We start from the raw sequence: 142,670 nt of genomic DNA, 5'->3' as shown, positions 1-142,670 counted from the left end.
CATAATGCAGGGAGAAGTTTCCTTTCCAGAATCAGTAGGATGAGAACTTGGCAATTGCACAGAAGTAATGGAGACAACTGGTAAAGACATGTTTGGAGGAGGAAATTAGAGAAGTGCATGAAAGGAAAAAAAACTAGAAAGTGATGGCCAAAAAGGGCAAAGGACACACCCTAGTATAAGCATCAGCATATGCCAGTTAGGCCAAATGCTCCTGTATATGCTTTGATTTTAAGTAGCTAATGGTCTCAATTTTGCAATTTTTAAATAAGAGATAGGAAGGGAAATACTAGATGGGACAGTAGTGGCTCAGTGGTGAGCATAACTGCCTCAGTGCCAGGGACCCAGGTTCAATTTCATCCTCAGACAACCCACACAGTTTGTACGTTCTTCCAGTGTCTGTGTGGGATGCCTCCCACAGTCCAAACATGTGCATTTAGGTGGTTTGGCCATGGGAAATTGCCCCATGGTATCCAGGGATCTGCAGAATTGGTCGATTTGACATGGAAAATGCAGTGTTAGAGATGGGGGTGGTCTGGGTGGGATAGTTTCAGCAGGTCAGTGCAGATCTGATGGGGCTGAATGGCCTTTTTCTGCACAGTAGTGATTTTACAAAACGAGACTTTATGTTATCCAAACTCCACAAGGCTGAAATGATAGAGCATTTTTTTTTTTAAAAACATTGAGCTGCTGCACAGATCATTTCTCCAAAGAAATTAGTACATCCGTGGATAGTCCAAAATACCAAGTAAGAACCAAACACTAGATGAGTTCAGTAAACAATTGAGAAGCTGGTTTATGATGCATTTGTAACTACAAATTCAACAGTTAAAATCACTTGTAAAAAGGCAGCATTTTACACCTGGCCAGATTGTTGAAATTAAATCCTGAAAGACATTATTAGTTCCATCTGGGACCACCTGCTCTTAACTTCCATCAAGAAGATTTGGCCAAAAGCCCAAGATTAAAGCAACATAAACCTACAATTTGCAGTTGAGATTTAAATCATTCGTTACGACAGAAGGACCATGAAAGAGAATGTTACTACAATCACTTTGTAAAACTGCACTGTAAAGTTAACTATCAGAGTTTGCCTTTCAAGAGGTTGAGTCGCAAATATTCAATATTATGTTCAAACGCCCAATCTAAAATTTCCTACAGCTAGTCTGAAAAGTCACTATATTTAAGATTTGCAAATACCTTAATTACAAGGACAAGTGAAACATTTTCCTGCCTCCTGGTTAGGTCCCATTTGCGTTTTGGCATAGAAACAGCAATTGGCTCCATGCTTTGGTGCAAGCCTCTACATTGAAATAAAACCACGCACACAGACTACAGGGTCAGTTGGTCAGGGTACTGAACCCAGATCAAAAAAAAGCTCATTCGCCAAGAGTTGAGAATTATTGTAGAATCCCTAGTGTGTGGGAGCAGGCTATTTGGTCCACTGAGTTCACATCAACCCTCCAAAGAGCATTCCATTCCTCCTACCCTATCTCTATTTCTCATGGGCGAGCCCACCTAGCCTGCACAGCCTGGACAGTGTGGACAATTGAGCATGGTCAACGCACCTAAACTGCACATCTTTGGACTGTGGGAGGAACCCCATGCAGACATGGGGAGAACATGTAAATTCCATAATGACAGTCACCCGAGGATGGACTTGAACCCAAGTCCGTGGTGCCGAGAAGTAGCAGTGTCAACCATGGCCACTGTGCTGCTCAACCTATTGATCCTACATTTACAAAGGCTGAACCGGAAGTTAAAAATCACAACCATTCTAAATCTTTGACTGTTGGAAAAACCTAGCCTATGGGAAAGAAGCCACTAAAGTTTACCAAAATGGCTCAGAGATACAGGAGCAGGCTACTTACACAGATATAGCCAATAGTTACCAGCAACACAACTAACAAGTGTCACATACAAATATTTATCCTTACCAACCTGTTGCATCAGGATAACTAGAGTTTCAAATGCAACATGAGACTGAAACCAAGTTTTAACCATTTGCACACCCCCTGCCTAGTTTGGGGTGCTTGGTATGGAATATACTTTTTCCTCAGACCCTTGTTGCTGGACAACACATCCTGTCCAATGTGCTTGAAATTCCAAGTTACCCACAATAAAATTCGAGCCATCAGGAGCTAAGAACACAAGAGTTTCTCACATGCTATACCTTCAGAGAGAGAGACACACACACACGTACTCGACAAAGTTAGTGATTAAATATAGTCAAAAACTTCAAACCACCTTCTGCCACCAGCCGATTACATATTGGACCAAGTATAACTAAAAGCAGACTGATCCTTCCCTATTTATCATGTTAAATTAACAAACTACTTGCACTCATTTGCCTTTCAATACCTACAGTTATTGAAACTTTAGTTCCCAGAACCTCTCGGGGTACCCAATCACTTTGTATAGATAACTACAGGGGCCGTAACATGACAAAGTCAAGGCTTTTAGGGGTGGGGAAGAGGAGTTGGTACAATGCAAAATCTGGAAAGCTTTTGCAAACTCAAAAAATGAAAATTGATAAGAAAAAGCAAAAGGAAAATATCTGAAGTTGCCTTTTATTCGAAACTTGGAAGGGAGCAGGAACATCAGTTAAAAACGGGAAAGCGGTGACAAAACAAGGGGGAAGTACTGATTGAACAAACTGACAGCGTTGTAGGAGACAAACTTCCAAAAACAGGTTAACCAAGGGAGTTTATTTTAACAATTGCTTGAGAGCTTAACACGCTATTGTGGCGCGATATAACCCACTCTTCAAAACCTTACAGCGTGATATAAGGGGAAGAGAAAAACAAAATATTTACCCTCCGATTAAGACCAAAGGCTCAACTGTTTTAAATAAATCAATGTTAGAAACTTTACACAAACGTCATCGAAGTTTAAGATCAAATTTCAACAGCACCTTACTCGAGATAAGCGAACAGACCACATTTAAACTATCATTTCAGAGTTTAAGGAACTTGGTTCCCACAGCTAGTGGGGATGAATGGAGAATACAACTCAACGTTTTATTTTCAAGGCAAAAAACTAACTTCTCAAATGAGAAAAGCAGTAGATTAAAACAAAAGTCCCGCCATACCCTAAAAGAGAACCAGCTGCTCGCAGCTTCCTACAAAAAAAAAGTTAAGTAAAACGTTGAAACCTCCCGCCATTTATCTTGTTCCCGTCACCTGGTCACAATTGGATTAATGGTTTCAATCTGTTCACCCCCTCCCATTGGCTATTACAGAGTGTAAGGTGCATTTACCATTGGGTTAGTCTCTAGGAGAGTCTCACATTAAGTTCCATTATCCCTATTTCTCCAACATTTTCTCAAATGTGTTTAAGATTTCTATTTATTGTTGTAGACATTTAACTCGTCCGTGAAGCAATTGGTTCCTTCACTTTAGTGTTTAGTCTGGAAATGAATTAACTGGTCCCTTCTACACAATAGAATTATGTAAAAATGCATCTTCTACTTTATTTCCGGCTCTGTAAGAGGTAATTTCGGTTTAAACTTTAAGATGTGCCTGGACCACAGACTGATCTATAATAAAAGACAAAACCTTTGTTTCTTTTCTAACAACCATTTTATATACTCAAAAGTAGAGTAGTTTAAATTGTGCAGAATGCTGACAATTTGTGAGCTATAGTGAAAGCGAGCAGGCTCTTGATTAATGAAGCCATTCACACAGCAGAGAAGGATGAGTCCTTCGCTGATAAGACTCCAGGATGGGAGTGCGACTTGAGACATCTGTTTCAAGATTAAAGCTTTTGACTGATAAGACTACAGGGTGAGAAAAACAACAAACTTTGGAGACTCTGGAGCCTTTTGTTGCAGACTTTGTGATAAAAATAATGATGTTTTTAAGAATGTGAACCTCATGGCTTGTTGGAGCCAAGGAGAGGAGGGACTTGTCCTATAAATAATGGAGACTTTGTAAGCCTCAGCACGCCTTTTCTTTAAGGGTGCCCGACTCTGCAGACTTGACTTGTTAATAAAACTTTGTTTTCCTGAATTTGTCTAGAGCGATTATTGAGAAGCGATTTTCGTTTCTAACAACTTGGGGGCTCGTCATCCGGGATCAACACTCCGGCCGCAAGGGGAGTTGAGGAAGGATATCGGAGAAGGTGCACCCTGCTGAGTTCAGCAGTCCCTGATTCCTTGCTTGTCGCCCCGCGCGGCTTGAGCGAGTGATATCCGGGAGGCTCAGGAAAACAAAGGAGGGGTGTACCCGAGGCAGTGGGGACGGTTAACGATCGAGTAATTTCGGTGCACCGAACCCAGGTAAGACAAAACTTGCGGGGACCGTGTTTCCGGAGGACTGGGTACCTACGGGGTGCCTGTGGATTTTTTTTTCTACAGAGACGTGGGACTCAGGAATCTGGAGGCCGGGGCTCGCCTGTGAGGGATTTTGCAGAGACCGTGTTTGAGGAGGAACGTGTACCTACGGGGTGCCTGTGATTTGTGTCACAGAGACGTAGGACACAGGAATCCAAAGACCGGGGGTGCCTGCAAAGGAACCTGGGCGATCACGGGACTGAAGGTCCGGGAATTGGCTACATTGTGATAGATTATCACGGGAAAAATACGAAGTCCTCGGAAATGGGAAATAAGGGATCTAAGGTGATTAAGGGAAAGGTAGGCTTAAACAGGGACAATGACACATACCCCGGGGTACCTGACGATAGTCCGTTAGGGAGAATGCTAAATAATTGGGATCAGGCTGGAAGAAAGGGAAAATCTAAAAGGAAGATGGTAAAATACTGTCAAAAGTGGTCCCAGAAACCTATTCAGGGCGACTCAGTGTGGTGGCCTAGATTCGGTACTGACGAAGACTGGGTCCGGCAAGCCCTCATTTTATATGTCAATTCAAAACCTGATGTTAATCTGGAAGAAAGTGATTATGCCCTTTGTTGGCTGCCGGTTACGATATCTTGTCAAATGCAGGTAACTAATAAAGACTCGAAAGGGCAGAAAGAATGGGACCCTTTAGATCACTTACCGCCGCCCTACGTGACCCCGTCTGCCCCACAGAATGTTCCTTCGGGTGACGACGATTCAGGGGAAGGGGAAGAAGATGGGGAGGAATCACAAACTACCTCAGGGGTACAGACCAGATCTCAAGCTGAAAAGGGTCACAGACAAAACCCTGTCTCGATTGCAAGAATGAATCCACTCCGGGAAGTGCCCATGGGGGGCGAGGAAGGAAGGACGGGAGGGGTTACAACCTGTGATAGAAAGATTAATCACAGATGGACTACTGGAGGAATGCATGTCCCCTTTCAATACTCCAATACTCCCTGTGAGGAAGCCGGACGGGACATATAGGCTGGTGCAAGACCTGCGGGGGTTGAATGAAGTAGTCCAGGCTAGATACCCGGTGGTACCTAATCCCTACACGTTAATGAGTAAAATTCCCCCCGAACATGAATGGTTCAGCGTAATAGATCTGAAGGATGCTTTTTGGAGTTGCCCCCTTGACGAAGAAAGTCGGAACCTTTTTGCCTTTGAATGGGAGAATCCCTTCACAGGACGAAAGCGACAGTTAAGATGGACGGTCTTGCCGCAGGGATTCACGGAGTCACCCAATTTGTTTGGACAAATACTGGAGCAGATCTTAGAAGGATTTCAGTGTAACGCGGAGAATCAATTGCTCCAATATGTTGATGATCTCTTACTCTCAGGACCGAGAGACGAGGAGGTACGAGCAGACACCGTTGCCCTGTTGAACTTCCTGGGGAAACAGGGTCTACGCGTCTCCAGGACAAAACTCCAGTTTGTGGAGCGAGAAGTAAGATATCTGGGCCATCAAGTCAGTAAGGGGCACCGCCGTATCACGCCAGAACGAATATCAGGAATTACGGGTATGCCAATACCCAGGACGAAGAAGGAAGTCAGGTAATTCCTGGGACTAGTAGGGTATTGCCGGATATGGATTGAAAGTTACACCACTTTAGTAAAATTTTTGTACGACAAACTGGGACAAGAAGGACAAAAGGTGGACTGGTCAGATGAGGAGGAGCAGCGATTTAATATTATTAAAAATAAACTGATTCGAGCTCCGGTATTGGCTTTACCCACCCTGAAGGAACCGTTCCAGTTATATGTTAATAGCGCCGGCGGAATTGCCCAGGGTGTGCTCACTCAGCTGCGGGCAGGGAAACGTCAGCCGGTTGCATTTTTGTCAAAAATGTTAGACCCTGTGTCATGTGGATGGCCGACCTGTATACAGGCAGTGGCAGCTACGGCAATGTTAGTAGAAGAGGCCCGAAAACTTACCTTTGGAGGAAGGATCACAGTATACTCCCCACATTCGGTTAGTGCCATACTGGCTCAGAAGGCTCACCGCTGGTTAACAGACTCTCGCATCCTAAAGTATGAGACGATTTTGATGACCGGGAACGATCTCAATTTTGCAAAAGATCTCAGTTGCAACCCAGCCCAGTTTCTGTACGGACGTCCTGCAGACGGGGAACAGGAGCATGATTGTGTGGAATTTGTGGACTTGCAGACCAAAAGCCGAGAGGACCTGCAAGAAGCCCCGCTGGGTGAGGGACAGGAACTGTATATCGACGGGTCCTCCCGGTGCATCAGTGGAGTACGATACAGTGGCTATGCTGTTATAGATGGTGCAACGAAACGGACGATTGAGTCTGGACGACTGCCCGGGAAGTGGTCAGCCCAATCCTGTGAGTTGTACGCCCTCCAGAGGGCCCTGAAGCTGTTGGAAGGGAAAGTGGGGACCATATATACTGACTCAAAGTATGCATACGGAGTCGTTCATACTTTCGGGAAAATCTGGAAAGAGCGAGGATTGATAACTTCCCGGGGAAAGGAATTAGCTCACGAACAAATGATCAGCCTAACGTTGGAAGCCCTGGCGTTACCTACGGAACTTGCAGTAGTCCATGTACCCGGTCACCAGAAGGGGTCGACACCGGAAGCGGTGGGAAACCGGCTGGCAGACGAGGAAGCCAAGCGGGCAGCGGTCGAAAAATCCGTCCAATTGTTAACGTTAATACCGTTGAGGGAGGGCCTCGCTAAACAACCCGTCTTCACCCAGGGGGAGATTGATAAAATGGATCAATTGGGTGCCCGGCTAGATACTAACGGGAAGTGGACGGTTCCTGATGGGAGACAAGTACTGAACAAACAGATCACCCGGGGTATTCTGCACCGATTACACCATCAGACCCACTGGGGGGTGCAAGCCATGTGTGACACAATCCTGAGAGACTATGTATGCAGGGGGATATACACATTAGCCCAACAAGAGGTAGTCGGATGCCCCACTTGCCGGCGTATTAATCAGAAAACCATGCGTTCTATGCCAGCTGGTGGTCAGCCCCTAGCGATTAGGCCATTTCAGAGGATCCAAGTTGACTTTACAGAATTACCCCCAGTACAGAGATGGAAATATCTGCTAGTAATAGTAGCCCATTTCACTCACTGGGTAGAGGCTTTCCCAACTGCCAAAGACGATGCACCAACCGTGGCCCGACTGTTGTTAGAGAACATAATCCCGAGATATGGCATAATGGAATCTATTGACTCCGATTGCGGGACGCATTTTATTTCTAAGCTACACCATTTGATCTGTAATGCCCTGGGCATCCAATGGAAATTCCACACACCCTGGCATCCTCAGAGTTCGGGTCGAGTTGAGAGAATGAATGGCACGCTCAAGACCCAATTGACTAAGCTGATGTTAGAAACTAAGTTACCCTGGCCAAAGTGCCTGCCCATTGCCCTAATGAGGATACGTACGGCACCTCGCCGAGATGTCGGGGTTTCCCCCTATGAAATGCTCTTCGGATTACCGTATTGGAGTAAGGTTGATGGATGTCCCTACAAGGGGGGGATGTATTTATCCGAACCTATTTACTGGCCTTATCCCGTTCTTTTGCAGAACTCCGAAGGAAAGGTCTCCTGGCTCAGACTCCGCCGCTCGACTTCCTCCTGCATAAGGTGGAGCCCGGAGATTGGATACTTGTTAAGACCTGGAAGGCCGAAAAGCTCCAGCCGCGGTGGGAAGGACCGTTCCTGGTTCTGTTAACAACTGAGGCAGCTGTTCGAACGAAAGAAAAAGGGTGGGTCCACGCATCAAGGATAAAGGGGCCCGTTCCGCCTGAAGAAGAAAGCACCTGGACATGCGAACAAGGGGACAAGCCGTTGTCGGTAAAACTGAAAAGACAGCAATAATGAACTCTACTTGGACTGTATTGGTGGGGATATTGATCAGTTTACTCCTGTATGTGGGGGAGGGTGAGGGGAGATGTGACAAATGTCGAACTACAGTAAGACTTGGGATTCGAATCTATTCGGGATCATTTGTGTCCCATTCCTATGTGGACGATAGGTGTTACGATGTGAGTGCACGCCATGAATGTTGGGAGGATGGGAGACCCTATTATCAGGTATATAATAAAGGATACGGTGGCAAAATCCATGGATGCCCTATAAATGACCGCTGGGTGTGTATTAGCAAAACTGGGAGGCGGGACCTATCCTCCGTGTTGCTCAGGGAGCAGGTTGACAGAGTCAAGGAGACCAAGATACAGATCCCTGATCGGGGGTTGGGGAAAGAGCAAGACCGACAGGGAACGGTCGTGCTCCCTAAAGTGCCATCTGTATACGAAGAGGTAGAAGGACAGATTAAACTCCCTGATGTTACACAAAACCTGTTTATTGATCTCACCTCTAGAATAGCCACTGTTTTAAATGTTAGCAATTGCTGGGTCTGTGGGGGGCCGCATATGTCGGAACAATGGCCGTGGACTGGTCAAAGCTTAGACATAGGGGAATTGCTGCAAACCACTTGGACTCGTGACAACGACAGAAAAAGCCAGGGGTGGAGACTGACAAACAGCCCTGAGGGCCAGTTCTGTATTGAAGGCAAGGGGACCGTGAAGGTAGGGATTAGCCCCTGTCAGAATATATTGGATGCAACCACGCGAGTATGGTGGCCTGAGAATATTGCTTGGTACATTGCAAACCGAGATCATCAAAATTGCATTCGGTTACGTTCTGATTCCTCCTCTTACGAGCTCAGTGCTGACCCTTCCGATGGCATGAAAAGAGTGTGGAGCGGTGGTTGTCAGGGGAATCAATGCTGGAATAATCCTGTCCAGACTCTGCCACGGGGTCAACAATCCGAATACTGGAATTGCAGTGGTCCTGGTCCTTATGAGGGCGTCCCTGGGGTAAAGGAGTTGTGGGATGACGTTGTGAGGCAGGGAGGGCCTGCTCCAGATGGCCTATTTTGGATATGCGGTAATCAGGCATACTCCAAACTGCCCATGGGATGGGCTGGGGTATGCTTCCTGGGTCTAATACGACCTGCGTTCTTCCTATTACCCCGGGAGGAAGGCGATGATTTGGGAGTTAAACTCTTTGACTCCCTGCATAGGTCGCCAAGGGATATCCAAGTCGGTGATTGGGGGGATGAGTGGCCACCGGCCCGGATTATTGAATACTATGGGCCGGCTACTTGGGCACAGGACGGATCATGGGGATATCGTACTCCTATCTATATGCTAAATCGAATTATCAGGCTCCAAGCAGTCGTAGAGGTCATTACTAACCGGACTGCCCTGGCCCTAGAGCTGTTGGCTCAGCAGCAGGATCAGATGAGGGCTGCTATATATCAAAACCGACTTGCCTTGGATTATCTGTTGGCCTCGGAGGGGGGTGTGCGCGGGAAATTTAACCTGACAAACTGCTGTCTAGAAATTGACGATAATGGTAAAGCGGTTTTGAAAATTTCCGATGAAATTCGGAGATTGGCCCATGTGCCAGTACAATCTTGGCGTCCTCTTAGTGGCATCGGATGGTGGGATGGTCTCCTAGGTGGTAGCTGGTGGCGCACGGCGTTGCTGGTGGTTGGGGGCGGCATGATTCTTCTTCTCGTATTACCCTGCCTAACTCCCTGTATTCAGTTTTTAATTCAGAAAAATATTTCCCGACTCCAGGCAGTGGTGGTTCCACAACATGGGACATGGGAACTTAAAGTGATGTTGCTGCGAAAGACCAAGGATTTCCCGGGCCCTTGAGGGAAGGGGGGGGGCTTATCTTGGTCAGGCACATCTTAAAGAAAGAAAAGGGTGGAATTGTAAGAGGTAATTTCGGTTTAAACTTTAAGATGTGCCTGGACCACAGACTGATCTATAATAAAAGACAAAACCTTTGTTTCTTTTCTAACAACCATTTTATATACTCAAAAGTAGAGTAGTTTAAATTGTGCAGAATGCTGACAATTTGTGAGCTATAGTGAAAGCGAGCAGGCTCTTGATTAATGAAGCCATTCACACAGCAGAGAAGGATGAGTCCTTCGCTGATAAGACTCCAGGATGGGAGTGCGACTTGAGACATCTGTTTCAAGATTAAAGCTTTTGACTGATAAGACTACAGGGTGAGAAAAACAACAAACTTTGGAGACTCTGGAGCCTTTTGTTGCAGACTTTGTGATAAAAATAATGATGTTTTTAAGAATGTGAACCTCATGGCTTGTTGGAGCCAAGGAGAGGAGGGACTTGTCCTATAAATAATGGAGACTTTGTAAGCCTCAGCGCGCCTTTTCTTTAAGGGTGCCCGACTCTGCAGACTTGACTTGTTAATAAAACTTTGTTTTCCTGAATTTGTCTAGAGCGATTATTGAGAAGCGATTTTCGTTTCTAACAGGCTCCATTTGTTTTTTCTAATCCTTCCTCTCCCCCTCCCCCCAAATGATCTTGTGTGTTTAATGTTGAAAAGGTAAGCTTGACAAACTTAGAGGTTCATAAATGTTGGGTTCTGTCCTGTTAGGATGCAGTAAACCTTTAAGGGACATGCTCCTGAAATCGTCATAGCATATAACCTGAGGATATAAAGGGCTTAGTCTTTCTCTTAGCTTGGGACATAGAGCTGTACAGCTCGGAAACGGACCCTGTGATCTAACTTGGCCATACTGACCAGATAGTTTAAATTAATCTAGTCTGATTTGCCAGCATTTGGTCTATATCCCTGTAAGCGGCACGGTGGCACAGTGGTTAGCACTGCTGCTTCACAGCGCCTCAGACCCGGGTTCAATTCGCGCCTCAGACGACTCTCTGTGTGGACTTTGCACATTCTCCCCATGTCTGTGTGGGTTTCCTCCGGGTGCTCCGGTTTCCTCCCACAATCCAAAAATGTGCAGATTAGGTGAATTGGCCATGCTAAATTGTCCGTAGTGTTAGGTAAAGGGGTAAATGTAGGCGAATGGGTCTGGGTGGGTTACGCTTCGGCAGGTCGGTGTGGACTTGTTGGGCCGAAGGGCCTGTTTCCACACTGTAATTAATCTAATCTAAAAGCCCAATTACAGTATTGTTGTTAGTTAATGTAGGCTATTGTTTGTAGTCAAAGACTGAGTGGGCTTGTAATATATAGGCTGTACAATTAAAAACAAGTTGAATCTTTCAATGCCATCTTACTTGTCTCAAGTTCTTGTTACGGGAATACATATACATAATCGCTACATCAATTGCAAATCCCCTGTTCAAGTCAAAGCCTGTAGCAGTAGCACGGTAGCAGTTCAAAAAAACTTTTCACTGCTAGGTTATAGAACGTAGAACATTACAGTGCAGTACAGCCCCTTCAGCCCTTGGTGTTAAGACCATAAGACATAGGAGTGGAAGTAAGGCCATTCGGCCCCTCGAGTCCACTCCGCCATTCAATCATGGCTGATGGGCATTTCAACTCCACTTACCCGCATTCTCCCCGTAGCCCTTAATTCCTTGTGACATCAAGAATTTATCAATCTCTGCCTTGAAGACATTTAGCATCCCAGCCTCCACAGCACTCTGCGGCATTGAATTCCACAGGCCCACCACTCTCTGGCTGAAGAAATGTCTCCGCATTTCTGTTCTGAATTTACCCCCTTTAATTCTAAGGCTGTGTCCACGGGTCCTAGTCTCCCCGCCTAACGGAAACAATTTCCTAGTGTCCACCCTTTCCAAGCCATGTATTATCTTGTAAGTTTCTATTAGATCTCCCCTTAATCTTCTAAACTCCAATGAATACAATCCCAGGATCCTCAGCCGTTCCTCATATGTTAGACCTACCATTCCAGGGATCATCCGTGTGAATCTCCGCTGGACATGTTCCAGTGCCATTATGTCCTTCCTGAGGTGTGGGGACCAAAACTGGACACAGTACTCCAAATGGGGCCTAACCAGAGCTTTATAAAGTCTCAGTAGCACAACGGTGCTTTTATACTCCATCCCTCTTGAGATAAATGCGCTGACTGTCATACCAATCTGAAGCCATCTAACCTACGCTATTCCATATGCTTGTCCAATGATGACTTAAATGTACTTAAAGTTATCATTGGAAAGTTAACACAGACTAACAGGTGTGAGTCTTGTGGTGTTGACCCTACCACTGGATTAGAGTATTGAGGTTCAAGTTTCACTTAATCCTGTAGGTAAGTTTGAGCAGGTGGATTTAAAATAATTTTCTAGGTAAAGCAAGTGATTAGGATGGTATATGGTATAGAGTCACACAGCACGGAAACAGACCCTCCCGTCCAACCAGTCCATGCAAAACACAATCCCAAACTAAACTAATCCCACTTGCCTGCTCCTGGCCCACATCTCTCCATACTGTTCCTGTTCATGTACTTTATCCAATGTCTTCTAAATATTGTAATTGTACTCACATCCACCACTTCCTCAGGAAATTCATTCCATACATGAACCACCCTCTGTATAAAAAGCTTGTCCCTTGTCTTTTTAAAAAAATTTCTCTCACCTTAAAAAATGTGCCACCTAGTCTTGAAATCCCCCATTCTAACATAAAGACAACTATCATTAACTCAATCCATACACCTCATTATTTTATAAATTTCGCCTGTTAGCTTCCTACCCTCCAGTGAGAAACGTCCCAGCCTTTCCAGCCTTTCTTTATCACTCAAACCTTTCATACCTGGTGGTGGGAGTGTAAGAGCAACAACGCGATGATGAGACTATGCCTGCAGTACTGTGTCCAGTTTTGGTCTCCTTGCTTATACTTAAGGAAATGCAATAAAAGTTCACCAGATTCAATCATGGGGTGAGGAGCCTTTCAGAGGAGGAGATAGGCTCGTTTTTACCCTACTTTCATTGAAATGTATATTTAAAAAAAAGAACCTGATAGGATAGATACTGAGAGGAATATTCCTAAGGTGAGGAGTCATAGTCTCAGCCTCACCCCATGATTGAATCTGGTGAACTTTTATTGCATTTCCTTAAGTATAAGCAAGGAGACCAAAACTGGACACAGTACTGCAGGCATAGTCTCATCATCGCGTTGTTGCTCTTACACTCCCACCACCAGGTATGAAAGGTTTGAGTGATAAAGAAAGGCTGGAAAGGCTGGGACGTTTCTCACTGGAGGGTAGGAAGCTAACAGGCGAAATTTATAAAATAATGAGGTGTATGGATTGAGTTAATGATAGTTGTCTTTATGTTAGAATGGGGGATTTCAAGACTAGGTGGCACATTTTTTAAGGTGAGAGAAATTTTTTTAAAAAGACAAGGGACAAGCTTTTTATACAGAGGGTGGTTCATGTATGGAATGAATTTCCTGAGGAAGTGGTGGATGTGAGTACAATTACAATATTTAGAAGACATTGGATAAAGTACATGAACAGGAACAGTATGGAGAGATGTGGGCCAGGAGCAGGCAAGTGGGATTAGTTTAGTTTGGGATTGTGTTTTGCATGGACTGGTTGGACGGGAGGGTCTGTTTCCGTGCTGTGTGACTCTATACCATATACCATCCTAATCACTTGCTTTACCTAGAAAATTATTTAGAACCAAGAGCAGAAATCACTTCACTCCGAGGTGTGTGAGTCTTTGGAATTCTCAATGGGTTTGCCAACCCTCCAGGATTGCTCTGGAGTCCCCAGGAACTGAACGTAAATCCCCTGGACACTTCCACTAATGATAATACACAGAGAAAACTAAAAATGGAGAAAGGCTGTGAGGGCATTAAAATTAACATCTTAAAATGTTTTTTCATTAATTAAAAATGTTTTGGAGGTGCGAGGAGAACAACGATGACAAGACATCATTGATTAGATTCTTTAATTATTAGATTACCTACAGTGTGGAAACAGGCCCTTCAGCCCAACAAATCCACACCGACCCACTGAAGAGAAACCCACCCCCACTATATTTACCCCGACTAATCCACCTAACACTTTGGCAATTTAGCATGGCCAATTCACCTAACCTGCACATCTTTGGACTGTGGGGGGGAAACCGGAGGAAACTCACGCAGACACGGGGAGAATGTGCAAACTCTACACGGACAGTTGCCCAAGGTGGGAATTGAAGCCGGGTCCCTGGCACTGTGAGGCAGCAGTGCTAACCACTGATACATCATGTATCAAAATATCTAGGAATACGTAGAATCAAAGTTGGCAACCCTACTGTGGGTGCACACTCAGTTGAGCATATTCAAAGTTAAAAATCACACAACACCAGGTTATCGTCCCAACAAGTTTATTTGGAAGTATAAGCTTTCAGAGTGCGGCTCCTTCATCAGGTAGCTAGTGGAGTAGGATCATAGGACACAGAATGTACATAGTAAAAGATCATAGTGTCGTACGCTGATACAATATATTGAAGAAACCTAGATTGCTGTCCACCCCAGTTTAACATCGGCACCTCCACATCAGAGTATACTGAAGACTGAGATTCCTTTTTGACTTTGGGGCATGACAGACAATGAGCATAGGGTGGAAAACAAAGTTGATGTAAATGTTCAGCCATAATTTTATTGAATGACGGAGCAGGCTCCATGTGCTATATGATCCTCCAGCACCTTTTTTAAAATCCATTTGTGGGACTTGAGCGCCGTTGGCCAGCATTGATAGCCCATCCCTAATTGCCCTTGAGAGGGTGGTGGTGAGTTGCCTTCTTGAATCGCTGCAGTCCACTTGCTGTGGGTTGACCCACAATGCCGTTAGGGAGGGAATTCCAGGATTTTGACCCAACGACTGTGAAGGAATGGCGGTATATTTCCAAGTCAGGGTGGTGAGTGGTTTGGAGGGGAACTTGCAGCTGGTGGGGTTCCCAAGTACCTGCTGCCTTTGTCCTTCTATGTGGAAGTGGTCGTGGGTTTTGGAAGGTGCTGTCTAAGGATCTTTGGTTAGTTTCTGCAATGCATTTTGTAGATAGTATACAGGGCTGCTACTAAGCGCCGGTAATGGAGGATGTGGTGCCAATCAGGCAGGTTGCTTTGTCCTGGGTGGTGTCAAACTTCTTGAGTGTTGTTGGACCTGTACCCATCCAGGCAATTGGGGAGTATTCCATCATATTCCTGACTTCTGCCTTGTAGATGGTGGATAGATTTTGGGGTGTCAGGAGGCGAGTTACTCGCCGCAGTATCCCTAGTCTCTGAACTGCTCTTATAGCCATTATGTTTGTGAGGTGAGTTAAGCTGAGTTTCTGGTCAATGGTAACCCCAAGGATATTGACAATGGAGGATTCAGTGATGGTGATACCGTTGAATATCAAAGGGTGGTGGTTAGAGTATCTCTTATTAGTGATGGTCAAAGACTGGCATTTGTGTGGCGTAAATGTTACTTGCCACTTGTCGGCCAAGCCTGGATATTGTCCAGATCTTATTGCATTTGAGCACAGACCACTTCACTATCTGAGGAGTCACGAATGGCGCTGAACATTGTGCAACCATTGTCGAACATCCCCATTTCTGAGCTTATGACAGAGGGAAGGTCGTTGATGAAGCAGCTGAAGATTCTTGGGCCTGGGACACTACCCTGAGGGACTCCTGCAGAGATGTCCTGGAGCTGAGGTGACTGACCTCCAACAACTATGACCATCTTCCTTTGTGTCAGGTATGACTCCCATCCTCTACTCTTAAGGTGCTGGGTTTGTAATCCTTCAGTGTTCCTCCACCCCCAGTTCAAATCTATGACTCTAACCAGTGTATTGTTTGCCCCTGTTGCCCATTAAATTCAGTTTTGCCAGGGCTGCTTGATGCCACACTCAGTCAAATGCGACCTTGATGTCAAGGGCTGCCACTCTCATCTCACCTCTGGAATTCAGCTCTTTTGTCCATGTTTGAACCAAGGCTGTAATGAGGTCTGGAGCTGAGTGGCCCTGAGGGAACCCAAACTAGGCATCACTGAGCAGGTGCCTGTTGGTGACCCCTTCCATCACTTCACTGATGATGGAGTAGAATGATTGGGCTGTAATTGGCCAGGTTGAGCAGGACATACCTGGGCAGTTTTCCACATTGTTGGGTAAATGCCAGTGTTGTAACTGTACTGGAAGAGCTTGGCAAGGAGAGCGGCAAGTTCTGGAGCACATGTCTTCAGTACTATTGCCGGAATGTTCTCAGGGCCTATTGCCTATGCAGTATGCAGAGTCTCCAGCTATTTCTGGATATCACATGGAGTGAATCAAATTGACTGGAGACTGGTATCTGTGATGCTGGGGACCACTGCAGGAGCCTGAGATGGATCATCCACTTGGCACTTCTGACTAAAGATTGTTGTGAATGCGTCAGCTTTATCTTTGTACTGATATGCTGGGCTCCTCCATCAGTGAGGATGGGGCTATTTGTGGAACCTCCTCCTCTAGTGAGTTGTTGAATTGTCCACCACCATTCACAACTGGATGTGGAAGGACTGCAGGGCTTAGATCTGATCCATTGGTCATGGGAGCTCTTAGCTCTGTCTATCACTTGCTGTTTATGCCATTTGGCATGCAAGTAGTCCTGTTTGGTAGCTTCACCAAGTGGACACCTCATTTTTCGGTATGCCTTGATGCTGCTCCTGCTGTATAGACTGTCCAGCAAACTGCACTTGTACAATAAATGTAAAGCTGTATTTGTGACGTATATATGTGTGGCTTTCTCTTTAGTCTCTTAGTACCACAGGGCGGTCCATACAAATTAGCGACTGTGGACATTCATGTTGCACTGCAAAACTGGTAGACTGAAAGCTCAGGCAACTCTGACCCAAGATTCAAAACTACACACGCATGCTTCACACAATAATTAGTTAGCTTTGTTGGTACATGCTTTTCAATAGTGTTTTTTGTGAAATCACTTTGAGAGTGCACGCTAACGTCCAAGTACCTAGACTGTAGAATTTGGGGCGGCATGGTGGCTCAGTAGTTAGCACTGTTGCCTCACAGCACCAGCGTCCTGGGTTTGATTCCAACCTCGGGTGACTGTCTGTGTGGAGTTTGCACATTCTCCCCGTATCTGCATGGGTTTCCTTTGGGTGCTCTGGTTTCCTCCCAGAGTCCAAAGATGTGCAGGTCAGGTGAATTGGCCACGCTAAATTGTCAATTAGGTGCCTTAGTCAGAGGGAAAAGGGGTTTGGATGGGTTACTCTTCGGAAGGTCGGAGTGGACCTGTTGGGCCGAAGGGCCTGTTTCCACACTGTAGGGAATCTAATCTAAAACATGTATCTAGCAGTTAATGAAATTTGTAGTGTGAAGCAGTGTAGCTGCATTTTTCTGTAAGCTGAGCAATGCTGGAACAGATCTTCACATAGACAGGACCTACACCAATTTGCCAGACTTGGTTTGAGTTTGGTGAGGTTGTAAAATCCCAACACTGCTAGTTTTTAGTTCTTAGTGATGCTGCAGTGGTTAGTGTTCTTATCTCGAGGCCAGAAGATTTACATTCAAGTCTCATCTGTCACGGAGCTGTGTTATAATATCTCCTAACAAGTTAATTTAAGAATAATTTTACTTAACGAATACTTGGAGCGGACATTGGTTGTCTTATGAGGAAGGATTGCTCAGACTAGGCTTGTATCTGCTAGAACTGAGAAGCATAAGAAGCAGCTTAATTAAAACCTGTAAGAAATTGAGGGATCCTGACCAGGTGGGTGTGGCAAGGAAGTTGCCTTCTATAGGACAATCTACAACTAGTGGCTACTGATTTAACGTAAGGGTCGTCCATTTGAAGTAGAATTTTCTTTTCTCATGGAGGGTGGTGAGTCTTTAGAACTCAAGGTAGTGGAAGCAAAGTCTTTGAATCTTTTTAAAGCACAGGAAGATGGATCTTTGATGAGCTAAGGGGTGGAAGGTTGTTACGGTAGGCAGGAACGTGGAATAATGAGATCAGCCAAAAGTGCGGTGCCAGCTAGGGAGGTAGCGTTTGGGTTCCTGAGCCCGTCCGATCCAGGTTGGCCGAATCTTTCTTTCTCTATCCATTTTGCCTTCTTTCTTTTTCTTTTCCTTCATCTTCCTGTCAGTGGCAGAGGAGGCTGGAGTGGGACTCGTGGCAATGGTGGCGGCTCCATTGGTGGCTCATGGTTGCAGTAGGCCCAGAGCAACCTAGCGATATTGGTGAGGTGCAGGCTGCACCTTTGGCTGCATGGTGGGCCCAGACCGGGGACTGCTAGTGGTGTCGCTGACGTGGAGGCTACAGCTTTGGCCATGTGCTAGGCCCAGAGCGGGAACTGCTAGTGGTGTCGCTGAGGTGGAGGCTGCAGCTTTGGCCAATGTGGTAGGCCCAGAGTGAGACTGCTACTGATGTTGGTGGAGGCTACAGCTTTGACTGTGTGGTAGCCCAGATCGAGACTGCTAGAGATGTTGGCGAGGCTGCAGCTTTGGCTGCATGGTACGCCCAGAGCAGGACTCCTAGCGATGTTGGTGAGGCGAAGGCTTCAGCTTTGGCTGTATGGTAGGCCCAGAGCAGGGACTCCTAGCGATGTTGGTGAGGCGAAAGCTGCAGCTTTGGCTGCATGGTAGGCCCAGAGCAGGGACTCCTAGCGATGTTGGTGAGGCAAAGGCTTCAGCTTTGGCTGTGTGGTAGGCCCACAGCGGGGACTGCTAGCAATGTCAGTGAGGTGGATGCTGCAGTTTTGGCTGCGTGGTAGGCCCAGAGCGGGGACTGCTAGTGATGTTAGCAATGCTGCAGTTTTGGCTGCGTGGTAGGCCCAGAGCAGGGACTGCTAGTGATGTTAGCGATGCTGCAGTTTTGGCTGTGTGGTAGGCCCAGAGCAGGGACTGCTAGCAATGTCAGTGAGGTGGATGCTGCAGTTTTGGCTGCGTGGTAGGCCCAGAGCAGGGACTGCTAGCGATGTCGGCGAGGTAGTGGAACCAGAGACCTCTCGGCATTGACTGGACCTGAATGGGGACCCACTGGGGTCTGGAGATTGGAATACCTTAGAGAAACCCTGGAGACTGTAAGAAAACTCGGAGTTGTGCTTTACAAGAAAGACTGTAAATTTGAATATTATTTCTTTTTTTTTCCCTTTATATTTTTCTGTCAATTGAACAGACATGAAAGTCTATTTAAATAATTTCTTTTTATTCATTTTGCAATCTAAAATGGCACCAGATTGTGTTGACAACACACTTTTGACTGTATTTTGCCAAATACATGTGCCAATAAAATCATTTCATTCGTGCTCTTACTGAATGGCAGACAAGACTTGAAGGGCTGAGTGTCTTATTTCTACTCCTAATTCCTATGGAGTATGAACTGCTCTTGCCATCAGAGGCAACTCTCTGAAGTAAATAGAGTTTCAATCTGTTTGTGAAGTTGTTACGTCATGACCTCCTTTTAAGTTATTATCACGTCCCCTGTTTGGTATGCTCTTGTTCCTCAGAAAATGTCACCTTGTCACACCTCATGGCACCGACTGCTTTCACAGTTTTAAAAGGTTGGATCACTTCTCTGGTTTTACAATGAAATCAAATGCCATTCCTTGCTTCAACACCTGTTCCCCCTCACTGAGCCCTTTGCACCACCATTACTGCTTTCAAAGAAATAGAAAGAAAGAGTTGAACAAGAGGATGTTGAAACTTTAAGATGTCAAAGCCTGATGAGCTTCTTACAAGAACCCACAGAAAGCAGTTAAGGCCAAAAATTGAACAGGGGAGTTAGACCCGGTTTGTCGGGCTAAATGGATCAAAGGTTATGGGGTGGAAGCAGCCTATGGATGATCAGCCATGATAATACTGAACGGCAGGGGTACCTCTCCTATTTTCTATGTTTCAGAAGTACAAAATGTTGACTTCTGATCATAATGTCGAGCAGCCAATATGTACAAAACAAAAAACCTTGAGCCTTGCAATTAAAATGATTAATGACTTAATTATTCGATTCCTCAGTTCTTGATAATAGTTGAACATTATGATTTGATTTATTACTGTCACGAACCTGGGTACAGTGAAAAGTTTTGTTTTGCGTGCAGCACAGGCAGATCATACCGTACAAGGATCATAGGACGAGGATGAGAATGGAGTGAGGAATTCAAAGTTATAGCCGTAAAGAAGATGCACAAAAAGGCAAGATACTTAAAATTGAGTTTTTTAAAAGTGTAGAATGATTGAAAGAAATGTGAAAATAAGATCTGCTATAGTGAGCTCACAAAGAGTCACCCTGTGTTGGCGCCATCTTGAATCCTATGGATATGATACAAGGTTACGGAGTTGAGAAATTCAACCACATTGTGTTAGAAGCCAACATCTTTGATCCATGTTAATACCAACTGTCTAAAATTTGACATCCACGATTAGCCATGGTAACTGAAGGGCTTTTGCCCGAAACGTCGATTTTGCCTGTCCTCGGATGCTGCCTGAATTGCTGTGCTCTTCCAGCACCACTAATCCAGAATCTGGTTTCCAGCATCTGCAGTCATTGTTTTTACCAGAGCAGGGACTGCTAGTGATGTTAGCGATGCTGCAGTTTTGGCTGCGTGGTAGGCCCAGAGCGGGGACTGCTAGCGATGTTAGCGATGCTGCAGTTTTGGCTGCGTGGTAGGCCCAGAGCGGGGACTGCTAGCGATGTTAGCGATGCTGCAGTTTTGGCTGCGTGGTAGGCCCACAGCGGGGACTGCTAGCAATGTCAGTGAGGTGGATGCTGCAGTTTTGGCTGCGTGGTAGGCCCAGAGCAGGGACTGCTAGCGATGTCGGCGAGGTAGTGGAACCAGAGACCTCTCGGCATTGACTGGACCTGAATGGGGACCCACTGGGGTCTGGAGATTGGAATACCTTAGAGAAACCCTGGAGACTGTAAGAAAACTCGGAGTTGTGCTTTACAAGAAAGATTGTAAATTTGAATATTATTTCTTTTTTTTTCCCTTTATATTTTTCTGTCAATTGAACAGACATGAAAGTCTATTTAAATAATTTCTTTTTATTCATTTTACAATCTAAAATGGCACCAGATTGTGTTGACAACACACTTTTGACTGTATTTTGCCAAATACATGTGCCAATAAAATCATTTCATTCGTGCTCTTACTGAATGGCAGACAAGACTTGAAGGGCTGAGTGACTTATTTCTACTCCTAATTCCTATGGAGTATGAACTGCTCTTGCCATCAGAGGCAACTCTCTGAAGTAAATAGAGTTTCAATCTGTTTGTGAAGTTGTTACGTCATGACCTCCTTTTAAGTTATTATCACGTCCCCTGTTTGGTATGCTCTTGTTCCTCAGAAAATGTCACCTTGTCACACCTCATGGCACCGACTGCTTTCACAGTTTTAAAAGGTTGGATCACTTCTCTGGTTTTACAATGAAATCAAATGCCATTCCTTGCTTCAACACCTGTTCCCCCTCACTGAGCCCTTTGCACCACCATTACTGCTTTCAAAGAAATAGAAAGCAAGAGTTGAACAGGAGGATGTTGAAACTTTAAGATGTCAAAGCCTGATGAGCTTCTTACAAGAACCCACAGAAAGCAGTTAAGGCCAAAAATTGAACAGGGGAGTTAGATCCGGTTTGTCGGGCTAAATGGATCAAAGGTTATGGGGTGGAAGCAGCCTATGGATGATCAGCCATGATAATATTGAACGGCAGGGGTACCTCTCCTATTTTCTATGTTTCAGAAGTACAAAATGTTGACTTCTGATCATAATGTCGAGCAGCCAATATGAACAAAACAAAAAACCTTGAGCCTTGCAATTAAAATGATTAATGACTTAATTATTCGATTCCTCAGTTCTTGATAATAGTTGAACATTATGATTTGATTTATTACTGTCACGAACCTGGGTACAGTGAAAAGTTTTGTTTTGCGTGCAGCACAGGCAGATCATACCGTACAAGGATCATAGGACGAGGATGAGAATGGAGTGAGGAATTCAAAGTTATAGCCGTAAAGAAGATGCACAAAAAGGCAAGATACTTAGAATTGAGTTTTTTAAAAGTGTAGAATGATTGAAAGAAATGTGAAAATAAGATCTGCTATAGTGAGCTCACAAAGAGTCACCCTGTGTTGGCGCCATCTTGAATCCATGGAAATGATACAAGGTTACGGAGTTGAGAAATTCAACCACATTGTGTTAGAAGCCAACATCTTTGATCCATGTTAATACCAAATGTCTAAAATTTGACATCCACGATTAGCCATGGTAACTGTTGGTATTGTTGTTTTTCAGATATTTGTGATTTCTTTCATTCTTGTACGTTGGAGGTTATTATGCAGGAGCTTGCCATCTTGGTTGTCTCTTCTGTAATGGTAAATAATAATCAGGAAGTGATTATTTGGAACAAAAATACAAGTGAAAAAGATCATTTTTTTTTGTAATCTGTTCCGAAACCATTTGATCCATTGTGTTTGGGTTGCCTGTTTGCAAGAACAGGGCAGCTCTTTCTAATCTTCTACCTTTTACATGCTGTGTTAGATCATTCCAATTCATATTTACTCACAGAATGGGATTTACAAACTAATCACTTTCTTGATGAAAATTGGTGAATTTTAATCAATGTCAGTTATGTCACCCTTGTCTACGAAAGGGGGAAACAGGTCAGAAATCGCATTCTTGATGGCTATCACCAATCTTTCCCAGAAGAGCTACAAGTGTGAACATAGCTTGTGGATAAGGTTGATTGCAGTATTGATGCTCCCCAATGCCAACTATCCAACTACAATTCACTGTTCAGACACATATACAATAATTGATTGGATCAGCTTCCTCGAGATTGATAACACCTGTGGACCAGTCACCCAGGACAGGAGTGTGAATACAAGAAAACCATGAAATAGCTAATTAAATCCAGGCGAGATTCCTGTGTGTCTCTATATTTCCCCAAGATTGATCTCAATGCAACTATTAACTATTGCATTAAACATTAATTCCATTGCATTTTCTCCACAATACTACCCATCGCACATTGGCCATTCATGACGCGGAGACACTTTCATTTGTGAATCTTTCAACGTTTATGTCTCTGAGGGCTGTAGAAGACTCAGCCACTGACTATATTCAAGGCTGGGGATGATAGATTTTTGAACACTGATGAAATGAGATTAGAAATTATGTGAGGAAAGTGGACTTAAGGGAAAGATCAGCTGTGATCCTTCAGAATGGCTGAGGGGGCTGATAATCTACTCTGCTTTTGCGGAGAACTTTTATGTGTTTTTTGCATTTGTATGTTTTCACAAGGTTGCACTTTCTGCTAAAACTTGTAAAGGATTCTAACAGACATTAATGCTTAAAGTTATTGTGCCTACATGTGTGTGAGGGAACTACCTTGAGCAGACCAATGGGGAATCCCATTGAATAATTAGGGATATGTTCACAATAGACTTACGATTATGACATTGAATGATGAGCCCTGCAGTTGAAGATCAAGATCCAATTTTGGTTAATTGTAAAATTCAATAAACTTGTGCCTCTCGTTAGAAAATTGTCAGCAAAAGCTGTTGCATTGTCATGAAGAAAATGACTTCTCCAAACTCTCTGACCCACACACCAGTCCAGTTAGATGCTGAACGGAATATTCTTCCTATCCATAGATAGTCAACTCATCCTGAAAGAGGAACCTAATTTCCTTCACTCACAGTGAAAGTTGAAAAGCAGCCATTATTTATAATGTAAATCTATAAATTGTACAGTTTGGCTGACTAGAAATGTTTGCATATAAAATGGAAAAGAAAATCAACAGCAGATGTACTCCACAAATGACATTGAAGTAATGAGTGAAATAGAAAGAGATCTCAGGCTCTTAGTGAACTTTATGCATAACATGTCCAATGAACGGGCCAATAAATTGTGAACTGAGTCGATTAGAAATGTTGATTTTTAAATTCCAGTCAAGCTGCACCATGACCCTGTTAGACCATGTTTCCAGTACAGTGTCCCCTTTCAGTCAACAAGAAATGCAAAGCATTCACTGAGGTTGGAGACTGACCCTTAACATCAGAGTATAATAGTGGAATAGTGCGTACAGTTCTGGTCACCACATTACCAAAAGGATGTGGAAGCTTTGGAGAAGGTGCAGAGGAGGTTCACCAGGATGTGGTCTGGATGGAGGTCACGAGCTATGAAGAGAGGTTGAGTAAATTCGGATTATTTTCACTAGAAAGATGGATGTTGAGGGGGGACCTGATTGAGGTCTACAAAATCATGAGAGGTATAGACAGGGTGGATAGCAAGAAGCTTTTTCCTCTGAGTGGGGGACTCAATTACTAGGGGTCATGAGTTCAAAATTAGAGGGAAAAGTTTAAGGGAGATATGTGTGTAAAGTCTTTTATGCAGACCTTGGTGGGTGCCTGGAACGCATTGCCAGCGGAGGTGGTAGAGGCGGGCACGATAGCGCCATTTAAGACGTATTTAGACAGATTCATGAATGGACAGGGAGCAGAGGGATACAGATTGTTGGAAAATAGGCAACAGGTTTAGATAGAGGATCTGAATCAGTGAAGGCTTGGAGGGCCGAAGGGTTGCTGTGCTGTAATTTTCTTTGTTCTTTGTTCTTTGAATTTTGAGTAAAGTGTGGTAGAGATTTATAGCCTAGACAGAGGAAGTCTGAAACGGCATAGAATTGGTAAAGCAAGAAAATTATTTTAGTTTACGAAAGTATGTCATCTAACAGATTGAGTTTGTGATCACACTTCCTTCTGATGTGCATATTGGTTACCTTGCCTGCCAATGTTCTTGTTCTAGGCTGACACCCAAGGAACGCTAGCTTGGGTGAGGTGTTTGTAGACACATAAGATCCATAGCTTGTGTCTTTGACCTGAGCAGGGGAGAAGAAAAACATTAAAGAGTTATCATACAGAGACTGACAGCAAGGAGTCAAAGAACAGCAATGAAAGAAAAAAAATTAAAAGGATTAAAAGATCTAACTGTCAGAATTACTCCCAAGATAAATATTTATTTGTGTTAATGAACAGGTCATTCGTACAAAGTGTTAGATGAAATATTACGAGCACATTTATGTATGAAAAGCAGAATGCTAATGGTTATTTGAGATGTTTGAGTTTTTAGCACCTGAGTACAAGAAATGTCACCAAGTCAAATATTGATGCCTTGGGCTGAATTTCCAGATCAATTTGTTAACACTCACTTGTTGATATTTGCTGTCTCCCATCTTGCAATAAGATCACAGCGCAACTGTGAAAGCACTTCAAAGAAGAGCACCTTGAAATGCCTTCATGGTTTGAAAGATGAGAAGTTCTGAAGAACGTTCACTGGAACTCGAAACGCTTACTCTGTTTTCTCTCCACAGGTGCTGCCAGACCTGCTAAGTTTCTCCAGCAATTTCTGTGTTTTTGTTTTTTTTTCAGATTTCCAACGTCTACAGTTCTTTGTTTTATTTTGTTTGAACGTACATAACCGTTTGTTTGGAAGGCTTATTTAATAGACAGACAGACAGACAAACATGCAAAAGACTTATTTCAGCTCTGAGAGTCACACCAGACACTATTTTTCCACTGGTGTCATGACGATGATATCCCATCTGATTTCACTGTCTTAATGAAACACTTACTCCCTGTAGACACCTTGCAGGGGTTATATAACCAATGGTATTCTGCCTCGTGTTAGAAGGTAACACAGTAATTAGTGCTAAGTTGTGTAAATGTAAGTGGACGCAGCTGCCACACTGTTAGCAATGACATGAAGACCAATTATTCCTCTTCATTCCTGTCACTCAAATTTGGAATGAAACTAGGAATCTTGCCGATGGCTTCTATCACTATCGAATGAAGTCAAAAACTTGATGATATTGAAACAACAGAATGGCTTTGCCATGAATCAGTCTGATAGTCACAATCCTACACAGTCAGAAAGCATTGAAGGAAATATTTTTGATAAAGTTGTAATGCAACTTAGGTTCTGATGTAAAACTATGGGGTGTATTTTTCAGTTTGCCTTCCAGAGGGTTGAACTGTGTCATGGAGTAGCGATAGAAATAGAGGCCACTCACTTTAGATTCCCATGAAAAACAAGCAGTTACTCAGACAGATGGAGAGACGGTGGGGAAAGGAGAGTGGAGAAGGTGCTATGGTGATTACAATAAAGTCTTCCACCCAGACGTTTTGAAATGTAGCGCATTGAAATGTCACATGACTCAGTTTGGAACTCTTTTACTAGTGAGAAATTTTCTTGGAATCCTGTGAATTGATCATAATTCTGTTGATTTGGAAAAGATTTAGGCTTATTTCATTCATTTCAGTTAAATCCAGTCATGTCTATTGACACTGGCGTGGACTCCTGTCTTTAGGAAAAGTGATCACAGACTAAGACTAGTGTTGGCCAGAGTTTCAAAGGGTTAAGCTTTTAACTCCTAACCAGAGTTGGCATCCTAGAGCTGGTTACCATATTGAATGTTGCCACATTGGGTGTTGCATTAATTTCTTCCATCTAATCGGGCAAGTGCTTTGTTTGGAGGAAGCAAAACTGACAATTTGTAACCTTGTGTGTGTTGTCAGGTTAACCACCGACAGACATTGGAAATTGTCATTGAGAAGTTCTGGATTTGGATTGTAGAATCTAGTCACTTCTAGACACAAGCACGTCTGTGTTGAAGAGCCAGCAAAGAATGGAAGCTAGAAGAATGATGCAAATCACAACAACTTGTACAGCAATGAAATGTACCCAGACACATCACAGGAGTGCTTTGGAATCAGAGTCGTACTGCACGGAAACTGATCTTTTGATCCAACTCGTCCATGCGCTACAGATATAATAAATCTGCCAGAATTTGGCCCATATTCTTCTCAACCCTTCCTGTTCATATTCCATCTCAATGCCTCTTAAATGTTGTAATTGTACCAGCCTCCATCACTTTCCCTGGCTGCTCATTCCATGCACAAACCACCTTCTGTATAAAAAAATAATTTGCCTCTTAGGTCCCTTTTAAATCTTTATCCTCTCAATTTAAACTTATGCCCTCCAGGTTTGGACTCCCCTACTCTGGGGGGGGGGGGGGGGGGGGGCAGACCTTGACTATTCACCCTATCCATGATTTTGTAAACCTCTATAAGGTCACCCCTTGGCCTCCAATGCTCCAGGGAGAATAGCCCCACCCCATTCAGCCTCTCATTATAGCTCAGACCCTCCAACCCTGGCAACATCCTTGTGAATCTTTTCTGCACCCTTTCAAGTTTCACAATATCTTTGCTATTGTAGGAAGACCAGACTGCATGCAGTATTCCAGTGTTGTAAAGAAAAATATAAGTCTCTATCACCCAAGGTAATACTGGAGAAGATGTCCAAAAGATTGGTCAAAAACATACTTTTTAAGGAGGGTCTTAAAAGAAGAAAATAATGGGAAGGGACGTAGAGAGGCTTAGGGAGGTCAGCTGAAGACATGGCCACCAGCAACAGAGTACCTAAATCCTTCCCGCAAGAGGCAGACGTTTCTGAGGGTTTTGGGACTGGTGGATGTTTCAAAAGTCAGGATGCCATGGAGGCAAGGTAGAGGAATTTGCTTGAGTGAGAGTCATTCTAGAAGGGTGACAGGATTACAGATGAAGGGCTTTTGCCCAAAATGTCGATTTTCCTGCTCCTCGGATGCTGCCTGATCTCTGCTGTGTTTTCCCAGCACCACTTTAATCTTGACTCCAATCTCCAGCATCTCCAGTATCTACTTTTGCCTTGGTGGGCTTGACTTGACTGGACAGGTCAAGCTTAAAGACAAGTCAGGGGCATTTAGACAACCTACAGTTTATGGAGGCTAGAATGTAGGAGGTCAGCAACAGGTAGGTTTGAAGAATCAAGTCAAGCACAACAAATGGGTGAGGAAAGAAACAATTTTAAATTAACTTGCATTTCTGTATTTCCTCTTTTTTAAAACATTTAGTGGTAGGTTTTTGCCAAAGTTGCTATGTTTTCTTTTTCACTTCCTTTTTATTTTTGTTGCACATCATCTCAGTCTGGTATTTGGCGAACAGCTTGTTTTTGCTGATCTCTTTGCTTATATTATTCTGTCTCCTTTTGTATCTGTTACATGACTGGGGAATACTATTGTAGAGTGGGGGCTGGTGATGGAAAAAACAAAGTTAGTGTCTTTGTATAACTGCCCCACAAACTGAATCTTTATCAATAAAAAACAAATGAATGGATGCTGTAAATCAGAAACAAAAACAGAAATTGCTGGAAAAGCTCAGCAGGTCTGGCACCATCTGTGGAGAGAAATGAGAGTTAGTGTTTCAGATTGTGTGACTGAAGAAGGGTCAGATTTCTCTCCACAGATGCTGACCTTTTGCAGCAATTTCTGTTTTTGAATCATTCTCAAGTTAATTTTGGGTTTGAGAAGCCTATTTACATAGACTATTTCAAATTTGTTCTACTTGGTGTTCCAACTAGTTTCTAATTTTTCAGTGTCATCACATTTCTGGTAATTGCTGAATCACAGTGAACCCTGCTTTTATCATATTCTACCTTTGTCTTTTATTGTGTTTTACTTTGACAACATGAGTTCGTTCATACCGCATGTAGATAAGGAGGGGCTAATCCACTTCCATCTTTGAACTTTTGACCCACATTGCAGAAGATGCATTTACGTTGTGGCTTGAGCTCAGTTCTCTGGGTGTGAAGTCTTCCGTAGCTGACAGTTTCACTTCCACAAGACAGTCTATGGTTTAGATCAATCCCTAAGTTATAATCAACTTTTAGTGATAGGGCAAAGTGGAAAGAAAACACTTTGATGTGATGGTGAAGTTCTCATGTAGACGTGTCACTGTGTTTCCTTGGACATAAAGCAAAGTGTAACCCAAACCAAAATACCCCTTGTATCTCCTTAACACTTTGGCACCAGGGAATATTTTCCATGGACTCATATTGTATTGTTTTGACCCCTCACTAAACTAAAACAAATCTCCATTCATTATCAGATATACTAGATATTCATCAAAGGGAGAGAAATCGCTCCAACTTCTATACGTAATTTTCGGGTGAAGAGTAGGAGGCGTGGAGGGGATTTGAAGAAGGTTTCTTTTTCACCCAGAGTGCGGTGGAATCTGGAACCTACCGAGGAGAGTAGTTGAGGTGGGAAACCTCACAACTTTTAAAAGGTACATGGATGAGCATTTGAAATGCCATAACATTCAAGGGTATGGGCCAAGTGCTGGAAAGTGGGATTTATGTATATAGGTCAGTACAGACTCAATGGGCTGAAGGGCTGTAATACTCTACAACTTATATGAGTGTGTATATGCTTCCCTGAAGAAATTGCCACAAATCAAACATGTATCCTGACTATAATTATTGTTGAATGTATTAAAGTTATGGTAAATGTATTTAGTAAAGCAAATTTCCATAATTCTCCATATTCTTTGTGATAGCAACCATATCGCTCCACTAGCATTAATGGCCAATTTATATTGGCAAATTTTGCCTTGTCTCTCATGACAGCTTTTGATAGGATTCAGACAGAATCTCCTTTTTGTTTCTTTGTAAACGAATGACTTATTTTCCAATCATTTCACTGGAGAGGAAGTGGATAAAGTGGTATTTTACCTGGCAGTGGTGAAAGTGTGTCTTTGGATCAGATTACGTTCAGTTGTTTTACTTAATTTATGTCAGGGCTAAAGTTATTAATAACCCTTTTGCAGTCAGCACTTAGCCAATGATCAATGTGGAAGTGACACGTGTATGATTGGCATGGGTCAGGTACAGTTTTCAGAATCCTTTCAACAAACTTTTCATTTGTAGATTCCTCACCCACTCTGGAAACATGCATAAACACCTCTGTTCTTAGTTGGTAGAATTCATTACAGATACAATGAAACCCACACTTTCCCAACTCCTGCCACTGCTGATGGCACCAATACTTTTGCCAAAGTCCATCACAAACCTACAAGTTTACCTTCTTCATTATAGTGTCCCAGTTGGGCTGTAAGTACAAGTAGCTTGCTTTGTTCAGAAGATCTCATGGTATGCTGCTTTTAAGTGCTGTTCATCATGTTAAAATGTTCAGATGCTCAACATTTCTTTGAATTGGGCAAGAATAAATTGCACAGGATTGTTAACATGGAGAAAGTGAGGACTGCAGATGCTGGAGATCAGAGTCGAGCGTGTGGTGCTGAAAAGCACAGCTGATCAGGCAGCATCCAAGGAGCAGGAGAATCGACATTTCAGGCATAAGATCCTGATGAAGAGCTTATGCTCAAAATGTCAACTCTCCTGCTCCTTGGATGCTGCCTGACCGGTTGTGCTTTTCCAGCACGACACAGGGGTGTTAGCAAGTTTGTTCGGACTTGCACTATAATAACCCTTAATAGATAAGAACCAAAATTACTCACCAGCATGTGTGTTGTCCTGTTATATCAGCTTGGTTTGATGTTTGCATTGTTCTCACATGACTTCAACACATCAAGTCCCACATAAGGACATTGTGTTACTAAAGGAGGGCTGCATCTCTGGAGCTGCTCAGAGATGAGCATGTGAAAAGGAGGAGCAAAGGCTAAAAATGTTCATTATGTCTGTGCGATCTACAAGTTGCAGACAATCAAGTCTTGTTCTGGCCCCTCAATGTCACTTTTATGGGAGGCAAAAAAAAGTTAGGCAAGTTTAGATAAACCTGGAAAATTCTCTTCTGGAGGCAGTGAGGCCACATTAATCAATAAATCTTTCCTCCCCCTTGGAAAACATGCTGTTATTATCTGAAGATTCTTTCAGGTGAGCTGATCTCTGAGTCAGCAACATTTCAAATACGTATCTGCATTACATGACACAATGCAACATCAGGTTTTGATTCCTTTTGGGCAAACCCCCTTTTGTTTAAACATCCTACACAGGGCAGTGAGTTCAGTTCCCACACTGGCTGATGTTACCATGAGCAACCCAATATCTCAATCATGGCCCTTGCCTGAGGCATGATGACCCTCAGGTTAAACACATCATCAGTGGTCTTTTTCACTTTCTCTCTACCCCTCTCCTATGGTTCTCCGGGGCTATGGCCACTATTACTAACACCTACACAGACAGGAAAGAGATTGTGATAATTCTGGCCTTTGATCCTCACCTCGTGAGCCTTGCTGGTGTTTGAATGCCAGACAATTGGAGGTCCAGTGGTACAACCTTTCATCCCTGAGTGACAGCCAATCAGAAAATGTACTTATCCTCTGCTTAACTTAAAGACATAGTGAAAACTGAAAGAACTACTGATGCTGTAAATAAGAAACAAAAACAGAAATTGCTGGAAAAGCTCAGCAGGTTTGGCAGCGTCTGTGGAAAGAAATCAGAGTTAATGTTTTGAGGTAAGTGATGATGACATCTTCCAGGAGACCACATTGATCAATAAATTTTTCCTCCCCCTGCTACCTTGGAAATATGCTGTTATTACTTGAAGATTCTTTCAAGCAAACTGACCTCTGAGTCAGCAATATTTCAGATATGAATCTGCATTACATGACACAAAATCAGGTCTTGATTCCATTTGGGGAACCCTCTTTTGTTTAAGCATCCTACACAGGGCATAGGATTATGGCTAGCATGAGGGGACATAACTTTAAATTGATGGGTGATAGATACAGGACATATGTCAGAAGTGGTTTCTTTATTCAGAGAGTAGTGGAGGTGTGGAATGCACTGCATGCAACAGTTGTAGACTCGCCAACTTTAAGGGCATTTAAATGGTCATAGGGTAAACATATGGATGAAAATGGAATAGAGTAGGATATATAGGCTTCAGATTGGTTCAGCATTGAGGGTTCTGCGTTGTAATGTTCTGTGTTCTATGTTCTATGACCCTTCCTCAGAACGGGCGACTTTATTCCTAGCTCCCATCAGTTCTGAGGAGGGGTCACTTGACCCAAAATGTTAATTCTGATTTCTTTCCACAGACGCTAACAGATCTGCTGAGCTTTACCAGCAATTTCTGTTTTTGTTTCTGATTTACAGCATCGGCAGTTTTAGCTATTTCTTTCCTATTCATGTATTTAGCCAAATGTCTTTTAAATGTTGTAACTGTACCCGCATCTACCATTTTCTCTGGCGGTTCATTCCACATGTGAACCACCCTCTGTGTGTAAAGGTTGCCCCTCAGGTCCCTTTAAATCATTGTGCACTGCAGGTGTTAGGAGGGATATGTCAATATTCTAGGGAATTCTGTTTGGTTGTGTAGTGATCTTATTGAGAGAGAAGAAATAAAGAAAATGCGATCACTTATCATCTGTAAACAGGCTTTAATCAGTAGGCCATTAGTCAATGTACTCTCAAATAAGCTCTTGAATTCCTGCCCTAAACCTTTTAACCTCTTCCTTTTCAAAACCTAGCTCTTTGACCAAGCTTCTGATTACCTGTCCTAATATCTCCTTATATGAAAATTGTTGGCAAGGTTTTCTTTGGTAAAGTTCCTATGAAGTGCTTCTATGAGTTTCTACATAAATGCAAGTCATTGTTGGATAAGCAAATCTCCCCTCTGGCTTTGGGAGTCCTATTGACATAGACTATTGCTACTCTCTGGGTAGATTTGCAATCCTTGCCTCCTGCTGATGGTTCTCCTTTTCATTTTCTGCAATAAGTTCTATCTTGGGGTTAATATTCTGCAGCCACCCATTCCTCACTAGCCCACCTCCTTCATCATTTTGTTAGACCGTGCTCCAGGTTCTATATCCATTACCATGTCTGTCTCTCTCTTGTTTTTCTGCCTTTGCATGCAAACTCATTTAATTAAATGCAACATTGTCTCTGAAGCTTGCACTTTTTCCACTGGCCCTTTCTTCCCACAGTCCATAAATCTCATACTGTGATCAAATAGTCCAAAGTCCAGACAATGCAGTCCAATGGCCCTCTTATCTCCACTCTCCATGAACTTCCTGAGGAAGTGGTGGATGTGGATGCAATTACAATTCGGATAAATACGAATAGGAAAGGCTGAGAGAGATATGGGCCAGGAGTGGGCAGGTGGGACTAGTTTAGTTTGCGGTTATGGTCAGGATGGACCGGTTGGATCAAAGGGTCTGCTTCCATACTCTATGACTCTAAAAGTCTGTTCCATTTTTCTATTGCACTACACAAATCTCATTTCAGCACCAGTATTAACCACTTTTTTTTTGTACCAAAATGTTTTCTAAAACGTGAGTGTTAAAATCCAGCCAACTTTTCTTGCAGGAGGAAGATTAGTGCAAAGAAGAGTTTGCCAAATTTTAAACATCAATGATTTTCAGTTTACGATGAAAATTTTGCTTCTATTTTAATTGGTTTCTGAAATAACTCAGGGGTGTGGAAATGATCATCATTTATTGTTGAACACTAATGGTATTTTTTAAAAATTATCCAGAAGTGTTATCACACACAACCAAAGAACTTTCCCACCACTAAATCACCATGTATTTTTTAACTATTAACCACATTTACCTGCTTCTTTTAATATGAATCCAGAAGAGTTATCACACACAACTGAACAACCTTCCCACCATCAGATCACCATGACTGTTTTGTGTTTTAAACAGTAACCACCACCAATATAGCACCCGTGACGCTAATTAAATATTCACAAGGGTCCGTTGAGGGTATTACAACACCATCAAAAGTGAGGAAGACTGGGTGTGTTTTGTGTTTTGTTTTAAAACTACTAGTCACTACCTGGATCGGCTAATTTTTTCCTTAATTCTAACCTATTTTCTTAATCATCCTGTTCAGAGATGTTATTACACACCACTGGAGCAGGTGGGACTTGAACCCAGGTCTCCTGGGCCACAGTAGAGACATTACCACTGCGCCACAATAAGTGCTCAGGTGATGAGTTCCATCTGGGCAGTGCATTACCACTTACCAAGGGAATTCATAATCCACAAGTTTCACAAGGAGATTAATGAGTGATTCCCCTTTGGCCCATGTAGGGGTTATAAGTTTTGAACTGAATTTTTATTTCTTTTGTCATGTGCAGTATGGATGTTATATTTCTAACTTCCAAGATAAGGACCCCATCCAATGTGGGCACTTTAGAAATTGACTTTTAAAATGTGCGTGAAAGACGGCTGCCAGTGGTCAGGTGAACTCTGTGATTTCTAGACAAAGGATTAATTTGTACACAAACATGCTTCTAGAAAATTCTTCAAAGGCAAATGACTGTGGACAAAACGTCCTGCCTTTAATAGACAACGTGAAACTATTTTTTACACTTCCTATTGACAGGACATCTGCTGATACCCAATATTAGCAGTTCCCAGCCATTATGCTCTGTGAGCTTGACACCAAGGGTGCTACACAAATGTCAGTTTTTCCCTGATTTAAAGTAGTTATGGGCTTAGGAGAGGCAGCACTTTCCAAAGGAGAAAGAGACGACTACAGATGCTGGCAATCAGAGTCGGGAATGTGGTGCTGGAAATGCACAGCCGGTCAGGCAGCATCCTGAGAGAATCGACGTTTCGGGCATAAGTCCTTCATCAGGAACTTTCCAAATCTAAGACCACTACCATCCAGAAAGATAAGGGCAACATATATATGAGAACACCATAACCTGCAAGTTTATCTCCAAGCTATTCACCAACCTGACTTGGACATGTAGTGTCGTTCTTTCAGTGTAATTGTGTCAAAATCCTGGGACTCCCTCCGTAATGGCAATGTGGGTGTACCTATATTAAATGGACTGTGGCAGTTTAAGAAGATAGCTCATCACCACCATCTCAATGGCTATTAGGAATGTGCAATGAATGCTGGCCCAACCAGTGGTGTCCATATCTCTTGAGTGAATAAAATAAACTGGGACCACACTGGCTTTGGAATACGAGGGTTTTGATTGTGAATGCAGATTCTTTACCTGTTTTGTTGACCTGTGTCCCCAGTCAATGTGCCAACATATGGAGTAGACCCAAATCACAGCCAAGGCTGCACACTTTCCCATTGTGAGACCTGACTGTTAGCTCTGTCCTTAAACATTGCTTCTGTCCAAGTGTGGTTACAACTGCCCAAGCAAGTACCAGGAGTGCAAAAAGAGGCGGTGGGATGCCCCTGCTTGGGAATACACAAGCCCAGTTACAGCAAGATTTAAACTGACAGCTGGACTCTTCAGTTGATGGCCAGTTTTATGCATTGAGTTGTGGGAAGAGTCTACTGGTAGTCATTCAGGCAGGCAGAAAATCCATATTGGACACAATGTCTCCAGTGATAACAGTGCAACAGTAAGACCCAAGAAAATGAACCACATAGATCCAATCCAAAGAAATGAGCAACAGGTAAATGGAAAATAAACTCAACATATAGATCATCTGTTATTAAGTAATAGAACTAGCTTTAGAGAATAAATGACCTGCAATGGTTTCTATGTCCCTTTCTTTCTCATGGGCTCTAAAATTACTTCAAATGCATTAATTTGCTTAACTTCAGCTTTTAAAGGGACATAGAACAAATTTCAAGGACATAGAGCAGTGGATTTACAGCCTATGGTCCACCAAACAAAATGGGAACAAAGTCCAAAGCCAATGTATGGAAGTCAAACCCAATCTTACTGCCCAGTTTCTGGGCACAGAAGTTAAAGTTCAGCTCAATAGACCGGTGAGTTCCCAAACTCAAGCCAGCTTACTGCCAAGCGAAGACCGGTTTCATTGCTTTTGTGAAACAAAATATAAAGGCAAGGTCAACTGATTCTACAACATAGCCAAAGCAAGGAAGTTAGCATGAAATTGCAGGCAGCAGAAGATTAAGCAGGTCATGGAAGCATGGTATGAGAAAAAGGAAAACTGAAAAGATTTGTCAAAGAGCCGCAAAACTCATCCGAATAATACTGAGGGTATTGTTCAATACCTGAATGGGCTCCTTTGAGGAAAGAATGCTTTTGAGAAATGTAATCAAGTGGCTCATTCAACAAGGAAATGCAAAGTGTTTTTGATTTAAAAGCAATAGTTTTTTCATGATATATGAGCCATGAAGCAATTGAGGGATTGAAAAGTTTGTAAAAACACAGCATTCAATTACAAATAAAACATTTCTTTATACTAGATCCCCAACTTAATCTGATCACATGGTACGATGAACTTGAAGAACTGCTAGAATGTAGTTTGGGCTTTGGTTTAATTTCAGAATTGAGATAATTTAAGTAAAGACAGTTTAGAACAAATTCTTTTCATTTATCTCTTTGATGTGGTTTGCAAAAAGGACATTGGCTCCACATGCAATTTCGGATGAATTTGATCTGTTTTCTAAACTGTGGCTTATATATCCAGGAAAAAAATGCCCTGGACTAGAATTGATCAACAACAGAATGAAAGAAACCTTCAAACTTTTGGAAAATTGAAATAAAAGCCAAGGTGAAAATGCTCACATTGACAATATTATAAAATCATAAGGGGCATGGATAGGATAAGTAGACAAAGTCTTTTCCCTGGGGTGGAGGACCCCAGAACTAGAGGACATAGGTTTAGGGTGAGAGGGGCAAGATATAAAAGAGACCTGAGGGGCACGTTTTCACACAGATAGTGGTATGTATATGGAATAAGCTGCCAGAGGAAGTGATGGAGGCTAGCATGATAGCAACATTTAAAAGGCATTTGGATGGGTATATTAACAGACCGGTGGGATATGGGCCAGATGCTGGCAGGTGGGACTAGGTTGGATTGGGATATCTGGTCTGCATTGATGAGTTGGACCGAAGGGTCTGTTTCCATGCTGTACATCTCTATGACTCTATGTCAATTTTTGGAGTCGTTTCTTTCATGCTCAAGAAAGGCTCAACAGACAGGCAAACATATTAATAAATCCTTTTCTGGCATTTGGTAGAAGTTTGTATGGTACCATTATGGAGGTGATAATATTGGGTTAAGATTTCAGAAATCACAAATTAAAAATCTCAAGATGTGGAATTGAATTCAATGATCTGTCTGTCTATGAACATAGGGAAATGAGTGAACAAGGTATTGTTGAACTGCCATTACAAAACAAAACAAAACCCTAACTGGTTAACTTATGTTCTTCAGGGAATAGCACTGATTCAGTTTAGTTACATGGTTGACTATAAGTGTCCTTGAAAAGTAAGTCACTTCATTGCAAAATGTTTCTTTATTATTCATACAAGGGAATGTGTTTATTGCTAGCTCTGCCAACATGTATTATCTATCCCAGCTGCCCTGGATACGGTGGTAGAGAGCTGCATTCTTGTGTTATAATATGGGAAAATGAGAGGTTATATACTTTGGCAGGAAAAATAGAGTGGGTACATGAAGAAAGATTGCAGAAAACTATAGTACTGAAGGGTTTTAGAGTCCTCATGCATAAGTCTCCCAAAAATCTATCATACAACTTCAACAATTGGAATGTTGGCCTTTATTTCAAAGGGAATGGAGTTTAAAAGGAAGGAGGGTTCGCTAAAACTGTACAAGGCATAATCAGGTCACAGCTGGAATACTGTGAACAGTTTTGTGGCCGTTATTAAAGGAAAGATAACAAGCATTGGATGCATCTCAGAAATGGTTGACGAGGCTGATTACAGGCAGAGAGGGATTGTCTTATGAGGAGAGGTTGAGTAGGTTGTGGCTGTACTTATTGGAGTTGAGAAGAATGAGGAGTAATCTTATTTAAATATATAAGTTTCGTAGGGGATGTGACAAAGTAGATGTAGAAAGTAGATTTTTACTCTTGTGGAGACTCTTGTGGAGACTCTAGGACCACAAACTCAGAATAAAGGGTTACCCTTTAAAGATAGAGATGAGGAGGAATTTCTTCTCTTAAAATGTGAAATTCTTTACTACAGAGTTGTAGTTGCTGGCTTATTAAGTATATTCAAGGCCAAGATAGACAGATTTTTAATCAGTAAAGGAATCAAGGTTTCTGGGGAAAAGGCCAGAGAGTGGAGTTGAGGATCATTAGATTAGCCATGGTCTCATTAAACAACAGTAGTCTTGAAGGGCTGAATGGCCTACTTCGGCTTCTACATCATATAGTCTTCATGAACTACTGCAGTGCTTAATGTAAAGGAACACCTACAGTATTGTTAGAGAGGGATGGATTCCAGGATTTGACCCAGCAACAGTGAAAGAATGGCAATTCCAAATCTGGATGGTATATGACTTGGAAAGAAACTTGCAGAAGGTGGTGGCCCCCTATTTTTGCTGTACATGTCCTTATAGATGGTAGAGGCTGTCAGTATGGAAGGTGTTTTCAGACCAACTTTAGTGAGTTGCTCCAGTGCATCTTGTAGCTGGTACACAGCTGCTGCTACTGAGCATCAATAGTGAAGGATGTGAAATATTGAAGGTGGTGCAAGATGCCAAACAAGCAGGCTGCTTTGTACTAAATGGTACCAAGCTTCTCAAATGTTATTAGAGCTGTATTCATCCAGGAAATTGGGATATATTCCATCATACTCCTGACTTGTGCCTTGTAGACGATGGACAGATTTCAGGGAGTCAAGAGGTGGACTTACTGCCAAATATCCTGAAAACAAATTAAACAAATTGTTGGCAGGCCTTTTGAATGTCCAAATGTCTTGCTGTTTTATTTCAGCTTGTATCAAGCCCAGGGGTCATGTTCTTAAATACGATTTCACTCATTTGTCTGATGACTCATGCTAACAAATATTGTTTATGCTCCATTTACATTTCACTGTACATATCCTTTCAGCTGGACTTTGGGAGCAATGCTATGGGTGTTGAAAGAGTTACAGACACTTCCATCAAGAAGCACCTTGCTGGAGGTCACTGAAGCAAGTCCGAACATCACAACAGAAGAACTTGAATACCTAACAATTCTGAAAGGAACAATGTAATTTGCTCTCTTAAATTTGATCAATGCAACTGTTCTGTAGTCTAAGAAACATTAGACTTTTAGTCACCATAAAGTTCAACACCAAAGGTGATCACCATTACTTTGAGGCAATCTGGATAAAGAAAATTTAGTCCTTTTGGTAATGTTCCTGTTGTATGTTATCATACTGTCAATGATGTATTAAAGACAAACTTAATTTCATACATTGGAACACCATGTTTCAAAATGTGCATGATATACAAATTGCTACTCGAGTTAACTATACTATAAAAGATGGTTTGGACTACCTCAGACATCCATATTATGGATATTTTTTGGGTTGTTTCAAACACTTTGCAGTAACTTTACCTACCATTGCAATAACCTGATTAATATGCAAGTCCTTTTGCTAGATTTGCATTTTATCTGCACGGAATGGAAAGAACATCTTCCGTTTACCTAACCAAATTATTAGGGCAGTCATTCCTTATTTTGACTACTCCACTCCAAACTCTGTTCTTACAGGTCTTTAGTGATCAGCCCAACCTATATGCTGAATTTGGAGAGATTTCAGCCTCAAAGATAATTTAATTGTAAGAATTCTAAAATAAAGTTATGGGTTTACAGAGAAGACTGTGAGACATCAATCTGCTCAAGAGCTTTGGCGATGAGACAGTGGCCAAATATGAAGTGGGTTTCACAAGGATCAATGGGTCTAAATATCAATAGATTAGAATAAGAAGCCTTCCAGCAGTTTAGTTTCACCTTTTTTAAACTGGTTTGAATGTAACTCTTCAGCTTTGCACAAAATTCAGGTTTTCCCTGCCTCTGCCGATGTGAGGATTTTAAAAAACAGGATATTTCTTATGATGATATTGAATAGTACAATCAGTTGAATGAGGGAATTTGATCTTAATATTTCTTTGCTGCAGTCATATGTAGAGGTTTTTGGACATGCATTAGCCTTTCAACCATGCCTCAATTGTAATGGACTTGTTCTGATAACAGATTTGTGACTGGTGACTTACTGTCAAAGGTGTGCTGAGATAGATGTAGCAGTTGTCATTGAATCGTGGCAGGATGAATGAGAAAGCAGAGAATTACTCACATGGAGAATAACTTCAGAATTCCAAAGTGGAGACAGATTTTGACGTTCTACAGGTTGAGTTGTGAGAAGGTAGTATGGAGGCATAGCATGTAAACAAGACTTTGGAGGCCACTGATTTATGTTTCATACAAGAAGAATTTAACATTAAAGTATGTTATGCTTCAGTTATATTGGGTATTGATGAGACCGTATCTCCTATATGGTGGGCAGTACATCGCAAAAGGAAATAAATGCAATGAAAGAAGCTCAGAAAGTTTAGTAAATTGAAACCTGGAATGTGTATAAAATACTGTATTGACACATCCTCAAATGTCCACTCCCTCCACCGCTGCCACTCAGTAGCAGAAGCAGTCTGTACAATCTACAACATACACTGCAGAAATTCACTAAAGGCTCCTTCAAAACCAACTGCCACTACCATCTAGAAGGACAAGGACAACAGATATACAGGAAAACTACCACCTGCAAGTTCCCTTCCAAGCCATTCAACATTCTGACTTGGAAGTATATCACTGTTGCTGGGTCAAAATACTGGCATTCCCTCCCTAACAGCATCGTGGGTATACCTACAGCTCATGGACTGCAGTGGTTCAAGAAACAGGTCACTACCATCTTCTCAAGGGAAGCAGGGGTGAAGAACAAATGCTGGCCCAGCTTGCGACACAAAGTGAATGAGTGAATATTACATAACTGAGGAAAGATTGGACAGCTGGGCTTGTTTTCACTAGGGTTTAGAAAGTGAGATATACCTTGATTGAAATATATTAAGACCCTGATTGGCTTCGACAAAGTTGACATGGAAAGGGTGTTTCCCCTTTCCACAGAACAATAACTAGTTTTGTAGCAATAAGAAGTTAAGAGGAGTCCCACTTGTATCTGTAAAAGTTCCATTTACAGAAAGGCTAGAATTATTGAACATTGAAGAGCAACCTATTTATTCACAGGATGGTGCTAGGCCAGAATTTGTTACGCACTCCAACTTGACTTAGAGGTGGTAGGTGATGAACTATCTCCTTGAATTGTTGCAGTGTGCGTGGGCTCCTTGAGAGTGCTGTTAGGCATCTCAGGAATTTACATTAGCAACAGTTCCAAGATAGCGAGTGGCTTGGAGGGAAGGATTTATGCAATCTGAAGAGAAACTAGGAAACACTTGAGAGCAAACTTGCAGGCTATTCCCATGTGTTCCCATATAAGTTAACCAAGGAACATCAAGACACTTGTCAACTCTTCAGTCTTCATCCACTTCTGTATTCACTTTCTTTCAGCACATGGGTATAACAATGTCATTTTGCATGATTTTCTCAAGGAAAACAAGTATATGTCATAGTATCTATGCCACCAACTCTCAGGTGGTTACAAAGGCTCTTGCTATTCTTCACCGCTGCTGCCTTTCAAGTTACAATGTATCAACTCTGCTCATCAGCATGGGAAATGTTTTACGGTGCAAGCATTCATACTGATCATGTTCTACAGGCAAGTTTGCAGGAAGCCACCTGCAGGACAATTATAACACAGGAAAAGACCATAGATGTTTGACAGGCTCTGGTAAACGGCAAGGTTGAAGGTAAAGCTGGCAGCAAGTCTCATCGTATATGCTCTTTGCGCTGTTTACTCAGTAATGCTTACTTGGCTTCATAAACTCGCCTGTATGTGATCATTCCAAAGGGTGTCGTCTTGGAGGAAGAAGTCAGCCACACCCATCATTTGAAAACATCCTAATTCACAACTCCCACCAGAACACCATGTCATTCTAGAAGAAGCAGCAGCTCAGGCACACCCAGGAAGCAACAAAGTCAGATAAAGGTGCCAGTGAGTAAACATTAGTGTGTTCAAAAACAGTTGCAGCTGGGAGGCAAGTTTTGATGCTTTTGCAAGAACGGCATGGCCCACACCACTGCGGACTTCATTTTGGGACTTCAAATGTTGGCAATACTCATGAAAGTAGGTAGAAGACTTTGTGAATGGAAGAATTTGTCAGAGTTAAGAGAGAAATCACAAACTTAAGTCAATATTTATTAGAAGTTTAAGATTCCAGTTGCTCTTTTTCTTTTATCCTAACCAGGTGAGGTGACTTCCATTCTCAGTAGTATCATTCTCATGTCCAATCACAGGTTTAAACCTTGAAAAATGAACAAGTTGTAAAAGACTGCATTGACAAAGGGGTCATCTTCCAGTTGAGTTGTTAATAAAGGCTCCTTTTGAGCCCACAAGTAGAATTAAAGCACTTGAGATGCAAAAAGAGTGTTTTCCTGATATACTGACTTAAACTCTCACTATCATTTGATTACGGAGACTTTGTTCACAGATTTGCTGCTACCATTTCCTATGACAGAAAAAGGCAGTGAGGCACATAAAAGAGGTCCTTCAGCAACTAGCAGTGATAAACTTTCTTTAACACTGTCTTATTATAGAATACAGAATGCTGCAATCATTAATGCAGATCTTGTAAAACTGCATGCAGAACTCCACTTATTTCTCTAACCAGCTAAACAAGTCTTTGCAATGCCTTTGGCTCCGAGGAGATGAACCTTGCATCAAGTAAGCCTCTACAAGAGCTGAAGTGCATCGAACCATAACAGGAACAAAGTGAGAGATAAGAGATAAATTCACACCACAAAAGAATCAAGAAAACGTTGAACTGGTTTGAAATCTTTATACAAAAGTATACACAGAAAGGAGTTAGCAACACTGTTTCTTTCACCTCCCAATTTCATGTAGTATTTCAATATCAACAGATGAAACATGAAAATGTAACAACTTTAACTTAATTAGCTAATTTTCTTATTACAAAAAGTCCATACAAAAACACTACAGTGTAGCTACACTACTTAATGCAATTTGTGCTATCAATGCCCCAATTTCTTAAGTCTGTACATCAGTAACAATTTAGATAAACATACTTGTCAAACTCATCATGAACACAAAGGTTTCTTTGGGCAGAGGACAGAATTTAAAAATACTTACTGCTAATTGTTTGTGGAATCACTGCCCCACAAAAAAAATGGTTTAAACTTGATTAAACGTTGAATCAAAAAAGGCCTCCTATATAGTGCTGGTCACCCATCTTTGATAAATACTTCAATAACAGAGGACCAACAAGCAGCACTGGTTCTGCATGGAACTGCTTCTGCTCACACCCAGGTTCTCACTTAGGAGATGAAAGCGGACAGTACACAGGTAGGAGGGAGGGAAGCAGTTAACAATTGTGCTGGTAGTATTGAAAGTTCTACACTAACTTTATATCTAAATCCAACTTGCATATTCAAATTGCTGAACTGAATTTGAATGGCTATCATACAAGAATAGACATTGTAAAAACACATACACAACGATTGCCAGTTTGTATTATGCACCATCTGTTAATTATAAATCATAGTCCAAGTTAGTCCTGAGTTAGCTCATTCTCATTGGGGATGTGGTTGACAGGTCCCCAAACGACCTCTAGCATTGGCTAGGGAATAGAACAAAAGATGATCCAGGCTTACAGCTTTCAAAGGTTTTCCAACAATTTCACTTAAGAAATGCTTGTAAAGGCACCCAGCAGCAATGGAATTGGATACGGTTGTAAGGCGCTCCATGCCAAACATCACATCAACTCTTGCTTCTGGCTGACACATGAAGAATCGCAGCAGAGCCAAAGACTGACAGCTGCTAGCATACGTGGACAAAGGAATCAGCACAAGAACAGAAAATGGAGAGAACAGTGCAAAACAATTTCGCCTAAAAAAAATTGATACTTAGCTCAGAAATTACTGTAGGATGAGTGGAACATCACTGATTTTTGTTGAATGAAATAGTTTGGGACATAGAGACCTTTTATCTTTAGTTAACTTGACTAGGGAAACATTTGCATTGAATTCCATTCCAGCATTTTTAGAAGTTATTGACATCATAGTATTCAAAATATTTTCTAGCTTTGTAATGTGAACTGACAATGCTACCTCTTGGCCGTGCTGCAATGCAAAAATCCTCACACAAATTGGTCTCTAATATTTTGCACTGTAATTTTGAAGGACCCTGCACTTAAATCTTAAGGAGAATGTGGGAACTGCTGCAATCTTTTATTGCCCTGCTAAATAAACAAAATAATGAAGACCTGATGAATTACTTTCCTGGATGGCATATACAATTCTATTTTACTTTAGCCTGTGTAATTACCATTAGAGATATGGAAACAAAGAAGGTAGCACAGTGCTTAATTTTACAAGTCAGTCATCAACTCTTAGCCACCCTTTTTCATAATCCTGCAAGAGTTCAAGGTAGTACTGCCAGTCAGGTTCAGTGTCATATTTAACCTCGTACACAGTTTGTAAAGGATTCTGGTGCTTTTCATGCACTCGAACCACTACACCTTTATACCAGGATTCTGATTTATCCTTTTCCTCATACAGATGTCGTATACGTTTTCCCACTAAATTTGGGTATTTCTTGCCTTGGCGTTTTCTACAAGAAAGGGGTTTAGTTATTTTCTGATCCAGTCGTTGAGAAGTACGTGTTAATATAGGCTTTCTCGCAGCAACAATCGACTTCAGCACTAAATTTCTATGCAGAGCAGTTTGCCTCGGTTTCTGAAACTTTAACCGCACAATTGAGCCGCGAAGATGCAGAACTTTAGATGTGCTTCTAGTTGGCCTCAGTGCTCCATTATTCTTTTTATTTATTGGCATTTGAGATTTTTTGATCTTTCTACTGCAGGAAACGTTTGTCCCTTTATTGTCCTCATTAACAGTCACCCGATTTAGTCGAACCACCAAAGTAGTGCCCTTCCTTTCAAAGTTGCCTTTCATGAGAGCCTTTTCATTGTAAACTCCTCTTCTTTTCTGTAAATTTCTAGGTTCTGACTGGGACACTTTGCTTGACCGTGCTGTACCAGCATCTTGATCAATCTGTGTGCAGGATTTCTTTTCTAAATGGTGTACAGATTTTGGCTTTATTGTCTGTATAGATTGTGAACTATTGCTTGAATCAGTACATTTAGAGTTACAGTTTATGGACGATGTTGTAGCTCTGATCTTCCTCCGTCTTTTCTTAGGGTTTGCATTATGTCTGGCTGTTGCGATTCCATTGTCAGGCTTCCCTATTGAGCAGGCAGTGTTTGCTACTGTTTCGTTTCTGATGTCTACAGAACTAGGCTCTGCGCAATGATTTTCATTAGCATTCTTATCAGCTGGATTCAGAGTTGCTTCCTTCATGTTTTCATCACTTTGTTCACCTTGGTTAAAAGCAAAGAAAATTGCCCTGTTAATATTGCAAATACACAATGAAATGTTTAAGAAAGAAAACAAAAAAGTGCTACAGGATTCAAAACACTGGTTAACAGATACCTGCACTGGAGCATCTAGACCAACATGTGAAGGTAGATCTGCAAAAAATAAATTTATTTATAGTGATCTTTAACTATGAATGTAAGATTTAAGTCTAATATTCCAACTAGGTTGCTTCAATATTGTTTTCTAAGTATAAAATATTTTTAAGTATCAAATTGCTGGCCTATAACCAATATGACAGCTGTGTTTGACAAAATCTGATTTCTTTACCTGGCAGTAATAATCTCAATATCTGGCTTTCAATTTGAGGGACATAAAAACCTAGCAAATTCCAAACTGAATTTAGATTCAGGCTTGTATGCAAAGATGTAATAAAAGATTAAGACAGATATCCTCAAATCTTGACAAAAGGTTCTAGGATTCTCCAAAGTTTGCATCATATACTCATCACTGCAAGGTGTAAAAGCAGATTTCAAACTCAGCGTGCCAGCCCCAATTAATGACATTTGCTTCATGCAAAGGAAAGGTGAGTACATACAACCTTTTATTATCCCCATAGAGCAATTTTTGAAAAGAGAAACAAATGCACCCAATTTGTGACTAGGATGTCAAAACCTCAACCTGATAATCCAAATAGCAGGATGAGAGTTTGACATTAAACCATTATAAATGTAAACAATCCAAGACCAAGCTCCCAGTTTAGAACAATGTTTGCAGAAGATAAGAAATTTGCTATAAGAATAGTCTCATTCTTTGAATTACACAAGTCAATGCTCCTTGATATATCATCTCTTGTGAAGTGTGGCACTTTAGTGGAATGGGAATTTAAAAGTTGAGAGCCTAGATTAATTTGCCACACTGCATATTTACTTGGGTACTGAGGTCAAAGTACGTGCAATAATTAGTAACAAGATCAGAACTTGCTGGAAAAACTCAGGTCTGGCAGCATCTGTGGGCAGAAATCAGAATTAATATTTCGGGTCAAGTGAAGATTCTGAGGAAGGATCACTCGATCCAAAACATTAACTCTGGTTTCTCTCTACAGATGCTGCCAAACCTGCTGAGCTTTTCAGTTTCTGATTTACAGCATCTGCAGTTCTTTTGGTTTTTATTATGCAATAATTAGTAACTTAGTCTGACCATTTTTGCAGATACTTCAAGGTTACATATTTTAATGTTGGTCACAAATGCAGCTCACTTTGATTCCAAAACTGAAGGAAGATTGCCATGCAGACATGAGAAATTATGTGTCAATATTATTTCGTTGGAAGTGCCCAATCATGGAAACTGTGTTCCAACGTAAAATCAGGACTGAAAAGAATAGGATGTGAAGCAGTTACAACACCAAAACCAACGGTTTATTTAATCAATTTCTACCAGCCAGGAAGTTGACAACATTAGGTCAGCTGCCAGTTTTACCTTTTCCATTGACTAGGTAAATTAGGAGGGTTGTAAAACGGATGTCTGACCTACTGCTGCTGACACTGGGCCTGGCAGGAATAGTTAAAGGTGACTTTTACCTTGCCTAGAAAAGCAATACACTGCTTAAGTCAGAGCCATCAGATAAATGTTAGCTGGTCATAAAGCAATGTAATTTACTGAACCTCCAGGGCAAGGTAGGAACTCCCAAATGAGATAATAATCCAGCTTTAAAAGACAAATGGCTTAAACAAATAACCCCTACCCAGGAATCTACAGTATATTAGAATTTCCTGTTGGCAATGTTGTGTTGTACAAAATACAGCTGCAAAAGTTAGCTATAAAGAGTACAGATGGAAGAATAGGTGTAAGCACCTTCCTCTGAAGGTTTTAATAAATGTTCATTGCTCCTTAATGACTCACTGGACAGCTCGATAGACCTAAATAGATCAAGATGATCCTAGATTCAATTTCTGGTCTGAACTCAGTTTTCCGATCTCAGCTAGGACAGCAGCATTGTCAGCCTCAAGCTGCAGGCCTGGCAGGTTTCTGCTCCTGGTTGTTGCCCAATGTCTCTCTGCAAAGTAAACGTACGGATATTGGATGAGGGCTAAATAAGTCTTGGCAATGATCCAATCTTTGTCCCCAAAGCCCATCTAGAATCTAAGATGGGCACTTGAGTGACTGCCATATAGCCAAGATGTTGAACTACCACAGACAGCTACAGAATTTTCCTATTAACAGTCACTGTCTTCAAAAAGAGGAAGGTAAACTAGAAGCCATATAAACCACATTGACAGAGACAAAACACCAGCTCCTATTTCACATTGACAGCAACTATAAAGTAATAAGGGCATAATTACATTGTATAACGTTGAGAGATGAATGAAGAATACAGCAAAACGTAAAGCAGAATAAATGGTCACTAGCAGTGGGTAAGATTGGTGATGTAGGAGATAGTAGTCCAGCCTAATCAGTAATTTCTGGGCATCAAATACATCCAACACTCGATAAAGAATGAGTCTGTAAGAACTATGTAATGCATCTTGTATGAAGTGACTTGCTAGTTCCAATCCAATTTTTTTTAAAGAAACAGGCCCAGGGCATAAAATTACCCTTGAATGGCATCAAGAAACAAACTGAACAGAAGCTAACTAGGGATTAGAGCATTGGATTGAATGTCAAGCCTAGAGGAAGAAATTAACTGGGAGCAGTGGGAAAGACAGATAGACATGCCACATTCAAAGAACAACATAGAATCTGTAAACAAAGATAGCCTCTGATGGAAATCTTGACACTCTTAGACTAAGCCAGTAACAGGGCTGGCAATTTACAGTTCAATCAAGACAAGTGAGGGGAGGGAGGATGGCACATATCTGAGTGATATGACATGATAAATGTGGCCCAGAATAAAACTCACATTTCAGAGAAAAATGGCTGAGGGAACTCTTCAAAACATGAAGTATTGGAAACTCTAAAATGTTATGGAGATAGTTCTCATTATTTACAGGAATTTGAAATTCACAAACTGCAGTAAATGAGGGATGAATGGAGTAAACTAAGTAAAAATCAAGCTGCTGGAGATTGCCAAAAGGAGCTGTCAAAATGCTACCTCAGAAGCCCAGATCAAGACAGCTATCACCATGGTGTGCAAAACAAAAGTGTAAATGCTCACATCTCAATATTCTGCAACTCTTTGCCATTAGTCCAAGTCAGTTGGTTAGGATTTTACAAATAAGTTAAGAATTCTAAAGTGACTTTCTGGTGCATTATTTTCTTTCAATTCTTATAATTCTGTCAAACTTGTCATTTTTCTCTCAGATGCTGTTGACACTACAGGCATTTGAAGTCCCAAAGACTGACAATTAATAGCACCTCAAGAATTAATAATCTGAAATATTACTGAGACACCTATAAATTGGCAAATGGATAAGATTGAGCAGATAGCTAAAGGAATTATGTAGTTCTGTTTCAATGGAAGGTGACACCAGAAGGAACTGCACTATTGAGCCAGATGGAAAGCAAGTGCCTCACATGGACTTTAAGGTAATAAGTGGAATGGGGTACAGGGTAGAGAGGTTCTGATGTAAAAAGATAATATAGTTCAGTAACAGTAGAGGAACAGTCATGAAATTGAGCTTTAGGTATGCTGAGGTGGAATGTGATTAAGAAATATGGCATGAATATTAAATCTGAATAGCAGCACAACTAAGCTTCTTTATACCGTTGAAAAGAAAGGCATAGTACGACAGTCTTTATTGCAACATGACTAAGATAATCGGGACTTGAAGTCTACATGCACCAAGTTTTAAAAGACCCAGAAGGATTAGCAAAAAATGACTTTTTTAAAGATTTTTTTTTAAGATTACTTACAGTGTGGGAACAGGCCATTCGGCCCAACAAGTCCACACTGACCCTGAACAGCAACCCATCCAGACCCATTCCCCTACATTTACCCTTCACCTAACACTACGGGCATTTTAGCATGGCCAATTCACCTAACCTGCACATTTTTGGACTCTGGGAGGAAACCCACATAGACATGGGGAGAATATGCAAACTCCACACAGTCAGTTGCCTGAGGCAGGAATTGAACCCAGGTCTCTAGCGCTGTGAGGCAGCAGTGCTAACCATTGTGCCGTCCTACTAAATAATAAGTGAACATAATCAAAAGTAAGCAGGCAGTGAGTTATTTTACTGTAGAGAAAGGACGTACGAATGGAGTGAGTGTACAGCTTTGGGAGTGGCAAAGTGGTAAATTGTATAACTGCAAATATTAACCAGCTAGGTGGTTTTAATGGAGAATTTTCTCTTTTATATAAAGATTGGGACACAGGCTACTACACATAAGAAAAGCTGTGAATTTCTTGAGTATATCTAGAATGGTTTTCTGCAACAATCCATCTCAGTACTAACAGTCAGCGATTCAATTTTGAATCGACTAATGAACAACCTAACCATGCATGAACATCTACCTAATAGCAATCGTAATCCAACAGAGAATTCCAAAGAGGGGATCCACAAATCAGGGATGAGATTCTGGATTAACTAAGCTGAATCACTACACTGAAGCAGACAATAATCACAATGAACTAATGGATAAAACTGGTCAGTAGGAAATGTTCAAAAATATTATAGATACAGATCCAGCTTATACCACAAGGAACAACAGCACTACCTAGCAATAAAAAACATGGCTAAATGAGGCAACAAACAACAAGAACCCAAGTGTAAAAGCAGGAAAAAGATACACAAGAAAGTACCAATCCTGGCAAGTAGAAAGGATACAAAAACAGCTGGAAGCTAAAAATAAAACTTTGAAGCTTTGTAATAGATAACAAAAACGTAACTGTGCAAATATAAAAACTGAAGGGATGTCAGCAGCGATGTGAGTTGCTTGAAAGTTGATATTTGTCAAAGAAAATGGTGGGTATATTGATTAATTATTTTGCATCAGTATCTATAGTTGAAGAACAGGTCAACATGTCAGATAGCCAAATTAACATTTGAGAATCATCAAATGTTCATGTAAGGGTGAGGCACTAATGAAGAAACTAGTGGAAGCTGTGCATATTTTACAGTTGGATGTTGGATAACAATTTCTGGTTTATATTGAAGACTCTGAACAAAACTCATACTCAATAGGAAAATAACTTTTAATTTAATTAAGCTGAGTAGAATGTGCACATAATAGAACAATCCTAATACATTTTCATGTATATCACACTGAACCGATTTGGATTTATGAGCTCAGCTCCCTAATCTTGACTGTTCTGGAATGTGAATGCCTCATTACCCTTAAAAAGCTAGGAAAACAAAGGCTGAAACTGAGATAGTAAGAAAGTTGGAAAATGTTCATACGTGACAGCGAGAGACAGGATAGAAACTGATGGAAAGGTGAACTCTTTGTGGCCTGATTTGAGCGTACACTTGATTGTCATGGATTGAATGTTTGTGTGTTGTTCACTGGAGCTCGAGATTCAGGAATGTTATGAATATAATTTGCATTTTGGTAATCTAAGGTGATTTTAAAAAAAGCCATGCTGTAGGACAATGGTACTAGGTACGTTAGCTGAGCGAGGTTACTTCATGACCTTTTCCACATAGTTTAGACTAGTCCCTCGTTATGATGTACTGTTAAAAGGGAAGCTTATCTAGCCAAGGCAATTGGACTTTTGGCCTGGCTTGATCACTCTGATGTGCATGTAGCTTTATTCCTGATGAAGGGTTTTTGTTCGAAATGTCGATTTCGCTGCTCGTTGGATGCTGCCTGAATTGCTGTGCTCTTCCAGCACCACTGATCCAGAATGTAGCTTAATTAGTCAAGCATGCTCAGACCGATTTCTCTTCCTCTACAAACATTTGCCACTTTATTACTGCTTACCTGATTAAGAACATGTGGCGCTTTTGAAATCTCAGTACAAATTTCTGTCTCAAGACAGCTTGTTTGCAGCAATAAAGGGAGCACTCTTAGGGATAGGAGCTGGCGCTGCTACTCTGCTAATGGTTTTAAAACCTTAGCTCAAGCCTGGCTTGTAGGTATCTGTGTTATATTGTAACGCTGGGGCCATTGGCAAATAAAGGTAATAATTTAAACTAAACTGTCTGTAAGAGTTTTATATTCCAGACTACTACAGAGTATGATCTCCAGGACGAACCAAGAGAGAGGCTTACAGGTCCAGTCCATTAGGGATTCCCTGAGCTGTCTCGAATAGGTACTTTAACATCAATCCTGGGCTATTAAAGGAAATAGGTGAGAACACTGAAATATTATAGTTTACGAAGTTCTCTCAATTCAATAACTGTTCATTCGGATTGCAAAATTGCCTATGACATCATATTTAAGATACGTGACAAAAGGAAACCAAGGTATCACTGCTCAGTTAACCTAATGTCAGTCATCTGGAAATCACCAGAGTCAAAACTAACAACAGGATTACTCAATATCTTAACTTTTAGTTGATCAAAAGAGTCCCGATTTTTTAAAAAGGTAGATCACATTTGACAAGTCTGACTGAATTGTTTAAATAGGTTACTAGAGAAGCAATGTTTTTGTATACAGTTCTGGAAGGCATCTGATACAGTCATCCAGAAGGCAATTGATCAGATGGATACCTGAATCCTAAGAATTCAGCAAAGAGGAGTGATCATGGATGTACTACTGTTGAGTTTGTAAGATTATGATGGTCAAAATATTAAATGAAACAAGATAGCAAGCGAGGACTATTTCCATTGGTTAGGAAGTATAGAACTGTGAAGGGAATCTTTTAAAAAAAATTAAGAGCTAGATATTCCAGAAGTGAAATTAGTACAGGTTTAGAACTCACACAAATAGCATTCGATAACTCCAGCTGAAAATCAACAGAGGGATTGACAGCTTTCTGCTAGCTGAAGATATTAAGCAGATATGAGGCAAAAGTGAGTATAGTCATTAAAATTACAGATCAGCTATGATCTAATGGAATGGTAGAACAGGGTTTGAGTGACTAAATAATCCACTCTGGTTCTTGCAAACATTATTTAGACTGAACCACAAGTCAGCATGACAGAGACAGAGAGGGAGCACACAAAGAAAATTTGAAAATAAATAATAAAGGTAAACAAAACAAAAAGTTTACAACTATTATACACTATAATGCTGACAGCTAGCTCATATATGCTACCAAAATCCTAGGAACAATCCTGCAGGTAGCTAAGTGGAGTTGGAAATTTCAAATTAACCTTCTTGAATACATCCAAGGTTGAGATGGGCAGATGTTGGATCTCTCAGGAAATCAAAAAACGATTCGGAGAGCTGGTAGGCAAGTCTAAAGTTAACTATGATCATGCCAAATGGCGGACCAGGCTTGATATACTGCATGATCCTCTCCTGATCCTACTTCTATGTTCTTTTTTTAAAAATATTTTCGATCATGGGATCTGGATGCCATTTACTGTTCATCTGATTGTGCTGGAGAAAGCATTAGAATCATAGAATCCTTACAGTGTGGAAACAGGACCTCTGAAGAGTAATCCACTCAGACCCACTCCCCCTACCTTATGTTTACTCCTGACGAATGCACTTAACCTACATATTCCTGAACACTACGGGGAATTTAGCGCAGCCAATTGACCTAACTGCACATTTTTGGATTGTGGGAGGAAACCGGAGCACCCAGAGGAAACCTACACAGACACAGGGAGAATGCGCAAACTCGGCACAGACAGTTGCCCTAGGTTGGAATCGAACCCAGGTCCCTGGTGCTGTGAGGCAGCAGTGCTAACTGCTGAGCCACTGTGCTGCCCATTGGCGAGCTGCCATCTTGAACAACTGCAATCTTTTGTGTAAAGACAGCCACAATGCTCTTCAGAAGGAAGTTCCAGGGTTTTGGCCCAGCAATTATATAGTCAGCAAATTGTAGTCATTTTGAGAACTTGAAAAAGTAACTTACAAAGTATAATGTTTTGAAATGATGTAGCACTTTTTCTTAAAGAAATAATATTCACCTTGGTAACACAAAACTGAAACATTCACCATTCTTAGAGACAACTCTACTCACAACATTAACTTTCTACTCTCAAAGGACTAGCCCATCAAAGTTTTGGTAGCACTTAGTGAGCCATTGTTTTACTGGGCAAAACAAAAATGATGGTACAGCACCAGCAGTTTGGAATACTGCATAAAGGAAAAAAAGCAGTTGTAGGGAAATGTCTCTTCATCACTATAGAATGTGCTATATATCCAAAGAAGCACTAGCTCCTTCCTATGTCCTCTACCCAAATGCTGCCCAGTGAACAAAAGAGTAAATTGAATCACTGGAGGATGGTATTCACTCACACTCAGGTCCTTAAAAACTTAATCAGGCCATCACATTGAAATGTGCACTTCTTTCCAAACTGCAACTCATGACCAAACGTGTTTTATTTTGGAAAAGTAAACATCAAAGTGGTCACCCAATTCAAAGACAACCTGTAATGTAAACAATTATACATTCTTTCCCATCCATAAAAAAAATTAACATTATTGTTTTTTGCTTAAAACATGAAAGCCCAGTCTTTTCAAATCAAAAGGAATTAAAGTAGGAACAAATATTTTAAACAGGGACAATTTAATACTGTCTGTTCAAAAGTAACCTGCACCACAGTTATAAGACAAGCTTTTACAACATATGGGTTTATGTGGAAAACTTCTACATGGGATATTTTTCAGAAGGCTGGTCAGTTCCAGTTTCCAAGTTAACTGTTTGACGGCTGTTATAGTATTTCTGCACCAAAAGAAAAGTAACAAGATTAGTTTATCATTAGTGATGACAGGTTTAATAAACTTATTCTAGAAGATGTAATATTAGTATTTTTAATCAGGAAAAAATAGGAAATGTGCACTTTGCAATAATGTGCAGTATGCAGAGTTAACAAGTTTATTCTTACAAAGGCAAATAACTGGACATTTGGGAAGTGTGATGAAAAATGACAGGCAAGTTTAATAGCTGGTTTAGAAGTGATATTAAGATGCTGGGCTATAATTATGTAAAGAGATAGATTGTTCATTAATGTGAAAAAACCCTTATTTTAGCACATGGAGTTTTCAAAAATCTTCAAGTTACAAAGAATAAGGTCATTGCTTAAGATTAGACGGCCCTTAAGAACTTTTTTTTTGCACACATTAGAGTTTAAACATACTCACCAAGACGAATTTTCACACAAGAATGCCACAGAACATCCAGCAGATCTTGATAGATTTCAGGTAACTGCTTTAAGGAAAGCAGCTTGATTAGTCTGGAAGAACACCTTTGAAGCTGTAACTCTGTCTGCAGTTTCTTCTCCTCTGAAAGGGTCGTTGGTCTTAGTTCTATTTTGTGCTCCTGGAAAACTTGATCAATTGTTGCTCCCTTGAGGCTGGAAAATAATTTCTCCTTCACTAAGTATATTGGAATAAAAATTGTGCCAGCCCTTATTACATGGGGAAATGGGCACGTTCTGGAATAAATATAGCTTTCCAAGTAGGAAAGTAATTTTTGTAGGGTCTGCTGGACGTGGCCATAGTTGCGCCAAATTTCTTTTGCTTTCGACATCTTCAATGCTTCAAAGCTTCTTGTACCATTTTTTGACTTTACTGAAGACCTCAATTTTGGAGTTTCCTTCTCTTCAATGTCCCGCAAACATGCACACAAAACCTCTTCAGAGGTTTCAGCCACAGACTGGGTGATCATGTCACATAGGGACTGATGAAGATGTACAAAATAATTATAAGTGTCATTCTCGTTCTGCATTAACTTGCCATTACAAGATGAGTCCACTTTGGTTTCACAAGATAGCTTGCAAGGTTCAGGATTAGAATTCATAATTGATTTAACCACATCAGGTAATATTCGCTTCAGAGGTTTCAGGGGTCTCAAAATTAAGGCAGAGGGATCAACTGATCCAATCAAACTAATTTTTTTAGCTTTAGTAATGTCTTCAGATGGCAGAGTTGAATTATTTTCACCAATCTTTGGAGGGACAGGTCTCAGTATTTTATACTTATTCATTTCTATAATAAGGTGGTCACTTACATTGCTGGATTCATTAGAGGGTGCAACAACTGCCTTCGTTCCATGCTCTTCAGATGGCCATGTGCTTTCACGTTTCTCTTCAGTACTCTGAGATTCTATAGTATTTTCTTTTTCATTTGATATTTCATTTGTACTTTTCAATTTTTCTCCAGACTCACCAGAAACCAGGGCATGTTGAATAACATTCAAAGGTGGACTTTTTGATTTAGTACTTAGGTCCAAGGCCATTTCATCTTCCATTTTGTTCATCCCAAGCTTTCTATCACCACTGTGAACCATACACCTTGCACTATTACTACTTTGCTGAGGTAGGCCCTTATCAAGCCTATTGAATTTAGGAGAAAGATTAATCTCCTGATGCTGAACATCTAAACAGTTCTTCGTGCTTACTGTTTTCCTAAGCTCATCCTCAGATGCACCTTTTTCATTTGTAGATTCTAAACGCACAGAAGCGTCACCTGTTTTCAGTTCGCCATTCTTGGGTTGCAACTGACTACTGTCTGTTGCCAGTCTTTTAGGGCCAGGTGTACTGGAATCAAGATCTATGGCACTATCACTTCTGCTGCTTTGAGTTTTATTTTTCAAAGAACATGAACATGATTTATCACAATCTAGTTCGCAGTTTGGACATTTTGAGAAGAACAGACCAGTGGCTTCCAGGTAGGCTTTGTAGGGTGCCAAACTGAACACATTGTTTATGACTGGCATAGGAGGGGAAGGAGGTGGGGTTGATCTCTTGCTTTCATTAGAAGCAGGGGAGGAAGCAGGCGAGAAATTAATCACAGATGTTTTTCTGGTTGGACTTACAGTATAGCTTTTTTGTGGGCTAGCCAATCTGACTTCTACTGGTTTATTATTCAGGATCTCAGGTTCTTTACTGAATATAAACCTACCTTGATCACCTTTAGGGGAAATGTGGATGCCTGGGCTATGTTCTTGCAGATAAATATCCTTTGGTCTTTGGTCACCTGGGGAGCCAGCAGGTCTCTCAAATGGCACCTTCAAGTGTTTGCCAGATAGCACAGGGTGGAAGGCACTGTGTTTGCTTATCAACTGCTGCGGACCAGTATATTCCGAATTATAAAGAGTATTTAATGAATTGTAGCATCGTTCATTTGTTTGTGCAACGATGCGAGGCCTGAAACGCAACAGGTCTGGTGAAAGATGCTTTGCATTAGTTGGATCTTGGAGAGATGAAGCAACTTTGTTTCCAGGAGGACTCTGTTGCTCAAACTCAGTTGAGTGTGTTGCAGGCTGTGATACAGGATGAATCAAAGGACCAGTCGCAGAGATACTTTTCTGTTGCTCTGGTGGCGGAGGAGGATGACGAGCAGCATACCCAAAAGATTCAGATGGTTGTGCATAAGGATTCTCTGAAACAAGCTGGCTTGCATAAGGGGAACTGGGTACAGGCATCCGCCCACTTGCCCCTGGCACTGGATAATTTCCCATTTGGGCTTTGTAGCTATGTGGATGTAACAATGAGTAACTACCCACACTTTGCTGGTTTGAAATAGTGTTCAGAGAGTGCAAAACCTTTGGTTGAATTGGCACTGGATATTTCGGTGGTGATGGCTTATCACGATACAAAGATGGTTGCATCTGTTGCCCTTGAGTCGTCCCAAATGGATGTAAGGGAGCTTTCTGCAAGTCTTGGATGTTATGTATGGATGTGCCGCTATGACCTGGTACAGTTCCATTAGAGTTTTCATATGAAAGCACAGGATATCTGGGATCTTGAAGAACACTACTAGTGTAAGTTCCATATCCTCGACATAGGGATGAACGCACTCCAGGTGATTTCCCAGTTTCTTTGGTGATTCGGCCCACAGAGCTAATCTGTATATTGCCAGATCCACTATGCAATGAATTATTTTTCGCAAGCGGATTAGCATATTGCTGACTGTGCATCAGTTGACTGTTATTCACAATTAAACAACTGGAAGTAACAGGAGGTGGCATCCTCCATTCAGTTTCCTGTCCTCTTCTATAAAAATGATCTGTTGAATTTTCCAAAGAGAAACCAACTCCTGAACAACAGACACTATTCCTATACACTGGTTGTGGGAATGCTACATTTGCAGAGTTACCAACTGTAGATAAAGCAGACGAATGTAAACTGTGTTTTCCAGCTGCAGAAGAGCAGAGCACAGCTGGGAGATTTTGGCCTTTTCTCAAATTCTTCTGCCGTTCAACGAAAGTGACCCATTTTGATCGAACATTCATTAAATCTTTGACCAAGTCAAGTTTATCATTTGCGTTCACAGATGGCTGAAATGGTCGGGATACAGTTTCATGTTCTGTCTGATATGAGCGATTGTTGAGACTTGAAACTTGACCTGGTGGTGACTGGGTGTTTGGACCACCCATATGATGCACGCATGGTCGGGCCTGGTTCCAGATACCTTGTGAATCTGTTCCATCACGATTTTGAAGATGATATGCTAAATAAGATCCAGTGTACTTGAGGGGATTTTCAGCAGCATAACTAGATAGGGGACTGGGTTTATAAAGTCCTGTTGATAACCCATTCTGGTCATTCTCCAATCGTGGCATCTTACTATAAATAAGCGAGTCCATGCAATCAACACTTCTTTTATTGGCCATCATGATGGTCCAAGACTTTTAACTCCAGGTAAAGGGAAAGAGCCTTAACCAGAAGAAATAGAATAGAAAGTTAAAATTAAAACAGATTTGTGATACTTTAAAAATGCATATCAGTGAAAATAACTGTAGAATGCACACACTAAAATGGAAAGTGGAAGCCTGTACAATTATAGAATTGTTTCAGAGAGATTTTTAATATTATTTCTTAACTTCAATGGATGTTACTTGATAGACAGCAAAGTGTCAGATGATATAGAAGAATACAAACAAAATAAGAAATCCCAATAATATGAACGAACATGCATTGGTAATTATTCAGTTATAATAACTACTACGACAGTCATTAGCCTGCTCATTTACTGGAGCAGTACGTGCAAGATGGCCAGTGCGTAACGCAACACAGGGACTACCTATGCACCAGTGTTTTGAATAAACCCAAACATGGTCTGCTGGAATCAACATTTGTCTAGAATTCTTAATAGTAACACAAGGGGATTTAGTCACTCAACATAATTCGTAACATAGTTGGTTGGTAGTACAGAATTCGATCATTGCTGGAAAGAGACATACTGTCAAAGTTTTTGTTTTGTATTCATCAGGACAATTTGTAAGAGTTTCTGAATTTTAAACCACAGGTTAGCAAATTTAAACAAAGCCTGGCAATTAGCTGTCACTTATTAACTAGCACATTCTCCAAGTCAACACCTCTATCAGAGAGCATTTGCCAAACAATTAGAACACTCTTCAGTATAAATGTTGGTTTCTCTCTTAACTTGGTGTCAATCAATTGTCATAAGTGCAAAATGAAAAGCTTCAAAATGTCTTTTCAATAATTCAAAACAGTGAATCAAACGACTCAAGTTTTTCTGACTTTTTGTAAACCTTTAAGATAAATAAGATCCAACCCATTCTCTTTCTAACAATTATTTGTATTTTGCCACTTTTATTGACTTTATTAGAATTATAATGAATGACAGATTTTACAAGAAAATGGCTTCAATTCTCAATAAAGTTTAGTGAGGACCAGACACAGGTAGTGTGTCTGGTCATAAAAACAAAATACAATTTACCATAACTTAAACCATAAATTAAAATCACAATTACCTGCTCAATTGGTAACATGTTAATCCTCTAGTGAACAAATTTGCCTTAATTCCATTAAAAAAAATCTGATTACCTGAATCATTTACATGATGAACCTGTCCTTACTGCTTAGTCGTCAGTCAAAAGCAATTCATTTGTATTTTATAATGAATGGTGCTGGTTTAACTACCAACCTATTACAGTTCTTACCATACTTGCCGACTAGATTTACATAAAGTTCTGAAGCACAAATGGTAAAATGCAGAAATTAAACAATCTATTCAAAATTGCAGGCTATGAAATATTCGAACAAATATGCACAACTATTATATGCCCTTTACTTAATTTCACGTTCTCTCTTATCGCCTTACAATCACCATATTTGCAACATAAAGACACTCATGCTTATATAGCTTTCCTTTTAAGAAAAGATTTACTTTTAAATCATAAGTTAAAAGTCATCCCCTTTGTAGCTTTTCACATGAACCTATGGGGGAAAATGTGCTTAGCAAGGATTCTCTCTCAAAACTGGACTGAATAGTAATCATAAACTCATAACAAATGAAGAAGATACTCAGCAGACCTCCTACCTTCACCAGACTTAACTCCATGATTTTCTTAAGGCTATTCGCCCAGGTTGATACTTTGTGACTATAAGGCTAAATAAATATTTAAGGGCTAAAGAAATATTTAAGGCCTCTACTATCTCACTGAAGGCACATCCAACAATCGGCTCTGAAAATTCTGCTTACACCGACAACTACGACAAACTCCACCCACAGCAACTGAGACAAATTGCACATACAGAACACTCTAAAAACAGTCAAATTTTCTGTATCTCCAAATGCTAGCTTCACAAAAGTGATCAGTTCTTCCATGGATCATATCTCATACACCAAGTTTTGTTAAAATCCACCCAGACGTTTTTAAGGTATGTTGTTCACAGGCAGTAATGAAAACATTCTCTCTCCCATTGAAGTTATTCATTAGCATTGCAGAGATGTGTGCCTACTGGGCAATTGACATTCCATTTAAAAAATAAAGAACTGAGTCTAAGCATTGAACAAACTGTTCTACAGCATTTCTATAAAATGCCAAAGACCTATCAACAGCGGGATCTCAATATAAGACTCTTTGAATTTGGATCTTTGAATCCAATAAAGACCCATTTGAATTGGAAATATTAACAACAAAAATGCAGAGTACTTGCAAAATATAGTGCAAGCACTTTGTAGTATGCGCAGTCAAGGCTAGATTGAGTGTATAATTGTGAATCTATACTCAATGGTGTTGTTACATGAAATGTCAAAAGCTTCACATTAAGTTCGCATCTACAAGTCTTAAGTATTACAAGAATCAAAAACATTTTGATGTGGTCATGGAAACCTATTAGAATCTAAGCTAACTGGCTTGATTACAAAACTGTTATGTATCTCTACGCTGTAAGACTATTTGAGATCATTCTCTCAAATAAATGAACGATCTTCAGTCGTGTTACTTTTTTCTGCTTCATTTGAACACAGATTGCTGAAAGGAAACATTTTTTGTAATCGCACAAGACAGTGGAGTAAAGATAAAATGCTATAAAATTAATAAAAATAATCTAATAAAAAATACAATCTCAAACTGAACCAAAACATTTCACAACCTGTTTATAAAAAGGTTTACATTCCATGATGCAGTTTTCTCAAATAACCACTAAGTGGCACACAAATCCTAAGCTAAACCTTTCACTGCAGAACAGATTGATAAAGGCACGTTCACCAAATGCACTTTGCTGTCCAGGAGGTCGGACTGTGAACTTACTGTGTGTCCTCTGGAAATGACATGATTTTTCAGAACTTCAGTTGAAGCATAGATGACCTATACATTTAGCAACTTTTAGCATTATATTATAGTGCTTAATATTACTAAATATTATAGTGCTTAATCACAGAAGAAAAAATATAGACTTAACATATTACATACAAGAGTTTTGAGCATGGGGTCTTCCAATACTCAATGTATTCTCAGCCAAGTTTATAAATGAACAAATCAATCTTCATTTATAAAAATGCTCCAGTATACGGCATGCAGCTCAAGACCACAATAAAAATATAAGCTATTTTGATGTTAATGTTTATAGTTATTTAACAAATATTTTCGTGCACTTGGTTGTCCAGTTTATTACAAACATTACAAAATGCAGCAAAATTTAAACTTTAGATTAACCTTCTATTGGTTTATAAACAATAATCATAAGATCACAAATAGCAAAATTACATACCATTATAGACCTTTACTAATATAATCCATTAGCTCCACAAATAATAATACATGCACAAGTAAGTCAGCTCATCAGAAACTTCAGGGAATTCAATCTACGACCTGTGCTAAAGCAGAAGCAATAGCAACTGAAAAGCCTTTAGATGCTGCATGCTGCCTATTTGGCAAAGGAAACAGACTCGTGACAATCACTGCAGGATCAGCCAATAACTAGCTGCCAAGTACGCTTTTTGAAGAGCAGCTATCAGCGCAGCTTGTAAATATTTATTATCCACCATTCACTATTAATCTAACTCTAGAGATTTAATCATATATCAAGCAGGTTTAAAAAATGTAAGATAAGTGAATGTATATCTTGACACAAATCACAAAGGTTGCCTTGACTACAGAAGTTATGAACAATGAACCAGAACATTATTAAAGGTTACGATTTCTTTCTCTATACTTTTATTTTCAGCCAAATTATAATTTCTTTCTTCCTCCAAAAGTGTACTGTAAAACTGAAACTATTATCACTTTCAATATTCAACAGCAAGAGCCTGAACTCAGAGCTTAGAAATGGAACATTTGATAAACAATGATTTTTAAACATTTAACAAAGCCATTAGAGAGGTCTCATCTCTTAAAAAGAAACCAAAAGGTTCACCTTTTTAAAAGGTTATACAAAATATAAAGCTTTCTCATTCAATTTTAAAAAGTGATGCCATTGCTGAAGTTCTTTGGAAGGAAAGTAATTCTGCAATGGCAAAATACAATGGTTTGCATTGATGCCAATAATGGAACCAGATTGTTTTGAATAAAGAAAAAATGCATCACATTTATAATTAATTTAACATAAATGTGTTTAATTTGGATTGAAAACAAAAAGTGAATGCCAAGATACCCCAATCTGGCACACCGACTGATTGTTCCTTGATTTAGTTCCAAATCAATGATGTCAGTACCATGACAAAAGCACTAAAAAGTGTCAGACTTATTAACATAATCCCTCCCTTCACATCTATCCATTCAAAATAGGGTGCAAAACCAAAATGCCAACTGGAGAAAAGGGACTGGGACAAAAAAGGGCATTTAATGGTCTCCAGTTAAAACATTCTCATACGCACTTAAAGACCTCGTAAGCCCTTATCTTAACATCCTTTTTCCAAACAAGCATGTGTCACAGTAATTTAACAACTTTGGACTAAAAAGTTGTTTCTGGGCTTTTAATTTTTTGCACATTGGTCAGAGCAAATGTTATAAATTACAAACTTAACTGTTCCTGATATTAATGATTTCCAAATGCAACCATAAACTAGCATTTGAAATACAACTCAATTTCAACAAGACGCAAAATATCTAGGGAAATTAACTACTAGTTATCAATCCTTTGCCACTTGAAATGTCCCTAACAAATATTTCACTATAGCATTTTGCTGTTAACTCAAAGCTTTTACTTAATACACATTAAACACACACCCCAAGTCAAAGTCCCAACAGGTGATAGTTGTACAGTCTTGGAAGTAAACAATTTCACATAGATAACATTTCTCCAGTTGACGAAATCTTACAGAATTAAAAGCTTTTTGAATGTGATGATCCAGCTATTCTGTTTTATTTCTGAACAAAGTCAATATGGAATGATTAGCCTCTCAAATCTGAATACATATTGTGACCCCATAACTGCTGATACTCAATTTATACAGAAGAGCTTAACATCCAGTTGGGAAAGGTACGAGAACACTACCAAGTTCCTCAAGATTTGGAGATGCCGGTGTTGGACTGGGGTGTACAAAGTTAATAATCACACAACACCAGATTATAGTCCAACAGGTTTAATTGGAAGCACACTAGCTTTCGGAGCGACACTCCTTCATCAGGTGATCCCCTGATGAAGGAGCATCGCTCTGAAAACTAGTGTGCTTCCAATTAAACCTGTTGGACTATAACCTGGTGTTGTGTGATTTTTAACTAAGTTCCTCAAAGCCATATTTAAACATAAAAATAGCTAGCCCTGTTTCTATTCTTCCTCTCAATTATCTTAAGTCTCCTCCAGTCCTGATGTACTGGCTACTCCAACTTATTTGTCATGACATACCAGCATTAATGTCTAGTTTCCTGCATCACCTCCACCTCTACCCCTTCCATAATGTCCTGGCCTTGCTCTCCTTGATGTTAATTGCTTGTATTTCACGGTCTGCTGCTTCATCCTACTTGTAAGTTTTTTCTCTGGCCTTCACAACACCACTTTCTGTAGTTTAATGGCTATATGATAAAATGGAGCATCCTGAGAAAGTCTTTTGCAAACTGCCAGATTAACAAATTACTTTGGCCACCTTCCCTCATCAAGCTGCAAATTCCACACACCTTGCCCAAGGTGCAACTAACAAATATTTAGATAAATCAAAACCAAAAGTGCCTAAAGCTCCATCCATCCCCAGGGCAACATATTGTGCAAGGGAAATAACCTACAGATCTGCTTGAGGATATGTATTCTTCATCTAAAATTCTTCACATTTTCTAATTAAAGAAAACAGCCATGACACCACTTCAGGTATATTAAATGTCTTAAAATTAATTTGGTCCCCACTCACGAAATAAATCTCTCCATACTGGCACTGTTGAAACAACTGAAGATGTCACATCTCAATTTCTTTTTAAATTAAATAAGCCTACCTGCTGTTTATGATCTTACCTGTTAACCACTTAAATCAACATGACCCCAATTTTCTTTTAATAGCATTCACTCAAGACTGCTTTTATTTACTAACCAGATGTCCCCAAATTAAAAAATGAACATAACAAGGGATAATATAAACGAAGAATTAATAAAACCAGAAAACTGCTAGAAAGAACTGCAAAGAGATTTGGATAAAACAGATGATGGTTGAATGGCACAAGGGAAAAGTATATGCAGGTGAATCCCAAATAGATGTGGAAAAGTGTAAATAGATTACAATGTGCATGGCGATAAGCAAGCATGAAAATTGGAGAAACACAGATAGCAATATGATTTTTAATGGTTACCACACTATAGATCTATACCACCCTATCTGCTTCCTTCTCCTGACAATGCAGAAGCTACAATGGCAGCACAGTGAAAGAGAAAATTAAAATTATAGTTTTGTATTTTCTTCTACGAGGTTCCTGAAGTGTCATAGCTTTACTAGGTTTGTCATTTTATTTGTTCTGACTGACCCATAATCTTCCAGCAATTTCTTTTGTTTCAGATTTATCATAAACCACAATATTTCATCCCTCCCACCTTTTAAAAACAAACTATTTTATAATACCTTTGCATTTAATGGTCTAATAGTGATTTGCCCAAGTACATAGATGTTCACCACAATCCACAGGTTGTGCCTTTGTTTTGCCCTTTTTGAAAATGTACTACCGGCCAACATTCAATTTATTCACAGCAAGTGTGCAAATATAGGTGAATTTTGACAAAGTACAGCCCTGTGCTGTACTTTTCTGCTTACATATAATTTGTGAATAAAGCATGTTTATGAAATAAAATAGTGAAGCACAATAAATACCAAAGACAAATGAAAACATCCATAACAGATTTAGATTGTTCATGACTAAAAAATGCTTTTAGATTAATTGACAAATTGATTAATCCAACAAACAATTCTGACCCATCACTGCTCTGTTTAAAATTTGAAATCAAAGATTTCCAAATGTTGCAGGTGACCCAATTTCTTCTGGTTTTAACCAACAAGTTAACAGGGAATTCAATTTGCAGGTCAGAGATATGCATACAATGTGGTTAGTTATATTCCTACTCACTGCTGGCACAATTCCAGATTAAGCATGCCTTTCAAATTTAGGTTAAAAAAATCCAAGATGCTAAAAAGACTCAAAAGCCTGATCTGCTTTTCCTAAAATAAAAGGAGATCCCAAGTATTATATCCTCCAAATATTGAGTTTCATCCAGATTATAGAGAAAAAGGAGAGAAAATACAATATTACTTCTAATAGAGAATTCCTTTTTAAAATTCAATTATTGTTAGTAAAGTTTAGATAGGATACCCAATTATTAAAAATATTGACCATGATCCTAAAGTGAAGACTGTAAAATTAATGAGAATGCTCTCTCTCAATTAAGGAGGTTATCATTTCCTTACATCAATATCCATACCTTCAGCACAAACACTCAAGCAAACCCAACAAATTCAACTGGTCACTTATGTTGTTCTTTGAGGCTAATTAGCTAATTTCTTACATAAAGGGGTGGTTTCCTAATTGTTATCAACTTCCACCCCTTTACGTTCCAAATCCAGTTTTGCTTCCTTAATGAGAAATTAAGTTGAATGTTCTAGGGAAGTTTACATAATTGTTAATGAAACGGTCTGGCCTTTAATTCTACTACAGCTATGGTAGTCAATTTCTCTTTAATTGTGAATATGATTTTAAGATTATGGTGATTTCTTGCATTAGGCTAGGTAATAAAGATCTCTCTTATCAATCATTTTATTGCTGTAAAGATTCAAAGTGCCTACATGCAGTTCTGTGATCTCTGTTACTTTTTTAAAAATCATTTCGAATATTTAACCTTTAATTTATTGGAAATAACTCAACCTTATAATCCCCTACTATATGCATATTTCTTTAATTCACAACAGTGGGTATGTAACTTCTCACAATGGAACAAAATTGTTGAAGGATCAAACAACAGTCCACTAAATAAATTGTGGAGTCTCACTCAAGATCAAGTTGCTATTCAAAATTGAAAGGTTCAGTTTAAAACTTCAGTATACAAAGCCATGATCAATTTGAAAAGCAATGTTCAGAAGACAGGAGTTCCATTACATCAGCAGCAAAGATCCCAATCTTTTAGTGCAGAATCACACTCTGAAGTTAATGATGTTACGAAAATTGTAATTTGTTTTCATGTGTAGAGGACAAGTCAGCATCCAGGAGAGTAGGACTTACCTCAAACTGTACTCTAAAAGAGAAAAAGCAAGCTTCTCTTCCCATCCTGCAACCGAAGTGAACTTCTTCTGCTGTTTCTCGTCTCTATAGTGAGATCATCTGAAGATGCCAGATTCTATATGTAGGTTTATGAGATCCAACAACCTCATGAATCCCTCCATGAATAAGTTGCAATTTCTTACACAGTAAACATCTAAGATCCATAAAAATGCAAACTCTGAATCAGTGGCAAAGGAACAATCTCCCTCCCCTGACCTTCAGTGCACACTAAACAAAACTGTTTTCAATCTTAGGGTGCTGACTAACCCTTAGCTGAGCTTTCAATTCTATAATCGTTCTAAAGACTCCGTCATTCAGCACCACTCCTGTCTCAATTCATTTGTTGCTTATGCATATTTTCTGTTACCCCTACAACTGGCGCTCAGTGGTTAGCAATGCGGTCTCACAGCGTCAGGGTGCCAGGTTCGATTCCAGCCTCGGGCGACTGTCTGTATAGAGTTTGCACATTCTCTCCCTGTGTGCGCGTGGGTTTCGTCCGGGTGCTCCCGTTTCCTTCCACAGTCCAAAGATGTGCAAGTCAGGTGTCTTGGCCGTGCTACATTGCCCATAGTGTCAGGTGCATTAGTGGGAGGGAAATGGGTCTGGGTGAGTTACTCTTCGGAGGATCGGTGTGGACTGGTTGGGCCGAAAGGCCTGTTTCCACACTGTAGGGAATCAATCTTAAAAAAAACTGACTTCAAAACAATCTCAACTGAGGTTGAAGGAAAACACTTCAGCCTTCTCTTCGGAACTAGATTCTTCCAGCATTAATCATTAATTTCCAATGATTTCAGATTTTCTCAGTTAGGATTGCTAACAGAATGGCTGCACCAGAGAAACTGGGAAAGAGGAGGGCAAGGTACTTTATGGGATCAGCCTACAAGATGGTCAGGACACTTGAACCCTACTTACTATGCTCTCGCCTATTCCAAAAACCCTTTCTGCAAGTACCTCCAAACGTGAAAGCCTACTTATATGACTGTCATATTTCGGGGTCACATTTTCAGTTGCCTTCAATGGAACTTCAAACGTTCCATTCCATAACCTCCCGAATCTTGCTTCTACGTTACTAAGTTCCTTGATATTTACACCATGGACTTTTAGTCAGCAGTCATAACAATTGTCAATTGTCACCTGTTTCTGCTCACACAAAAGAATACTATATTCCTCAGTATCTCCATTTTTCACCATTACTGTGCCATCAGTTACTAAAAAAAAATTTCCTACATCTCTCTCTCCTTTTAATATATCCTAAAACCTATCTCCCCAAAAGTTTGGACTTTTATCCTATTTTCACTATGCGGCAAAGTGTAAAATTTTGTTTGATAAAGGTCCTGCGAAGCACCTTGGAAAAACGTAACCACATTAAAGGTGTTATGTAAATTTTTCCTCTAAGTAGCTTCATTATTGTGAATACAAAACATTTACCTTAAAACTCCACACAAAAAACACATCAGCATGACATTTAACACTCATGCAAAGAAATTGGGTAGAAATCATTAACTCCTACCATCATCTTGGGAAAACATCTTAATGTTGAAGACAGTTAAATGTCTGTCTGATGTAAAAGAATTACATCCTATCTTGAGCCATTTTTGTCATTGTCTGCTGCATGGCAAGCCTGTTTTACATCAGCCACTTTATGACTGAGTAAGGAAAAGGGGCCTCATGTCTTTTCACATAGTGTTCCTAGCATTGCCTTCCTGAGCCATAACATCTTTGTACAAACTTTTGATGTATGCCTCTATAGTAAAATAGTACTTTAGTTCAGCAACACTCTTTCTTACACTCCTCCCTGTGAACAGTTTTCACTCTGACAGGAACACAGAAGCTAGTGACCATTAGAGGGCGCCACGCACCCAAACTATCCGAGATACAAATCAAACAAAAACAATGAAAGGAAATGAATTCAGTAGAAACTCTTGAGAACCATGACAAAAATCACCATGTAAATGACAACTTGGGATACTAATGACCCCTCCCCAACCCCCCTTCCCAACTGATGCTTCCTGGGCTGAGAATATTTCCTGTTTTACTTCAAGTCCTTCCTCTCCATCTGGTTTGATAGCAGAATTTCACCAATTTAGTCATGATATGAAACTAACTGCTCCAGGAGAAAACCCTCCAAGATACAATAAAGGTGTTAGATTAATAAGAGGTTCCTCATGTAGGAACACAAGGTCTTTGAGTTCCAAAACTCTCCAGCAATCAATTCAAAAAAATATATAAAATTACACTGCCCCCGGGCAAGTGTTTTCCAAAGCAAAAATATAAGCATCCGAGTAAATGTTAGAAGTGCAAAAGTAGTTCCTGATGTGCAACATACATTTTATGACAAATCGAGAAGAGCACGTGTCAAATTTCCTTCCTTTCTTGTGGTTTTAGCACCTTCCTCTTGAAAAAACAAAGTAAAATTACTGCATTGATAAACAGACCACAAATTCTCCATCTTTCTGTGGAACATTAACAACCTCTTTGCAACTTTAAAAACTTGTTATTTACTAACCTACAGCCTATCCACTATGTGATTCAGTACTTTTGGACCAAAGTGGTCCAAATCATAAGTTATAAATGCCAAATTTGTTGCAATGAAGTATAGGAACCCTGTAAGAAACTTTAAATGTTGTTAAAAAGTGCAAACTTATAAAGAAAATAAAGTCACAAACAAACCATAGAACGCATATATAAACTATGCAACATAGGAGACTCTATAACAAAATAACTTTCTACTCCTTGACACAAGATGAAAAGCAAAACCATTGTTTGAAGAAACATTATAGCAAAATTTATGAAAATTATACTGGCTCATTAGTACGCTGTGGCAGCAGGTTAGAGGGAGGGAGAGGACAGATCAATGACCAGGGTCAGGGCTAAACTCTTGGAGGTGCCAAGATGTCACCAAGCCTATCCAATACCATAAATGGATCCCTCTCAACCTAACTCACCCCCATACCCCAAGATCCAACAACACTCCCTCACCAGTACTACTCCGACTTCTTCCCTTCCTTGACCCACTCCACCTCCCTCACCATCCAATCACATTATCTCTACACTCTTTCAATTCTTTCTACACTCCCCCCTCCATCAAACATCTGCTCTCATGCATACTCGCCATAACCATCCTCCCTCCTCTCCCTGCTCCATTACCCACTTGTTTCTCCTAAACCTCATGCACCTAAAATCGCTCAATCTGGCGGCATCTCCCGCACACTCTCGACATCTCCACTTCCCTGACATTTTCTCCATTAAGTCTCATCACCATGTACCAACAACCAACCCTCACAACTACCAATTTCCAAATCCAATCATCCTTCACAACATCTGCCCCTTCCCCTCTTCAATCCCTCCATGTATGACTATGCACCAAAGGAACAGAAGTTGGCCATTTAGCCCACCATTCAATGAAATTTTGGCCGACCTGCAATTACACAACTCCACTTTATTGCCTTTCCCTATAACCCTATGTTTCCTTATTGATTAAGAATCTGTCTACTCCAGCCTTGACATCCTTCATTTTCCCAACCTTCTACCTACTTTACAGCAGTACCCCCCATACCTTCTGAATCAAACCCATGCAACACACACACACAATTCTCCAACCCCTAACACCTCACTGCACATCTTCATGCCCCTACACCCCACCATCACCACCACACAACTCCACCCCCCCCAACCAAACCCCTTCCTCCACACATGCAAACCCCCTACGGGCACCCCATCCCTCATCCATGCAATCCCCTATGCCATCCCCCACACACGCTGTCCCATCCCTTCCACTCCCACAGACATAATCATTCCCCGCAACGCCTCCGACACACACACCTTCTGACCCCCACTCTCCACAATGTAGACTCCATCTACCACCGCCTCAAAAAAAAGTACTGGAAACGATATCACCCACCAAAAGAAACCAAGACATAAACAGAAAGCAGGCCAAAACACCAGCGCTTCACCAAAGGCTCACTGATGATGTTACCAAACATGGTGACGAAACGTCTGAAAATGAACCTTCTAGCTCAGCAGGTAAACTTACATCCAGAACCTCAACCTGAGCTACAAATCTTCTAAAAAATAATTAACACCCATCCTCTGACCCTCCACAAACATTCTCTGACCTCCTTCCCACCCACACCCCCACCCTGACAGCCCACCCCGAGTGCCTGACCCCTCCCCACACTCTGAACCCTGCACACATCCACTCGATCGCCACCCACAACCCCCACACTTATCCTCTGCCCCCATCCCACCCCACCCCTGGTGCCCCCTGCCCCAACCCTCTGACCCACCCCCCTAACACACACACCCCTGACCCTACCACACTCAGATCCTCCCACCCCCAACCACCTGACCCCACACACCCTAACCACCCCCACTCCCCCTCTGCACCTCCCACACCTATACCCTCTCAAACCCCACAACCCCACACTCTCAGACCACCACCACACCCTCTGATCCTCCCACCTCACACCCACAGATCCACCCCCTCAGATCCTCTCCCCTTACACCCTCCCCCTCTGATCCTCCCCACTCACACCCTCCCCCTCTGATCCTCCCCTCTCACACCCAACCCCTCTGATCCTCCCCTCTCACACCCACCACCTCTGATCCTCCCCCTCCCCCTCTGATCCTCCCCCCTCATACCCACCATCTCTGATCCTCCCCCATCCCCTTCTGATCCTCCCCCTCATACCCACCCCCTCTGATCCTCCCCCCTCCCCTTCTGATCCTCCCCCCTCACACCCAACCCCTCTGATCCTTCCCCTCACACCCAACCCCTCTGATCCTCCCCCTCACACCCACCCCCTCTGATCCTCCCCCATCACACCCACCCCCTCTGATCCTCCCCCCTCACACCCACCCCCTCTGATCCTCCCCCTCACACCCACCCCCTCTGATCCTCCCCACTCACACCCACCCCCTCTGATCCTCCCCCTCACACCCAATCCCTCTGATCCTCCCCCTCACACCCACCCCCTCTGATCCTCCCCCTCACACCCACCCCCTCTGATCCTCCCCCTCACACCCACCCCCTCTGATCCTCCCCCCTCACACCCAACCCCTCTGATCCTTCCCCTCACACCCAACCCCTCTGATCCTCCCCCTCACACCCTCCCCCTCTGATCCTCCCCCCTCACACCCAACCCCTCTGATCCTTCCCCTCACACCCACCCCCTCTGATCCTCCCCCTCACACCCACCCCCTCTGATCCTCCCCCTCACACCCACCCCCTCTGATCCTCCCCCCCACACCTAACCCCTCTGATCCTTCCCCTCACACCCAACCCCTCTGATCCTTCCCCTCACACCCAACACCTCTGATCCTCCCCCTCACACCCACCCCCTCTGATCCTCCCCCTCACACCCACCCCCTCTGATCCTCCCCCTCACACCCACCCCCTCTGATCCTCCCCCTCACACCCAACCCCTCTGATCCTTCCCCTCACACCCAACCCCTCTGATCCTCCCCCCTCACACCCACCCCCTCACACCCACCCCCTCTGATCCTCCCCCTCACACCCAACCCCTCTGATCCTTCCCCTCACACCCAACCCCTCTGATCCTCCCCCCTCACACCCACCACCTCTGATCCTCCCCCCCACACACCCCCTCTGATCCTCCCCCTGACACCCTCCCCTCTGATCCTCCCCCTCACACCCTCCCCCTCTGATCCTCCCCCTCACACCCTCCCCTCTGATCCTCCCCCTCACACCCTTCCCCTCTGATCCTCCACCTCACACCCACCCCCTCTGATCCTCCCCCCCTCACACCCAACCCCCTCTGAACCGTCCCACACCCACTGACCCCCCCAGAACCCCTCCAGACCCCACCCCCACCGACCCGCCAGACACACACCCTCTGACCCCCCCCCCCCACACACACACCCACTCTCACTGATACCACGCCACAGACCCTCTGATGACTGACAGCCTCCAGACACCCCCATCCCTTAACATCAGCGCCCCACACACAGAAACAATAATATAGACATATATAATGTATACAGTATATAATCTCCCCCTCCCCTCAGCTCACCTCTCCGTTACGATCGACTGATTCTCTCACGGCGCCGTGAATCTAGAATGTAATGTTTATTTCCTTCATTGCTGCCCCCGCTCTAACTCCCTGTGGCAGCTACCGACTCTCTCTCTCACACATACCGCACTGAGGCGGAGAGCCCGCTCTGCTGCTGAAAGAAGCGGCCGGCCGGCCCGCGCTAACCGGCCCCACTTTTCAAATCTCTCCGTAGGCGGGAGCGCTCGCGCAGAGCGGGGAAGGATGGGAGGGGGTGGGGTGGGGAAGGACGGGGTCACGTGTGCATTGCATCGGCCCGCCACGGCAGTGGGTGGGGTTTCCGACTAGGAGGCGCGGTTATGTCACGGCTCGATCGCACCGCACGGCGGAAGGAGGCGTGGCTAGGCCCAGAAGCGTGCAGTAGGGGGGCGTGGCTGCCTTCCGGAGAGGCGGCGTGGGGGCGGGCACCGCCTATCACGTGGGCGCCAACCCACTATAAAAATGCACCAACGCACAGTACCTTCTCAGTCGGTGTGGGTTATGTGGGTGTGGTAGGTGCTGCCTTCTGTGAGCTGAAGATAGTAATTTAGAGTGAAGGCTTTTAAAGCAAAATTCATGGAGAGTCAGATGGCAGGCAGGTGGTGTAAAGCCTTTTAGCATTTGACACAGGCCGTTCGGCCCTTTGAGCTTGCTGCTCTGTTCACTGGGGTCATGATTTGACACTTGTTCCATTTACTTTCCTGTATTTTTCCCATAACCCTTGGTTTCCTGACTAGTCAAGAATCTACTTAGCTCAAGGATTCTTCTCTTGTGGCAGGATCTTCTAGAGAAAAAAATTCATCCTTAACAGGAGTTGGGAGGTCATGTTGTGGCTGTACAGGGTGTTGGTTAGGCCACTGTTAGAATATTGTGTACAATTCCGGTCTCCTTCCTATTGGAAAGATGTTGTGAAACTTGAAAGGGTTCAGAAAAGGTTTACAAGGATGTTGCCAGGGTTGGAGGATTTTAGCTATAGGGAGAGGTTGATCAGGCTAGGGCTGTTTTCCCTGGAGGCTGAGGGGTGACCTTGTACAAGTTTACAAAAACATGAAGGGCATGGATAGAATAAATAGACAAAGTCTTTCCCCTGGGGTTGGGGAGTCCAGAACTAGAAGGCATAGGTTTAGGGTGAGGGGGGAAAGAGAAAAGACCTAAGGAGCAACTCTTTCAGAGGGTGGTATGTGTATGGAATGAGCTAGAGGAAGTGGAGGCTGGTACAATTGCAACATTTAAAAGGCATTTGGGTGGGTATATGAATAGGAAGGGTTTGGAGGGATATGAGCTGAGTGCTGGTAAGTGTGGCTAGATTGGGTTGGGATATCTAGTCAGCATAGACAGGTTGGAAGGGTCTGTTTCTGTGCTGTACAGTTCTATGACTAATTTTTCTAAAGAAAAGATGGGTAGGGGGATGTCTCTTGCACTCTGTCTTGCTGTTTCCTATGTTGTAATGTTAACTACTTTATTGACTCTGAAATACTTGTAGAGAGTGAGGATTGCAGATGTGGAAGGTACAAATTGTGATGGTCTGAATGTAGTCTTGAATTTCCAAATGAAAGATGGGTTGCAGTTCATTTCAATACTGTGGCAGGTCATGTACAGAAAGGTCAGGGTGGAAGCCAGGTAGCTGATTAAAGTGATTAATGTTGGGATTTTTGAGGTCATGCCTGTGTACTGCATGAGGGTGTTTTGCCAAACAATCACCGACTCTAAATTTGCCCCCTCAATGTGGAGGTGACCATATATTGAAAAGTAAATACTGTATATTTAAGATCAAGCATGCACTGTTTAATGAAAAGTATGACTAAATGGCTGTTCCACTTGGTGGAATGTTTGGGGATTGGCTGTTAATTTTAACTTATGGATGTTGCTGGCTGGCTAAACCAGTGTTTATTCACCTTGAGAAGGTGATGAGCTATCTTCTGAACCACTGCAGACTGTGAAGTGGGTATACCCACGGTTGTTAGGGAGGGGCTTCTGGATTTCTGACCCAGTGACTGGAGGAATGGTGACCATATAACTTCAAGTCGGGGTTGTACATGTCTTCAAAAGGAACTTGCAAGTCGTGATGTTCCTAAGGCCTTGCTCTTGTTCAGGGTAAATCTATTGAAGAGTAGCTTCACATTGCAGTTTGTGATATCTTCCAAATGAGACCAAGCTGTAACTATGCTTGCCACCTTAATTGCACAGGGCCCCATTACATTTGAAATCTGCCTTTTGATTAGTGCTCCAGTTTTTGACTAGCAGCTCTATTGCCATGTCAGATTGTCGGGATTGACTATTTCCTCACCAGAACCAGTGGTTGTGGACTGTAGTACTCGGTACTGTGGGGACAGGTACTGACAGTGTTGAGGTGAACATGAATCAATGGTGTCTGAAAGTGAGTGTTCTCCCCATGCCATCTTTAAAAATGTTAATCTATATAAAAGGAAGAAAGACTTGCATTTAATAGCACTTGTGTAGTACTTCTGAGCATGTTGGAACATGCTTAACAAAAACTGATAGAACTGTTGATGCTGTAAATCAAACAAAAACTGAAATTTAGAAAAGCTCAGAAGGATCACTTGACCTGAAACATTAACTCTGATTTCTCTCCTCAGATGCTGCCAGACCTACTAATCTCCTACAGCAATTTACTTTTTGTTTCTAAAGTACTTCACAGCCAGTTAAGTTTGTTTTTCTTGAATGCAGGCATTCTGATAAGGTAGCAGCTAACTTTTTGTGCACAAACTCCCTCAAATAGTAATGCTAATGGCCAGATAATCTTTGACATTGACAGTTGGGTAAATGTTAGTCATAGGGTTATACAGCACAGAAACAACTTGTACATATTGATCAGATATCCTAAATAAATCTAGTCCCAGCATTTGGCCTGTATCCCTCTAAATCCATTCTATTCATGTACCCTTTAAGATACAATTACAACATTTAAAATGCATCTGCCTCCACCATTCCCTCTGGCAACTGATTTACAGATAACTCTTATTTTGCTTTAACTCCAATGCATTTAACTCCAATATTCTCCATCAAATAAGATCTGTTTACATTAGAGAAAACCAATAATGCATCAATTGAGCTTGCAGTAGCACCTCTGATACTGTGAACTTGTGTGGCTTGAACATAGAACCTGGTGTCTCAGAGACAAGAATGTGATCAACAGAGCCACATCTAATCATATTTGATGTGTGGCAAAATAATAGTAGTCCATCCAATAAATTGAGTTAAGCAGGGAGATCCAATAACAAATATCTTAAGGTACAGATGCATCCAGCAGCAGCAATAATATAATTGAATACCAATACTTGTCTGCTCTGAATTTAATTACTAATGATTCTATTTACCTTTGACATCTACACAAGATTCAACATAATGAAAATCAGTAAACCCTAACAGTCATGACAATGAGCACTGCAAAACTTGTGGCATTTAGTAATACCATTTTCTCCTTCATACCACCTTTTGCAGTGGACTTCATTCCCTATGACGTTGCTTTTTATACACGTGCTGTCTGTGAGGGTATCGAATGTCCTTGTAGATACATGTGACCTATGAGTAGCAATTACCTACTTGCTGTCATGTGCTATGCTATCTCTTTGGCAGATTATTAAATACTGCTCAAGATTTTTATGTAACACAACTTGCATTTATTGACAAATGCACAATCAAATAAAACAGATTTGCTCCTATTGTATTACACAAATCTAATGACCAATGTGCTTCTGGAGTAGTTGGCCTTTTGTTTGACTTTTGAAATAAATTTATCATTTGCTTAAAGTTCTAATGTGGGCAATGTCCATTCTGTCATGCCATGCAAATTGCAATTTCTTCATTGAACACTCACTGAGTCATCAAATTAAAGTTGGATAAGGTCACACTTAAAAGAACTTTGCTAGGTGATTTGACAAAAGAAAGCATAAATTTAAAGCAAATTAGACAGACCTTAAAAATATCAGCATGCAAACAATTCAAAGACTTGGAATCACAGACTGATACAGCTCAGAAGGAGGCCATCCACCCTTTCATGGTTATTGTAGGTGATAGAACAAGCTTTTCAATTTAGCTGGTCACCCTGCTGTTGTCATTGAATCCATTCCCACCATCCTTCAGCCAATATCTTCCAGAGGATCTCTTTCCACATTAACTTTGTAGATGTATTAATTACGTATCCGTGCCACACAGACACCATCAGGCCATGGAGTTGGCTGATGTCATTAGCGCTGAAGTAATGGTTAGGACAATTAGATTAGATTAGATTCTCTACAGTGTGGAAACAGGCCCTTCAGCCCAACCAGTCCACACCGACCCTCCGAAGAGCAACCCACCCAGACCCATTTCCCTCTGACTGAAGCACCTAACACTATGGTTAAAAACAATGACTGCAGATGCTGGAAACCAGATTCTGGATCAGTGGTGCTGGAAGAGCACAGCAATTCAGGCAGCATTCCTGATGAAGGGCTTTTGCCCGAAACGTCAATTTTGTCTGTCCTCGGATGCTGCCTGAATTGCTGTGCTCTTCCAGCACCACTGATCCAGAACCTAACACTATGGGCAATTTAGCATAGCCAATTCACCTCACCTGCACATCTTTGGACAGTGGAAGGAAACCAGAGCACCTGGAGAAAACCCACGCAGACACACAGAAAATGTGCAAACTCCACACAGGCAGTCGACCGATTGACTTCTTCATTGTTGGATCAGGAAGTACAAAATGAATAAAGTTTCAGCACCCGCCATGCCAATCAGAAGCGCACCTTGCCTGACAAAGGTGACTATTGTGATTCAAAAAGATCCTACTTCTAGTACCCCTACCCCTGACCTATGGCTAAACAAATTGATTAAAAATATCTAGAATTGCATTAGAAGCAGTTTAGAGAGAGTGCTTCACTCAAATTACGTAGTCGTGGCTAAGTGATTAAAGCGATGGGTTAGAAATTCAAGTGTACGCTTGAATCCTGCTGACTACAGTTCTCTTTGTCTTTGTTACAGGATCTTGTGGTATAGTGGTTGTGTCCCAACCTCTAAGTTGGAAGGTCTGACTTCCTATTGGCCCAAGCATGTGATATCATGTGACTGAACAGGTTGAATAAAAATATCTCCTTTTAAAGTTCAAAAGGATCTTGTGGCACAATGGCAGTGTCCCAACCTCTGGGTCAGAAGGTGCAGGTTCACACCCCAGAGTTATGTCAAAGCAGGTCAATTTAAGCTTTTCTTATCTTATAGTGAACATTAAAAGTATCAATTACTGTGATACTGGTCAATTGTGGAAATGATCACCTGCAGGAAATCAGTGTATTCAGGAATAAAGAGATTTCATACCTGTTTGAGAATGCACAACCTTTACTAATTTACAACTAGCAAATTACCCTTTTGATATTGACACTATGAAAAAAGATATATAATGGTTAGTAAACTATCCCTTTTAAGACCAAAGAGCAATGATTTTACATTCGAATTTATAACTTTATGGAACATTTCAAAGAATTGTGCTCGCTGCTATTTTAATCTTTTGGATTTTGACACGTATACTTAAGTCTAAGAATAACATAACCGAAGTTAAGCTGAAGACAAATTTTGCGTATTTCTTTTCAAATTTACATCATTATAAGATTTCTACGAGCACCAGCCCGTGTCCTTTTTCGAAGAAGTCATATTTGACTCAAACGTTGCCTCTGGAGACATAAGCACAGATGATGCCAGAGCTGCTGTGTTTCTCCAGCACATAGTTTTTATTTCAGATCTCCAGCATCAGCCGTACTTTGCTTTTATTGCTCACTCCATTCTGGTGTCTGGTTAGCAACATTCCAAGTATGTTTACACAATAGTTACCTTCCTCCACTTATATGAATAGGGTTTCGAGGGATATGGGCCAAATACTGACAAATGGGATTAGTTCTGATTGGGATGTCTGGTCAACATGGACAAGTTGGACTGAAGGGTCTGTTTCTGTGCTGTATAACTCCATGACTCTATGACTAAACAGTCATCGCTCAAATTATTGTCAATGTTATTTAGCCGTGTTCTCTCATTCCTATAATGTACACCTCTGGAAATGTGTTGCTGGAAAAGCGCAGCAGGTCAGGCAGCATCCAGGGAACAGGAGAATCGACGTTTCGGGCATAAGCCCTTCTTCAGGAATGGCTTCTCCTGTTCCCTGGATGCTGCCTGACCTGCTGCGCTTTTCCAGCAACACATTTCCAGCTCTGATCTCCAGCATCTGCAGATCTCACTTTCTCCTATAATGTACACCCTCCAGTTTCTCTTACATGTTGAATTGTCTTTTACCTTGAGTCAAAGTCCTATGATATTATACGTATGCAGGAATTCATAACATTGTATTTCTACAACAACTCTTGGCAGTTTTGGAGTTCAATTTCCCAATTCAAGCATAAAATGCTAAATCTGCAGTATCCTATATCTGCCTGTTTTTGTATTGGATAATTAAAGTGACATCTTATGTGTCTTTGAAAAGGCACAATGGGAAGAATGTGGCAGACAGCCAGTATTCCATGTAAAAGTATTTGGAGCCAAGCCTTCTGCATGCTTGAAATTTAATAGAGGTGCTTTTTATACTGAATGAATATAAAAGGAACAATTCGGCTTGGGTGTAGTACTCATTTGATTTCTACTCCAGCATTTATGACTTGAAAATGTAAGTGTTTAATTGACACAGATAGTAAATCAGTTACTGAAAAGAAAGAATGCTGGCGATCACAGTTGGCCAGGGAGCACACGTGGAGAGAAAGCAAGCTAACGTTTGAGTCTAAATGATTCAGCAGATAGCTCGGTTGGCTGGATGGCGATGCACAGTGAAGTCAACAGCTCGGGTCCAATTCCCGACCAGCTATGAAGGAGTCTCCTGGTCAACTTCTCCCCTCATCTGAGGCATGGTGACCCTCAGATTAAACCCACCACCAGCTGTCTCTCTCTGATGATAGGATGGAACTGTGGTGATTTTACTTTTTTATAGTAAATGTTTTTTGATCCTCAAAAATGTCAGATTTCACATAAAAGGTAAACCCGTGAATCTGATTTCATTTCCCTTCAAAAGAAGAACATGGATTTTACAACTGAAATTCCCCAACTGAGCACCTCGGAATTGATATTAGTACACAGCGATTGGATTTTAATGTGTAGCTGAAGTACAAATTCAGATTTAGTTTTCAATAATATTTTTTAAACTTCTTTTAGGGAATGTGGATTTTGTTGGTCTTCCTCACTTACCTCAAACTGAGTGGCTTGTTAGGCCATTGCACAGGGCAGTTGGAAGTCAACCCGAGGACAGGAGTCTGGAGTCACATGTAGACCAGGTAGAGAGAAAGAGTGGAGAAAGTGAGGACTGCAGATGCTAGAGATCAGAATCGAGAGTGTGGTGCTGGAAAAGCACAGCAGGTCTGGCAGCATCTGAGGCGCAGGAGAATCGCGCTTCGGCATCAGGAATGAGCTGATGAAGGGCTTATGCCCGAAATGTCAGTTCTCCTGCTCCTTGGATGCTGCCTGATCAGCTGTGCTTTTCCAGCTCCACACTCTCGACACAAATGTCACAGTGCCTTCCTTAAACTGTATTAGTGAACCAGATTTGTTTTTACAACAAATGGTGATAGCTGTTATGTTCATTATTATTACGGGCAGCTTTATATATCAGATTTATTCATTGAATTCAAATTCCACCACCTGCCATAGTGGGATTTGAACTAATATCCTTAGAGCATGAGTCTGCGTCTCTGAGTTGCTATTCCAGTCACATGATCAATTTGCCACCATCACCCCATATTATTAACATTTTATATGAATATTGCAAGATTGCCAGTATTTATATAACTATTCGTTTCACAATGTAACAAAATGTTTTCCATTCATTAAATACTTTTGAACTGTAGTCTCTGTGTAATGTTAAAAAAATGTAACAGCCACTGTAATGCACACAAAGTTTACATAGCAACAACGTGATAATGACCAGATAACCTGTTTGTTGAAGGATAAAGATTAATGGAGACAGCTTCCCTGCTCTACATCAGAATTGAGTCACAACATCTTTCATCTCTATCTTAGAGGTTAAGCAGTGTCTGAGTTTACTATGAAGGTTACACTTTGTCAACCTTGCCTTCTTTACTGAGGCATGACCCCCAGGTTACACTGACCACCCCTTAATGAGAGAGCAGCCCTAACGGTCTCTGGGACTGTGGCAATTTTACTTTTAGAGGATAAATGGGGCAACAAACTAATTTCTCATTTAAAAGTCAGCACCGTCAGTAGCATAGTACTCCCTCAGTGCTTCACTGGAAGATTAGCCTTCCTGTGTGTGTTCAAATCCTGGAATAGTTCTTCAGTCCTCAACCTCCGTCTCAGAGACAAGTGTGCTACTAACAGAACCAGAAGTCTCACAACATCAGGTTATGGTCCAACAGATTTATTTTAAATCACAAGCTTTAGGAACACTGCTGTGCTCTGAAAGCTTGAGATTTCAAATAAACCTGTTGGATTATAACTATGTGTCGTGTGGCTTCTGACAAAGTCTGAGATGCGTAACCCTCACTTATGGCAATATAAGGGGTGATCTCCATACAGAGCTGGAAATGTGTTGCTGGAAAAGCGCAGCAGGTCAGGCAGCATCCAGGGAACAGGAGAATCGACGTTTCGGGCATAAGCCTCCATACAACTGGACATAATGGCAGAGATTTCAATCTGCTCTGTCTCATTGATCCTCTGGGGCTGTTTGCAGATTCTTGGGAATTTCTTGTGAATCTGGACTTTCTCCTGGGAACCCCACATCCCACTTTTTGAAAGATACCAGTTGCTCAGAGGAAAGTGGCATTATCACTGCAGCAACCACATTTGCTTTGATTTAGAATGCTGGTAATTCAGCAAATATAAAAAACTAATGTCAGGAACCCACACAAATGTTATTTAGGAAGACCTCAAAAAGGCATTTGATTGTTTTACACAATAAACTTTCTCAAATGAGAAATTGCAGCAAATCGGACGGACCTTGGTATTGATTTTTGAGATGTGAGTCCCACACTTGTTACCTATCTCTAATCGAGCCAATTATATAATGATCTGATGTGTAAAACCCAATTCAAATGAATTGAAAACTACCTGCAAATGTTACAGTTCCATGGTTCTTAAAATTGCCATCCATCATAAACAATAACTGCTCTCCTTCCAAACATGCGGTCCTGTAAAGGAATGCCAGCAGCCTAGGATAAGATGTACCAACTACATATAATTCCTACGGTTGTGCTAAAATGAGATTACTTTTGCAGATGGATGCCTAATGTAAAAGCCTATATACAACTATATTGGCATTGATGCTTCAGATCTCACACTTCACAGGTATTAAAAGAAAGTGAATGTCCTGTGCCTCAAAGCATGATTTGGAGATGCCGGTGTTGGACTGGGGTGTACAAAGTTAAAAATCTCACAACACCAGGTTATAATTCAACAGATTTATTTGGAAGCACGAGCTTTTGGGGCGCAGATTCTTCAACAGGTGATTGTTGAGTATAAGATCATAAGACACAGAATTTATAGCAAAAATGGAACAGTATAATTTACTGTGGATAGTAAACTTGTGCGATAAATTAAGTGTCATACGATCTTATACTCCACAACCACTTGCTGAAGGAGCAGCACTCAGAAAGCTAGTGCTTCCAATTAAATCTGTTGGACTATAACCTGGTGTTGTGTGATTATTAACTTTGCCTAAAGGCAGTATTTCTGTGACCAATGACTCTTCTGACTGAATTTTAAACAAAGGCGTCTTTAAATCCATTGGGTGAATATGCAGATACTGCAATCTGGAATGCATCAGGAAATTGACATATTGATCTCTGCTGAGTTACTAATTGCAGTGGTCTTTTAAATGAACAAGGAATGTTAGGAATGCTAGTTCTCATTCTGATCCCATGACCCTCCTCGCAAACTCACAAGGCTTCATGTATGGAGATAAAACAAAGAATTGCAAATGCTGGAAATTTGAAACAAAATCAAACAGAAATTCCTGGAGAAGCTCATTTGTCTGACAGCATCTGTGGATGGAAAACAGATTTAATATTTCAAGTCTGGTGACCCTTCTTCAGAACTGAAACTGTTCTGGAAAGGGCTAGACTTAGAGTACTGAAACCAACAAATGCTGGACATCACCAGTAGGTCAGACAGCAGCCATGGAGACAGAACAAACTTATGTTTCAAGTCAAGATGACTTTTCATCAGAGCGCGTCATGAGAGTCACCTAGAATTCTCAGTGTTAACTTGCTTTCTCTACATTGATGTAAATGTGTTGCTGGAAAAGCGCAGCAGGTCAGGCAGCATCCAAGGAACAGGAGAATCGACGTTTCGGGCATAAGCCCTTCTTCAGGCTTATGCCCGAAACGTCGATTCTCCTGTTCCTTGGATGCTGCCTGACCTGCTGCGCTTTTCCAGCAACACATTTTCAGCTCTGATCTCCAGCATCTGCAGCCCTCACTTTCTTCTCTACATTGATGCTGTCTGACCTGCTGTGATCTCCAGCATTTGTTGTTTTCAGTATAGATTCCAGCATCTGCAGTAATTTGCTCCTCTACACTCTTAGCATAATTTAGTAAGAGAAGCAAAAGTGATATAAGGATATACTTGCATGCAGCAAGTGGTCACTCTACAATTGCTTGGTGGCTCAGTGGTTAGCACTGTTGCCTCACAGTGTGGAGTTTGCATATTCTCCCAGTGTCTGTGTGAGTTTCCTCCCACAGTCCATGGATGGGTATATGAATAGGAAGGGTTTGGAGGGATATGGGCCGGGTGCTGGCAAGTGGGACAAGATTGGGTTGGGACTGAAGGATCTGTTTCCATGCTGTACAAATCTATGACTCTATGTGTAGGTTAGGTGAATTGGTCATGTTAAATTGCCCAATGCGTTCAGGGATATGTAGATAAGGTGCATTAGTCAGGGATAAATGTAGAGGTTTGGGTGGGGTATTCTTCGTAGGATCAGTGTAGTCTTGTTAGGCCAAAGAGCCTATTTCCACTGAAGAGATTTTATTCTATTCTTTGATTGCTGCAGTGTTGTGGAACCATTCAAAATAGAGTTAGACGATTTTTTTGAATAGGTGCAATATGCAGGGCTATGGGGAGAGGGCAAAATGCTCATTCAGAGAGCTGGTGAAGACACAATAGGCTGAATGGGCTCCTTTTGCATTGTAACAATTCTGTGATTCTGGAAGTAAAAGATCCCAAGGTAGTATTCAAAGGAGAGTGGAGTTGCTGTGGAATTCCTAGTCAACATCTATCTCTCCACCCGTACTTATGAAATACATATGTTCCTTATTGTATAACTCTGTGTGCAAATTGCCTCATGTATTTGCTGGCACAGCATGAGTCTAATTAATTAACTATAAAAACCTTTTCAGATAATCTGAGATTATGAAAGGTGATATTTGAATGCAGTCCTTTCCTTAATGCAATTTGAGGTTTAAAGTTGGATTTAGGGGATGTCAGTTATCAATGTGAAAGCATATTTCTTTTGTACCTGGTCCAATTACATCAATTTGGAAGCAGCAGGTGCAAGCAATGGATACTCACACTGGTTCTAGTCCCATCTGCTGCAGACGAGTGTGATAACAACTCTGAACAAGTTGATTGGAAAAGTAGATTAAATAAAGCATTAAAAAGATTAGGAAGTATCTCAAAGGGCATAGCGTCCCTGTTTCTGAACCATCTGCTGCAGACCTCACTTTCTCCTCTGAACCAGGAGACTCAGGTTCAAGTCCCACCGGTTTCAGAGGTAAATAATAACATCACTGCGCAGGTGACTAGAAAATAGTTAAAAATCACACAACACCAGGTTATGGAAGCACTAGCTTTCGGAGTGCTGCTCCTTCCACCTGATGAAGGAGAGGCGCTCCGAAAGCCAATGCTTCCAAATAAACCTGTTGGACTATAACCTGGTGCTGTGTGATTTTTAACTTTGTGCATCCTAGACCAACACTAGCATCTCCAAATTTTGATTAGAAAATAGTTTGAGAAAAATTTTCAAAAGTATCTCAACCATTTAAAAACACAGAAGTTTAAAAAAGAAGAAAATGATGGTTTTGTATTTTGAAGCCTGCAAGGAAGCATTGGCCTTCACTTGCCAATGTTATATGTAACATGTTTATTTTGTATTATGCTAAACCAAATTAACTTTACATGGGGAAACAATTAAATTCCCATGCCATTTAAAATATCTGTGCCTGCGAAGGAGAAATGTGAGTTGTGATTGTACTGGCTCCAATGAGATTGTAACAAGGACATCTCTGACAAGCAGACAAATTGTTCAGAATTTTTGTATGTAGACAGCAATTTGTTGCATACGTGAAGATGTCTAGAGACTAACCCCTGTGCTGATATGGCAAATTACCAAGGAACAAAGAAGGACATTGTGCGAACAGGAGTGGAGGCAGACGGGCATCAACACTTCTGAAGTGTGTGATTAGCTCTTGAAAACAATGGACTTTCAAAGAGCTCAGGGTCCTTCATGGTGGTTAGCACAGGGATAAGGATGAATGAATACCAAATGTCTGATTTTGTAATCCAAGATCAATAGAGTTAAGCAGGCAGAGTTTCTAATCAAATGGGTTATAAAAACCTAAATAACACGAGAAGATACTCCTGTAGAGAAGCATGAGGCGAGATAATTGTCTCCTGGTAATCCTTGTAAATGCAAGTGAGCATAAATCAGTGTTTTGTAATGTAAATCAAGGTTAGATCACACATTGAATAAATGTTAATCAGACGCAGTGACTCCATCTGGATCAAGCTAATTGGGAATCAGATATTCACTATATCATCCAATCCCTACAATGGAGGCAGGCCATTCAGCCCATCAAGTCCACACCTACCCTCTGAAGAGCATCCTATCTCATACCTGTAATCTTACATTTCCCATGGCTAACCCAGCCAGCCTGCAATTCCCTGCACATAATGGTAAATTTAGCACAGCCAATCCACTCAACCTACACATCTTTGGATTGTGGGAAGAAACTAGAGCACCTAAAGGAAACCCATGCAGACAAGGGGAGAATGTGCAAACTCCACCCAGACAGTCTCCTGAGGCTAGAATTGAACCTGGGATCCAGGTGCTGTGAGGCAGCAGTGCTAACAACTGAGCCACCGTGCTACCAACCTGTTTCACGTTTGCTGCTTTAAACAGCATGCAATATCAGGCTTTTTTTGGATCAGACATCATTTGAAGAAAATTAATTACCTTTGGTGCAAAGGTGCTTGTGTACAGATGGCATAAATCCCTGTACACCAAAATGTGACCTTATTCAATTTACAATAATCGTTTTCTGCCTGTGGCATTGATAATTTGCATATGGCGTCCCACAGCTGTGAACACAAATCCCACAAATTTGGTCTGCTGGCACTCCATCGATGCAACATATTTTAAAAGCTGAGAACATAGCCATCCTGGTTCAGTTAATTTTTGGAGGGGGTGTGTGATATCAATGTCAAAATGGCTGCCTGCACAGATTTTGGATTAGTGGTGCTGGAAGAGCATAGCAGTTCAGGCAGCATTCGAGGAGCAGCAAAATCGATGTTTCGGGAAAAAGCCCTTCATCAGGAATAAAGTAGAGAGCCTGAAGCGTGGAGAGATAAGCTAGAGGAGGGTGGGGGTGGGGGTGGGGAGAAAGTAGCATGGAGTACAATAGGTGAGTGGGGGAGAGGATGAAGGTGATAGGTCAGGGAGGAGGGTGGAGTGGATAGGTGGAAAAGAAGATAGGAAGGTAGGACAAGTCATGGGGACAGTGCTGAACTGGAAGTTTGGAACTAGGGTGAGGTGGGGGAAGGGGAAATGAGGAAACTGTTGAAGTCCACATTGATGCCCTGGGGTTGAAGTGTTCCAAGGTGGAAGATGAGGTGTTCTTCCTCCAGGCGTCTGGTGGTGAGGGAGCGGCGGTGAAAGAGGCCCAGGACCTCCATGTCCTCGGCAGATTGGGAGGGGGAGTTGAAATGTTGGGCCATAGGGCGGTGTGGTTGATTGGTGCGGGTGTCCCGGAGATGTTCCCTAAAGCGCTCTGTTAGAAGGCGTCCAGTCTCCCCAATGTAGAGGAGACCGCATCGGGAGCAACGGATGGTGGATGTGCAGGTAAAACTTTGATGGATGTGGAAGGCTCCTTTAGGGCCTTGGATGGAGGTGAGGGAGGAGTGTGGGCGCAGGTTTTGCAGTTCCTGCGGTGGCAAGGGAAGGTGCCAGGATGGGAAGGTGGGTTGTAGGGGGGCATGGACCTGACCAGGTAGTCATGGAGGGAACGGTCTTTGCGGAAGGCGGAAAGGGGTGTGGAGGGAAATATATCCCTGGTGGTGGGGTCTTTTTGGAGGTGGTGGAAATGTCGGCAGATGATTTGGTTTATGCGAAGGTTGGTAGGGTGGAAGGTGAGCATCAGGGGTGTTCTGTCCTTGTTACGGTTGGAGGGGTGGGGTCTGAGGGTGGAGGTGCGGGATGTGGACGAGATGCGTTGGAGGGCATCTTTAACCACGTGGGAAGGGAAATTGCGGTCTCTAAAGAAGGAGGCCATCTGGTGTGTTTTGTGGTGGAACTGGTCCTCCTGGGAGCAGATACAGCAGAGGCGGAAAAATTGGGAATATGGGATGGCATTTTTCCAAGAGGCAGGATGGCAAGAGGTGTAATCCAGGTAGCTGTGGGAGTCGGTGGGTTTGTAAAAAATGTCAGTGTCAAGTCGGTCGTCATTAATGGAGATGGAGAGGTCCAGGAAGGGGAGGGAGGTGTCAGAGATGGTCCAGATAAATTTAAGGTCAGGGTGGAATGTGTTGGTGAAGTTGATGAATTGCTCAACCTCCTCGCGGGAGCATGAGGTGGCGCCAATGCAGTCATCAATGTAGTGTAGGAAGAGGTGCGGAGTGGTGACGGTGTAATTACGGAAGATCGACTGTTCTATGTAGCCAACAAAGAGACAGGCATAACTGGTGCCCATACATGTGCCCATGGCTACCCCTTTGGTCTGGAGGAAGTGGGAGGATTCGAAGGAGAAATTGTTAAGGGTGAGGACCAGTTCGGCCAAACGAATGAGAGTGTCGGTGGAAGGGTACTTTTGGGGACGTCAGGAGAGGAAAAAACAGAGGGCTTGGAGGCTCTGGTCATGGTGGATGGAAGTGTAGAGGGATTGGATATCCATGGTGAAGATGAGGCATTGGGGGCTGGGGAAATGGAAGTCTTGGAGGAGGGGGAGGGTGTGGGTGGTGTCTCGAACGTATGTGGGGAGTTCCTGGAGATGTCAGTGGTGAAATTACACACTCTGCTGAAACAGAGCCTTCTTAGCCACTTCCCTCACCCTGACCACCCCCAACTCCCAGGATGTCTATTCAGTTCTCCCTAACCCCCCTGATAGCTGGCCGTACTGCCCCCACTCCCACTACTACCACTCCACCACCACCATCCCCAACTCTGCTATTCCAGTTCCCTCAGAGGTAACGAATGAGGTGGTGTGTGAGGCACCTGGAACCTCTTTTAGCGACTGTCAGTGTTTTTTTTATAAACTAATGGGACGTGCGCATGGCTGGCAGGCCAGCATTTATTGGTCATCCCTAACTGCCCTTGAACTAAGTGGCATGCCAGGCCTTTTCAGAGTCAACCACATTGCTGAAGGTCTTTGATTGGATTTGATTTATTCTTGTCACATGTATCAAGACACAGTGAAAAGTATTGTTCTCCGTGCTAACCAGCCAACTTATACCTCCCATAAGTATATCAGAGTAATAGAACAGAATGCAGAATATAGTGTTACAGGTACAGAGAAGGTGCTAGCGAAAGATCATCTCTAATGTATGAGAGATCCGTTCATAAGTCTGATAACAGCGGGGAAGAAGCTGTTCTTAAATCTGTTGATACGTTTCAATGTTTTGTATCTTCTGCCCAATGAAAGAGGGTGGAAGAGAGTATAACTGGCTGGGAGGGGTCTTTGGTGATGTTGGCTGCTTTCCCGAGGCAGCAGGAACTATATACGGAGTCAATGGTTTTCATGATGGACTGGGCCACATGCACAACTCTCTGTAATTTCTTGCAGTCTTGCTTAGAGCAGTTCCACATCAAGTTGTGTTGCACATGGATAGGAGTCTGGACTCACACATAGGCCAGACCAGGTTAGGATGGCAGATTTCCTTCCCTGAGTGAGCCCGATAGGTTTTTCTAACAATCAGCAATGGTTTCACAGTCATCGGTAGATTCTTAATTCCACATAGTTTTGATTTTCATTGAATTCAAATTCCGACAATGAATTCAAACCTAGGTCCCAGAACATTAGCTGAGTTTCTGCATTAATAGTCTAGTGATAATGCCACGAGGTCATCACCTGCTCCCTCCAGTTGGCAGTGAAGTTTCCCCAAATTAGCCTACTCATGGATAATAGTCACCCTTGCCATCCAGTTGAGGGCAGCAACTGGGTTCTCAAAGTGAAAGGGCCCTGAGGAGGTCTTGTAGGTTAGAATGAGGCACAGCCTGTTCTCGCAGGTAAAGGAGAGAGAAGGCACCTCCCTCAAATGGTACCCCCTCAGTCGCTTGAAAAACATTGAATTAATAAATTGTCACAGCCACTGAGCCATTGCTGTGGAGGGGAAATCTTCTAAGTGGCTAACTGTGCATCTTTCCACATCCCAATCTTCCAGGAAGTGGGCTCACAGGATATTGTCTCTGGATGTTTGGTATCATTGTTTCATTCCTTCTATCACTGTATTTGATCCCATTTTGGAGCCAAACATTAAATCCCATATGTGGACTAATTGATAGAGGTGCTTTTGTTTTTATTAATCTGTGGGATGTTGATGGCTGGCCTGCATTTATTGCCCTTGAGAAGGTGAGGCCTTCTTGAACCGCTGCACTCCACCAACTGTGAGTTGACCCACAATGCCATTGGGAGGGAATTCCAGGATTTTGACTCAGCAACAGTGAAGGAATGCAATTTATTTCCAAATTAGGCTGGGGAGTAGCCTGGAGGGGAACTTGAAGGTGGTGGTGTTCCCATGTATCTGCTGCCCTTTGTCCTTCTGGATGGAAGTGTTTGTAGGTGTGGGAGGTGCTGTCTGACTTACTCACCCCACTAATCATGACCTCTGACTTGCCCTTGTAGCCAATGTGTTTATGTAGCAAATGCAGTTGAGTTACTGGTCAATGGTTACCTCCAGGATGTTGACAGTGGGGAATTCAAGTGATGATAACATCATTGAATATCAATGATGATGGTTAGATTATCTCTTCATGGTGATAGTCATAGCCAGGCATTTGTGTCAGCCCAAGCCTGGATATTGTCCAGATTTTGTTGCATTTGAACATGGACTGCTTCAATATCTGAGGAGTGTTGAATGGTGCTAAACATTGTGCAATCATCAGCGAACATTTCCACTTCTGACCTTATGATGGAGGGAGGGTCATTGACGAAGCAGCTGAAGATGGTTGGGCTGAGGACACTACCCTGAGGAACTCCTGCAGAGAGTCCTGGAGCTGAGATGACTGACCTCTAATAACCTGAAGCATTTTCCTATGTGCCAGGTATGATTCTAAACAGCAGAGAGTTTGTCCCCAATACCTATTGATTCCAGTTTTGCCAGGGCTTCTTGATGCCAAACTTGGTTGAATGCAGCCTTGATATCACTTCTCCTTCTCCTCTGGAATTCAATTCTCTTGAACTTGTTTGAACAAAGGCTTTAATGAGGTCAGGAGCTAAGTGGCCCTGGTGGAACCCAAAATGGGCGTCATTGAACAGGTTATTGCAGAACAGGTGCTGCTTGATAGCACTGTTGATAACACTTTCCATCACTTTACTGATGACTGGGAGAAGACTGATGGGGCGGTAATTGGCTGGATCGGATTTGTCCTGCTTTTTATGTACAGAATATACCTGGGCAATTTTCCATATTATCAGGTAGATGCTAGAGTTATAACTGAACTGGAACTGTTCTGCTTAGCTAGGGGAACATAGGTTCTGGAGCACGAGACTTCAGTATTATTACTGGAATGTTGGCGAGGCCTGTAGCCTTTGCAGTGTCACATGGAGTGAATTGAGTTTGCAGAAGATTGATATCTGTAATACTGAGGACCACTGGAGGAGGCAGACATGGGCCATCCACTTGGCATTTCTGGCTGAAGATTGCTGTTAATGGTTTGGCCTTATCTTTGGCACTGATGTGCTAGGTTCTTCCATCATTAAGGATGGGGATATTTGTGGAGCCTCCTCCTCCAGTGAATTGTTTATTTGTTTACTGCCAATCACGACTGGATGTGGCAGGACTATGGAGCTTATATCTGATTCGTTTGTTGTGGGATCACTTAGCTCAGTCTATCACTTGCTGCTTATTCTGTTTGGTATGCAAGTAAACTGTTTGGTAGCTTCTAGGAGAAAGTGAGGACTAAAAATGCTGGAGGTTAGAATTGAGATTGTGGTGCTGGAAAAGCACAGCAGGTCTGGCAGCATCCGAGGAGCAGGAGAATCAACGTTTCGAGCATAAGCCTGATCATTCCTGATGAAAGGCTTATGCCCAAAATGTTGATTTTCCTGCTCCTTGGATGCTGCCTGACCGGCTGTGCTTTTCCAGCACCACGCTCTTCACTATTCGGTGGCTTCACCAGGTTGACACCTCATTTTCAGGTGTGCCTGGTGCTGCTCTTGGCATGCCCTCCTGGACTCTCCATTAGATTAGATTCCCTACATGGAAACAGGCTCTTTGGCCCAACAAGTCCACACTGACCCTCTGAAGAGTAACCCAGCCAGACCTATTCCCCTATGCTATATTTATCCCTGACTAATGCACCTAACACTATGGGCAATTTAGATTAGGTTAAATTCCCTACAGTGTGGAAACAGGCCATTCAGCCCAACCAGTCCACACCGAACCACCGAAGAGTAACCCACCCAGACCCATTTCCCTCCAACTGCCCCTAACACTACGGACAATTTAGCAAGGCCAATTCACCTAACCTGCACATCTTTGGATTGTGTGAGGAAACCGGAGCACCCGGAGGAAACCCACGCAGACACGGGGAGAATGTGCAAACACAGGTTGATCTCCTGGCTTGGTGATAATGGTTGAGTGGAGGATATGCCAGGCCATGAGGTTGCAGATTGTGTTGGAGTACAGTTCTGCTGCTTTTGATGGCCCACAGCATCTCATGGATGCTCGGTCTTGAGCTGCCAGATCTATTTTCAGTCTGTCCCATTTAACCTGGTGATAATGCCACACAACACGATGGAAGGTATTCTCAATATGAAGGTGGGACTTCATCTCCATAACGACTGTGCAGTGGTCACATTTGTTGATGGACAGATGTATCTGCAGCCGGCACACTGGTAAGAATGTGGTCAAGTAGCTCAATCAGTAGTGCTACTGCTGAAACACTCTTGGTGGTGGACATTGTAATCCCTCACTCAGAGTACATTTTGTACCCATGCATCCTCCATCCTTCCTCCATGTGTGGTTCAGCATGGGGGTATACTGATTCACGAGCACGGTGTACTGTAAACAGCAGGAGGTTTCCTTGACCATGTTTAACCTGAAGCAATGAGACTTCATGGGGTCCAGAGTCAATATTGAGAACTCCCAGAGCAATTCCCTCCTGACTGTTTACCACAGTGCTGCCACTGTTCTGCTAATGGGACAGGACATATCCGGAGATGGTAGTATAGGGGATATTGTATGTAAGGTAATATTCTATGAATACGACTGTGTCAGACTGTTACTTGACTAGTATGCAAGACAGCTCTCCCAAATTTGGCACCACCCCCACACATGTTAGTGAGGAGGACTTCATAAGGTCAACAAGGCTGTTACTGCTGTTGTCTTTTTCGATGCCTAGGTCAACACCAGGTGATCCATCCAGTTTCATTTAGATAGAATAGATAGATAGAATTCCTACAGTGTGGAAACAGGCCATTCGGCCCAACCAGTCCACACCAACTCTCTAGAATACAAAAAACAAAAAAGTGATTGACAGTCTCTCTCCTGAAGATGGGTCACTGGGCCTGAAGTGTTAACTCTGCTTTTTCTCCACAGATGCTGCCAAGCTTGCTTAGTCTTTCCAGCAATTTGGAATATATGGAATGCTCTGCCCCAGAAGGCAGTGGAGGCCAAGTCTCTGGGTACTTTCAAGAGATGGATAGAGCTCTTAAAGATAGTGGAATCAAGAGTTATGGGGATAAGGCAGGAACAGGATCCTGATTTGTGGATGATCAGCCATGATCATAATGAATGGTGGTGCTGGCTTGAAGGGCCGAATGGCCTACTCCTGCACCAATTGTCTATTGTCTATTCTAACAATTTCTGTTTTCAATGGCGTCTCTTGTCGTGCAAAAAGATTTGGTGTTTTCAAAACATTCTAACAGCTGGCAACAAAGCAAATGAATTATTGAAGCTAGGGAGCCTTGTTTTAATCATTATTATCTCATGTGTCTCCTTGATATATAGCAGTACTACTTCAAAATAGGTCTCTGCACTATGTTTAATGCCTGATTTTGCAACTATCAAATTGCAAAGTACTATATAGAACAAAGAACAGTACAGCACAGTACAGGCCCTTCAGCCCTCGATGTTGTGTCGACCTTTTATCCTCTGCTAAGATCAATCGAACCTACATGCCCTTCATTTTACTATCATGTATGTGCCTAAACAAGAGTTGCTTAAATGTCCCTAACGTATCTGACTCATATAAGCATCCAAATTACAGTAGAATTTGACAAAATAGGGAGACAGTTGTCAACTGGCAATTTTGTTGACTCCACTGTTTAACTATAATAGTTACAAACTGTTCAGAGCTCTGAGTAGACTTGAACTCAGACTAACACAATTGTCCAAAGTACAGAGGAACTTCAATTATCCGAATATCAATTATCAGAATTTCGGATTATCTGAAGGCGATCTCAAGGTCCTGATGGAAACATTACATCAAAAAGGTGTTTCTAACAGTAATCATGTCTTCTGTTTACAATGATTAAAAATCTGCTTCCAGAAATGCTGTCGAGATGGGAGCCCAGGTACTATCTCCAAATGACTGACCTCCCGCGCGCTCTCTCTCTCCACACTTTCTCTGGGGTTCTACACAGGGGTGCACCCTAAACCCTGTGTATGTGTGTGGCTGTATGTGTGTGTGTGGGGCTGTATGTGTCTGTGTGTGTGGCTGTATATGTGTGTGTGTGTATATGTGTGTGTGTGGCTGTATGTGTATGTGTGTGTGTTTGTCTGTGTGTTTGTCTGTGTGTGTGGCTGTATATGTTTGTATGTGCGTGTGTGTGGGGCTGTGTGTCTGTATGTGTGTGTGGGGAGCTGAGGGGCTGTGTGTGTATGTGTGTGTGGCTGTGTATGTGTGTATGTATGTGTGTGTGTGTCTGTGTATGTGTGTGTGTCTGTGTATGCATGTGTGAGCGTCTGTGTGTGTGGCTGTATGTGTGTGTAGCTGTATGTGTATGTCTGTGTGTGTGTGGCTGTTTGTGTGTGTGTGGCTGTGTATGTGTGTGGCTGTATGTGTGTGTGTGTGTCTGTGTGTGTGTGGCTGTATGTGTGTGTGTGGGGCTGTATGTGTCTGTGTGTGTGGCTGTGTGTGTGTGTGTATATGTGTGTGTGTATGTGTATGTGTGTATATGTGTGTGTGTGGCTGTATGTGTGTGTGTGTATATGTGTGTGTGTGTGTGTGTGTGTCTGTGTGTGTGTGGCTGTATGTGTGTGTGTGTGTGTATATGTGTGTGTGTGTGGCTGTATGTGTGTGTGTGTGTATGTGTGTGTGTGTGTGTGTGTGTGTTTGCATGCACGATTTGGAAACTCACCCCCCAAAGGCAGCAGCCGTCTAAACGGGTGGCAGGTGGAGGCTAGGGCATGGATAGAAGGTGAGGTGGACAGGGTGGGAGGACAAGGGGCAGCGGTGTGGATGGGGGGGTGGGGGCGGATAGTGGGTGGGGGTGGGCAGGGGTCGGGACAAATGGGGGTGGGGGCGGACAGGGTAATGGAGTTGAATGGGGTTGGGGCCACGAGGATGGGCATGGATTGGCTGGCAGGAGCTAGCGCGATAGTGTGCTGTTGCCTACTCACTGAATGGGGGCGGACTTAGCATGGGCTCGTTGTGTCAATCCCATTGAACTGATGGGGAAGGGGAAGGGGAAGGTTCAGCAATGCTGCAGGTCCCTTACACACAAGTGTGTGTCTGCTCAGACACAAACCCTGAGATAGAGAGAGGGAGCAAGGCAGGCAGAGCAGGGAAAAAGAAAACTTCAGAGAAAAAGGGAATCAATTAACTGAATAATCAATTATCCGAACGCAATGTGCCCTGCCCATCTCGTTCGGATAATTGAGGTTGCTCTGTATAATGAAGCGAAGTTAGAAAAAACTTGGTAAAAACGAGGACTGCAGATGCTGGAAACCCGAGTCTGGATTAGTGCTGGAAAAGCACAGCAGGTCAGGCAGCATCCGAGGAGCAGAAAAATCAACGTTTCGGGCAAAAGCCCTTCATCAGGAATAGAGGCAGGGAGCCTGCAGAGTGGAGAGATAAATGAGAGGGGGGTGGGGGTGGGGAGAAAGCAGCATAGAGTACAATAGGTGAATGGGGGTGGGGATGGAGGTGATAGGTCAGAGAGGAGGTGGAGTGGATAGGTGGAAAGGAAGATAGGCAGGTAGGACAGGTCATGGGGACAGTGCTGAGCTGGAAGGTTGGAACTGGGCTAAGGTGGAGGGAGGGGAAGTGAGGAAACTGGTGAAGTCCACATTGATGTCCTAGGGTTGAAGTATTCAGAGGCAGAAGATGAGGCGTTCTTCTTACAAGTGTCGGGTGGTGAGGGAGGAGGCCCGGGACCTGCATGTCCTCGGCAGAGTGGGAGGGGGAGTTGAAAGATTGGACCATGGGGCGGTGGGGTTGATTGGTGTGGGTGTTCTCGAGATGTTCCCTAAAGCGCTCTGTGAAAAGGCGTCCAGTCTCCCCAATGTAGAGGGGACCATATCGGGAGCAACGGATACAATAAATGACATTGGTGGATTGTAGGTAAAACTTTGATGGATGTGGAAGGCTCCTTTGGGGCCTTGGATGGAGGTGAGGGAAGAGGTGTGGGCGCAGGTTTCCTTGGATGGAGGTGAGATATTTCCTTCCCCACCCCTTTCCGCAAAGACCGTTCCATCTGTGACTATCTGGTCAGGTCCACACCCCCAACAAGCCCTCACCTCCCCCCCCCCCCCCTCCCCCTCCCCCCCAGCACCCTCCCTTGTCACCACAGGAATTGCAAAACCTGCGCCCACACTCCACCCTTCTCTCTGACCTATCACCTCCATCCCCACCCCCATTCACCTATTGTACTCTTTGCTACTTTCTCCCCACCCCCACCCCCCTCTCATTTATCTCTCCACTCTGCAGGCACCCTGCCTCTATTCCTGATGAAGGGCTTTTGCCTGAAATGTCGATTTTCCTGCTCCTCGGATGCTGCCTGACCTGCTGTGCTTTTCCAGCACCAGACTTAGAAAAAACTAGGCCTGGGTGGCATGAGTTGTTTCAGTGGTTAGCGTTACTGCCTCACAACTCATGGATCTGGGCTCAATCCCAGCCTCAGGTGACTGTCTATGGAGCTTGCACATTCTTCCTGTGTCTGCGTCGGTTTCCTCTGATCTCTGATGTAATTGTACAGTATGAGGAGATGAACCTGATATTTCCTTAAACCAAAATAGAAATTGATAAGAGAAACTCAACAAGTCTGGCAGCATATGTGGGAAGAAAGCAGATTATGTGACCCTCCCTTAGAATTGAGTGCCCAAATGGCATTTGAGAAGAAGCATGTGTTGTCTACAGCTGCAGATAATCACTCACATCACCAGTGCGCATAACGGAGTATAGTATGTATTATTATTATTGATGCCAATGACATAGAGCTGTGCAGCATGGAAACAGACCCTTCGCTCCAACTCGTTCATGTCGACCAGATATCCTAAACTAATCTAGTCCCATTTGCCAGCACTTGGTCCATATCCCTCTAAGACGAAAGTGAGGACTGCAGATGCTGGAGATCAGAGTCAAGATTAAAGTGGTGCTGGAAAAGCCCTGATGAAGGGCTTTTGCCCAAAACGTTGATTTTCCTGCTCCTTGGATGCTGCCTGACCTGCTGTGCTTTTCCAGCACCACTCTAATCTTGACTGATATCCTTCCTATTCATGTACCCATCTAGATGCCTTTTAAATATTGTAATTGTACCAGCCTCCACCACTTCCTCTGGCAGCTCGTTCCATACACGCACCACCCTCTGTGTGAAAAAAATTGCCCCTTAGGTCTCTTTTAAATTTTTCACCTCTCACCCTAAACTCCTCTCACACGGGGAAGACTTTGTCTATTTACCCTATCCATGCCCCTCATGATTATAAATATTTGCTGCTTAGGGACCCTGCCACCTCTAGGACTTAACATTGAGTTCAGTAACTTTAGAGCCTGATTCTATCCTATCTTATCCCCCCGACACCCCCTCCTATTATGTCGTGGGTTGATTTTAGCACAGTCACCCATTATCAGATTATCTCCTTGGCCCATTATCACATTATCTGGGCTGCATTCAGTACAGCTCACCCATTTTCTCACTGTTAACTCTGATTACCTCTTATTCAGCTTTTCTTCGGTCCTGGCCTGTTATCCATTTCCTCCTTGTACATACCCTTTTTAATTTCTATCTTTCTGTCTCTAGCTATCCACTTATCACCCCACGTGCCCCAAGCACACCCCTACTGCCAACAACTCAACTTCAGCATAAATACTAATAGTTCCTAGCTACTAACAGTTCTGATGAAAACTCACCGGATTTGAACCATTGACTCTACTTTTTTCCTACAGATGCTTGCTGAGTTTCTCCTGCAATTTCTGTCTTTGTTTCAGATCTCCAGCATCTGCAGTTATAGAGTCATACTGCACAGAAACAGAGCCTTTGGCCCAACCAGTCCATTACCAACCATAATCTCAAACTAAACTAGTCCCACCTACCTGCACTTGGCTCATATCCCTCCAAACATTTCTTATTCATATACTTATCTAAATGTCTTTTAAACATTGTAACTGTACTCACATCCCCCACTTCCTCCACATGAACCACTCTCTGGGTTAAATGTGTAAAGCAGAAATTGCACCCTGAGTTCCGGTAAAGACTCGGTGGACTCAAAACATTAACTCTGTTTTCTCCCCACAGTTGCTGCCAGACCTACTGGATTTCTCCAGCAATTTCAGTTTTTTATTTCAGATTTCCAACATCTGCAATTCTTTGTTCTATTATCTTATAATTCAATTGTTATTCTTCCTTGGTCCGCTCTGTATCAACTCCACTAATTCATGCTTTTGTTTAGTCGGTGTGATAATCCTGGAGAAAGTGACGACTGCAGATGCTGGAGATCAGAGTCAAGAGTGTGGTGCTGGAAAAACACAGCAGGTCAGGCAGCATCCGAGTAGCAGGAGAATCGACATTTCGCGCATTAGGTCTTCATCAGGAAAGATGAAGAGCTGATGCCCGAAATGTCGATTCTCCTGCTCCTCGGATGCTGCCTGACTGGCTGTGTTTTTCAAGCTCCATACTGGTGTGGTAATCGTATCTGACAAAGGTGTTTACCATCTCCATTTGATGACATTGCAGCAATGTGATATCACTTTAAAAGGTCAGTGATAAAACTCGGAAATAACTAGGTTATGAATACATCAGGCAACACATTGATTAGTCTGTTAATAATAATCATTATCACATAATATGTAACCATACATGCAAAAATTAAATGGTGACGATTAGAAATTGTTGATTGTGCGAGTTAAGATAAGGGTTGATTCTGAGGAATTACCAATCATACAGGATTTATTGCTGGTTTATCAGTGGACCCTTGTCATTTGCTAGAATTAGAAGAGTTAGTCCTGAGAGCTACATATTACTCATCAGTCTGCCATAGGCAACTGGTAAATTAGATGGTGTAACAATGGTCTTCTGTTTTATGTACAAGCCAGGCGTGTGAGATCATAAAACCAGACAAATGACACGATGGCCAATTCATTCAGGATAGTGCCAACACTGGGTGACGCTTTGCAAACTCTCTGCAGCAGATCTTATTCTCACATTCCTTACAATTATTCCACACTTCTAAAACTCAATTCCAAGTCTGTAAAAATTACTAACAAAGTTCTCTTACATCTACTTATTTTTATAAACCTCCTGTGAAACCGTAACTTTGTATGTCTTACTCCATTTAATCGACCTATGGTCTGTATGTCCATGTATGATATGATCTGTCTGCACAGTACACAAAACATTTCACTGTACTTAGGACAGCAATAAATCAAATCAAGTCAAATTAAATTAAATCAAATCAAATCAAATCACATCAGAACAGCTATAAGGAGAAAGCCCCATTCTTGGTAATACCCAGGTCAGGAGTAAAGCATAACAGTGGCCCAGCCAAATAAAACAGCAACAAAATCACCAACTTATTACCTTTACTAAGTTCAGTACAATACCCCTGAAGATGTACATCTTCCCCTCCCCTCCCTCTCACCATTCTGTGGGAACAGCTCCCTCTACAACACACTAATCGATCCCGAGTTGCCTCTAATATAACCCCACTTCCTTGTAGCCCTTTCTGTGTCGGCCTCTTCACCCCTCACTGTGCCTGAGGTCACACAGACTCTTTCCAAGAGAAGCAGCAATTTGAAACAAAAACAGAAATTGGCCCCACGTTCCCTTGAAGAGTCACTGGATTCGAAACAGTCAACTCTGCTTTCTCTTCACAGATGCTGCCGGACCTGCTGAGCTTCGCCTGCAGCTCCTGTTTCAGATCTCCAGCATCCGCAGTTCTTTGACTTATGAAACAGTGATTATTTTGGATTTCTTTCAAGTTGCCACGTTGTATTTGCTGCTCATGATGTGGCCTCCTCAACACAGGGAAGACCAAATACAGCCCACGTGACTGCTCGATGCCACACCTCTGTTTAGTTTTAATGAGAGGTGTTTAGTGATGCCGAGTTTCAGGTTACTTGTCTTGTTTTAATTCTCCACCTTGAATGGCAGCATGATGGTTCAGTGGTTAGCACTGCTGCCTCACCAGGGACCCAGGTTCAATTCCAGCCTTGGGCGACCGACTGTGTGGAGTTTGCACATTTTCTCCGTGTCTGTGCGGGGAACTCTGGCTTCCCCCCATAATCCAAAGATGTGCAAGTCAGGGTGAATTGGCCATGCTAAATTGCCCATAGTGTTTGGTGCATTAGTCAGAGGGAAATGGGTCTGGGTGGGTTACTCTTCAGAGTGTTGGTGTGGACTTGTTGGGCCGAAGGGCCTGTTTCAATATTGTAGGGAATTCTGACCTCTCTGTCATTGGCCTGTGGCAGTGTCCCAGTGAAACTCAAGGAGCATCCTACTGTCATCACCCTGATCTTAACACCACATTGAACAACTATAGATTGTCACCCCTGCTTCCATCTTGTTTTATCTTTGTTCTCTTCCCCCTCCTTTCTATTCATTTTATTGGGATGGTCTTTGCCTTGTTTCTGTCTTTGTCTCTTCAAGTTGCTTTTAGAAAGGAGCAATTCGCACCTCATTTGGACACGTTTGTTTCTTCTCTAGAACCATTACCACTCTCTTTGGCCTTTGTATTGTAAAATCTTTCATTATCTGACCCTCCCTGGCCTCCAGCTGATCACAGATCTTTTGTTCTTCCTAACCCATCCTCCCTTCCACAGGTTTTAAAAACTTAAATATCTCTCTTGTTCTTCGACTTAGAAAAACAGTCATTAACCTAAATCATTTTCAAAAATTCATTCAGGAGATGAGGGTGGCTCTGGCTAGACCAGCATTTATTGCTCATCTCAGAGGGCATCACAGAATCCCTACAGTGTGGAACCAGGCCATTCAGCCCATTAAGTCCACACCAAATTTCTGAAGAGCAACAGACCCAACTCCTTACCCTATCTCTGTAACCCTGCATTTTATCTCTCCACCCCCGAGGCTCCCAGCCTCATTCCTGATGAAGGGCTCTGGCCCGAAACGTCGATTTCCCTGCTCCTCGGATGCTGTGCTTTTCCAGCAACACATTCTCAACACCCAACTCCTTACCCATCTTTGTAACCCTGCATTTCCCAAGCCTAACCCACCTAGCCTGCATCCGTGGACACTATGGGCAATTCTGCATGGCCAATTCACCTAAACCTTCACGTCTTCAGACTGTGGGAGGAAGCTAGAGACTGCACAGACATGGAATGAATGTGCAAATTCCACACAAATGGCTGCCGGGGGTTGAATTGACCCTGGGTTCCTAGCGCTGTGAGGCAGCTGTGCTAACCACTGTGCCACAATGCTTCTGCTGTGGGTCTGGAGTCACATGTAGTCCAGACCGGATCAGGATAGTAGCTTACTTCCCTAAATGACATCAGTGAACTTGATAGTTTTTTTTGACATTTGACAATGGATTTATGGTGTTCATTCAATTCTTAAAAGCAGAGTTTTAAAAATTGAATTCAAAAACCACCATCTGCCATGCTAAGATTCACGCTCAGGTCCCCAGAACATTACCTGGGTCTCTGGATTTACAGGTTAGCAATAATACCACTTGACCATTGTCTCCCCATCCGCTATTTCAACGCTATTCCCTAACACTGTTTCTCTCTGTAGATGCTGTCTGACCTGTTGACTACTTCCTGCTTTCTCTTTGTCTTTATTTCAGTTATCTAACATCTGCAATATTTCAATTAACCTATAATTCTGCCCCTTAATTTTATATAATCAATATTAAAAGTTGTTTTGGTTCCATTGTTTGTAGGATGTCCACTTCTCTCCCAACTCTTATCCCCAACCTTTTTCGCCTGCCCATTTTATAGAACGGTAGAAAATACGAGCAGGAGGAGGCCATTTGGCCCTTCGAGCCTGCACTACCATTCAATACGATCATGGCTAATTATGCAATCTCAGTTTCCCTCTCCCACTTGATCCCTTTAGCTGTAAGGGCCATGTCCAGCCCCCTCTTGAATATATTTAACAAACTGACCCCAACAGCTTCCTGGGAGAGAATTCTAAGGGTTCACAACTCTGAGTGAAGAAATTCTTTCTCATGTTAGTCCTGAATGGCTTTCCCCTTATTCTTGATGTGGAGATGCCAGTGTTGGACTGGGGTGGACAAAGTTAAAAATCATACTATACCAGGTTATAGTTCAACAGGCTTAATTGGAAACACTAGCTTTTGGAACGCTGCTCTTTCATCAGGTGGTTGTGGAGTATGAGATTGTAAGACCCAGAACTGAACTGAAACCAACATGGTCATTCTAATAGATGAGAGAATTAACAAACAATCCAGGTCTTTTTCAATCTATAATTTCAGTTACATCATACTGTAAATTTTTGCTGTAAATTCCATGTCTTAGAATCTTATACTCCACAACCACCTGATGAAGGAGCAGTGCTCCAAAAGCTAGTGCTTCCAAATAAACCTGTTGGACTATAACCTGGAGCTGTGTGAGTTGTACCCTTATTCTTGGACTGTAACCCCTAGTTTTGGACTTCCCCAACATTGGGAACATTCTTCCCACATCTAGCCTGTCCAATCTCATTAGGATTTTATATGTTTCTATGAGACCCCCCTCTAAGTTCCAGTGAGAATAAGTCCAGTCCATCCAGTCTGTCTTCATACATTGTCTCCATTAGTTCTCCCCAATTCCTCTCCCACACTCAGTCTTAGACTGTGGCACGGTGGCTCAGTGGTTAGCATTGCTGCTTCACAGCGTCAAGGACCTGGGTTTGATTCCAGCCTTGGGCAACTGTCTGTGTGAAGTTTGACCATTCTCCCCGTGTCTGTGTGGGTGTGCTCCGGTTTCCTCCACAATCCAAAGATGAGCAGGTTAGTTGAACTGGCCGTGCTAAATTCCCCATAGTGTTCAGGGGTGTGTAGGTTAGGTACTTTAGTCAAGGGTAGTTGTAGGGGAATGGGTCTGGGTGGGTCACGTTTTGGAGGGTCAGTGTGGACATATTGGGCTGAAGGGCCTGTTTCCACACTGTAGGGATTCTATGATAAACTGGTGGTGGGTATATTATAAGATACTGCAAGTTTTTGAAAATGTGACACTTCCTCCTCATAATACTTTAGTTGAGCCCTAATCCTCCGGTAGCACCACACCTCTTTGAAAGGTGAATCATAGACATGTACCAGGAAACCAATGAAACAAATAAGGAATATATAGGTTCGGTACATTAGTCATTCCTGAAGAAGGGCTTATGCCCGAAACGTCGATTCTCCTGTTCCCTGGATGCTGCCTGACCTGCTGCGCTTTTCCAGCAACACATTTTCAGCTCTGATCTCCAGCATCTGCAGACCTCACTTTCTCCTCCTACATTAGTCAAGGGTAAATGTAGGGAATGGGTCTGGGTGGGTTACTCTTCGGAGGGTCGGTGTGGACTTGTTGGGCCAAAGTTACTGTTTCCACTCTGTAGGGAATCTAATCTAATCTAAGAAATGTTCTAAAATGGCAGTGATTCAAAACAATTATGTTCTACAGAGTTTGGCAGCATGATGTATTTGGATAAGGATATCCAGATTATTTTGCAAGAGAATATAGAAACCCTATAACCCATTATAAGATAACAGATTTGTATTTCAATGGCTGGGAATTTGCTTGGCACTATTCCCAATGTCAAGATTAGAGTGGTGCTGGAACAGCACAGCAGGTCAGGCAGCATCCAAGGAGCAGGAAAATCAACGTTTCGGGCAAAAGCCCTTCATCAGGAATTCAGGCTTTTGCCCGAAACATTGATTTTCCTGCTCCTCGGATGCTGCCTCACTGGCTGTGCTTTTCCAACACCACTCTAATCTTGACTCTGATCTCCAGCATCTGCAGTCCTCACTTTCACCTACTATTCCCACTTTACCAGCGTTTCTTGAGAAAGGTGTGGTTGGAGTGCAGCACACTTTACAATGGTGTGCTCCAGGTCCCTCAAAATTGTTTTCAAACAAGATGTGCATCTTCCCCTGCCCTCCCATTTCATCATTCTGCCAGAATTGCTGCCTCTGCAACACCCAGTCCATCTCCAAGTTGCCCCTAACATGACCCCAATCCCTTGCAGTTCCTTCGATGTCGACCTATCCTTTCATCTCCTTGCCCCTAAGTTCTATGAAGAGTCACCGGACTCAAAATGTTAACTGTGCTTTCTTCCCACAGATGGAGCCATACCTGCTGAGTTCCTTCAGCAATTCATGTTTTTGTTTCTGATCTCAGCATCCACAGGTCTCTGTTTTATGAAATGGCAGTGTGCTTGGACTTCTTTCAAGGTAACATGTTGTATTTGCCTCTCTTGATGTGGCCTCCTGCACCAAACGCAGTCTATGTGGCCGCTTTGTGCAAAATCTCTGTTTAATCTGCAACTCTGCTTTCACTATAATCCTCTGGGCCAGATAGAATTTATCGTAGGATTCTCTGGGAAGCTAGGGAGGAGGTTGCAAGGCCTTTGGCTTTAATCTTTAAGTCAACAGGAATAGTGCCAGAGGACTGGAAATTAGCAAATGTTGTCCCCTTGTTCAAGAAGGGGAGTAGAGACAACCCTGGTAATTATAGACCAGTGAGCCTTACTTCGGTTGTGGGCAAAGTTTTGGAAAGGATTATAAGAGAAAGATTTATAATCATCTAGAAAGGAATCATTTGATTCAGGATAGTCAACACGGTTTTGTGAAGGATAGGTCGTGCCTCACAAACCTTATTGAGTTCTTTGAGAAGGTAAGCAAATAGGTGGATGAGGGTAAAGCAGTTGATGTGGTGTATATAGATTTCAGCAAAATGTTTGATAACTTTCCCCACGGTAAGCTATGGCATACGGAGGGATGGAATTGAGGGTGATTTCGCAGTTTGGTCAGAAATTGGCTAGCTGTAAGAAGACAGATGCTGGTGGTTGATGGGAAATGTTCATCCTGGAGTTCAGTTACTAGTGGTGTACCGCAAGGATCTGTTTTGGGGTCGCTGCTGTTTGTCATTTTTATAAAGCACTTGGATGCAGATGTAGATGGATGGATTAGTAAATTTGCGGATGACACTAAAGTTGGTGGAGTTGTGGTGGACAGTGCCGAAGGATGTTGCAGGTTACAGAGGAACATGGATAAGCTGCAGAGTTGGGCTGAGAGGTGGCAAATGGAGTTTAATATGGAAAAGTGTGATGGAGTAACACGAATACAGAATACTGGGCTAATGGTAAGATTCTTGGTCGTGTGGATAAGCAGAGCGATCTCTGTGTCCATGTACATAGATCTCTGAATGTTGCTTAATAGGGTGTTAAGAAGGCATATGGTGTGTTAGCTTTTATTGGAAGAGGGATTGAGTTTCGGAGCCATGATGTCATGTACAAAACTCTGGTGCAGCCGCACTTGGAGTATTATGTACAGTTCTGGTCGCTGCATTATAGGAAGGATGTGGAAGCTTTGGAAAGGGTGCAGAGGAGACTTACCAGGATGTTGCCTATTATGGAGGGAAGGTTTTATGAGGAAAGGCTGAGGGAGTTGGGGCTGTTTTCATTAGAGAGAAGAAGGTTTAGTTGTGACTTAATAGAGGCATACAAGATGATCAGAGGATTAGATATGTTGACAATGAGAGCCTTTTTCCTTGGATGGTGATGGCTAGCATGAGAGAACATAGCTTTAAATTGAGGGGTGATAGATATAGGACTGAGGTAGGTTCTTTACTCAGTGTAGTAAGGGTATGGAATATTCTGCCTGCAACAGTAGTGGACTCGCCAATATTAAGGGCATTTAAATGGTCATTGGTTAAACATATGGATGATAATGGAAAAGTGTAGGTTAGATGGGCTTCACAGGTCGGCGCAACCTCAAGGGCTGAAGGGCCTGTACTGCGTTGTAATGTTCGATGTTCTATAATGGAACACTGCCTGGTCTACACTGAACAGTCCATTTCAACTCTCTTTGATATGAAATTATGAACAAGGAGCAGAAGTAGGCCAGTCAGCCCCCTGAGTCTGCTCCTCCTTTCAACAAGATCAAATTTGTAACAGCAAATCCACATTCTTGCCTCCCCCCAAACTCCACCCCCCCCCACCTTTCATCACTTTTGCTTACGAAGAATCTGTCAGTCTCTACCCTAACAATATTCACAGACTCTACTTACACTGCCTTTTCAGGAAGGGATTTCCAAAGAGTTGTTGTCTTCTGTGAGGGGAAAAAAAATCTCATCTCTGTTTTAAATGTACAACCCTCTATTAGTATACAGTGATCCCTAGTTTTAGATTCTCCAGTAAAAGGAAACATCGGCTCTACATCCAAACTACTAAGACACTTCAGCATCTCATCAATTCATCTCTCAGTCTTCAAAACTTCAATAGACACAAGTCTTGCCTGTCCAATCTTTTCCTTAAAAGATAGCCCTCCAATTCTGGGTATTAAGCTTGTACACCTTCTCCGAAATGCTTCCAACATATTTATATTCTTCCTTAATCTGACCAATATGTGCACCATTCCCCAGCTGTGGTCTCACTAGTGCCCTGCATAACTGAATTATAACCTCCTTACACTGTATTCATTTCCTCTCATGATAAACAGTAATGTAATATTTGCCTTCCCAATTATTTCCTGTTGCTGTGGTTCTGTTCGCCGAGCTGGAAGTTTTTGTTGCAAACGTTTCGTCCCCTGGCTAGGCGACATCATCAGTGCTTGGGAGCCTCCTGCGAAACGCTTCTTTGATGTTTCCTCCGGTGTTTATAGTGCTCCTTGGATGCTGCCTGACCTGCTGCGCTTTTTCAGCAACACATTTTCGGCTACCTATGGCACACCACTTGTTACATCTTACCAACCTGAAAAAAAAGCCGTGCTTGCTCTCTGTTTTCTGTTAGTCTCCTAATTTTCTAATATGTTACCTCCAACACCATAACATTTCATTTTCTGCAATAAAGTTAGATGACGAAATTCCTCCTAGATACATAAGGACAGTATATCGCCAGATTCCCCTTATCCATTAGACATGTTGCTTCTTCGACGAACTCTGATAGATTGGTTAAACATCTCCCTTTCACAAAAACATGCTTACTCTGCCTAATTACCTTAAACTTATCCAAGTGCCATTCTATAAATTGTTTGATAATAATTTCTAACATTTTCTCTGGGATGTTAAGTTGATTAGCCTGTATTTTCCTGCTTTCTGTCTCCCCTTTTGAATACTCAATTCCAGTAGTAGCACTTCTCAATGACCTTGCACCATGACTTCATGGCACGGTGGCTCAGTGGTTAGCACTGCAGCCTCACAGCACCAGGGTCCAAGGTTCGGTTCCAGCCTCAGGCGACTATCTGTGTGGAGTTTGCACATTCTACCCGTGTCTACGTAGGTATGCTTCGGTTTCCTCCCACAGTCCAAAGATGTGCAGGCTAGGGTGAATGGGCCATGCTAAATTGCCCATAGTGTTAGCTGCATTAGTCAGAGGAAAATGGGTCTGACTGGGTTACTCTTCGGAGGGTTGATGTGGACTGGTTGGGCCGAAGGGCCTGTTTCCACACTGTAGGGAATCTTTAAAAAAAATGCCGGTGAGTGTCCTTCGCTTTCTTGCTTCTTTTGACTGCACTGCAAATGTCTTTGTGTTGATCCTTCTATGCCCCGGATTGGTTTCTGGAATTTCTGGTTGGTGTCTGGTCGATATAGAACTGAATTTAATCCAAAATATCACACATAGTTGGTCTCCTCCACTTACGACGCTCCCACTCAAATCTGTTTAATCACCAGGAGGTCTGGAACAGCAAAAGCTAAGGGCACAACTGTCTCACAGGTTGTTGAGCAACTGTCCCCAAGTTGAGTCACTGTCTGTACCAAAGGTCATTTGAGAAAACACAACCCTAGCAGTTCTTCAGTAAATACAGTTTTGTGAGGCACAACAAGGTTCGAAGAATTGTAACACATTCCAAGGATTGTAAGTGTGGTTCCACTTACCTTTTGCAATAATCATCAGCATATCCTCACAACAAGCTCCTACAAACAACAGTGCATTTATGATCTGTTTTTGTGGTGTTGTTCAGAGCAAATTATTATTCAGGTCATTGCAGCATCTGTGAACTTATGCCGTGGGTTATTTCACTTGATAGGATCTTGGTTTTAACATCTCAACTGAAAGGTGGCACCTCTCACAGTACCGGTCAGATATTCTGAGGAAGGGTCATTCAACCCGTGAACTCTGATTTCTCTTCACGGATGCTGCCAGACCTGCTGAGCTTTTCCAGCAATTTCTGCTTTTCTTTCTGATTTACAGTATCCGCAGTGGTTAGCACTGCTGCCTCACAGCGCCAGAGACCCGGGTTCAATTCCCACCTTGGGCAACTGTCTGTGTAGAGTTTGCACATTCTCCCAGTGTCTGTCTGGGTTTCCTCCGGGTGCTCCGGTTTCCTCCCACAGTCCAAAGATGTGCAGGTTAGGTGAGTTGGCCATGCTAAATTGCCCGTAGTGTTAGGTGGGTAAATATCCGGGGGTGGGTTTCTCTTCGGAGGGTCGGTATGGACTTGTTGGGCCGAAGGGCCTGTTTCCACGCTGTAGGTAATCTAATCTAATCTAACCTGAGAGTGTTGATAGAAGCTCTGTAGCAAGCAATGAACAATCTCCATTAAAGCATTTGAGTATTCGTGTATTTTTCATAAAATATGCTTGGAAGTTCTCTAATGATTGCACCATCAATAGGTCATGGTCAATTAGTAAGCCACTCCAGAGGACTTGTCCCCTTTGAGCATCACCAATTAAAGCTGAAGACTAAAGGTGCTGTAACATCTTGGCTTTTATAGAGTCCCACAATTCAGATGATTAAAAATGACAGGGGTAATGCTGGTGCTAATGAGCACTGTGTGCTGGGATCACAATGAATTGGAGACTGTGTTATACAGCAGTCCATTGTTGAGCACCAATTCTGCTTGCTATTGTCTGAAAAATGTAATTTTATTGATATTACCTCTACTACTGCAATTTATTTATAAAGTGGTTGTGATTCAGTGAGAAACATTGTTGCATCCAAAGATGTTCATGACTTTTTCTGATACTCGAGTACAAACTCCAGAGCAGTAGCCCCAGTGGACTGCAGCAAATGTCTTTCAGATGACATGTTAAGCCGAGACCCTGACTTTCTTCATTGTTCTATAGTGTCATTAGCTGGGTTAGCATTTCTTTGCAGTTAAGAGTCAACCAGCCTGGAAACACATGTAGGTCAGATCAGTAAGGTCTGAGATTTCAGCACTGAAAATCTGAAAACCCCAGTGAGTTTTATCCCTCAGGCAATAGCCTCATTGTCATCATTAGACTTTTAATTCCATATTTTTAATGAATTCAAATTGCACCACAGCAGGACTTGAACCCAGGTCCCCAGAGCATCACATAAGTCTCTGGATTAATAGCCCAATGCTAATACCGCTGGACCATTACCTCCTCAGGGATGCAAAAGATTCCATGGTGTGCTGGCTAATATTTCTCCCTCAAACAGCATTGCTTAAATAAACGTTATGAGGCAGTGGCTTAGTGGTTAGCATTGTTGCTTCACAGCGACAGGGACCCAGGTTTGATTCCAGTCTTGGGCAACTGTCTGTGTGGAGTTTGCACATTCTCCCTGTGTCTGTTCCCTCTTGGTGCTCTGGTTTCCTCCCACAGTCCAAAGATGTGTAGGTTAGGTGAATTGGCCATGCTAAATTGCCCATAGTGTTCAGGGATGTGTAGGTTAGGTGTGTTAGGCATGGGAAACGTAGAGGAATGGGTCTGGGTGGGATACTGTTTGGAGGGTTGGTGTGGAATGGTTGGGCCGAATGGCCTGTTTCCACACTGTAGGGATTCTATGGTCACGGTCACAGTACTGTTTGTGGGAGTTTTCCACTTTCCTACAGTACAATACTGACTACACTTAGAAAGTAATTAATTAGCCACAGTTCTCTTTGGAATATCTGATTAAAGGCAAATGTTTGAAATCTGAAACAAACACAGAGAAAACTGGAGAAACTCAGCAGATCTGGCAGGAGAGAGAATTTTTCGAGACTGATGTGGCTCTAATTCAGAACTGAAAGATTTTGGAAAGTTGTTTTTTTGTATACTTTTGAGAGAGACAGAGGAGTGCAAAAGGCAAAGTGGTTGTTAATGGTGATGAAAGAGAACAAAAGTAAAATTGTTGTAAATTAAGGTGTGAAAGGAAAGGGATAGGTGACCTCTATATATGGAGCCATGACGTGGAGGTGTTGGTGTTGGACTATGGTGGACAAAGTTAAAAATCACACGACAGCAGGTTATAGTCCAACTTTCAAATAAACCTGTTGGACTATAACCTCATGTCGTGTGATTTTAAACTCTATACAAGGAGCTCAGTAAACACCCAAATAAGGCAAGCCAGTGGGGGAGGGGAAAGAGAATGTAAGAAGAATGGAGAACAGATGTCAGGTGGTTAGTTTTTGTTATTGATTTAAATATCGAGACCGCAAAGCTGTAAGGAACCTGAGTGGAAAATGAGCTGTTGTTCCCTGAACTTGCATTGTACTTTGATGGAACACTGTGAGGCAGCACGGTGGCTCAGTGGTTAGCACTGCTGTCTCATAGTACCAGGGGCGCGGGTTCGATTCTAGCCATTGGTGACTATCGGTGTGGAGTTTGCATATTCTCCCTGAGTCTGTGTGGGTTTTCTCTGGGTGCTCTGGTTTCCTCCACAGTGGAAGGAAAGTAGGGACTGGAGATCAGAGTTGAGAGTGTGGTGCTGGAAAAGCACAACAGGTCAGGCAGCATCTGAGGAGCAGGCAAATCGACATTTCAGGCATAAACCTTTCCTGATGAAGGGCTTATGCCTGAAACATCAATTCTCCTGCCCCTCGGATACTGCCTGACCTGCTGTGCTTTTCCAGCACCACATTCTCGACCTCCACTTTCCTCAGCCCAGAGATGTGCAGGTTATGTGAAGTTGCCATACTGAATAGCCCATAATGTCCAGGGATGTGTAGGTTAGGTGCATTAGTCAGGGCAAAACTGAGGACTGCAGATGCTGGAGATTAGAGTCGAGAGTGTGGTGCTGGAAAAGCACAGCAGGTCAGTTAGCATCCAAAGAGCTGAAGAATCGCTGTTTCAGGCAAAAGCCCTTCAAATATTAGCGGCACGGTGGCTCAATGGTTAGCACTGCTGCCTCACAGCACCAGGGACCAGGTTCAATTCCCACCTCAGGCAACTGTCTGTGTGGAGTTTGCACCTTCTCCTTGTGTCTGCGTGGGTTTCCTCCCACAATGCAAAAATGTGTAGGTCAGGCAAACTGGCCATGCCAAATTGCCCATAGTTTAGGTCCATCGCTCAGGGTAAATGTAGGGGAATGGGTCTGGGTGGGTTATTCTTCGGAGGGTCAGTGTGGACTTGCTGGGTTGAAGGGCCTGTTTCCACACTGTAGGGGGATTCTATGATTCGATGATTGTAGCAGGCCGAGGACAGGAATTTTAGTATGACAGCAAGGTGGCTTACCTGATGAAGCAACCTGAAGAAGGAGCAGCATTCCGAAAGCTAGTGCTTCCAAATATGTTGGACTATAACCTGGTGTTGTGTGATTTTAAACTTTGTCCACCCCAGTCCAAAACTGGCACCTCCACATCATGGCTTATTGAAATAGTAGAGACAAAAAAATTATAGATGCTGGAATCTAAGGTACACAGACGGACAGGAGGCTGGAAGAACACAACAGGCCAGACGGCATCAGGAGGTGGGGAGGAATCAATATTTCAGGTGTAGCCCTTCTTCAGGGTTAAATGGTAAACAACTGGGAGATCAGGATCATTTCTACAGTCAAAGTGGACATGTTTCTGCATTTGGTCACGCCAATGTAAAAAAGATTGCATTGTGAGCAGCCACTCTACTTTGCAACATCATTTAGTCAGGAAGTGTGCTATACAAATGCAAGTCTTTCTTCATGCAATATTCTTTTTTATTCATTCACAGGATGATGCAGGGCATCGCTAGCTAAACCAACATTTGTTGCCTATTTGTAATCCCAATTTAGAGTCAACCACATTGCTGTGGGTCTGCAGTCACGTGTAGGCCAGACCGTGTAAGGACGGCAGTTTCCTTCCCTAAAGGACTTTAGTGAACCCAGATGGATTTTTTCTGACAATTGACAATGGATTGATTCACAGTCATTATTTGACTCTTAATTCTAGATACTTATTAAATTCTGTGGTTGGATTTGAACCTGACTCCCTAGAACATTACCAGGGTTTCTGGATTAACAGGAGAAAGTGAGGACTGCAGATGCTGGAGATCAGAGCTGAAAATGTGTTGCTGGAAAAGCGCAGCAGGTCAGGCAGCATCCAAGGAGCAGGAGAATCGACGTTTCGGGCACAAGCCCTTCCTGAAGAAGGGCTTATGCCCGAAACGTCGATTCTCCTGTTCCTTGGATGCTGCCTGACCTGCTGCGCTTTTCCAGCAACACATTTTTAGCTCGTTTCTGGATTAACAGTCCAGCGATAATATCACTAGATCATTGTCTCCCCAAATTATATGATATTGACTGTTTTCAAACCATGCAAAAGTAAATAAAATATCCAGATCTTTGTATGATGGCTTATATGCTCCAATATCTTTGAAATGCAGGAAGTAGAAAGCAGTAGCATGCCTCAGTATGTGACCAGCTGAGGACCAATGGACTCTTTCAGTACGTGTTTCATTTCAGTTGTCACCAGTCCTCTCATCCGACATCCCACATCACACATTGAAGTGGTTTTGCACACAGACAAAAAAACAGTGTGACAGCCACTTCTATTTCAGCTTGTACAGATAGCTTATGTGAAATATCTCAAACTATTTTGCATATGGAACCACAGGAACCTGATGGCCTGAGGGCAAAATTCCAAAGGTGTCTCCTTCCAGACTAAGGAGGAAGAGGACATCTCAAAGCTTCTGTAAAACTGAACTGTGCTTGTGACTATGTATATATAATGACATTTTTTTATGAATAAAGTCTATCTTGAAATAAAAAAAATCTCAGAGCTTGGGACAGCTGCTGCCAAGTTGCAGTGGGGAAAGACTACTGCCTGAAGACTTTCTGCCGAAGTTAAAGGGGAGTCCGTTCAATTATTGAATGTTCCTTGTGCCTCAAGGATAGATAAATATAATCCTGCGCAAGAAAAGCCTTTGGTTTCTGTGTTGGATAAAGTCAAACTCCAATGTTTGTTTGTTTCTTTCTTCTCAAGTTTCTGTACAGAACTGAACTTCTTAATGGTAAGGTCCCTAGGGAGAGTTGCCGAACAAAGAGACCTCAGAATGTCGGTTCATAGCTCCTTGAAAGTGGAGTCGCAGGTAGATAGGATAGTGAAGAAGGCGTTGGGTATGCTTTCCTTTATTGGTCAGAGCATTGAGTACAGGAGTTGGGAGGTCATGTTGTGGCTGTACAGGACATTGGTTAAGCTGCTTTTGGAATATTGCATGCAATTCTGGTCTCCTTCCTATCAGAAGGATGTTGTGAAACTTGAAAGGGTTCAGAAAAGATTTACAAGAATGTTGTCAGGTTTGGAGGATTTGAGCTACAGGGAGAGGCTGAATAGGCTGGGGCTGTTTTCCCTGGAATGTTGGAGGCTGAGGGGTGACCTTGTAAAGGTTTATAAAATCATGAGGGGCATGGATAGGATAAATAGACAAGGTCTTTTCCCTGGGGTGGGTGAATCCAGAACTAGAGGGCTTAGGTTCAGAGTGAGAGGAGAAAGATATAAAAGAGACGTAAGGGGCAACTTATTCGCACAGAGGGTGATGTGTGTATGGAATGAGTTGCCAGAGGAAGTGGTGGAAGCTGATACAATTACAGCATTTAAAAGGCATCTGGATAGTTATATGAATAAGAAGGGTTTAGAGTGATATGGGCCAAATGCTGGCAAATTGGACTCGATTAAGCTAGAATATTTGAGCGGCATTGACGAGTTGGACCGAAGGGTCTTTTTCTGTGCTGTATATCTCTATGATTCTGACTTTACTTCAGTGACTCTATATGTCGACAAAGATATTTTTATAAAGTAAAGTATATTTATGAAATAAAAGAAATTGCATGGGACAAAATTGCAATTTCCCTTTTGTAGAATTATATAGAGGGAATTATTCTGTATCTGGTATGCCTTCTTTTATTTCTTTTCCTTTATTTTTACTTCAATGGATTAACTTTGGAATGGATTCTTGAGAGGAACCAACCCTAACTTGCGGTCTTAACAGGCTTCTGATACATAAAATTCCAACAGGATTGATTCAAAGAATCGGAAGCAAAGGCCAAACGAGAAAAACAGAGAATTATTTAAAATGAGCATGATGGCGAGCTGCAGAGGGGTGTAAGTGTTTCCGGTGCATGAGTCACGAAAAGCTACTATGCAGGTACAGCAAATGACCAAGACTGCCAGCAGAATGCAACATTTTAGTATTAGAGGAACTGAACATGAAAATGAAGGTGCTACGCTTCAATTATATTGGGCATTGGTGAGAACACATCTTGAGAACTGTGTACCATTTTGGTCTCCCTCTTTAAGGATGCATTTAAATTCACTGAGGTGATTCTGAGGAGGTTTACTGGACTGATACCTGGAATGAATCGGTTTTCTTATGGTGAAAGGCTGCTCAGAGCGGGTTTGTTTTCACTGGAGTTTAGAAGAGTGAGGGGTGACTTGTCTGATAAGATCCTGAATGGTCTTGAACACGGAAAGGGTGTTGCCTGTTGTGTGTGAGTCCACAATAAAGGGCATTGTTTTAAAATTAGGGGTCACCTTTTAAACAAGGTGAGGAGACATATTTCATTTTTGGATTTGCAAGGCTTTGGAAGTCTCTGCTGGTGAAGGAGGTACCATTGAATATTATTAAGGTGGAGATAGATAGATCCTTATAGAATCCCTACAGTATAGAAGCAGATCATTCAGCCCAAGTCCATACTGACCGTCCAAAGAGCATCTCACCCAGACCCAACCTCCTATCTCTGTAACCTTGTAGTTCACATGGCTAAGCCACCTAGCCTGCACACTACGGGCAGTTTAGCATGGCCAATCCACCCAACCTGTGCAGTTTTGGACAATGGGAGGAAACCCACACAGACACAGGGCGAATGTGCAAACTCCACACGCAAAGGTGGAATCGAATCCAGGTCCCTCGCATTGTGAGGCACCAGTGCTAACCACTGAGCTGCCATGCTAGTCAGGGGAATGAAAGATTGTTGAGGAAGGATAGGAATGGGGATCTTATTGAAGGGTTGAGCAGCTAGGATCTTATTGAAGGGTTGAGCATGCTCGGATTGTTGCTGAAATTTGTGTGAATTGACGTGTCAGTACTTCCAGAGCCAGATTGGCAAGGGTGATGACTCAGTCAGACTACTTCTGACAACAGACTCTTACTGAGTTAAATTATCAATGGCAATTCTTTACAGAATACAATATCACTCATTAAAACTATATCCTTCCTGGAGATCAGGAGAAAGTGAGGACTCCAGATGCTGGAGGTTAGAGTCGAAGAGTGTGGTGCTGGAAAAACACAGCAGGTCAGGCAGCATCTGAGGAGCAGGAGAATCGAAATTTCGAGCATAAACCCTCAATAAAGAGCTTATGCTCGAAACACCGATTCTCCTCCTCCTCGGATGCTGCCTGACCGTCTGTACTTTTCCAGCACCACACTCTTCGACTCTGTCCTGGAGATCACTTCGTTTTTTGACTGGCCACACAGCCTGCTGGGAATTCCCACCCTCCTGACTGACAAACTGCCCCAGTGACTCACGAATGAAGTCTGATCACTTGCTGCAAGTAGAATTATAGAATCCCTGCACAGTGTGGGAGCTGCCCATTTAGCCCACTGAGTCTACACTGACCCTCTGAAGAGCATCCCACCCAGACCCTTTCCCCTATCCTATTCCTGTAAACCTGCATCTCCCGTGGCTAATGCATCTAGACTGCACATCCCTGGACGTGATGGGCAATTTAGCACCGCCAATCCACCTAATCTACACATCTTTGGAAAAGTGATAATTTGAAAAGATGATCCTAGTAGTGAAGGGCATAGGGAGGAGGTGGGTTAGAGCACTGAGTTGATTGATCAGCCATGAATATGAAATGGTGGAGCAGTCTCGGATAGCCTGTTCTGGCTTCTGATTTTGTAAAATTTTAGCTTGTGTTGGATCTCTTGTGCTATTCATTGTGAGTTGAAAGATAAACTGTTCTATAATAATGGGAGTAGCGTTATTCTGTTGCAGTGTATTTTATTCATTCACATCACTGGCTGAGCATTTATTGCTCATCCCTATAAGAATCGGGAGTCACCGGCAAATTTCCTTCCTGAAAGGATATTAGTCAAATGAATGAGTCATAGAATCATACAGCATGGAAACAGACCCTTTGGTCCAACCAGTCCACGCTGAACATAATCCAAAACTAAACTAGTCCCAGCTGCCTGCTTTTATCCCATCGCCTGCAAACATCTCTAATCCACGTACTTACCTCAATGTTTTCTCAATGTTATACCTGTACCCGCATCCACCATTTCCTCTGGAAGTTCATTCCACACGCAAACTACTACCTGTGTAAAAAAAATTTGCCCCTCGTATCTTTTTTAAATCTTTCTCCTCTCACCTTAAAAAATGTCCCCTAGTCTTGAAAACCTCAACTAAGGGAAAAGGCACCTGTCATTCATCTTATCTATACCGCTCATGATGTTACAAACTTCTGTAAGGTCACCCCTCAAGGTGAGGCACAGCAGAAATCATCCCAAGGAAGAAGAAACATACAAAGGAGAAGGGGCAACCATGGCTGACAAGGGATTCATGGTCTTCACTAGATTCTTAACTCCATAGGGGCATGAGGAGAGTTTAGTAAGAAAAGGTAAGAGACAAATCCTCTCAAAGACTTCTGCCAACTTGGATTTGGAACACTAACTTAGAGTTCTAGATTACCTACTCGCTTGATGACACCACTGTGACACTACCTCCCTCTCTATCCAATAGCTAAGTTACTAGCTACATGTAACCAATTGGATTCAAGCCCAACCCCAGGACTGGAAACTTTTGTAACAAAAACAGAAATTGTTGCAGAAACTCGGCACGGTGCTCAGTGGTTAGCATGGCTGCCTCACAGCACCAGAGACCCGGCTTCAATTCCAGCCTCGGGCAACTATCCATGTGGACTTTGCACATTCTCCCTATGTCTGCATGGGGTTTCCTCCGGCTGCTCCGGTTTCCTCCCACAATCCAAAGATGTGCAGGTTCCGTGAATTGGCTATGCTAAATTGCCAGTAGTGTTCAGGTTTGTGTAGGTGAGGTGTATTAGTCAGGGGTAAATATAGGGTAGGGAATGGGTCTGAGGGGGTTACTGTTCGGAGGGTCGGTGTGGGACTTGTTGGCCGAATGGCCTGTTTCCATGCTGTAGGGATTCTATGGAAATGTTGTAATTGTACCAACCTCCTCCACCTCCTCTGGCAGCTTGCTCCATAGGAAGTTGTATCTATTCCCAAACACTGTCATATTATAGCAGTTATCCTTCTACAGCAAATCTTTAGCTTGACATGACTGCTCTCATTAGTCCTGTCCTGTGAACTATGACATGGGCATTCATGAAACTGAAAATGTAGGCTTTCTCAATCTTTCACTACTCTGCAGATGTCTAACCAACATGCCTCATCTTGAAATTTCACAAGTTAACCCACTTTCCTTCTGACCCAATCAGGTTCCTCCCAAAGCGGCACCGAAAGTTTCAAACTCTCTGGGGTTTTTTGAAGCTAAAATCAATTCTTGATTATTCTATTAAGCCATCTCTGGCCAGAGTGTCTATTGTCAGGCTGGAATAGCCTCCTGTTGCTTCCCCATGGAAAGCAACTCCCCATCCAGCTTACAATATAAAAGAAGACTTCAAGAGTTTTTTGAGATATCAAAAAGGCAAGCGTGGACATTGGAGTGCTGGAAATTGAAGCTGGAGAAGTAGTGATGGGGAACAAAGAAATTGCGGAGGAACTGAATAGGTATTTTGCATCAGTTTTCACAGGAGGCAACAGGAGCATACCAAAACTTCAAGAGTGTTTGGGGCAGAGGTGATTATTGTAGTGATTTTTTTTCCCTTTATTCATTCACAGGATGAGCACCTCCATGGCTAGGCCAGTATTTATTGTCCAGAGGGCAGTTAAGAGTCAATCACATTGTTGTGGGTCTTGGAGTGACATGTTGGCCAAACCAGGGAAGGACAGCAGTTTCTTTCCCTAAAGGACATTAGTGAACTGACCTGCTGTGCTTTTCCAGCACCACATCTTGATTCTGATCTCCAGCATCTGCAGTCCTCACTCTCGCCCAGCAGAATTGGTGACAAGTCTAGCGAGGCCATTCTCAACGTTGGGAGGAACCCGTGCCACCTTTTCTGCTTTTTACGTGCAATGTGGCGAGATTCTCATTAGGCAGCAATGAATTGATGGTCCTTACGCTTTGTGAAACACCTTGTTAACAGCTCAGACTGTCTCATTAGTAATCAACCTCACATCGAACCAAACTCACCAAACACCTTTGATGACTTGAGGAAACCAGAGTTGGCGGATTTAACTCACCACTTGCCCCCCCCCCATTGGAAACCAGGCATCAATATCTAATGGCACATAAGAAAAGGCACAGGCCACCTGAACCTTCATGTTTATGAGTTTTGTCTGAGAACGCTGATGGCACATCCTCAATCCACTTACAGGATGCTTCTTCTTTACAATGCTGTGTCTGGGGCCGTACTGGAAACTCTTGTATTGCTGCAGCAAGGACACTGTGTGCTCAGGGACACACAGCCCCAGCTCAGGGAGTGAACCTGGCTGCATCTCTTAGTATAGCTCAATCATTCTACCACTACTTGGATGCTCACAGCATCCACGCTGTGCACTGCTTTTTGGCACTTTGTCCCCCTCAGCCTAGATACCAGTCCCATATCTTGCCTATTTAATGCAAGCACAAAGCCAGAAGCTTGTCATAGTTATCAGCCGGCTTTAGTCAAGTCAATGGGGACAGCCATTCCCTCATTGGACCCTGGAACTGTAAGTCAAGAACAGCCTCCAATACCAGTCCAGGTCCTGCTCAGGATGGTCAGAGTCAGGGCCCTATCCTCTTTAAGGGTTGGGAATCTGAATGTTGGATGGCCTACTGACCACCTTGGCTCTTTCTGTGGACTTCTTGTGGGCTATTCTCCTCAAGGAATGAGAGAGGGGCAGGTAATGCAGGAGGTAGAGGTGGGTGGCACAGTTATTACTGCAGGTTGGGAAGGTGTCCCATTTGAGTGAGTAGGCAGCACACAGGGCATGCAGGGTTAGAGGTTGAGCTAGGTGAGAGCGAGTGGGGGAGATGTTGCAGCCAATAGTGACAGTGTAGAGTGTGAGCCTTGTGGGGAAATGGATTTTGTAGCATTGCGGTGTAAGGTACGGGAGAGAAGATGGTAGAACTTATCCTGGCAGACTGTTGACCTTCTTTCTACAATGCTGGGCAATGCCTCAGATGGCTAAGCCTGCTTTAACCATGAGCCAGGCTGGCCATACTCTGGTGGCATTGCCTCCTGTGCTGGTGCTTGGTGAAGAGGAAGTCCCATGTTGGCACCATCCATTCAGCAGGAACACCAAGAGATAGATATTTCCCCATGTCTGCCATGTCCAGGGCCAATGTCAGGAATCCTGCGGGGAAGTTCTGGACTGACTGTGCTTGTCCAGGTGCACACCAGGCTTTTAAAGATGACGTGTGTGCAAGGGGTGCCGGTGAATTCTGGGATATCTGCTGAGTGGCGAGTTGTTGTGAGATTGCGCTTGGTAAGATGGGGGTTAATCATATGTGAGGGAATCCCATAGGAGCATGAGGAGAGTTTAGTAAGAAAAGGTAAGAGACAAATCCTCTCAAAGACTTCTGCCAACTTGGATTTGGGAAATTGGGAAAGATTTCTTGAGATGAGAAACAAACCATGGTTTGTAATCAGGTCATCTTGAAGAGCGGGAACCTTTTACTAACTTAAGTTATTATGATTATGTCAGCATTTGATCATTGGACAGACATGGCATGTAAAATGAAGCTTAAGCTTTTGAGCAAAACACGATAGACCACATCCATTCCCATCAAAGTGGCTACATCAATACAGCTTGACTGTTTTAATTATTGATTTGTAATCTTTTAGGTTAAGCAAATTTGCATTTCTGATTTAATAGCTGTGTCTGGCAAAGACAAAATGTTGTAAACTTGCTAACAAGTGCTAGTTACCTACTATATCTGTCAGCTATTCATCATTGAAGGTTTCATCAGTCCAACCTAAAACCGTGATGTGGGGGAGCCGGTGTTGGACTGCAGTGGACAAAGTTAAAAATCACACAAAACCAGGTTATAGTCCAACAGGTTTATTTGGAAGCACTAGCTTTCGGAGCACTGCTCCTTTGTCAGATAGCTAGTATGGCAGGATCGTAGGACACAGAATTTATAGCACAAGATCACAGTGTCATGCAACTGATACGGTATATTGAACAAACTAACCTGGTGTTAAATGATTTTTAACTTAACCTAAAACTGGGGGTTGGTTAGCTCAGGTTCAATTCTTACACTGTCTGAGGTTACAATGAAGGACTCTCTTTCTCAACCTCTCCACTTTCCTGAGGTGTGGTGACACTCACGTTAAGCTGCCACCAGTCACCTCTCTCTAAGGTGACAGTTGTCCGTAGTGTCATAAGACTATAGTGACTTCACTTTTTATCTTAAGTCTAACCTGAGCAGGTGCCTCAACTTCCGATGACAATGACAATGATTCTGGATGGCAGAAATCCAAAATAAACATGGAAAAAGTTGCAAAAACTTTCAACAGTGTATTTCTATCCGTGGCGTTACTGTTTCAGGTCGAGAGGTTCCAGTTATTTTTTTCCCTTTCTACGTCTCTGGTTTTGTGTGTTGTTCAATCTTGATTTCAACTCCTCCAATTAGTCCTCACCTCTTTGAGAATCGGACTTACCCTTCCCTGACCTCTCTCAATCAGACCACATCCTGTCATCACCTTCACTTTTCTGTCCACCTGTCGCTGCTTGTTTTTCTCACATCTTTTTACACCTTGTTTAAAGATGCTTCTGGTTTACATAAATGCAGAAGGTCCTTGTTGGTCACAGTGCTAACCCTTTCCGCTTCTGATCTCTCCGGGTCTCCTATGGATCGATCATATTTTGTCAGCTTTGAATCATTTTACTCCCTATAGCCGAGAAGCACAAATTAATCAGTGAGTTGCTGATTTTTGCAAAGCACTCGAATTGCAAATGTTTCGCACAAATCCTTAGTGTGAATTTTCATTGTCGACATATATTACATGTAATCAAACATACCTCTACACAAAGGAGCAATGATCTCTATCTGGCCTTGTGAAAATATTCAAATAAGCAGATCCGAATACTCGGTGACTCATGTCTCATGACTTGCTGACAGTCATAAATGTAGACGTGTAGGAGAAACCTGGAGCAGCTGCAAGAGAAGTGAAACATTGTCAATTGCCTCAGGCAGCGGTCTGATGCAGACACTTATTCAATGACACTGTGCTGCTGCCTAAAACAGAAGGTGCTGATGAGAAGCTGTGTTTCTGCAGCTCCATATATCTCCTTCATCTTGCTTTTCAAATGTTTAAATCTGGAAAATTGAATGACGAGGAGATATAGGGCACCTTCAGCACTCAAAGAGGCTTAATTCTGGTCTCCTTCCTATCAGAAGGATGTTGTGAAACTTGAAAGGGTTCAGAAAAAATTTACAAGGATGTTAAAAAGCACTAGCTTTCGGAGCGACGCTCCTTCATCAGATGGTTGTCCTGAAGAAGGATCAGCGCTCCGAAAGCTAGTGTGCTTCCAATTAAACCTGTTGGACTATAAACCTGGTGTTGTGTGATTTTTAACTTTGTACACCCCAGTCCAACACCGGCATCTCCAAATCATGACAAGGATTTGAGCTATAGGGAGAGGCTGAATAGGCTGGGGGCTACTTTCCCTGGAGCATCGGAGGCCTTACAGAGATTTATAAAATCATGAGGGGCATGGATAGGATAAATAGACAAAGTCCTTTCCCTGGCATGGGGGTGTCCAGAACTTGAGGGTGTAGGTTTAAGTTGAGAGGGGAAAGATATAAAAGGGACCTAATGGGCAACTTTTTCATTCAGAGGGTGGTGCGTATATGGAGGACTGCCAGAGGAAGTGGTGGAGGCTGGTACAGTTACAGCATTTAAAAGGCACCTGGATGGGTATATGAATGGGAAGGGTTTAGAGGGATATGGGCCAAATGCTGGCATATGGGCTGAGATTAGGTTGGGATATCTGGTTGGCAAGAACGAGTTGGACTGAAGGGTCTGTTTCCGCGCTGTACATATCTATGACTCTCTGACTCTTTTCCCTGAGGATTAAAGAGAAATGGAGGATGAACTGAAATTAGAAGGACAACCAAAAGCTAGATCATGATGGCTCAGTGCTTAGCACTGCTGCTTCACTGCACCAGGGGACCGGGTTTAATTCCAGCTTCAGGTAACTGATTACGTGGACATGTTCTCTCCGTGTCTGCGTGGGCCTCCTCCAAGTGTCACAGTTTCCCTCTCAATGCAAAGATGTGCTGGTTAGGTGGATTGACCATGTTAAATTGCTCATTGTAGCAGAAAGTAAGGTCTGCAGCTAGTGGAGATCAGAGTCAAAAGGTGTGGTGATGGAAAAGCACAGCCGGTCAGGCAGCATCCAAGGAGCCAGCAGCATTGATGTTTCCAACATAAACTCTTCATCAGGAGGAGCTTATGCTTGAAACATTGACTCTCCTGCTCCTCAGATGCTGCCTAACCGGCTGTGCTTTTCCAGCACCACACTTTTTGACTCAAAATTGCTCTTAGGGTCCAAGGATATGTAGGTTTGGTGAATTAGCCATGGGAAATGCAGGGTTACAAGGATAGGGTAAGGTGGGATGAATGCTCTTCAGAGGGGTGGCATGGGCTGATTGACCTGCTTCTGTATTGGCAGGGTTCTATGAAAATGGTATGTTTTAACCTGAAGGGCAAGGATGGAGCTAGAGAGCAAATTTTTTTTTTAACAGTGGTTCCTAAGATGTGGTTGTGTCTGGTAAAGCCTAATTTTCTTTGGAGATGGTGATAGTGAGGCACCCTCTTGAGCTGCTGCAGTCCATGTGGAGCAGGTTCATCCACAGTGCAGTTAGCAAGGGAGGAATTTGCTCTGGTGATAGTGGGACGTTTCCAAGTCAGGATGGTGACTTGTAGGTGGTGATGTTCCCATGAGCCTGCTGCCCTTGACCTTCTAGATGGCAGAGGTCGCAGATTTGTTAAGTGATGCCAAAGGAGCCATGGTGAATTTTGGCAGTGCACCTTCTAGATGGTACACTGTGCCGCCAATGTGCAGTGGGGGTGGATGTATTTAAGTAGAACACGTGTGACCAATACCTACCCTAACCATTTCCATGATGCAGCCCCAAAGTAACTGGTGAACAATTAAGGGAAAAGCAGCCAATTGTGTTCGTATAGCTTTCATTAATGGACATGCAGCACCCAATGAGAGGCAAGAGGCAACTGCCATTTAGTCAGTGACAAAATCCATCAGCCACAGCTTCCTGCACAGTTTCCAATATAGCACCGTCAATCTAACCCATCTTTCATGGTAAAACCCTCTCTTTTCCAAACAGGACATTTAATTCATAAGTCAAGGTAGACATCTTAAATATCTGGGACTTGTCTGATTATATGCTTTTCTGGTCTGCTCTGAAAGGCGAGAGAAGAGATCTTGACAGAGCGTTAAAAAATTGGCTACTTTAGGATCCTGAGAATTGTGGGAAGGGTTGCGTTGGCTTTATAGACTTTCCCCTTGGGGAGAATCGAGGACCAGAGAGCATTATCTCGAAAACGGGATCACAAATTTAAGACAGAGATGAGATATTGCTCAGTTGGCAATGAATCTGTGGAAGCTTTTACCACAGAGGGCTGTCGCGGCTGGGCCATTAAGCATATTTGAGGCAAAGAAAGACTGGTGTTCATTCAGAAAGGTTATCGAATTAACTGACAAGGGTTAAAAGGCAGGAAAGTAGGGTTGAGGATTTTCAGATCAACCATGATCTCATTAATGGTGGAGCAGACTCGATGGACTGAAATGCCTATTTCTGCTCCTATATCTTAAGATCTTATGGATCCACAAATTTGCCAAATGGCTTGGTCAACGTAATACTTGATAGCATTGTTGCATCTTTAGGAAATAACTTTTATTTACCGTACTTAGCATTGTTAGAGGAGAAGTGATGTCGTAATCCAGAGGTCCAGGGATGTTCCCTGGGGTCATGGGTTCAAATTCTGCCAGGGCAGCTGGTGAGATTTAAATTGAATTAATAAATCTGGAATTTAAACCTAGACTGTGTGACAGCGGCCATGAAACTGTTATTAACTGTGGTTAAAATCCATTGGTTCAAAAGGGCCCGTTAGGGAAATAAATCAGCCGTTCTTATGTGGCCTGGCCTACATGTGACTCCAGACCCTCAGCAATGAGGTTGGCATTTAACCACCCTCTGAAATGGCTAAGCTGCCACTCGGTTTGAGGGATGGGCAGCAAATGCTGGACCAGCTAGAGAATGAAAAAAATGAATATTTCACAATTTTGAGATGCCCCCTGATGCAGGGCAAGGAGGACAGGAGTGTAAAAAGTGAGAAATGCCAAAACAGAAACTGAATGCTACAGAACACAGAACAAATAACATTAGCCTGGACAAGCGATAGGGAGTAGGGTTAAGAGTGAAATATATCCTTATAAAGAATTAGTGCAGCTCAGATAGTTTAACTGTAAGGGAGCAGTGAGCAGTTCATAAGGTTCAGAGGCCACTGGAATTGATCAAGATAGTCATGCGAGCATTAATAATAAGGGAAAGCTTGGGTGCTAGGAGTAGATGGTGGGGGCAGCCAAGCTCAGAAGATATCACGGATGTGGAAGTCCTGTGAAATTAGAGAACTCACAAGAAAATAAACTGCATCCTGTTTTTTGCAGTAAATGTCTGAATAAAGTTTATTTTGCACCAATGTTACCATTGTGAGGCAAAAACGTTTAAATGTGTTGTTTGGAGCGTTAAATGGCCGAGTGTCTTGGAGCTTGACTCTGAGGTCTCTCCCACACTGTGTTGGTACAAGGTTGAATAAAGACCACTTTGTTACGACTCACTCAGGCTGAAGATTCTATTTGTCTAATTCCCTCCAACACTCCCAAGGAACTTGATAGGCAATTAAATCCTTTTATAAAAAGTTTAATCATGGTTGTTAATGCAGGAAACACAGCCGCCAATTTTCACGCAGTGGGGTGTCCCATGATGGTGAGCAGATTTGGTTTTGCTGAGGATAAACATTAATCGGGACACTGGGGAGAACTCTCCTGGTCTTGCTCAAACTAGTGCCATGGGATCTTTTACACATGTAAGGCAGTCAGCGAGTTTTGTTCAAAAGGCAGCACCTCTGACAGTAGATCACTGACCCTGGAACATCTGCATGGTGTTATGGCAAATGGAGATATTATGGTAAATGGCCAAACAAATTATTTCTGAACTGGACACTGGGAGAGGTGTATTAATTGTTTCAAATGCTTCCCCATGGTTGTGAATTGAAGTCTTCAGGCTGTCTTCCATTCAACCTTGGAGTTCAGGCAACATTAAGATCAGTGAAAAAGGTGGGTACCTATCACCTGATGAAGGTCTCTTGATCGAAACATCGATTCTTCTGCTCCTTGGATGCTGCCCGACCTGCTGTGCTTTTCCAGCATCACACTCTCGACTCTAATCTCCAGCATCTGCAGTCCTCATTTTCACCTACCACCTGATGAAGGAGCAGCGCTCCGAAAGCTAGTGCTTCCAAATAAGCCTGTTGGACTATAACCTGGTGTTGTGTGATTTTTAACTTTGTCCACCCCAGTCCAACACTGGCACCTCCACATCATGGAATAGAGATTGTAAAGACTGTGTGTATTATTCCAAGCCAAATTAAATAGAACTGCCACACAGAACTATGAACATTTTTTATGCAACATTTGTAGCAGAGACTGAGGTTGGCTCGTTGCCCAGTCAGACAGACTGTTGAAGCGCATCCCAAGGATCATTGGTGGATAAATCTTGCTTTGAAGAATGGCCAAAAGAGGCAGGAACAGAATACTCCAAGGACAATGATGCCCTGAAGCAAGATGTTGCCAATTCTGATTTGTTTCTTCACAAAACACTGGAAAACAAGGATATTATGACAGAGACAGAGGATCCTTTGATTTGATTAAAGTGCCAGTGATGGGAACTCTTATGAGAAATCCCAGTGGAAGCAATACATTTGCATGGTTACTTGACTGAACACATTCCATGTAGTAACCATTACAAGCAGCAGCCAAAAAGACCAGGGGCAAAGTGATTCCTAACTCACAAGTAAGTTATCTTAAAGCAGCAATGCAGTTCCAACCGCATGCCAGAGGCACACTAGAGAGATATTTCAATCTACACTTACAGAGCATAGAAATATAGAGAACAGGAGCAAGGGTAGGCCACGAAGGGCTTATGTCCGAAATGTTGATTGTCCTGCTCGTCGGATGCTGCCTGACCTGCCGTGCTTTTCCAGCACCACAATTTTCAACTCAGACACTCCAGCATCTGCAGTCCTCACTTTCTCCTAGCCCTTCGAGCTTGCTCCACCATTCAGTATGATCATGGCTGATCATCCAACTCGGTCTGCTCCCTCTTTAATCCCTTTAGCCCAAAAAAGCATACCACATTTTTTCTTAAAAATATTCAATGTTTAAGCTTTGACCACACTCTTGGCAGAGAACTCTGCAGGCTCACCATTCTCTTGGTGAAGAAATTACACTTTATTGACACAAATACAAGGGAAAAGCATTCAGATGAGAATCAAAATGACCTTGATCTGATCAAAGTTCAACAAGACTTGCAAAAATCTAATAGAGGCTGCTGTAGAGAAATAATCTGAGGAACATCTTCACTCATTTGTCCTTCCTGGCACCATTGAACCTCTTGCCATGACAGTTCCTGATGCTGACGTTGACCCTTCAAGAAAGTCAAGATTAGAATGGTGCTGGAAAAGCACAGCCGGTTAGGCAGCATCTGAGGAGCAGGAAAATTGACATTTCGGGCAGGAACCCTTCATCAGGAGTCAAGTAAGTCTATACTTATAATGTTAAAAATCACATAACTCCAGGTTATAGTCCAACAGGTTTATTTGGAAGTGCAAATAATCCTGTTGGACTATAACCCAGTGTTGTATGATTTTTAAATTTGCACCCCCCCCATTCGAAAACTGGCACCTCCATATCATATTTGCAATAGCATAACTTTACTTTCTCAGAGCTGTGAAGAGGTCATTTTCTGTATTCCCTGCAGCAGTTGGTGTTGCACTACCTATGGAGAAAGTTGTACTGGAGTGGAAAAGTCTTCACTTCCTCACCTCCATAGCTGTCTTCAGGATGCCTTTTATGCTCTTTTCTTTATCTTTAAGGTGCATCCAGATCAGGAAGCAATACAGAATGACCAGACAATGTGAATTTCACTTTTCTCATCCCTCTATCAAGAGGCAGGGATCTTCCAAGTCCTGGAGCTTTCTTTTTGCCCTTTGACCTTCACCACTGTGACATTAATGTCTTCATAAGCATCACAGCCCAACAACAAGCCATTGTCAGAAGCTGCCACTTCACCCCACTAATGCGATCACCTCCCTTGGGAGTGATAAACAGATCATGTCGAAAATTGTTGAGAATGTTGTTGGAAATTAGATTTTTTTCCAATTAGATTCCCTGCAGTGTGGAAACAGGCCCTTCGACCCAACAAGTCCACACCGACCCTCTGAAGAGTAACCCAGCCAGAACCATTTCTTTCTGACTAATGCACCTAACACTATGGGCAATTTAGCATGGCCAATTCACCTGACCTGCACATCTTTGGACTGTGGGAGAAAACCAGAGCACCCAGAGGAAACCCACACAGACATGGAATGTACAAACTCCACATAGACAGTCACCCAAGGCCAGAATCAAACCTGGGATCCTGGTGCTGTGAGGCAGCAGTGCTAACCACTGAGACACCATTCCTCAAGCAAAAAAAAAATAGTTGTAGGGGTGAGGAAGGAATTCAGATAGAAGAGTTCAATATCCAATGTTAAAAGAAAACTGGAAAGGTTCTTGGGGGAGATGCAGAATCAAGGAAATTTTACTCTAATTATAGATACTGTGCATGTATAAAAGGAGCCATACCTTGGTGATATCAGATCATATTTGGGAGATGATCCAGGTAACGTTCTGAGGACTTGGGTTCAAATCTCGCCACGGCATTTGAGTTCAATAAAAATCTGGAATTAGTAGTCTAATGATGACCATGAATCCCATTGTTGGACAAACCCATCCGGTTCACTAATGCCCTTCAGGGAAGGCAATTGTCATCCTTACTTGATCTGGCCTACATGTGACTCCAGGTCACAGCAATGTGGTTGACTCTGAGCAATTAGGGCAGAGCAATAAATGTAGGCCGAGCCAAAGACACTCTCATCCTGTCAATAACAAAAACATGGAACTGGTTCCAGCTAAGGTGCTCTCTAACCATCCTATACTTACGTTCAATAAAGCTTGCTGCTGCACAAGAACTTAAGTCTCAACTTAACATGTCACTGTTCTTCCCTCAGGAACAGGCATCTCATGCATTTATTTAACATGATTAAAACCTTTTTTTGAAAAAACATCTGTTATTTCAACACTTGTCATGAGGAAACAGAGCTAGTGAGCTCAGCAGGCTATTATTCAACCTTGATGTGAAATATTAAAGGTTAAGCTGATCCCGACAGCCACAGGAAATGACACAGTAAAAACAATTAGCTAGGAACATTTATTTTTCTTATCCTAAGTGTAAGAATCTTATGCTATTTCGACCACCTTATAAAAATATTTTATTCACTTATGTCACTGGCTGAGCCAGCATTTATTGCCCATCCCTAGTTGCTCTTGAGAGCCAATTGCTTCAGTTGCAATAAATTAACTTGGTGATCACAGTAAATAATGCTAATGTTTCTGACTTGGCTGCTCTCTGAATAAGGAATTGAGGATAACAGGGAGGATCCTGGTCTGTTTCATTTCCCGCAGAAATGGTGCTCAGCCTCTAGATGTCACTATTGCGCTTGAGCATAAAGGCAGGTCTGTACCATCTGACAATATAAATATAGAAAGCGACATGACCAAACTTATGACACCCTTGGTTACTTTTAATTTTCTAAGTTGCATCAAATTATTCCATTCCATTTTAAAACATTTATATATATATATATTTATATATATATATATATCAGCGCTAATTATTCTATTGGACATCTTAGCCAGAGTTCAATACACCTAGGGAATTTTTTTTTCGAATTGCATTTATATATATGCTAATGCTAATTATTCTCTTCAACATCTTAGTCAGAGTACATTAAAAATTTTGCAATTTCTTCTAACTATAAGAACAAAGTTAAACTTACCACAGCTTTGAATGTGCTCTGCTAGTTCTTGCTTAACTCAGAATCTGAGGAGGAAATAGAATTACTTAGTAGGAACAATTATCTTTTCAGATACATTTCCTCCTTTGTCTGTTACATTCAGCATATATTCAACTTCTACCACACCACTCAAATGTATTGCATAATCAGCATTTTTTTTCTCTTCTTTTAATCTGCCTCCATCAAGATTTCTCGTTTTGTTCCAGATAAAGAGTGAAAGAATGGGAAAGGGTGCCATATTTACTTAGGAGATGATCCTGGAGGTCTTCAAGAAAAGCATCTATATGTTGCTTGTTTTGCAAGGTAGAGTGTGAAAAGAAAAGTTCTTGAAAGAAATTGGATGGGTTCTTTTCTTCATGGGATGAGGAGTGATGCTGGCTGGGCCAACACTTGTTGTTCATTCATAATTGCCCTTGAGAAGGTGGTGGTGGTGAGTCATCTTCTTGAACCGCTGCGGTCTGCCTTTGGGTGGAGATACACCCAGAACGCTGTTACAGGGGGAATTCTCCTGAGGCAACCAGCTTACAGGGCTTGGATGATGAGACAGTGGAATGTGATTAGACTGGATTGTTCCATAAAGAGCTAGCATGTACTGAATGGCCAAATAGCCTCCTCTGTGCAAAACGATTCTACAGTTCTAAGAATTCAAGCTGTGGTTCCATGAAAACCCAGAAACCTTAGACAGTAATGTTCAACATGAGTAATCAACACTTGGTGAGCCATCAACAGAAGTTCAGTATTGCATTCCAATAAACTTCAGATATTTTCCAATTAACTTGTTCAGCAGTTATTACATTTGAACCCAGACTAGAGGTAGAGACACAACCACTGTGCCACAAGACCCCTATCCTTGGTAAACTCTTTAAATGAGGAATATAAATGGGTGAAATCTGGCTGCATTGACTTTACTTGACCATTGAGCCTTTTATTGTAAACTGACTCCGATTTTTATTTGGGGAGTAAATTAGATTTCGAACTTGTTTACGTTAAGTTGCGATTCAAGTGGCACAGATTGCTTTCTGAAAAAAATTTAGCGCAGAATTAAATACAGCAGAGCCTTTAGTGCCATTTGCTATTAGCGAGACTGGTCTCAGCTTGTTCAAGCAGTCCAATGTGTTGCTTAGCAAGTTGCTGCATCTTATCTGGTAACGATGCAGGAAAGGGAATGGGCAACTGGATCTCAGAAAAGTAGTTTCCTTTCATCAAACTGAAAGATTGAGACAGCAATTGAACATGCACTGAGGAGGAAGTGTACATTCGAGTGTGTGAAGTTAGTGACAAATCAGGTTTAGAAAAAACACATAAAAGGCAGAATTGTATCAAGAGGAAAGCGACAAGTAAGAGAAGTAAAACTTTAACCTTTTAAAGAAATCTCCAATAACAAATAACACGTGAAGAGGTGAAATTCTACAATTTTACTAGTTAATTTTCAGTGCCAGAGAGGTTGATTGGACGTAATTATTGGTTGCCACATTACTAAAAGGGTCCTTCTGCTTATAATTATAGCATGTGACCCTCCATGATGTATGTAGCCTCTAGTAACTGTGGAAGAACCATTCTGGAGTGAGGTAGACAATGATAAGCCATATTTGCAAAGCCAGGTGTGAAATGGTGCAATTCTGGTAGCAACGACTGAGTAGTGGCACCTGCCCCTTGCCTGAAGCAGCTATGCCACTTATGTATAAATAACGACAAGTCCCACCAGCTGATATGTTGACTGCAACATCTGGAACATTACTTGTCTTCAACCTTCTTTGAGTTTCCTAACTCCAGGAATTGCAACGCAAAACGTTACCTCCATATTCCTAAACTGTGCACAATCTCAATACAGATTTCACTATAGACAGTTATTTAAGATTATCCAAGATTTTGAAATTAAGAAGTTATTTGTAATGTAAGCCATGTAGAAGTTCTTCGATTATGATCAGGAGGTATGATTAAAAACCGAAGGAACTGTACAAACTGGGAATCAGAAACAAAGACAGAAATTGCTGTTAAATCTCAGTAGGTCTGGCAGCATCTATGGAGAGACAGCAGAGTTAGCCTTTTGGATCCAGTGGGTTTCTCTCCACAGATGCTGCCAGACTCGCTGAGTCTTCGTAGCAATTTCTGTTTTTTGTTTCAGGAGCTATGATTGTCTGCTTAGAATAATTTAAGGGGCAACCGTTTCACATTTGTAATCATTTTTGGACTAGATTGCAATCGAGCGAGTGAATCCAGACTTGGTTCATACTGAAAAAAAGGAAATGGATTGATATTTAAACTCAAAAGGGGATAGAGGGACTAGGCTTGTCACTGTTAATTGTTTAGAAAGGTCTTGACAGCAAACCTTAAATGATAATCAGGGCTCAGGAAACGAGACTACCTTTTAACCACGCTACCCTGTTTCAAGATCTCGTATAATCATTTTGTTTACGTGAGAGAGACCTTGATTTATGAAACCCCTTTCAGTGCAGTTGCATTGTATTATTATTATTCTAGCTACGATTATTATTCTAGCTACTTTTCCGGACTGAAATAACTTCATTTTCCGGAAACTATAAGATTTACAGGAAAACATTTGCAAATTAATACGCACAGAAGCGGGTGCAATTTCCTTGCATTTTTATTTCACTCAGGCTTGTCAGGCTTTTTTTTTAATGAATTGCTAATTTCAAACATGCATGAGAACTTATTAAAGCATACACTTCAACAAAGTAACACAAACACACAGTGGACTGTGCTTACCTTTCCAGATGCAAACAACTGTGCATTCTTTTTCACATAATGATCCTCCAATGCTGCTGCATACCTTCGGTCAAAGCAACAACAATATTCTACACAGATGGAGAGATCCTTTGCCCTGCGAAAGCAAAGTTAAGCTTTCAAGTGTGTAGTAAACACTCACACTACCGGCCAGGAAGTCGCAAGAATAGGCAGCGCCTCACAGGGTAAGATAAGAGTCTTGCACGCCTCAAAGCAACAGTAGTACAGTTACATTAACTCAATACAAACAGAGCCTGTGTCAGCCGCTTACTATAGCAGCCAGGCAGGAGGCTGGAAGAACACAGCAAGCCAGGCAGCATCGGGAGGTGAAGTCGATATTTCGGGTGTAACCCTTCTTCAGGACTCTTACTGTAGGGAAGCAGGAAGCCAGTTTACTTCTTAACCCAGCCCGAGAGCCCTCCCTGACCAGAGGTATGTTTTGAGTTATAATTCAAATGCAGTCAGTAGCTATTATTTTCCTTGCAAATCTGACTTCTGACTTCTTCACTGCATTTTATACTTGTGTACTAATCTGAAATGATGAAATAGCAGGTGATGTCACCCGGTCTGGGCTGACAGCCAAGTAAAACAGAACAGGGCTAACCATGCAAGAATTACAGACATGTAGGTGGACAAAAGCAAGATAAAAGAACCTCTGGCAGATTTGAGGATTATTGCACAGTTGTTTAAAAATGATACTTAAAAGGACTTTGGGTAACTAGAAAATTGTTCAGCCAGCTTTGAACTACCAGAGGGTAAACATTGCAAAGTAAATTTCAAAAAACATCAACAACAGTGCTCATTTACCAAAAGCAGAGTCTTAGCTTGACATCTCGATTGATTTAATCACCTTATTAAACAATGGCATTATATTAAAAGCAGACCAGTGCTTGTATTGTTGAACTATGTCCTAATAAAGATGTTCTGTGACACTAATTAAACTTGACAGCACAAGAAACCACACCACTCCTCATTGTAACAAGCAAGATTTGACATGTAACGATCAGAACTTTAATGTTGGCAGTGCTCCCAGTGGTGGGGGTTGATGGGAACAAAGTTATTTTGATATTCATGGACAACACAGGCTGAGTGTACCAACCCAAATGCTACCTCTACAATGTAGGGTTCTGCCATTCTCATTATATATTATAGAGCAAGAGCAAATAAGGCATTCATTTGCAAACTAATGCCCAAAGTTATCTTTGCCCATGTGTCCATAGTGTCCAGGGACATGTAGGTTAGGTGGATTAGCCATGGGAAATGCAGCATTAGAGATTTAGGGTAGGGAGGTGGGTCTGGGTGGGATGCTCTTCAGAGGGCTAGTGTGGACTCAATGGGCCAAATGGCCTGCCTACACACTGTAGGGATTCTATGATTCTATGTCTTCTCCCCTTCCTTCTCCGCACATTACAAAGATGCAAGGTATTAATTGATTTCCAAATGAATCTGTGAGCCAATTTTTCATAGAATCCCTGCAGTGAGGAAGGAGGTCAATCATCCCATTGAGTCCACACCGACTCTCTAAAGAGCATCCCACCCAGACTCATACCATAACCCTGCATTTCTCATGGCAAGCCCACCCACCCTGTACATCCCTAGACAATTTAACATGACCAATCCACCTAACCTGCACATCTTTGGACCATGGGGGGAAACCGGAGCACTTGGAGAAAACACAAGCAGACACAGGGAGAAAGTGCAAACTCCACACAGTCACCTGAGGGTGAATTGAACCCGAGTCCCTGGCACTGTGCGGCAGCAGTGCTTATCACTGAGGCACCATGCCACCTACTTGACTTCTGTTCCTGTATACATATGCTAACTTGATAAAAGTGACTGGATAGCAATGCAGATTTTAAGTCTGGCCGATGGGAATGAAAACTTGGTGGGATGGTTGGGGCATTCGTATTCCTTCACACAAGAAACACTTACTGTCACTGAGAGCAGTGGAATATGTCTGGCCGGATCTCCACCCGTGCTGCAATTACCAGTCATTCAAGGCACGAAAAAATGTTGTTGTGGATTGCTTAAAAACCAGACTGACTTGTATAAAATGTGTTAAACTGGACTGTACACAATATAAAGTGCAGTGAAGAAGTCAAAAGTCAGATTTGCAAGGAAAATAATAGCTACTGACTGCATTTGAATTATAGCTCAAACATTCTCATCATGGAGGGCTTTAGGGCTTTGTTAAAAAGTAATTTGGCTTCCTGCTTGTAAGAGTCCTGAAGAAAGGTTACACCCGAAATGTCGACTTCGCCACCTCCTGATGCTGTCTGGCTTGCTGTGTTCTTCCAGCCTCCTGCCTGCCTAGTTCTGATTCCTAGGATGGCAGGACTGGCATTTAAAGAAAGATTTGGACTATATTCACTGGGAGTGTCAAAGAATGAGGGTGGGTGCCAATCCCATGGAAATCTATAAAATTCGAATAGGACCGGACAAGATAAACATCAAGGATATCCCTGATGGCTAGATGGCCTGGAACTAGGGATCACTGTCTAGGAATATGGGTTAAAAATCAGACAACACCAGGTTATAGTCCAACAGGTTTAATTGGAAGCACGAGCTTTCTGAGCGCCGTTCCTTCATCAGGTGGTTGTGAAGGAGCAGCGCTCCGAAAGCTAGTGCTTCCAATTAAACCTGTTGGACTATAACCTGGTGTTGTGTGATTTTTAACTTTGTACACCCCAGTCCAACACCGGCATCTCCAAATCATAAGAATATGGGGTAAGCCTTATAAAATTGAGACAAGGAGAAATGTCTCATCCAGAGAGTGGTGAGCCTGTGGAATTCTCTGCCACAGAAAACGGCTGAGGTCAAAACATTTTCAAGAAGGAGTTAGGGCTGAAGGGATCAAAGGGTATGTGGAGAAAGCGGAATTGGATGATCAGCCTCAATCATATTGAAAGCTGCAGATACAGTCACATAGATGGGTTAACTCCAGGAAGGATAAGAGAGGTAGGCAGGTAATGCAGGAGTCTTCTGTGGCTATTCCCATTTCAAACAATTATGCCATTTTGGAAAATGTGATGGATTCTCAGAGGAATGTAGCACGAGCAGCCAAGTTTCTGGTATTGGGATGGGCTCTAATGTAATGAGGGGTATGTCGGGTTCAAATAAATCGATTGTGTTAGGGGATTCTCTGGTCTGAGGCACAGACAGATGTTTCTGTGGCCAGCAGCAAAAAATCAGAGTGGTGTGTTTCTTCCCTGGTGCCAGGATGAAGGATGTTTCAGAGAGGGTGCAGAATGTTCTCAAGGGTGTCATTGTACACATCGGAAACAACATAGGAAGGGAAAAGGTGAGATTCTGAAGGGAGAATGGAGAGAGTTAGACAGGAATTTTAAAAGGAGGTCCTCAAGAGTAATATCTGGATTACTCCCAGGGCTACGAGCTAGAGAGGGTAGGAATAGAAGCATAGAGCAGATGATTGCATGTTGAGGAGGTAATGAATGGGAGAAGGATTCACATTTTTGGATCATTGGAATCTCTTCTGGGGTAGAAGTGACCTGTACAAGAAGGCTGGATTGCACCTGAGTTGGAAGGGGACTAATGTACTGGGAGGGAGATTTATTTGAGCTGCTCGGGAGGATTTAAACTGGTAAGGTGGTGGTGGTGGGGGGGGGGGGGGGGAGAGATTGGGACCCTGGGAGATAGAAAGTGAGGTCTGCAGATGCTGGAGATCAAAGTTGAAACTTTATTGCTGGAACAGCACAGCAGGTCAGGCAGCATCCAGGGAACAGGAGATTCGACGTTTCGGGCACAGGCCCTTCTTCAGGAATGAGCAGAGAGTGTTCAGCAGGAGAAGATAAAAGGTAGGGAGGAGGGACTTGGAGGAGGGGAGTTGGAAATGTGATAGGTGGAAAGAGGTCAAGGTGAGGGTGATAGGTCGGAGTAGGGTGGAGGCGGAGAGGTCAAGAAGAAGACTGCAGGTCAGGAAGGCGGTGCCGGGCTGGAAGGATCCGGCTGAGACAAGGTGGGGGGAGGGGGGATGAAGAAACTGGTGAAGTCCAAGTTCATCCCCTGCGGTTGGAGGGTTCCCAGTCGGAAGATAAGACGCTCCTCCTCCGACCGTCGGGTTGTTGTGGTTTGGCGGTGGATGAGTCCAATGACCTGCATATCCTCGGTGGAGTGGGAGGGGGAGTTGAAATGCTGTGCCACAGGTTGGTTGGGTTGGTTCGTCCGGGTGGCCCAGAGGTGCCACCCGGACGAACCAACCCAACCAACCTGTGGCACAGCATTTCAACTCCCCCTCCCACTCCACCGAGGATATGCAGGTCATTGGACTCATCCACCGCCAAACCACAACAACCCGACGGTCGGAGGAGGAGCGTCTTATCTTCCGACTGGGAACCCTCCAACCGCAGGGGATGAACTTGGACTTCACCAGTTTCTTCATCCCCCCTCCCCCCACCTTGTCTCAGCCGGATCCTTCCAGCCCGGCACCGCCTTCCTGACCTGCAGTCTTCTTCTTGACCTCTCCGCCTCCACCCTACTCCGACCTATCACCCTCACCTTGACCTCTTTCCACCTATCACATTTCCAACTCCCCTCCTCCAAGTCCCTCCTCCCTACCTTTTATCTTCTCCTGCTGAACACTCTCTGCTCATTCCTGAAGAAGGGCCTGTGCCCGAAACGTCGAATCTCCTGTTCCCTGGATGCTGCCTGACCTGCTGTGCTGTTCCAGCAATAAAGTTTCAACCCTGGGAGATACTCAAGAAAGCGATCAACCTGAGACTGGGACAGTTGAGAAAAGAAGCAAGTCAAACATACAGGACAGGCAGGGCCAAAGCAGAGAACCAGGTAGGACTGATAAATTAAACTGCATTTATTTCAATGCAAGAGGCTTAACAGGGAAGGCAGATGAACTCAGGGCATGGTTAGGAACATGGGACTGGGATATCATAGCCATTACAGAAATGTGGCTCAGAGATGGACAGGACGGGTAGCTTAATGTTCCAGTATACAAATGCTATAGGAAGGACAGAAAGGGGGCCAAGAGAGGAGGGGGAGTGGCGTTTTTTGATAAGGGATAGCATTACAGCTGTGCTGAGGGAGGCCATCACTGGAAATGCATCCAGGGAAGTTATTTGGATGGAACTGAGAAATAAGAAAGGGATGATCATCTTATTGGGATTGTATCATAGGCTCCCTAATAGTCAGTGGGAAATTAAGGACATTTCAGCTATCTTTAAGAATAATAGGGTAGTTATAGTAGGGGATTTTAACTTTGAGGAGAAAGTGAGGTCTGCAGATGCTGGAGATCAAAGTTGAAACTTTATTGCTAGAACAGCACAGCAGGTCAGGCAGCACATAGACTGGGACTGTCATAGTATTAAGAGTTTAGATAGAGCGGAATTTGTTAAGTGTGTTCAAGAAAAAAATTCTGATTCAGTGTGTGGATATACCTACTAGAGAAGGTGGAAAACCTGACCTACTCTTGGGAAATAAGGCAGGGCAGGTGACTGAGGTGTCAGTGGGGGAGCACTTTGGGGCCAGTGACCATAATTCTATTAGTTTTAAAATAGTGATGGAAAAGGATAGATCAGATCTAAAAGTTGAAGTTCTAAATTGGAGAAAGGCCAATTTTGACGGTATCTGGCAAGAACTTTCAAAAGCTGATTGGGGGCAGATGTTCGCAGGTAAAGGGACAGCTGGAAAATGGGAGGCCTTCAGAAATGAGATAACGAGAGTCCAGAGACAGTATGTTCCTGTCAGTGTGAAAGGAAAGGCTGGTAGGTGTAGGGAATGCTGGATGACTAAAGAAATTGAGGGTTTGCTTAAGAAAAAGAAGGAAGCATATGTCAGGTATAGACAAGATCAGGTGAGTCCTTAGAAGAGTATAACGGCAGTAGGAGTATACTTAAGAGGGAAATCAGGAGGGCAAAAAAGGGGTCATGAGATAGCTTTGGCAAATAGAATTAAAGAGAATCCAAAGGGTTTTTACAAACACATTAAGGACAAAAGGGTAACTAGGGAGAGAATAGGGCCCCTCAAAGATCAGCAAGGCGGCCTTTGTGTGGAACTGCAGGAGTTGGGTGAGATACTAAACGAGTATTTTGCATCAGTGTTTACTGTGGAAAAGGATATGGAAGATATAAAATGTAAGGAAATAGTTGGTGACATCTTGAAAAATGTCCATATTACAGAGGAGGAAGTGCTGGATGTCTTGAAACGCATGAAAGTGGGTAAATCCCCAGGGCCAGATCAGGTATACCCTCGAACTCTGTGGGAAGCTAGGGAAGTGATTGCTTGGTCTCTTGCTGAGATATTTGTAGCATCACTAGTCACAGTTGAGGTGCCATAAAGACTGGAGGTTGGCTAATGTAGTGCCACTGTTTAAGAAAGGTGGTAAGGGCAAGCCAGGGAACAATAGACCATCGAGCCTGACATTGATGGTGGGCAAGTTGTTGGAGGGAATCCTGAGGGACAGGATGTACATGTATTTAGAAAGTCAAGGACTGATTAGGGATAGTCAACATGGCTTTGTGCGTGGGGAAATCATGTCTCACAAACTTGATTGAGTTTTTTGAAGAAGTAACAAAGAGGATTGATGAGGGCAGAGCGATGGACGTGATCTGTATGGACTTCAGTAAGGCGTTCGACAAGGTTCCCCATGGGAGACTGGTCAGCAAGGTTAGATCTCATTGGAATACAGGGAGAACTAGCTATTTGGATACAGAACTGGCTCGAAGGTAGAAGGAAAAATGTAGTGGTGGAGGGATGTTTTTCAGACTGGAGGCCTGTGACCAGTGGAATGCCATGAGGATCGGTGCTGGGTTCACTACTTTTCATCATTTATATAAGTGAGTTGGATGTGAGCTTAATAGGTATAGTTAGTAAGTTTGCAAATGACGCCAAAATTGGAGGTGTATTGGACAGCAAAGAAGATTACCTCAGATTACAACAGGATCTTGATCAGATGGGCCAATGAGCTGAGGAGTAGCAGATGGAGTTTAATTCAGATAAGTGCTAGGTGCTGCATTTTGGGAAAGCAAATCTTAGCAGGACTTATAGACTTAATGGTAAGGTCCTAGGGAGTGTTGCTGAATAAAGAGACCTTGGAGTGCAGGTTCATAGCTCCTTGAAAGTAGAGTCACAGGTTGATAGGATAGTGAAGAAGATGATTGGTATGCTTTCCTTTATTAGTCAGAGTATTAGGTACAGGAGTTGGGAGGTCATGTTGTGGTTGTACAGGATGTTGGTTATGCCACCTTTAGAATATTGCGTGCAATTCTGGTCTCCTTCTTTTCAGAAGAATGTTGTGAAACTTAAAAATGTTCAGAAAAAAATTTAACACGATGTTGCCAGGGTTGGAGGATTTGAGCTATAGGGAGAGGCTGAATAGGCTAGGGCTGTTTTCCCTGTAGTGTTGGAGGCTGAGGGATGACCTTATAGAGGTTTATAAAATCATGAGGAGCGTGGATAGGGTAAATAGACAAGATCTTTTCCCTGGGGTGGGGGAGTCCAGAAGTAAAGAGCATAGTTTAGGGTGAGAGGGGAAAGATATGAAAGAGAACTAAGGGGCAACGTTTTCACACAGAGGGTGGTACGTGTATGGAATGAGCTGCCAGAAGAAGTGGTGGAGGCTGGTACAATTACAGCATTTAAAAGACATCTGGATGGGTGTATGAATAGGAAGGGTTTGGAGGGATATGGGCCGGGTACTGGCAGTGGGAATGGATTGGGGTGAGATATCTAGTCGGCATGGACGGGTTGGACCGAAGGATCTGTTTCCGTGCTGTACATCTCTATGACTGTATGACTATGAATGGCGTAGCAGACTCGAAGGGCTGAATAGCCTATTCCTGTTCCTATTTTCTATGTTTCTATCCGTGGCCATTCTCAGGAGAGACCATTTCGCCTCTCAGAACTAGTCTGGCACTCAAAGAACAAATTTCACACAGGTAGTGGCTCATTGCTGTGCTACTGACTTTGAGAAAGATGTTAAAATAAGTGACCTTCTGCCTATTTTTAGATGTGAGTTATTTGAAGTAAAGTGAGAGGGTTCTTCTCGTAGGTCGGCCAACATTTATCCCTCAGGCGATGCAATATTTTGAAATAAAACTGGACGTTATGGCAACACAACTCAGACGTTACCACATCTTACTGCAATCTGTTCTTAACGTTTCACACCGTAACATGGGATGTCCACCACATTCTTAGAATAACTGTCAGGATGTAGTTAATCTTTCAGGGGATCAGAAATGCCTGCTTTCTCACCAGTATGAAACTGTATAGTCATTGCTCAGAATCCTGTCTTGACGGGTTCAGTTTCTGACTCTTTGCAGAAAGGAATCTAGAGTTGCTTTGACATGGGGAAATAACACAGAGTCGGGTTTTTGGTCAAAATCAGAGAGAACTAAACGGCAACAGAAATAGAGACAGCTGAGGAACATCAGAAATAGAGATAGCTGGGGAACATCACAAATACTGTCACCTGTCAAAAATGTTGCACGATTATTTGGAAGTATGGAATAATCCTTGCCTGAAAGGGACACCACAGTTCTGTATTAGTTGTACTCCATGTTTGTACAAAGCTTTGCAAATCAGAGCTTGAATTAAAAGCAGAAAATACCGGAAAATATTCGCAAGGAGACAAAGTTAACATTCCAAGTCAATGCCTGGCATCAGAAGGATAAGGTACTGCAGATGCTGTAAATCTGAAGGATGCACAGAGAATGCTGGAAAAACGCAGCAGGTTTGGCAGCATTCCTTGAAGAAAGGGCGGCACGGTGGTTCAGTGGTTAGCACTGTTTCCTCACAGTACCAGGAACCCAGGTTCAATTCCAATATCGGGTGACTGTCTGCATGGAGTTTGCACATTCTCCCTGTGGTTTGCGTGGGTTTCCTCCAACACTCCAAAGATGTGCAGATTAGGTGGATTACCCTGTTGTGTCCAGCGATGTGCAGGTTAGGTGGATTAGGAGAAAGTGAGGACTGCAGATGCTGGAGATCAGAGCTGAAAAATGTGTTGCTGGAAAAGCGCAGCAGGTCAGGCAGCATCAAAGCAGCAGGAGAATCGACGTTTCGGGCATAAGCCCTTCTTCAGGAATGAAGAAGGGCATTTGCCCAAAACGTCGATTCTCCTGCTGCTTGGATGCTACCTGACCTGCTGCGCTTTTCCAGCAATACATTTTTCAGCTCAGGTTAGGTGGATTGCCCTGTTGTGTCCAACATTGTCAGATTAGGTGGATTGCCCTGTTGTGTCCAGTGGTGGGCAGGTTAGGTGGATTGCCCTGTTGTGTCCAGTGGTGGGCAGGTTAGGTGGATTGCCCTGTTGTGTCCAGTGGTGGGCAGGTTAGGTGGATTGCCCTGTTGGGTCCAGTGGTGGGCAGGTTAGGTGGATTGCCCTGTTGGGTCCAGTGGTGGGCAGGTTAGGTGGATTGCCCTGTTGGGTCCAGTGGTGGGCAGGTTAGGTGGATTGCCCTGTTGGGTCCAGTGGTGGGCAGGTTAGGTGGATTGCCCTGTTGGGTCCAGTGGTGGGCAGGTTAGGTGGATTGCCCTGTTGTGTCCAGCGGTGTGCAGGCTAGCTGGGTTAACCAAGGGAAATGAGGGGGTGGTGTGGGTTGGAGTTTAGTGTGGACTTGATCGGTCAAATTACCTGCTTCACACTGTGGGCATTCTATGAATCATTATCAAGTCTAGTATGATTCTGCTTCAGAACAGCTCTGTTTTTCTCTCTCCACAGTTACTGCTAGACCTGCTGAGTTTCTCCAGCATTTTCTGCTTTTATATCAGAATGAGAACACCTACTTCAATTTCAGATCAGTTTAGAAAAGTTGGTTGGTGTTGGAGAGGGGAACAGAAAGTTGGAAGGCAGAAGTGATTTAAATGATAAACAATGGCGCAAGGCCATGAATCTATTGAATGGCAGAGCAGGCTCAAGGGGCTGAATGGCCTACTGCTGTTACTATTTCTTATGCTGGGTCAAAAGCAAAGTTGGAAATCGCAAAGTAAAGTAAAGAAACATGCCACAGGAGGTAAATGAATATAGTGAAAACTATGAAACTATACCTGAGCCTGCTTTCTGACTTGGGACTGAAATAATTTATCCTTTAACAACCCAAAACTTTCTAACAAGCACCAAGACATCGCTTAGATGCTGGTGGTAAGGGCACGACCTTGGAGATCCTTTATGTACACCCGGTCAGTCTGCGCCCCCACAGTGGCTGCGGAGGGTCGAGACTGTCAGACATCTCCTGCAGGAATGTGCCTTTGCAAAGGAAGTCTGGACAGAGATACAGTGCTTTGTCTCCAGGTTTGTTCTGAGCAGCTCTGTGACGCAGGACTCTGCATCTGGAGGACCACCAACTCGCTGAAAGATGTTCTGTTGTCTGCTGGAAACTTTGCAGTCTTCCAGAACAAGGAATTGACCTCAACTGAGTGTTGCAGACTGGCACATTCCAAGGTCCAGGACGACTTGCTAAGGGATACACTAAAGCTCGGGGCAGTTGCCACCAAGGCTCAGTGGGTAAAGACCACTGCTTGAGGTCTTCCTGCTGAAGGTAAATCGGGGTCCCTTCAGTTATCGGACTCCCTTTGTGCCTCAAGTATTTGTAAATGTTAGTATTTCATAGGTAAGAGAGGGCTTTGCATTTTTGGTCGTCTGATTTTGTTTATTTACTTGATATGCAACTGTACAGAATCAAACCGCTTTTGTCACAGAGAGCTTTTTTACAAATACAGTATGTTTTTGAAATTAAAAAGTCCATGCAGTCAGGCTATGACACACCTTGGTGGGATTTGAACTGCTGGCTCAGAGGGTGGGGCACTACTATTGTGTTTCAGAGAGCCTGTCAATCCACCGCTGCAACACTCAAATCCTACTGTGGTTAAAACCACTGATCAGCACCAAGAATAAGAATGTCTGCAAAGCATTGGTATGGAAATACCATTGAATTCCCACAGAGTGGAAGCAGGCTATTCAGCCCATACCCCCAACCTCAAAGAGCACCCCACCCAGCTATGTTGTCCCCATAACCCTGCATTTCCCATGGCCTACGCACCTAGACTGCACACTATGGGCAATTTAGCGCGGCCAATCCACCTAACCTGCACATCTTTGGACTGTGGGAGGAAACCGGAGCACCCGGAGGGAACACTTGCAGACACAGGGTGAATATGCAAACTCCACACAGTCACTTTAGGGTTGGAATCAAATCCAGGTTGTGAGGCAGCATATAAACTGAAGGAAATTATAGATGTACCAATAACTTTCCAATTGCGTGAATCCCCCTTTAATATCTATTCAACTTATGCTTTTGCTTCTCTCCCTGGATTGAATATGTAACTATTGGAAACATTAATTGTATTGGGAGTGTGTGATAGAATTATGAAGGGCCTAAATGATAGTGGATGAGATGGATCTA

At 42.6% G+C, this 142,670-nt stretch overlaps 2 protein-coding genes across 10 annotated transcripts; one reads left to right on the top strand and one right to left on the bottom strand.

The window, feature by feature from the left end:
* The first annotated feature begins 7,846 nt into the window (after nt 1-7,846).
* Nucleotides 7,847-10,681, top strand: LOC148137560 (endogenous retrovirus group 3 member 1 Env polyprotein-like). Its single transcript, XM_087982052.1, has 2 exons — nt 7,847-8,170; nt 9,040-10,681. Exon 2 carries the CDS (start codon nt 9,064-9,066, stop codon nt 10,042-10,044), a length of 981 nt encoding a protein of 326 aa, XP_087838178.1. The 5' UTR covers nt 7,847-8,170; nt 9,040-9,063; the 3' UTR covers nt 10,045-10,681.
* Nucleotides 10,682-42,592: 31,911 nt separating this feature from the next.
* prmt2ip (PRMT2 interacting protein) lies at nt 42,593-131,781 on the bottom strand. Of its 9 annotated transcripts, none has more exons than XR_006309837.2 (7): nt 131,281-131,781; nt 128,536-128,579; nt 120,374-120,509; nt 54,304-57,821; nt 47,064-47,217; nt 45,279-45,316; nt 45,065-45,166 (listed from the first exon to the last, which is right to left on the bottom strand). XR_006309837.2 is itself a non-coding variant. In XM_087982068.1 (6 exons), the coding sequence occupies exons 5-6, from the start codon at nt 57,779-57,781 to the stop codon at nt 44,163-44,165; spliced, it is 4,482 nt and encodes a 1,493-aa protein (XP_087838194.1). In that variant the 5' UTR covers nt 57,782-57,821; nt 120,374-120,509; nt 127,283-127,575; nt 128,536-128,579; nt 131,281-131,772; the 3' UTR covers nt 42,593-44,162. The 9 variants fall into 9 exon arrangements, 7 of the variants coding, with proteins under 7 accessions (XP_087838194.1, XP_087838193.1, XP_043536557.2 ...); XR_006309838.2 differs by having other exon boundaries at nt 45,072-45,166; nt 47,016-47,217; XM_087982068.1 differs by lacking the exons at nt 45,279-45,316; nt 47,064-47,217 and adding an exon at nt 127,283-127,575 and having other exon boundaries at nt 42,593-45,166; nt 131,281-131,772.
* Between the last annotated feature and the right edge of the window lie 10,889 nt (nt 131,782-142,670).

The sequence above is a fragment of the Chiloscyllium plagiosum genome, unplaced genomic scaffold, assembly GCF_037043375.1.
Source record: "Chiloscyllium plagiosum isolate Xiang-an unplaced genomic scaffold, Cpla_swu_hap1 HiC_scaffold_42, whole genome shotgun sequence".
NCBI classification, from domain to species: domain Eukaryota; kingdom Metazoa; phylum Chordata; class Chondrichthyes; order Orectolobiformes; family Hemiscylliidae; genus Chiloscyllium; species Chiloscyllium plagiosum.
The sequence above is the reverse complement of the archived record's forward strand: the minus strand, read 5'-3'. Positions and strand labels throughout refer to the sequence as shown.

Excerpts from the sequence above, each read along its gene's own strand:
- LOC148137560 (XM_087982052.1), top strand. The coding sequence starts at position 9,064 with ATGAAAAGAGTGTGGAGCGGTGGTTGTCAGGGGAATCAATGCTGGAAT.
- prmt2ip (XM_087982068.1), bottom strand. The coding sequence starts at position 57,781 with ATGATGGCCAATAAAAGAAGTGTTGATTGCATGGACTCGCTTATTTAT. Across the intron at positions 45,167-54,303 it reads TTGTGTGAAAATTCGTCTTG|GTGAACAAAGTGATGAAAAC; the intron begins GTGAGTATGTTT and ends CTTTTAACCAAG.